The sequence below is a fragment of the Cyprinus carpio genome, chromosome B13 (genome assembly GCF_018340385.1).
Source record: "Cyprinus carpio isolate SPL01 chromosome B13, ASM1834038v1, whole genome shotgun sequence".
Lineage (NCBI taxonomy): Eukaryota > Metazoa > Chordata > Actinopteri > Cypriniformes > Cyprinidae > Cyprinus > Cyprinus carpio.
The window spans coordinates 18,725,346-18,848,862 of NC_056609.1; the positions used below are offsets into that span (position 1 = coordinate 18,725,346).

The window sequence follows — 123,517 nt, forward strand, 5'->3', positions numbered from 1 at the left end:
ATCAAAGTTATGCCTTCTTTCTTTGCATGAACATTTGGGCAGCATTATGCAAATCTTCCCACATAGTGACGTAGAGATGTGGGGGCGTGTTTAAACAAGGCGTTTTAGGAGGACGTGGACGAGTCTTAACTTGTATTAAGAATATCTCTTTGGGTTTGAGACTTTAGTCTTTGCAACTTTAGGGATCTTATCTTTTCATGAACAGCTTGCACTCCAAAGAGAAAGGAAAACTTGAAATCGCATCATATGTCCCCTTTAATATGATTTACATAAATATAATCAGAATCCCTTATTGAATCTCATTAGTCATGTAGAATAGGGAGAGCTGTTGTGTTGTAACATTTTGTTTCAACATCTGTAACTCAAACTTTCATATAGTAATATTCCCTTATTTATCTGCCACAAATTAGTTTAGAAATCCACTATTAATCTCTAAACTGTGTAAATTAAGGTCTAATACAAAGAGTTTTGCTTTTCCTTATCAATTGAACTACTTTTAAGACTAATAGAAAACAACAGTTTTACATTTTCTGCTTGAATTCATTGAAGTAGGCTAATCAGTTTTTCTTCAAAATATTTCAAAAACACACTGTTTTATTATTTGAAATAATAACTAAAAAGCAAATACATTTGGAAACAAATATAGAGATACATAAAACGTTAGTTTAAAATGGTTACTTCCGACCTTAAACAGTTTATGAATATATAGGCTATAGATTGTACTTTACACCTGCAACAGTTTTGAGTGTCGCCCTCTTGTGGAACAAAGTGTTGTTGCATGAGATGTTCCACAGCTCATATTCCTGAAATTAATGCTTAGTAGAGTTTTTTGTAGTCCATTTAGTATTCACATAAAGAGAAGGTGTTTGAGGTGACAGCGCACACAAAAATAATTATTACAAGCGGTCTAATATGCCATTTGTTGGTGACATTTTAATTAATTGCTGATGAAATAAGTTTCACTTGTAGATATTGACCCTTTCTTCTTCCACATTTCATTTTTTCGGGCGTGGGCAATAAGGCATTTAACCGTTTAAAACCTGCGATTAAGGGGCGACCTCTCTTGAGTGATGGTGGGCCATCAGAATTAACTCTGATGTCAGTTTTTGAAAAGTAACATAATGGAGGGTGGGGCTGATTTATTTTGACGTTTAATTGGTTCAGATTAGAAAAAGATTGATCGACTTGATCTTTTTTTTTATTTTTATTTTTATTTTTTTGCATGACTTATTGTTTGCTACTAATTTTCACACATCTCACGTTTATTTAGGCTACTATTTGAAGTATATATTTAGTTAACATTACATTTCAGATCAGTTGTAATTTAGTATTATGCCTGATTTAGTATAAAATGTAGCCTAACATGAAATAACATATCAGAGCCTATGCCATTTAATGACAGATTCTTGCAGACTTTTATGTGAGTTTAAAGTGCATTGTCAGTGCTTGACAAGAAATAGGACACTTCACACCTGTGTTATCCTTATGATGTTTTAGGGATTTTTCTTTTGAGAAGAAAAAAAACGCTAATCGTCTGTAATCCTTTTAATATGTCTCACACTTTCCTTTTGCAATACACAAGTCAGAGGCAAACCAGTTCTGCTGCCTTGCACAATAGCCTCGGTTTCAGTTTTGAAATCAGAATTCACAAAATTTAGCTGCTTGATGTTTGATTATTGTAGGTTTGGATGAGCATGTATATTTTTATTAATGTTTTATTTGTTATTGCCTGTTCAGTAAAGTCCTAAATGAATGGTTGTAAATAACTTGACGAGTTGTTATTAACCGAGCATATGAACGCGCGCTCCTCTGAACTCCTCCGAGTGCTTATGGATTCAGGTGAAGGCATATTTAAAAATGGTTCGGGACGGGGGTTTGGGTGAGACCCCCCTGCTTTTGTTCTATTGAAAAGGGGGCTTGTTCCTCCAGGACCAACCCTACCATTTTAACCAGGGGTGTCAGCGCGAGCGGGGTTGACATTGGAGACTGACTGGCAATGGGAGAAGAGGAGGGGATAAGAGAGTCCAGCAGCACTGCTTCTTGAAGAAAGCTCATCAGATGCACTGTCCTGCCTCCTCTGACTGACATTCACGCAGGAGTCAGACTGGATCAAACGTCAAAGGATCTATTTCTGCTGCGCTCCTCACCTTCATGGACAGCACGGGACTTGAGTCTGTATGATTAGGTGCATCAGAAGCGCTTTCGCTAAAACTTGAAAAGTAAATCGTTTACATGCTGTGAGTTTTGCGTTAAGTGCACTTATTTGTTATTCTCGTTCTTATGAAGGAAATCCAGTTAGTGCTTATACTTGTCACCGGTGTCAGTCTGAAAAAAATCCTGGACATTTTTTCCTGCCTCTGAGCAGCAGATCTCGTAATTTGCAAGTTGATCTGTTTATCATATGTTGCGAGTCACAGTTTGGATACCCGCGCAGGACTTTATACATTTCAACGGGAAAACCTGATTTTTGTTTTTTAAATCTTTGCAAATTAGGCTACACACATTTCTTTTTTCTGTGAGGCCCTTCCATTCTAGCAACATGAGGCTCATACCATCACGATTGAGTTATCTGTAAGTATATTTCCTTTATTATTTGTTTTCACACATTAACAGCTTCGCTTTCCAGAGTCTAATGTGAGATTTTCTCTCTTCTTGCAGATTCCTTCACCTCTTTGCGCTTTGCTACTATGCTCAGGTATGTGCAACATCTTTAAATATGCTTTTTACTGCCATTTTATTCAATGCTTCTTTATTTTCATTTACCTACACATATTGTTAGAGAAACTGTAAAGCACTATTACTCTAATATATCAATTCCATATTTAGCCTAAATAGGATAGCCTAGATACAGAGTGCGCGCGCTCCTAAATTAAGATTTATATAAATATACAGTTGTTTTGCATAGAAATGCACGTATAGCTGTTAAATTAAAAGGCACTAAAAGTGCGATGGAAGAGGATGTTCTTATCAGATGGGTATCACAGTGGGCGCTGTAACCTGGCAGGTAACACTAACATACTGGCACAGGCGCGTGGGCATGAGCGCGTGAAAGTATGCCAGCCTTGAGTCAGTGATGAAACATGTCGTGGGGACATAATAACATAAAGGGCTCGACTTAAGCGTTTAGGACAGTTTGGCTTGAAATGTAATTTATTTTAAGCCACAAACAACAGTTTTCCTAATAGCGCATTTCAAATGCCAAATTAAAAATTAATGGGTATCCGTTTCTCTTTTCGATTGCATTTGGCCTATTTTAAATTATTATATTGGAGCGCGGTGTAATTTATAGGCCCGTATGAACGAATGATGAAGCAATTTGTGCAGGTATTGATTATATGGTATTTAATTTCTGACAGGTAACCATTCAGTCCCCGCCTAATTTTACACAGCATGTGAGTGAGCAAAGTAAGGTGACGGACCGGGTCAGCCGTAGACTAATCCGGACCTACCAGCTTTACAGTCGAACCAGTGGCAAGCACGTGCAAGTTCTGGCCAACAAGAAAATCAACGCAATGGCCGAGGATGGTGACGTTCATGGTAAGAGCATCTCATTATTTCTCTTGCACAAAATCATGTAATCTGTTTACACAAACCATGAAACCTTCTGTGACGCTTCGAGGAATCATTTTAAATGCGTCTTGCATGTAAATATTTTGCTAAATGCATTAAAGAACATATATAATAGCCGATGGTTCTTCAGTGATTCTTTTTAGCTGCATGGGGTTTTGAGTTCAATATTTTGTTCTTTAGAGATCAAAAAGCCATTTCATTTTAGGCTCTAATAGATTTTGAAGTGTCTAAAGCATAGCTACATAGATGTTTTCTAAAGAACTAGAATGAGAAGGTATTTGTGAACTATAGATGATATCAGGCTGTAAATGCCATTTCTTGGTCTAACTGGAACTGTATTTATATTTCTTTATTTTGTGGATATCTAAGGCACACTGCATTTGAATAGTTGGGCATCTGGTCAGTTGGTGAAGTTAAAAAAGCAATGGAGTGCAAAAAATGTTAAATGGATTCTAGATTGTTGAAGGTGTGTCTCTAGAGAGACGCGCGGGTCTGGAAGAGCCATTAGAACTCATCTTACTTCAACCTTCTGAACATTTCCTGAAGAACGTTCCCCTCCTCTCCCGACCAGCTCAGGATGAAAATATGTCTAGCCGAATTCTGACCCTCGTTTTTGCTTTCCATGGTCATTCGGTCCTGATGACAGATCTCATAGAGCCTAAATCTAACTGTTTTAAGTAGATCTAGGATTCATTTTATCATTAATGTGTATGTTTGGTTTTATAAAATCATACATCAGTGATTAAGTGTTCTATTAATTTTTGTTTAATATGATCATTTATACAATCATAAGTTAAAATATTGTAAAAGCTCCTCACTAAAAAAATCATACATATGAACATTCTGAAAAAACATTAAAAAAAATTCACTTACATATTTAATTTGTTGCTTTAGCTAAATCAGATCTCTTTTATTTGTAGCTCTCACTTATGTGGTTTCTCCACATGCAAACCCAATAATTACCAGCTCTGTTGTGGTATTTTTGGAAGCCTGGCTCTATAGCTCTGCATGGTTTTGGTGACATCCATGTCACCTGAGCATGTTGTAGAGACAGCAGGGCTGTTAGTTCGGGCCAGTGCCTGGCTCCTGCTCTGGGCTTGTGGTTAGGCTCTTCACCAGCAGGTTATCTGACCCCCTCCATTTGAACCGTAACTCTTTACGATCACTCAGAGTACGGGGGCTGAATCAGAGAATGGCTGCAAGTGCTAATTCTTGGCATGGAGAATATCTATCATGGAAAGTCAGTTTCCCTGCAAACACTGCCTTGATTTTCTTATAATACACCTGAACTGTTATTGTACATTTAATAATGAATAAAAACTAAATAAATAAATAAGCAATTTTTAAAAGTATTATTGTTTATTTGTATTTTTTAAATGGTGCATTTAACTCAAATATTTGAAAAATGTTCTTTGTTTATTTTTTTGTACATGGATGACGTGATAACAATTCACATATTGTTTATGTACTTACATATAAGGTAAAAAATTGAAAATCCTGCCAGGAAGCCTTTGGTTTCTTCCAGAAGAATTGAAGTGCACATGTTTTTATCGTTCCACTAGAATTTAAGCTTACATAAATCCTAAAGAGTAGTCCCTTTAGATTTCACATATTTATGCCGGTGTGCATATGTGCATGTGTGTTCGCTCATGAAATTTTCCCATTGATTGACTGATCGTCATTTAGATTTTCCAAGTCACGGCATCTAATAAAAAAATCTTCTTTCCTTTTTCCAGCCAAACTCATAGTGGAGACGGACACATTTGGGAGTCGAGTTCGAATTAAAGGAGCTGAAACGGGTCTCTACATCTGTATGAACAGAAGAGGGAAACTGATTGGCAAGGTATGAGAAAAAGTCATTATATAATAATTTTGTCACTGATAATAGTGCTCAGTTTACATATTCTGTTATACACACAGCATATGTTTCAATCACTTTTCTGTTCGGATTGAAAGGTTTTTGATGAATGAGATATAAAGATCAGATAAATTTGATATTCAGTAACATAACTAATAGTGTCAGCATTCAATTGTTTGTGAATGTCCCTGATTTTATGATTATTAGGGAGTTCATTCAAATGATCAAACAAGAGTTAGATTTTTATCTTATAGAGGGCACCAGACGTTTCTTGGTTGCAGTGGGTAAAATCGAGTGTGAAGAATGGGATCTTTCTTCCTTTTTTAGCTGGCTACTCTTGTTCCAATGTGGATTTGTGCCTTCTCCTTGCTGTGAATGGTAATAAAGTGGGATGGAGGTTCGTCCCCCACCTCCCAGCACCCTGCCAGGTGGACCATCTGCTTGGCACCCCTGATCTTATGCTATCTGACATATTGGCCGCCCAACGACAGCCTGCACGAGAGAGGGTTTTTTCTGTTGTTGTTTTTTATTGGTTGATATGCAAGCGTTTTGGATTTGAGATTTTTAACAGGCCATTTTGTTAAGAGGCTGGGGAAAGGTTTGGACTCCTGGTTTGGCTCCTTACCCCGTTTGCATTTACTGGCCGGATAACGTTTAAAGGTCCTGTTGTTATGAATGTTCAATGATGCGATGCCTATATTAAAAGCAAAACTAGCTTTACCATATAGTGTTTATATTTTCCAATGTCCTGGAGAAAGTAAAATATTACCATAATACGGTTTATGCCTATATAATGAACAGTAGAAGAGCTATTTTTCTCAGAGGATGAATCCGCATCATTGGCTTCAAGTCATTGGCTTCTGCTGTCATTTCTCCCTCTTGATCTGGGATCGTAATGACTTAAGCATATGCTGTGTGCGTGTGGGGAAGCCCTATGTAAACTGGAGCAGACCTTTTCCAAAATATTTTTCGATAAGTTTCATATTTCCCACTAATCAGAAGCTAAAAGTTTGTCTTTATCTTGTTCTCACAGAGAAACGGTCAGGGGAAAGACTGCATTTTCACAGAGATAGTCCTGGAGAACAACTACACAGCTCTGCAGAATGTGAAGTATGAAGGCTGGTACATGGCCTTCACACGCAAAGGCAGACCTCGCAAGGGCTCCAAAACCAGGCAACACCAGCGGGAAGTCCACTTCATGAAGAGGCTGCCCAAGGGACACCAAATCGCAGAGCACAGACCCTTTGATTTCATCAACTACCCTTTCAACAGACGGACTAAACGCACCCGCTACTCAGGAGAGCGTTGAAGAGTGAAGCCGGAGAAAAGGAGAGGACAGAGAGCGAGAGACTTTCTCAAACAATGAACAGACTCCTCTTGTGGACTCCTACAAACATTTTTTGTACTGAGCAACAATATACCTAACCTTTAGTTTTTTATGAATTTTCAGAAATAACAAAAAAAGAAAATCTCGAGAAAAAAAAAGAGATCTATTTTTGTACCCCTGACTTTTAGTACTGACCTGTGTAAGAGTATAGAAAAGCGAAGCACGGGACGTGTAAGTGCTGACATTTTAGTAATATGTGGACTTCATCCGTCTATCCTCTCTTAATATGCTTTGGTTTCATTTGATTTTGTTGGTTTTAGAGTAATTTATAACTCTTCGTATTGCTGCTCAAGGGGACTTGAAGGGCCTGAGAGAATGCACTGACAACACAAGGCTGTATTCGGTTACACAGGCAGCCGGGGCACCTCTCGACCACCCAGCGATAAGATACCCAGCTCATCTCTCAGTAACCTCTCTGGTTCTTGATTCTGGAACTCTCTGGAGATAAACACGGTTAAAGCAAACAGAGCTTTAAATACATATTTAAATGTGGCAGCTACATTTTGATTATCGCAGGTTCCCTACAGCGGGTTAAACTGTAAATTCCAAGGTGTATAAATGCATTGTACGGACTGTAGGAAAAGCTTTTGTTCTTTGTTGCATTTTGTCTGTTTTTTATACAAATATAAATATATTTTTATTTGAGGATGTGTAAAATAATTTTAATGATGGAAATATTTATTTAAAAACCTGTAATAAATTTACCTTAGGATACTGACGTCTTTTGTCTAATATGTTCTGTTCTAATATGCACTTTTCCAAAATTGTTTAAAAAATTACAATTCTAATGCCATTCCCAACCTTTCTTTGTTCTGTGGAACATACAAGAAGATATCTTAAAAAAATGTTTGTGGAAAACATCCATGGACTGATTATTTGGACAATTTTCTGATACATTTTTCAAAATATCTTCGTTTTGTTTTCCACAGAAGAAATAAAGCCATACAGGTTTGAAATTACAAGATGTTGAATAAATAATGGCATTGTTTCATTTTTGGGTGACTATCCCTTTAAATAACACACAAAATAAGTGTATAAAAGGCATCTATACATAGTTCAAATTGCCAAAGGGTCTTTTCCAGAAGCGTTCTAGACGTTCCAATGGCCTCGTCCATAGAAAATTAGGCCAGTGCGGTCTTTGTATGAAACAACTTGTCATTATGCAATAGCATCATAATAAATACCACCATTGTTTTCATAACCCTTCTGGTTAGAGACCAGTACAGAGTGAGATGGAGATATTGGGTCTCTCCCCCCAGAATGTTTGGAATGGCACAGCTCAGGTCAACAGCTCAGTAGGACTGTCTCTCCAGGGGGGCTACACTGTTTGGTCTCTCCTCTGGTTGAACCGGACACACTACGGCTCCCTGGCTTCGTCTCCTCACCCTCGCTCAGGTGTTTTTGTTTAATCTCAGACCTTTAACTCCCTGTAGCTTAATCTGATTGGAGGGGTATCTGTTTTGTCCGGGCAGGGGTGCTGTGTGTTTGCGGACAGGGTTCCAGGAAAGCCAAAAGCCAATATCATAGGGCAGCGTATAGTGAGACAACGAGAAGCGGGGATTTGTGGAATGAGATCCCTCTCTTGCTCTTGTCTGTGTTGAGGATGATTATTAATGACTCCTCTCAGCCTGAGATATGCATTACTGCAGTTATAATGCTACGTAAATTACGATCAGAGGGGACAAAAATAGACATTTTCCGATCCCTTTTTAATCAAATTAATTGCATCATAAAATTCTAACCGATTCAGCCAAAAATCATCCTCTAATTAGTGTTGGCTTGACATCTCATGCATCATTGAAAAACGTGTTATGCAGGTACATTAGCGAAGGCTGGCATTGTTTTTATGGTGCAATACGCCATGTGTTCTGCCTCATGTTATGCTAGTAGCTCAGCCAGGGTTCAGAGGTCAAACTCCTAGAAAGGCCAGAGCTTCAGAATGTTTCTTTGACTTTCTAGTATGCCGGTTTAGTTCCATTCAGCTGTGATGGACCAACAGTGTAATCCAGTTCAATGGATGGTAATCAATTAAGGAAAAAAGCTTATTGACATTTCTAAATAAACTACTTAGGAGACAAACCATATATGTTTTAAATCTAAAACTGACAAACAAATAAGGGCAATATTGATTTAAATAGATTTAAATGTTTAGAGATTTGAGAGATTTTATATTATGATTTTTAAAAAAGGATTAGGAAAACATATTCAACCATATTCAAATATGTACATGCACATTCACTATAAAAATAACTTTTCAAAATTAACTGTAGCACGTCTTACCAGAAAATACTGTTTTTTTTTCCTACTTCAAAATGGCGTGTTTATTTCAATGTTACTAGCTGTAATAGTTTGTGAAATTTACTAGCAATTTCTAAGTGAAAATTCTTTCTACACTAATTTAATCCAAAACGATTTAAAACAAATCTATGTAATATTTTTAAACATTTATTTGTCACACAACAGGACAATGCAAGCAAAGCAGTAAATGAAAAATTTGATTAAAATGATAAAAAAAAAAAAAAAAACTAACTGGTGACCAGGAACTGGATCTAAAATACACCCAGAAACCCAGACATTTTATGTCAAATAAAAAGAGTTCATGCATGTTTGATGTCCTCCAAGCTTTTAGTTTGGTGGTAGTGTTATCAAATAAATGAACCACCAGAACAACCAATTGACTCTCAGTTTTTTCACGTTGATGACATCTGCTATTGATTAACAGACCTTGATAATTTGCCACTGTTATTCTGCTTTATCAGGCCTCAGTTTCCCCTGAAATTTGTCTCCATGACCATAAAGTAATAAAAAAACCAGATCCAGCAGGTTGTGGGAAAGAAAAATCGCACCTTCTGTGCAGCTTGTGATGCCATGCAAATGAAGAGCAATTCCACTGAGAAAGAGAGGACGCAAAACTGCTTTCATCCATTTTATTGAGCTGCAACCGTCATCCTTAACCCCTGATAAACAAACAGGGCTACTTTCTTAATTTGCTTAGGGAGCAATTTAGACTTGTACAAGCCCCCCTGCTGAACTGGCAGAATGGCAGGGGTGAGAGAATGGGATGACCCAGACCTCTAAGCTGCCTTTACTTCACATTCTGCCTAACCCTGGTCATAAAACCCTTCCTGCAAATTGGAGCTCAATGGAGGAAACATGGGTTGAAATAATGCAAGTCCACCTTGAGTGCTCTTTCTAGCACCCATACGACATCTGCAGTCTTTGCAATGAGCAAGCCATTAAAAGTCTATACTAAAAGTCTGAATTTATTGTAGTAAATCTGCTGAATTATTTACACACTGATTCACAGAAAAGTGAGGAGCAGTATGGTTTTTATCAAAGCAACAATGTATGAGATGGAAATGTATGTTCATGTAACAAAAATAGCAACACTATATTGGCTGTATTCCTAGAACCAGCAGCCAATCATTAAGTAATAAATGACATGCAAACATTTTTCAAAGAGAAGATGGGACATGACAGTTTGACTGTTTGTATATGGGACATATGGAGGAACTGTTGACTTTTCCAATTGGAGCTGTAATCTTTTGTTTGCCCATGCATTGCTAAGGCTGATTGTCTGAATGATCTGAACAATTACAGGCTAAATGTGTTTGCCAGCCACACAGAGCACCCTGCACCCCTCTAAAAAGATCAAAAGGGAAGATTCCCCCTCCTTCTTCATCTCCTTTCAGACATGACAATTCAGCTGGAAAGCCAACCATAAATGATTTTTTTTTAGAACTTCCAGTATCTGGGACACAGTTATTCAGATACCTGAATTTCAGAGGTTTATAAATTGAAGAACAACATGTTTCATCTACAGGAACTGTTCACACAATTATGGAATTATTAATTAATTTTTAAAAATTTTCTTAATAATATTTTATCTGTCGAGTCTCTAAACGGGAAAAAGCACCATTATAAGAGTCTGTATGACTAATGCAGCATGTTCCAAGTCATACAATAGCTTTATATGAGAAAAAGACACAAATGTAAGTCATTATTAACTGATAATCTTCCCCTCCGGTGAGCTGTTAACTTGAGAATTGCTGTGACTGGATCAGTGAGTCAGTGATTTGTTTTTAACAGGTTTAACAGATTCACTGAAAAGAGCCAACTCAAAAGACTGATTCAGACTGAATTAAACATTTCTTATGAATGTACCAAACATAGCTTTTCCATTAATATGACTTCAGTTTTGTTGTTCTGTTTGCATTATAGCACCTGAGACTTACAAATCCTTTGGAATGACATTAGAATAAAAAAAATTAATGACAGAATTTTAATTTTTGAGGAAACCATATTGTTTTCAAAGGTTTTGAAAGAAATTAACACTTTTATTCTGCAAGGATGCATTAAACTGATCAAAAGTTACAGTAAAGATATTTAGAATGTTACAAAAACTAGATACACAACACAAATGCTTTCAACATTGATGATAATAAGAAACATTTCTTGAGCTCCACATCAGACTGAAGTAATGGCTGCTTGCTCAGATTTGCCCTCCTAGGAATTAATTATACTTTAAAATATAACATAGAAAACAGTTATTTTAAATGGTAATAATATTTAACAGTATTACTGTTTTTATTGTATTTTTATTTGAATCAATGCAGCCTTGGTGAGCATAAGATCCTTCTTTTAAAACATTAAAAAGTCTCAAACTTCTCAACATTAGTTTAGTAACAATAAATTCACTATGTTCAATGACAAAATGTCATCTTGATATTTCTTTGATTTCTATTTCCTTCTTGATGTTTTAAACAGCTTATGCACTCATTTTTATTCATACCAAACTCCTATTGTTGCAAAAGAGATTATCTGTTGGTAAAACATGCAAAACATTAGCAGTGAAGTCTGTAAACCATGATTTCTATAGCAACAGAGAGAAAGAGGATGAGGCTGTTAAAGAGGTAATATCTGTGACTCCATAAAGGAGATAGGGAAAAGTAAAAGGATACAGAGGCCTGCGTAACTTGGTCACCGCACTGAATGGGCTGAGGTCAGGCCACCACTTTGGTTCAAACAAAGGCAGCCACCAAGTAGTCGCATTACTGACAATCACATACCATAACCTAAGATCAAATGGCCCCATTGTGGCACTAATATAAAAAACATGTTGTAGAATGACAAGTGGTGAATGCTTACATGAGATGGGGTCCTCTGTCAATTACAAGACACTCACCATACAAAAAGAAGAGGAAGAAGAAGAAAAACATCAAGGCAATTGAATGTGCCATAGAGTAAGGGGTGGACAAGCTAAGTGATTGGAGGACTGGCCTAAGGGAAGAAAAGAACAAAATTGCATTCCACAAGCAACTAAGCATGTCTTCAGAGAAATAACGTCTATAGAGGCACAAGAAATGAAAGGAGAAGACAAATAATAACAAACTTCAATTCTATGTCTGGATTGTGAAATGCCTCTTTTATTGCATGTGTTTTGGTTGTTCTGATAAATAGTTTCACAAATCTATGAGATAAAGCAATTACTTTCAAAAAAGACCTTTATTAATGTATGCATTAAAACACGCTTTAAATGTTAAATAGCCATTAATTGTTTGTTTTTTCTTGCTTCTTCAATGTATAATCTCATAATGGTATAAAATGGCTTTGACTACCAATTAAATGAAAATGCATCTAAATTATCTATTTTTTTAACCTCTCTTTTTAATAATACACATTCATTTTCAATGTTTTTTTTTCTGTACATGCAACTTATTAAGGAGAGGTTTGAGTAAAATCTTTAATGACTAATCTTTTTATATTTGATCATTTTAAGATTGATTTTATATATATATATATATATATATATATATATATATATATATATATATATATATAATTATAATTAGCTAGGCTAGGCCTAGATAAATTCTTTACAGTCTAATGCCATATGCATCCCCAAATAATATGCATCTTGCATTTGTTTTTATAAAAAGGAAGATATGTTTATATACATTTCAATTGATTTCATAATTAATATATACAGAGAGAGAGCGAGTGTCATCACAATCAACAGAAACAGAATTTATTTAAAAAAAAAAATTCTGAATGAAAGGTAATGGAGAAACCCGGGTCACTGGCTCTAGTCAGTTACTCTAGTGGAGCACGTGACTTTCCTGGTTGTGATGGCTTCCTTCGCTTACTGTGTCTACACGCTTTGAGAAAAACATGGGCTTCTGCGTATTTCTGCGTCAAACCGACGAGTGTCCTCTCAGTAATACCCTTCATATTAGTGGAGGTAGACACAGCGTGATAAAGAAAAAAGGACAGGCGCTGATCTGGAGAAGAAGCCGCGATGTTTCTGTTTCAGTTACCCGAGGATGTGCTCTTCCTCGTCTTGTCCTACCTGGATCCCAGATCGCTCTGCCGCCTCTCACAAGCGTGCAAGAGAAGCTACATGTTCATCTCCAGAGACGCTGTTTGGAGGAAAAAAGCTAAAGACATGATTAACACTGGCTTGACACGACACGGAATCGATTTGTAAGGATTTTAAAATACACTAGCTGTGTTGCTAGCTAATAGTTCTCGGCCTACGCATAGAATAACAGAACTACGTAGACTGCGTAGGGTAACGGGCATTCATAGCATTCGTGACGTAATAAAAACAGCGTATGTTGAGATTCAGTTGCGCTCTTACGCTGATAGTCACGTGGGTTTTGTTTACAGGTGCAATCTACGTAAGAGGGGCCTGAAGACAACAAATTATACAAGTAATATATCTATAAGCAGATGAATAGGATGTTGGATTGTAGTCAGCCTGTTTTTCTTCGTATGCTTGTTTAGATTAGACCAAACACTTCAGTCACTTTCCACGAAAACGAACATTTTTTACGTTTTGTATGCACACTGTTATCATATTATTCTGTTAATTTCTTATTACAAAAATTAAAGATGACATTCTTAAAATGTTCCTCTTGTTACCAAAAATGGGGGGGTAACAAAAAAAATAAAAAAAATAATTATTTGGAAGAACTGCAGAAAGTTAAGGAACAACAATAATAATACATTGCACTTTCTTAATTTTTATATGAATTTTAATGATGAGTTTATTTGTCAAGCTCTAAGCTCAACTATTCCACATTCACACACACACACACAAAACTGTGTTTTATTATTTATGGAAACTATGGGTCATTTATGATGATTGAATGTTTTTGCTGTAAAATTGCTAAATCACACAAATCAGGGTTTTAAACTGGATTTAGACATTACCCCCAAACTTTGATGAAAAAAAGATTTCAAAACCCATTGGAAAGATTTCAAACAGATAAAAAAAAAAAAGATAAGTTTCAAATGCTGTGCAGTGTTTTTTTGTGAAAAGTGCCGAGTCAAAAACATTTGTATTATAAGCTCACTTACACCAGCTAAAATTATTACAAATTTTTTGTACTATATTGTTAACACAATTGACACACAAACAAATAGGTTGACAGCTCTGTTTATTTTTAAATCTATGATATAACAGTTTATATATGTAGTGTGCATTTCTGCTAAACAGTCTACACTGTCTGCTGGAAGGAAATTCTGAAAACCAGAATAAGAAGCAGTGTGTAATTTCAGAGTCCTTTCAGTCTTCTTCTATAGGGAAGCATGCATACAACAGTTTCTTTATTTTGCCAGTTATCTAAAGTAAGCTCAAATAATCTCAAGCATTCCTCAATTTTTTTCAGGTGTCCTTCTATTCCTCTTAAGGACCGAGTGAGGGTGTCCCACAACTGGAACCATGGAGTCTGTCGTAAAGATGTCCTTTTAAAATGGAAAATTAAGTAAGTTATTTTATATTCTTTATATATAGGCCTAAGTCCTTTAAACTCCAGTCACTTTTATTTTGCATTTACTTTAGATGTATGTAAAAATAACTTAAACTGTTTATAAAATAACTTGCTATATACAGATGCAAAAATACAATTGCTAAAACTAGTAAAATAAAATGGTTATAATGTCACCCAACCTATACTTTGAAACTGAGAAGGGAAAAAGGAATTTAACAGTAAGTTGGAAAATGCTGTACTTTCATTGTCCAACCCCAAAATACATATTTTTCAGACATTTATCCTCTGACTTGGGGTGTGTAGTTGACCTTGCCAATATGGACAAGACATTATTGTGTTTTTTTATTAGCCTTCTCGTCACCTTAAGCCCCAAGATACAGATTGAGCTACAGAAAAAAACATGTGTAGGAGTAATTTCCATTCCTTGATTGTTCGCCCACAGCTTGTTGCCGTGGATACAGCTGGACTGTGATGTGCTGTATCTCTCTCAGGCAGCAAACATCAGTGCGTACCATCTGAGAGCTGAGGGGGGAAAGTTACAGAACAATCGAGTGGCCCTGTTCTCGGGACACCAAGAAGACGTGTGCAGATTCACTCTGACAGACACACACCTTATCAGTGCAGGAGGGTAAATCCATATTCTTTTTAGTCATTTATTTTATTTTATTTATTGTTTTATTATAATTATCAAGTCAGAAATCATATGAATAGATTTGATAAGGAATTGCTTCTTCAAATCTTATAATATAGTCACTGAATAAAAGAAAATACTATTTTACTATTTTTTTTTTAAATGAGAAGCTGATGTAATTTCCATTAGCACACAGAGACTATCGGCGACCTGCTTTCTTCGCCTGAATGGTAAAACAGGAATGTGCTCGTTTTCCATCTTTTTTTGTTATTGTGCCACTAGGTATTTCCTAAATTTAAACATAGTAAAATATTAACTACAGTAGTTCAGCCATGCAGTGAGTCCTCACTTTATGGTTTGATTTATAAACACATTAGTTTAAAACACACGATGATGATGATATTATTATTATTATTACTACTACTACTATGCATTTTGTTTACAGTCATAAAATACAGTACAAAACAATATAAAATAAATCATAGCATATATGGAAAAACATCAATTCTGCATATTCTGCATTCTGTTAAGACTTTTGAGTTATAATTAATCAGGAATAGCCAATGAGTTAATCCTAAAATACGATCCTGAGCTGCTTTTTCATTGATGTTTATTTGCTATAATGCTCTTCTTGAATTTCTTTTTTATTTTCTTCATCTTTTCTTTAATTTTTTCAGTGACGGTAAGATAATTGTTCATGACAGAGGAAGTGATTACTCTGTGGAGTATTATGGTCACAATCAGGAGGTGAACTGCATTGACTGTAAAGGGGGTGTGATAGTCAGTGGCTCCAGAGACAAGACTGCAAAGGTGAGATTGTATACTCTATGTTTTGCTTTTGTTTTCATTTAAGTAAATATGGAAGATACTGTATGTCCATGACTAGGTTTCTCGCATTGGTTTCTTTTCACTCACTGTGTGGCTTTCAGTAGAATTTGAAGGTGACGTACAGTAAAAAGAAGAATTTTGTTAAAGGAGACAGTTTGTATGCAACAGTGGGAAGTAAATCTTTAAATCTGTCAATTTGGACCCAGTCAAATTCAGTCCCACTTACTCAATTATTTATTTAAATTAGAGTTATATTCAAGGATGCTTTGAGAGTGACCCTGTGCTACTGTTTGGCAGGTCTATTTGATATTTGGACATCAGAAGTTCATACTTCAAAGATTAGATTAAACATACTTTTTTTTTTTTTTTTACTCTTTTTGAACGACGTGTCTTATACTAACCAAGGCTGCATTAATGTAATAATAATTGATTTCTGTTGTAATCTTTTTTGAAATAAAAACTGCAAAATAGCAAAACTGATTTTTTTTGATGAATAAAATGTTCAGAAGCACAGCATTTATTTGAAATATACTTTTTGTAACAATATAAAAGTTTTTATTTTTGATCAAATTAATACACTTTTGCTGAATAAAATGTTTATTTATTTAAAAAAAACATACTAACCCCAAACCTTTGAACGGGAGTGCTGGTTAATGTCTAACTGACTCATGATTTTAGTACTGTTTGTAATTTCATTTTAGATTTGGGCTCTGGCACCTGATCGATTCGGACAGTGCTTACATACAATCCCCACTTATGATAGAGTGTGGTCGGTGGCCATCAGTCCATCTCTATGGTAAGTCCCTACTCATGATTGAGTTGTGCCAAGAGATTAGTCTAGTCTTTGTGCTTAAGAGTCTTAGTAATGCTTACAATATAGCCTACCAAAGACCTTTCTTCCAGTGTTTGATTAATTTTCAATATTGGATAAGTCATATCATTCAAAACCTGAATGCTTGTTTCTGCTTGCTTCTGCACTATTACTAGGTCAAATACAACCATATGTATGGCATCGATCATCCTAATCATCATCATCATGACAATTTTCTTTGAATTAAAGCTCATCTTGCACAACATTGCAAAATGCACAATGTTGATAATTCAATTCAACTTTTCTGTCAGATTGTTAAATGAAATAGAAACATTTTCCCTAGCATTTTCCGAACTTAGAACACTGTATTTCCTTCTATATCCGTGATGCTCTTTCAGTTTCAGACCGTCTCACTTGTTGGACGTTATGTGTTTGATTCTGCCGCATACTTCATACTCACTGGTTTCCTCTGTTCTTCTCACCATATGAATCACCAACAGACCTGAACATCAACCTTAGCTTTCATCAAAGTGAATTTGAGATCTTTCAAATAATGAATGTATCATTGGGTTTAAAAGAGCGGGGTGGGGGTCATTGTTACAGCTCGTGAGGTGAAGTGGTCATAGACAGGGCAGCCCAAAGCAGGTGGCCAGACCCTGTCTTAAATACATACTCTTCAATTTATTGCCATTGCTTTGAAGTCAATTAGTTCACACCTCTGAAATGCAGATGGAGAAGAATGTGATCCCAGCCCCTAAAGGCGTAGAAAGCAGAAATTTGCCCTCTCATGGTGTGAAAAAGACCCTTTTTGTGGGCCTAAAACTCTCAAATGTACCCTACAATGTTTTTCCCGCTTCTCAGCTCTCACCAGGACAGTGGCGATACATCATTGAATGTTTCTTTGTGTTTCTTGACTTTTTAAACACAGAAATGTGTTGAACCATCCAGCTGATAAATCGTTACAGACTTCTGAACTTTAGAGAGCTGTTTCAGTCTACAACTGGTTAACCGTTTCTCCTTCAGTACATCTGGGAAGTTTCCCGATGTGATGAGCTGTTTAAACAAGTGTGGGATGGAGTGAGACAGGCGAAGAGGGAGAGAGGAAAAAACCGTGCAGGATATTATGGTGAAGCGGGGTTGCCTTTGCTCCTGCTGCCTTTGATTGCTCGGCCATGTATACTCCCACACGCTTAATGACACGCAGGCACATGAAGCTGTAACACTAGCGCAGACAGAGCCTCCACCTGCCCCTGATCCGTCAAACGCACCTTCACAGCACTGCTGAAGGAATGGAAACACCGTGCACTGGGAGACACTAAAAGACACCGACCGACTCAGCCGCGTTCTCATCTTTTGTCATGTAGTGGAAGAAAGCCACTGCTACTTGAGCAGATGCAATGGTTCAGCGCAGTTTTAGTCACTCAGCTGAGTTATTAATCCCCGCTGCACCGTCTCCTCAGCCAAGAATTTAGGTTTCAAAATAAGAGACGATTATCCACATCATTAATTCTCCAATTTGATGGCTGAAATAACAGGCCTCTGAAACAGACTGCTGGACCTAGATAATGGACCACACATCTTTACACATATTGACGGTGGGAGAAGTCGATGAAATTGACTTGAGATAAAGGCGTCAACTAAATCAGGGTTTTTTTAGACTTTTTGATGCCTTTGCACCAAACCTATACTGACCTATAATGATTTATTTATAGTGTGAAAATTTAAATGATTGTAAATGTCTTGTAAATAAACTACCATTCATAAGAAATAAATGTTTTTATTTAGCAAGGATGAATTAAATTGACCAACAGAGATAGTAAAGACATTTATAATGTTACCAAAGATTTCTATTTCAGATAAATGCTGTTCTCTGGAACTGGAGAATCCTGAAAAAAAAAAAAAAAAAAAAAAATATATATATATATATATATATATATATATATATATTAAGCAACACAACCATTTTTCAGCATTGATAATTATAACCAAATCACCATATTAAAAGGATGATTTCTAAAAAGATTATGTGACACTAAAGACTGGAGTAATGAGACTGAAAATTCTGCTTTGCCATCACAGGAATAAATTAAATTTTATAAAAGTTTTTACTGTATTTTTAGTCACATGTCTTAAGACTTCTTTTAGAAACTTTAAGACATCTTTTAATCTAACAACCTCAAACATTTGAACAGTAGTTTATTTTCTGGAAAGTAGTTGCTTTTCATTAAGTTGACACTGTATCTTTTAAGCCATCAGTAGAATAAATTAAGTGTGGTAAATGTCATACTATTAACCAGTGTTTAGAAAGAAGAATAAAAATGTCGTTATTTATTATTATTATTATTTAGCTTTTTTCATATTTTATATTTTAAAACTTTAATTTATGTTTTAAGATTTATATATATATATATATATATATATATATATAAATATAATATTAATTTATTCTGAACTTTTTAGAAAACCTTATAAGCAGACATTTAAGCATATTTCTCTGTGATTTTCTGGCCATGTGGAATCGAACTAAAGCACATATAAATTGTAAGAAAAAAAAAAATCCACTTCCACTATTTGATTTTGAATAACATAATAAAGCTGATATTTTGGTGCCTGCTTAGTTTTGTTAAAAGTTTTATTTCCTCTCCAGATTTTTTGTTTCGTATGTTCGAGCTCCACCAATTAAAAAGAGCAACAGATGTCCTCTAATTGAGAGTGTGTTCTGATTCCACTCCTGCAACAGGAGACGGAGAGGTTTTCAAAGTAGTGATTGCACAATGTGTTTTAATTTGGAAACCTGAAGGAATAGATGAGAAGCCCTTGTGTTGCAAATGTAATTGTTCCAGTTTCACGCTTGAGGTATCTAAAGGACAAGGAGCAAGAGAGGAGACGCTGCAGTGAGCAACGGGTCCAAAAGAAGGGGTGAGGGACAAAGAAAAGAGAAAGAACAGAGAAAAAGATGTCGAAAGGAGTGCATATGGTCCCCTCTGACACTCAGGTGTTAGGGGCTGTATTGTTCCAACCCAATGCAGAATCACACTTGTGTATAAAACAAAAGAACCGTGTAAGAAAATATAGTCCTTCTCTCTTTTTTCCTGCCACCATTTGCTCATGCTCTAATTTGTATTTCTTTCTTTTTAACCTCCCTCCTCTTCTGTTTCGTAACCCTCCCTCCCTTTTTGCCGTTGTTTTTTCCAAGGAACGTTATCTGAAGGTCTGTTAGTGGGATATTCCGGCCAGAGCGAAATGCCAAGGCTGACTGTCGTCTGTCTTTTTGCAGTCACTGATCCTAACTGTATCCAGTGGCCCTGGATGCTTTTAGGCACCTGAGTTTTTCACTGCATTTTATTTCTTTCATATTCGACCATCTTCTCAGGGTTTTCACTAGTTACATCAGAGCGTAATACGTGTGAGTGGTGGACAGGACCGATCCTGTGCAGACTTGAAGAACTCCAAGGTGACTGCATGACTTTCACTGCTGATGTTGCAATGTGAACGCTGGCTCTGAAATTCCCTAAATGGTGTCATATGGCTAGCGGTCCCAGCCTTAACTATGAGACCGCTCCAAAAAAAAAAGGCCCCTCTCCCATTGCGAAGGTAGTGGGCACTCTGGCTCCCTGCATTGTTCTCATTTCACTCCAGTCGGTTGCTCTTCTGCTCTGAATTCCATTTACAATCTCATATCAAAGAGACAGCAGCGACCATGTTGAAGGAAAAAAATGTATTCACAGCAGTCCAAATGATTCCTGATTCTTGATCTGTAACCCGTGAGCTTGACTGGATCACCCCCCCCCCCCCATTGTCCTATCTCAGTCTAGTCTTTGTCTGCCATCACAGACTTCAGACTGTCACCCCAAATGTTGATTCATCTGCTCCTGTGTGAGCAAAGGCCCTGATTGCTACTAATGGCCTCTGATTAGCATACATTTTATCTCGAGGACACTGTTTTAGGGCCTGGAATGACTTGTTCGGTCGGTAATGTGGCTCTCAGAGGAGAAAGCTACTCTTTTTGTTGTTGTTTTTTTTTTTTTTGACTCACTCAACTCTTTCAGTTGCTCTATTTGGAGCTAAAAACAGTTTACATGGCAATTAACCTGCATGATCTCTTTCATAACTTCTTAGCAAACTGTAATTAAGGAATAAGCAAGAGCTGTGTTATGGGTTTAAAAAAATCAAGGTTTAATTCTTTATTCCGCCAGTTCATGTTCGTATTTATATATGAAATCTGAGTGAAATAGATGAAGGCAATACAATGGCAAACAAATTACTTTTCCTTCCAAATTTAATTGCTTAATTTGATGACGATCAATTAATTGTCTTTCAAGAAGTTATTATACACTACCTTTCAAAAGATTGGGGTCAGAATGATTGAAAGAATTTTTCTTTTTCTTTTTTTGCTGCCGCAAAGGGATCAGTCATGACAGTAAAGACATTTATTATCTTACAAAAGATTTTGATTCTTATATTCGAAGAATCCTTAAAAATGCGTCATGGTGTCCACAAAAATTTTGTGTGGTTATTTAGCAATATTAAGTTTTATTGCATTTTTAACTATATAAAAATAAAAAAACAGTTATTTTAAATTGTTATATTGCACAGTATTACTATATTTTTGACCAAATTAACATAGCCTTGGTGAACATAACATTAAAACTTTCAAAAACAAAAAAAAAACTGACCCCTAACTTTTGAACGGATGCACTTTTTATTGTGTTGTTTGACTCTTTATCATATTACTTTTATTTGTACAACTTTAATGTATTTTTACTAAACTATTTCACCTAAATATCGCAGGCACTGGACACTGAATATCTGTTATCCTTCAGACATGCCGTCCTTCACTCCTTGTGTCTGTCTGACCCATCCCATTTCAAGTCTTTGTCATTCCCTTTTTACCACTAGATGTAGAATTAGTAGGGAGCGCCTCTTGTGATAAATAGTTTCCTGTAGTGTCAGACATGACAGATTTTAACTGACAAGATGGGACTTGTTGAGTCTGGAAGAATCCATCCAGGCCTGGGTAACTCTAGCCAGAGTATATGTAAGGTACGTCGGCTACTCTTCCTCTTGCATATATCGCACACACATGCAGCACAGAGTCTGTCAGTTAGTTCATTAAGCTTGTTTGATATAAAATGGGGTTTAGGTTCATCTGATTTTAGTTTGATGTCAGCACTTCAGTTGCAGAGAAAGTAGAGAAGAAGTGTAATTGTAAGCCTGAAATGTGTAATTTGGTCTTGTTAATACCACATCTCACCGATCTTGAGAGAATTATGTTCGTTTAGCTTTTCGGACGTTGTTTAATTATAGTTTAGATGAAGAGGCCTCACTTGGATGATCAAATGCGCTTGTCCTCATTGGCCGATGCAAATTGCGCATAAATTTGTGTCTGTTCATCACCCAGGGAGTTTTTAAACATGGCTAATCAATGTCTTATGCAGGGAATCTAAACACAGATAGCAGATATTGATAATTTTGTGCTGCTTGTATGTTATGATGGGATAAGCCATGTCACGTTGAACAGAAGTGCTCCTCACGGCCTCAAAGAGCACAGTACACACTACCTCAGTAGTCGCAATAAGCCCACAGCGACTAGGCAGGGAGGATGAAAAGGGACAGGGCGCAAGCGTCAAAAAGAGAAGCAACCCCGAGGAGAAGCGAGAAAGGCTTCTTTTTGGGGAGGCCTGTTTTGTTTAGAGTTGGTCAAGCACAACTACAAAGATGTTGCAGGGGTACTGCCTTTGAAATTTTCCAAAGAAAATGATTGTTGGATAAACCGCCCCCAAATGCCACTCTCTGCCAAACGGAGGGAGTGTGACCTATGACCCTCAGTATGAAAGTACAGCGAGACGTACTCCTCTATACCACCCTAAGCTCACCCCGCCCCAATTTCTCCCCCCTTTACTCCACCTCATTCAAGCAAAAAGAGAGAGAGAAGGAGAAAAAAAGAGTGAAATTCATGTCATTCATTTTGCTTCTCTTTCTTTTAAGGCTGGGAGGGCGAGCCGTGTCTTAGGAGTCAAGAATTCAATTAGTTAAAAAGGGGGAAAAAACAAGAAAGAAAGCAAGAAAAGAAAGAGTCTGCAACAATAAAGCGATAACGGACAGAATGTGCGTTCCCACACGTTAAATACAGGGCGCTTACTACTGAAAGCACAGCATGGGAGCTATAGCCTCTGACTGCAGGTGGTGTCCTGAATAATTGCAGTCAATATGCCCCTTCTATGCAGGCTTTGCACAAGCAGATCATTACACACATGCCACATACAGGTGTTCCCCAGGCGCATTTGAGATGGAAACTTTTGTTATTCCCTAAAAAGCATTTTTGCTCAGAAGTTAGCTGGGGAGTTCAGCTCTGTGGCTGTGGAGTAATGCACGACTGACATAAAAGTTCAGATACATTGTCACAGTACTAAAAGAGATCATATAAAATATCGTTTGTTGACTGTGAAAATTTTAAATCTGTTTTTTGTCAGAATGCGTCAGCATTTTCCTAAGCAGCCTGTAAGCTCCAGATGGAAATAACAGTACTAGCACAAGTGGCACAGATCCAGGGCATCATAAATAGAGCTCCAGACATTTAATAAAATTATCATAAATACTATAAAAAATAAAATTAGTAGTAGTAGTAGTAGTAGTAGTAATAGTAGTAGTATTATTATTATTATTATTATTATTATTATTATTATTAGTAGTAGTAGTAGTAGTAGTAGTAGTAGTAGTAGTATTACTTTTATTATTATTTATTTATTTATTATATATATTCTGTTACTATATAGTACTATATACACACTACATATGTACACACTATATAGTATAGTGTATGCATACAGTATGTAGTGTGTATATAGTACTATATAGTAACAGAATGTTATCATTGGTGTAGATGCTAATATAGTTATCTTTATAATTATAGTGCTGTTATATATAGTATAGTGTTTGCTGCATTTTTATCATCTGATACATCAAATTCTTGAGCTCTTTAAAGTCAGATGGATTCTGATTGTCTTACAATGTTTTATCTTCATCAGCTGGAAAAAAAAAGTATTTTAAAAATGATTCCAGCAACTGTGTTCTTTGTCGTTATGGTTAAAGCTGTGGTGTGAACTTTCCTATTATCTTGGAATTAGAATGCTTATTAAAACTTTTGTAGTTATTGTTCTAGTTAACATCCTTGGTGTCAGCGTTGATTAAAACTTTAAGGTAAATGACATATTGGAGCTATAATATTTCACTTTTTTATGTTTATTAACTATTTTGTAATTTGTCAACAAAATTTGGCTCCTAATTGTTTAATTTTAAGAGCCTTTTATGGCTCCCTATAATTTTTTATTATCTGATGTCCTGATAAATGTGTGATTTAATTATTGGCAGGTGATGAGGTCTGTGTAAACTAGCTGCTGACTTTCTCATGGCTTTTTTTTTTTGTATGTGTGTGTGTGTGTGTGTGTGTGTGTGTTTTTTGCTCTAATTTGATGTGGTGCTGTTCCACTCGGCTAAGCAAAAGGTGGTGTATGGAATGTTCCTCTGACCTCAGATGCAGGGGACATGAACAGAAAGCCAAAAGGTCTGTGAACTCGGGTGTGAGCTGAACAGGGCGGTGGGAGGGGGGCTTGGGGAGCTGGGTTGGAGGGTCGACACAGAGAGGGAAAGAGAAAGACCCTGTCTATTGTGTTCCTCCAGCCAATATAAATACATCATAACCCTTTTCAATTCAAACATATTTAGGGACTAAGATGAAAGCACTCTAACATCCCCTTGAACAAAGCCAGGGGTCAGCTATAACAAATGAACAACATCCACTGCAAGGCCGATGCACGGGGGGTTAAACTCCTTTTGAACCCTGTCTTTACCCATGGGCCTTTAGGACAGGCTGAGATGCATTTGGGGTCAATAGATTTATTTCACTGTGTTTAAAATATTTTACTCATTTATTATAATCATTACACAATAAATGACAATTTAACTACCATATTTTTAATTTAAGATTATTTGATTCTTTTTTCCATTCTTTCTATTACTTTTTAGATAAATGGTAATAGAAGTTGTGATATTGAATTGATGTGATAACCAGTTTGTTAAAAATGATTCCCTACTGCTGAGAGAAGACATTGTAAGGCACTATTTGAGTCTCTTAATTAAACCTCTAACTAAAAACTCTTTACACTAGGAAAAAAAAAAGGTTACCGAAAATGGTAACATTTAAATTAGGTGGTTTTATGCAAGGTTTTTTTTTGTTTTTTTTTTGACCAAGCTGGTTTAGGTGGTTGACCTGCTGAACTACCAGCTGGTTAGTTAACTGGTTAAAACACACACACACACACACACACACACAGACAGCTTGACTACTTGACTTATTTTTCTAGTAGGTTTGCTTTATTTTGCTTTGATGTAAAGCTGTGTACACAATATAATGTGACATAGAAAGCCATATAGCATTTTATAATCACACTTCGGAAAACTGAACGACTGTCATACTGCTGAAAATATAAATATATTTTTATACACATATAATAGTCTCCACTATTAATGAATTAATCCATAAAAAAAACCAAAAAATTTACTACTGTTTTTTTTCACATTTCTATATACGTTTCTGTGTACTACTTTTTTTTTTTTTACATTATTACCTTTCCAAAAATTTGACATCGTTGACGTACGATTATTTAATGTTTTTGAAAGGTTCTTATGCTCACCAAAAATTCTTTTATTTGATCTTAAACAGTAATATTTTAATATTATTTCAATTTAAAATAAGTATTTTCTTTTTTAATATAATTCTAAATGTAATTTATTCCTGCGATGGCAAAGCTGAATTTTCCAAAAGCCATTAAGCCAGTCTTCAGGTTTACATGATCCTCTAGAAAACATTCATTGCACTGATTTGGTGCTAAAGAAACGTTTATTATCATTATCAATGTTCACTACAGTTTTCACTGTTTAATATGTATGAGGAAACCATGATATAAAAATAAATAAATAATAATAATTCTTTCAAAAAAATCTCACTGAACAAAAGTTTACATGTAGTTTGCATTCCACATACATGCAAATAAACAAGCAAAAATATGGAAAAATCTAAATTATGTAACAATAATTTAAGTTCTATCTTTTAAAAAATATCCCATTATATCTCAGTGGAACACTCAGCACATTTCCAGTGATGTGTGCAGTTTGGTACGAAAAGCGCTTGCGGTGGTCTTGACCCAATACACGTGGTTGCTTGTGTTGGTTTGGCCCTAACAATGTTGTTACTGTGGAGTTCTTCTCCCAGCAGGGGCTGAATTAAAGTTTGTGTGACCCCGGCACTAATTTCATGCTGCACAGTTCCTCGAATAATGATGTCAGCTGATTAGGTTACCAAAATGGTTGTGTTGGCAGTGAACCCCTGACATGTTCTAATGATCCTGAGGCGTGCTGGGTTTTTTGGGGCAGAGGAGTTGGGGTTCGGGGTGGGCAGCGTGGGCCGGGGGCTTTGGAGGGAGATTGTCTGTGCTCTTCGGTTTAGAGGGGGGCATAAGGTCGAGGGAAGGTGGAGGCACATTAGGCGAGAGAGAGGCTTTGACCTTTTACAGCTATAATATCACTAGGAGTTCCTTTCAGATCAATCAGAACTTGTCTGGGAGACAAAAATGTATTTAATTGTGGTTTTCTATTTTTCTCCTTTTCGCTCCCTCCCTTGTGTTTTTTCACAATCGGATTCACTGAGGGATAAGTAATTGAAGTAATAGAGAGTAATAAGGTCTGGGAAGAGAGAGCTTTGGCCTTGCCCCTATTGTATCTTGTGTCACACGGGTTCAAAGGTCAGGCAGCCTGCATATTCTATTAGGGCGCACGGCCTTCATTGGGGCAAATGAGTTTACCCAACAGTAATTAAAATGCCAGCACTGGCCAGGCGAGCTGAATATGGTTGATGGGCCACCGCTAACTGGGTTGACAGCTGCCATGGCTGTCTTTGCCAATATGCTTGGGCCCTCAATGAACAAACCAACTGAAGCCATCACAGACAAGAGTGCATGTTCCCTCAACTTTACTAGCACGCTCTCTCTCTTTCTTTCCACCTTTTTCACACCAAAAATAGCTTCACCATATCTACGTTTCTCAGCGTTATCATGTTGTATCTTCAAAAACTTGTTGGGTTTTCATTGGGTATTAATTTTATGATCAGTTGTTATGTTTTTACCTCATCAAATATTGAAATTCTGTTCTGAAAGCAAGCACACCTTTTCATTCAAGTCTAAAGGCTTGTTCACACTGAAAACGATAACTATATTATATTATCGTGCAAATTTATTTAATTATTTATTCACTTAGTTTCATAGCCGTAGAGTGAACCAACTCCAGTGTATGACTAAAAGTAGCCTACACATTATATCTTTTTAGTCAAGTAGCATATGGATGTTCTAAAATAGTTTAATATGACTGAATTTGTGTTTAACATGATGCCAATTTAATAGAAACATTGTAAGTTACTTATTTTAATACTTACATTTCATCAGCTATTCAAACAGCAGCTACAGAAAAGGAGCAAAGAATATCATCACTGACTTCAGTCTTACGCAAGTGTATGCACTTTATGATACACTATATGATCAATGAATCTCTTATACTTACATCACACATAGTTTATTATGAGAGAATTCGCAAGAGAGCAGAATTCAGTCCGCGAGCATGTGCATTGAACACGGCTCTGGTGTTTCAACAATGACAAATCTGAATCGCCTCTGATTGGCCATTGCATTCATGAATTCAGTGGAATCGTGTGATTGGTCAAAACGCGCAACACTGTAAAAAAATAAATAAATAAATATATATATATATATATATATTTGATGGACCAAAAAAGACCTAATATTAATTAGATCATAATACTAGCCTAATAATAATAATCATTGTCTTATCATCAAAGGCATTAGCCTTAGGCGATATCTCTGACTATCATTAATACACGATACTATCGTCTTATCAGCGCTATACCAGCAATATTGTTCCATCATTGTAGTTGTGGTATGGACTCTGTTATTCTTTTAAATGTAGAAAGATTTGAGAACTGTGTGTTTATCATTATGGTTATCGTCCTTGGTGTGAAAGGCTCTCTGTATGTTGTATGTGTGTTTGTGTGTGTCAGTGAGATGAAGGGTCACTGTCCCTCTGTTTTTGTGCTGGGGGTTTGGAGTTGGACACCAGGCGCTACAGAGCTTATTCACACAGGCTGGTTGTTAATTTGAGGCCACACTGGTATTCCATTGTGAAGCCCGTTTCTTTGGTTGATGTTAGTGGGAGGGTATAGAGCCCCCTGCTCTTTCTCTGGGTTTTCTCTAGAGGTATGAAAGTATGTGAGAGAGGGAGATGCTTTGTGATTCGTGTAGTTTTACGTGCCTCTCGCGTGGTGCGTCAGTAAGCATTCGCTACGAGGCACGTTGACGCCACACACACTTTACATAGTTGGCACAGAGACTGAGAAAGCATTCTGTCAATGAAAGAAACCATCCCAGCAGGGCATTGTAGGAATACCTGAGTGCTAAAACAGGCACATTCCTGTGTGTTCACTAGTGTGAGGGCCCTATTGTTCAGCTCACCTCCGAACACAATGCAGGGAGCAGGAGAGCCTTGAGCCTCGCCCGCCAATCCCAGCTGTCCAGGAGGGCTCTAATCCCTGACTATCACGCAGGTCAAAACTGCTGCGCCCACCCATACCTGCTCAACTAATTTCAACCTGTCACCCAACTAAAAAGGGGCATCCGGGTGTTTTTGTTTCTTTTTTCACCACAGTTTTCCCCCTAGATGTCTCGTGAACGAAAACACATCTGTGAACAAATCCGCTGTCTCAACATACCCTTCAGCCACACTTTACACCTCGCTACGCTCAATTCGCTTTTCAAAATTTGTTTTTAATGCGCTGTGTGTATTCTCTCCAGGAACCAAACTATTACTCCACTGTTACGTCACCTGCTCAGTATTTAAATGCTAAAAGCATTAAATGCTGCAACAATGATTATTTGAGAAAATGTTCTAGAAATCACTGAAGACTCTAGATTTGTATAGATTTCGTAAAGGTGTATTAATAATAATAAATACAAAGTACTACTCTCTCTCTTCCAGCTTATTCCCTTTATCAGGGGTCGTACAATGTACTACTACTAATAATATTACTATTACCATTATTATTATTATTAGCTTGTTTGTAATTATTGATATTAATAAACCATTGCAAAATCTGGTATTAAGATCTGGCATTATTTTGCCTAAAAATGATTAAATGGTTCAATAGCAGTTTTGAAATGTCTATTTTTTTAATCGTTATTTTGAAATCATTACTAAAGATCTTTATATCTTTTCAGCAACTTTGTGACAGGAACAGCCTGCTGTGAGAATTTTTCTCCTCTTCGAATCTGGGACACAGAAAGGTATTTTTTTTTCTACATGGTTATTTAAATATTTTGTGTTTTTTCAGAATTAATTTGTAGTAATATTTATTTGTTCTATAGAACCTGTTGCTGGAACGTGTTCCATTTGTTTTTTACTTTTTATTGTTGTAATGCATTTTTGTTTTGTTAGAATATTGTGCAGAGTTTTTACATCTTTTAAGACACTTTGCCAAGTTTTAAAATATAAATATCATTATTGTTATTATTTTACATAACTAATTAGAATTATGTGTTATGTGTAAATTGATAGCAGTAAAATTGTTTGGTGTTTTCCACTCCCTATAGAAATTACCATTAGATATTAAGTTAGATCTTAGTTATGTTTAAATGCACAGGCTTTCATAGCAACATTCAGTTAAATGTGGTTTCTACATGTATAAAGTTTAAAATGTATGAATTCTAATGTGTTACTATTTGAAACTGTTCATTTCACACAAAGTGAAAGTAGAACCTTATCATGATGATGGAAGCTGCTCCATTATCCCTTCAACCGAGTCTTTTCTCTTTGGGAAGTTCAAAGCTGACTTAAAAATTCCTGTCATGAAAGGCCAGGCTTAAACCTGATACAACCTGACTGGTTTCCGTAATTCCCCAGCTTTACCTGCTGAATTCAGCCTGCTTGCATGTTGTCAGTCTAAGGAGAGTAAAAGAGGAGGTGGTGGTTGGGGGGGGCTTGAGTTCCGGCACCAAATGACAAGGAAATTTGAGATGGGAAAAATTGCGGAGAAGGAGTAGAGGCGATTCCAGACAAATTTCCCTGGGAATCACATGTTCTGTGGAACACCGGAACACAAGATTAATGTGATCCACCGATGTGGCTGCGTTTGATCTGTGAAGCGCGGGTAGCCAGTGTCAGCTTGATGGACACGTGGGCTGGCCGGCTATCAGAATGCAGAAGCACGCACAGGTAAACAGGCCGTTCAATCAAGTTAGACTCACTACAACCCTGTTAAACTAGGAACCAATTAAGGTTACACAGAGGTGTGACAGTCAGTGAACAGGCAAGGGTCTTTGTTGCTTTGATGTGACACACAGCAGTTTTTCAGAAATTGAATATATCGTCAAGACATTTGCGCTTTATTGAGATTTTTTTTATGACTTTGAAAGTCCCTATATGCTCATCAAAGCTGCATTTATTTAAACTGTAGTAACTCTATATTATTACAATTTAAAACAACTTTTCTATATCAATATGTTTTAAAATAGAATTAGAATTTTCAGCAGTCATTACTCCAGTCTTCAGTGTCACATGATCTTTCTAATATGCTAATTTGGTGCTCAAGAAAAAATCTTATCAATATTGAAAATGATTGTGCTGCTTTATATTTTTGTGGGAGAACAGTGTTACATTTTTGGAGAATTCTTTGATGAATAGAATTATTTTGTAACAGTGTAAATGCCTAAACAATTTAATGCATCCTTACTAAATAAAAATATAAATCGTTCAAAAAATCTGACTGCCCCAAACTGTAATAATATTAGTATAATAGCTGCTTTTACAGTTGTTCTTTGAAAAACAAATACAGTAAAAACAGTTATACTATGAAATATTATTAGACTTCTTAAAAATAATATATATATATTAAAATATAAATATTAATATTCACTTCAGTTAATATTTTACTACATTTAATTTTACTTGCATAAGAAGAAGTTTCAGTAGATTTTTTGTCACACATTATTGGATCATTTTATGTGCAAAATAGGTGCATTTTATCACTGAGAGCATTACCTGAGTGTTACGTGTCTCAGGAGCGTTCAGTGACCTGTCTTGGAGTGAGTCGTGTTGTCTTTCCTCCTCTCTTTGTGTAGCTGCACTAGGGTCAGTTGTATCCTGCCATAATGTGTTCCCGTCTAGTAATCAGGTGCACCTTGTGTGAGGAGCACAAAGCCTCCAGTCACAGGGGGCTGAGAAACCGACTGATGAGTGGAGGGGCTGGGGGTGACAGGGAATGGGGGCTGTGTGTATGTGTGTGTGTTCTTATGTCTCCCTTTTTAACATTTCCCAGACGGGCCACCAGCATAACCTTTAGACGACCAGCACAAACATGAGACACATTATAGCGCTTACATTTACTTACGCTTACAATCATAGACGACATCAGAACAAACATCCAACAAGAGTGTTAACTGTTCTCTGTAATGTCAAGATTTGTTTTATGTTCAGCACAAAACTACTTGTGTTGTCACGTGTAAATTTAGTTTGTATATACAGTAGTGTTAAAAAAAAACTGAAATTATTTTTCAAACACCACATAGCCTAAGAGTGAGAGAATTCCTGATGTTTTTTGAGCCGGTTACTTCAAATGCAACTGGCGAGAGCTGATGACATTTTTTTAAGCAGGGCCTGTTGACTGGATGGAGGAATAATAGAGAGGACGTGTACAGGCCAAGATCACCCAGACCCTCATGTCTCACAGTACCAGCTGACCGGCTGCTTGAACTAATTACAGCATTATGAGGGAAGTAAAGAAGAGAGTTTGAGTATGAGGGACATTGAGATTTCACAACTGTTAGCCAGCACTCTAGTAGCATATTGTCTTCTATGATGTCTTTTAAGTCAAGAGCTTGAAAAGATACTTGATAATCATCAGGCTGAAGACAGACAATCCACAGACACCAAACAAGCAAACGTTTTATTGTTTTGCCAAAATGGATTGCAATATTGCTTTAATGTAAATTTATTAAGTGATATATACTTTTTAGTATGCAAAGGGTGCAAAATTGATCGAAGCACCAAATGTGAGTAAATAAGTCCATTATTTATTTTCCAGTTCTTTATAAATATCATGCAAAAAACAGTTTGATGATTAGTGAGACAAATGAATGGCTCAATTTTATGTAACAAAAAGTTTAATTTAGACCTTAAATATGCATTAGGTTGTATGCGCCAACCTTTAATTAAACTTTCATTATAAAGACATTGGAAACATTTCCAGCTTCACAGAATTTCTGACTCTGCCCTGGACATGGCAATTATGTTCTTTCTTTAATGTCTTTCTCCTCTTTAAAGAGAAAAAGTCTATGATCAGCCGGAGTCAGGGACACACAAGTGGTGCTTTAAAAGGACCCCTAAGTTTCATGGGGCTCTTGCCATCAAAGAATCTCACAATTGGGCAGAAATTCTTGACATTTTTTCTCTCAAAGAAAAGGGTTAAATGCCTGGATCCTACCAAGAGCTGTGTTATACAAATTGCAATCTCATTGTTTTTAAGAGAACGCGTGTGACATTTAAAAGTCTCCATTGTCCTGTTCCATGGCATTCTTTTTTTTTTCTTTTCCTCTTTGCTTGTGGTTATTTCGACTGTAGGCTAAATTGGCTGACATGCAGACGGAGCAATGCGATTTCTGTTTGTTTTAGGCCCTGAAAACCTCAGCAGGGCTCTTTATGTACCTGTCTCACATCCTTTCAGGGCGCTGACTGTTTCCCATAGCTTCCCTGTGCCAGTTTACCCTCTACACTTAACCTTACAAGAGCGTTAGCTCAAAATGACCTTTTCCTGTGGATCTAACACCCAAAGAAATGTCTTCAGCATTGCCCTTTTTCAAAATCCATCAATTCATTAAAGTTCCCTTTCATAAAGTGTGTGTGTGGCCCAAATGGTCAAACAGAGACAGAGGACTGTTAAGGAGGCCAGCCCCACCATTTTTCTTGATGGCCCTGAGACCATAACTCATGACTAATTACGAACACATGCCATTCTTTATTGTGCAGAATAGGGATTTAAAAACTCCCAAGCAATATTAGAACATAAAAAGGGAGGACCTTTATTTGCAACTGTCTTTAGGGCTGTTGGAAAGTATGTTGGTTTTTAAACAAATATGAAGTTTTAACTGCGTTAAGTAGTTGGTGGACCTTTGGCAAAAAGGAAAGTTTAAAAGACTTTTTAATATTTTGCTTCTATAAAGACTACAAATATACATTATAAATATATTTTATATGAAACCACAATTGCAGAAGACCATATATATGCATGCATGTAATTGTTTTCTTTCTTACAATTTATATATGCTAAATACATTTTAAATTATTAAATGTATAAAAATATATAATTCATATTTTTGTTACATTTTATTTTGGTTACTAATTATTATTTTTTTATTTAATTTATATACTATGAATTCATTTAAAGTTTATAAATTTATGATTTATTAAATAACATGTCATTCTACTTTTTAACTCCCAATAAGAGTGTGTTATGTTTTGCTAATGCATTTTGCAATATTTAAATTCATTTAGATTTTCTGCAGATTTTCTAGTAAAATCAGTGCAGAATAAGCTACAGATTCTGTATGGGTGTGTGGATGAGTATTGCAAGTACTGAGTGCTGTTTTTGCTTGAGCTTAAACATATCCAGGGGTCAAAGAGGATTAGGTTGAGGTCAGTTGCCCTTTGAGGAACGCTTTAAAAGGATGTAGAATATAAAGCTTTTTCCCTCTAGTTTTTCTGTCTGTATTTGGTGGCTACATTGTTCATGTGATCACTTTAGCAGATTGCAAATATCACAGTAGCCCCTGACAAGTCTGTTAGTGACCTCTAAGCTTCCACATGTCTGAACATTAGACGTCTCCTTCGGCAAGAGCTGCGAAAAAGCCACGATAGGGCCCCACTTATTGTTACTTAATTTCTAGTTTTGCTTGCTTAAAGGAGGAGAAGGCAAACCACCTTTGTTTGGCAGTCTTTGAAACGCATTTGAGAGGGAATGCTGGCGGACACACTGTATGTATTACTCCACTGGGACGGTCGCTCTCATGTCTTAATTAATCTGTCCATTTCACCTGCTGACCTTAATAAAACACGTGCCATCACTCTGCTAAATGACTCCTGTACTCTGAGTTTAAATCGAAGATCAGTTTTTCCTTAGCAGCCCTCTAACCTTTTTTCACTCAATCAGAAGCTCTCGTCGAACCAACCGTGATCAGACAACGTTTGGAGAAGGGACAGTCTTGCCACATGTTCCCAAACAGATCAGACGCTGGAAGAACAAGGTCGCCTGCCATGCAGATGCAGTAATTTAAAAGATTATATGGTTATCCTCCATCCTGTAATCTTCACAGGTTCTCTCTAAAATGGGAGAAAAAAACATGGGACGCATAAAAAACCTGTGACCTAACAATTTAAGAATCCTGGGTGTTTGCTGTTGTACTTGGAACAGTGCTATTACTGGCTTTAAAATCAGAGCACAGATGTGAGGACTTCTTTTACGATGCTTGTTTTTCTCACTTTGTGCTTTGACATTTGCAGGCAGACGCTGGACACTCTCTCTCTCTCTCTCTTTCTCTTCCGACTTAAAGCACTTAAAAAGAAATATCTGATGCTAATTGCATATTTTGCAAACAAATGTTTTGCATCATTTAATTGATTGTCGCCATTGTTCAGCACTGTCATTAGTTCAAGTTGTTGCCAGCGTGTTATTTTAGCAGCAAGGGGTAAATGATGGGTATGCAGATGCCCGAGGGGCTACAAGAGAGTTTGTCTTTAGGCCCACCAGGGTCTTGGCCTTTGGTTCTGCGGGACTATCTCTTAAAGAGCCTGTGTCTAAGAAAGACCCCCCTTGTCTCCCCCAGAGCGAGATGTTGGGGATTACCAGTCTGCCCTCGGTGAACAAGCTCACAGGAGACCTCGAACGTGGGGGGTGGTCGCTATGGCCATTGGGCTCCCCTAAATGGTTGCTAGGGACCAGGTATCAAAGGTCCACAAGTCGCACACAGTCACGGTCATGGAGGGAATTAAATAGCAACAAAGAAATTGTGATTCTACAATAATCTGGCCTCTGCGGCGCGGGTGGGGGCAGAGGGCGCCGTGGACCCGTTGGGTCTGTGATCATAGGAGCGTGCTGCTAGTCCCGACACCCCCCACTTTAACCCTCCATCTCCTTTCTTCCACTCCTCGCAGATCTGGGAACGTACCTTATGGCCAAACTAAGCTGCTTTGGCAGCCCATTCAAAGTCAGAAAGGTGTTTACTTTTTATCCTCATATCCTCATCCTAAGACTTAATTTAGCTTTTGTGTGGTCCACGGACATTGGAAACGCGCAAGTATAGCGGGATTCGATGGTAATAAGAGATTAAGCGAGCAAATGAAGGCGTTTGGTTTGAAATGAGATCCTTATTTACTCCGAGATGTGAAGACTGGGAGATGTTCCAATCTCAACAAGTAAACACGACCTGTTTTATGAGCCTGCCAGTCACTGAATCGCTTTGATAAAACTGATACTCAGACGATGAGACGCAGATGACCTCACTTGTCCAGTCGCTCTCTGGAATGATTGGCCTCCAGCAAGTTTGCGTAATTCCGTCTTGGCTCCTTTTTAAGTTGTGGTCTGTGTTTTTATTAATGTGTTAATCTTCTTCAATGAGGTTTGACAGGGTATAATCTGCAAGCTTCTTCTCTTATCTCTTTCTCCCAGGTGTCACCTGGTGTCGTGCCTCGGTACAGAGTTCCGCCGTGGTGCAGGTGTGTTGGACATTGCCTACGAGTCCCCCTTCCAGCTCCTCACCTGTGGATATGACACTTTCATCCGCTATTGGGATTTGCGCGTCTCCACCAGGTATTGCCCAGTTCTGGGAACCTCCGGCGCCTCGCCGTTACGATTTGAGTTAAATTAGGCTTAGTTCTTACATTGACCTGTGCTGTCAGCAGATTTGGCCTTGTCTACTGAGACTAATAAATTTAGCCGGTACGTCTCGGAGAGCCTGTGAGGAAGATTAGTGTTCTCTGTTAATCTAATAAGCCCTCCTGTGTATAGAGTACCGTTTAGATAAAAAAGAAGCCAGACTTGAGCCTCCTCTTGGGTCTGTGGACACAATTGTTCCTCTGAGAGATTGAAAAGGACCCCCTCGTCGAGAGAGGCTCTTGTGGCGGGACTCTCACCCACCCAAGTCCACGCCGGTTGGTGGCCATATTGATGTGGTGCAGCGCGGCGCGTCTCCAGGACAACGGGGCGGGTGCTGGGAATCAGCGAGCCGCTTGTGGGGTGAACTGGGGCTCTATGTAGGGCTTTGGGGAGGGGGATCCTCACAATCGCATATGGGCAGTCAAGTAACACAAATCAGAGGTGATTGAAAGAGGGCCCTGGAGAGTTTGGGGAGGGGCAAATGTCCCCTCTTAAGATATCAATAATTCACAGTAAGACCAGTCAGGACTCAATATGTGGTACGTCTTGATTCAAAGCGGTTAGTCATCTGAAAGTCGTCATCGTCTATAAAAAGAGTGCACTTTAATTCACTTGTAGAGTAAACTGTATGTGATGGGTAAGTGTGTGAAACTAATTTTTAGATTAATTTTGAATAATTGAGGAGGATGTGTGCATGTCTTTTCAGCTGAATTTGATTGCTCAGCACCTTGCATATACAAGGGGTTAAAAATGGGAGATGTGAGATGACGGATTAGTTTAAGCACAAACTTTTCCTTTTTTTTATGCTTAACCTCCAATAACGATACCTATATATATTAACATATTATGCTGCTTCTTATTTTTTCTTTAATATAATATTATATATTATGTACATATATATACATAAAAAACTGAACAGGATTCCTAACATGATGGAAATAAAGAGATGGAAATAAATATATACAGTGTATATATATATATATATATATATATATATATATATATATATATATATATATATAGTATTGAGAATTAGCTTACATGCCAGTTTGTTAAATTTTCTTATTGTCATACTAATTTCTGTACTTTTATCAAACATAATGGAATGTTTTTAAATGAAACAAATGAGCGAACGCCATAAAATATTACATTTCTAAAAGTATTTGCTAATATTTGATGCTAAAGTTGTTGTTTTCATTTTTAAGTAATAACTCATTTTAATTTCAAGGTACACTCTCACAAAAATGTGCTGCAATTGTACCTTAAGAGATGCAACTGCTTGTATGTGTCACTTCCCTGAAAAAAGCCATCCTTATTTACCTCTATAATGTACGTACTTAAGGGTACATATTAAGGTACTAATATGCACCTTTTATGGGTGGATAAGGTACAAAGATGTCCCTTTAATGGTTTTCCCCAAGTGAGAGGCTGTTGTACCTCTAAAGGTAAAATTTTGCACTTTTTCCTGACAGTGTATTAAACTGTATTGTGAATTGTTGATTGTGTATGATACAATTTTCTGTTTAAGAGGAATGACCAAGCCCACTTTAAGGTTTTTGTTCCTCTGTGTGAGCGCATGTGTGTACAATATGCAATCCAGACATCTCCCACACGCTTCTGCTGCCCTGCTGTCTGCCACACGGCCCAGCCACACTCCCTCTCCATGATTTATTCAGCACACCATTAATGGAGAATTGATCTCTATTGGCTCAGCACACGCGCAGACACTTGCCCTGTCCTTCCCTCTATTTTTTCTCGACCTGCTCTAAAACAAGAAAGCCCCTTTCCGTAAACAAGGGATGAGGTTTCACCCTTGTGGCCTGCCAGCACAAATAAGACACTCGCCCTTAAGCCGCGCAGAGAGAGCTAGCCATGGTGGCTTTGGTCCTCTGCTATAAAACCGGTCTAATATAGCGTGACAATGGCTGGAGTTGTGGTGTAACTATGAACTTCAGTACTTCAGAATGTGTCTAAATATGCATAGCTGTACATTATATATTCATTTCAGTTGAAAATTTGATTCAGTGATTTTATTTTTTGTGTGTGATGTCCATTATGATAATCCTAGTTGTAATTATAAGGGAACAGTTCATCCAAAAATGAGCATTTTGACAAGATTTATGTACCCTCATATCATTCCAAACCAGTATGACTGTCGTTCTTCCAGTGTTATTATAGTTATATACTAAAACCAAAAAAAATTATTTTGTTACTTGAAATAAAATAAATCTTCATAGAAATAAATAAAATAAAATGTAAATAAATAAACTTAAACTTATTTTATTTCAGCTAGCTGCCAAAGCAACATTTCTTATTTTCATTTAGGTTAACTTGTACTAAAACAACTAAAACTGAAATAAAAAATGATAAAAACTATATAGGCGTATTATAATTTTTTTTTTTATAAAACAAATTAAGACTTATAAAACTGACAAAAACAAAACTACTATATCTTTAAAAGTAAAATGAAAACAGAAAATAAAAAAAAAAATACAATAAAAACTGTAACAGTATCTCACTGATACTAAAATAAAGCATTATAAAGGGTAGTCCTTTCAAAAGCTTTGTGTGAAGATCAGACCACAGTTTAAGTCATAGTTCCCTGTAAATGCTCTCCTCTGCTGTAGCTCTTAAATCACATGTGCACTTCTGCATATTTAATAATATGGTCAACTTAAGGAGTTATTGTTTGAACTACCCTATAAAGCAGGATATTTGTAGAATATGATTGTAGCAGCTGATCAATATGATTTCTCTTTCTAACAGGAAATGTGTGATGGAGTGGGAGGAGCCTCATGACAGCACTCTTTACTGTATAAAGTCAGACAAGAATCACATGATTGCCAGTGGTTCATCATACTACGGAGTAGTCCGTCTTTGGGACAAACGACAAACCCGCTGTTTACAGGTAACTGTGAGCATGTTTCACCTTTTTCATTTGGTATTTTATTATAGTAATATTCATCTTTGTAGTGATTGGTTGACAGATGTTCCAGTTGGCACCCACCACCAGCAGCCCAGTGTACAGCCTGTGCTTCAACACCACTCACCTGTACGCTGCCCTGGCCTCTGTCCTCTACTCCCTTGACTTCAGAACTGCAGCGTCCCAGTCCTGGAAATAACCATCCGTTGATGTTGCTTGAGACTTTAAGGCTCGTTCTTCATCTCCTCCAAGCCCTTAGTGATATTCTTAGACCCTTAAATGGGGATGTAGCCATCTTGCCTTTGGATGATCAGTGCAGCTAATGATACAGTTATGGCCCTGTCACAGGCTCCTGAGAGCAAGCAGGGTTCACGACCTTCTGTGGCCCGAGTCTTAACGGACTTAACACATTGCCAGCGACCTCGGAGATGTCTAAAACAAACACTGCTCAGAGCTGCCAACATCCACTGAGGGGATGTATGCTAAACCACAGCACATATGATAATAGATATATTGTAACTGAAAGTATATTTTTCCAACAATGAGCCAATTAAACGTGTTTTGTTTTGTTTTCTTTGTACGTTGTCTTTTTTGTTCTCAGTTAGCCAAGGCTGGCTCTGAATTCCTTGGTCAGTTGTTTATATTGGTTCCATGCCTCACTCACACTTACAGCATTTTATCACTTACAGTTGGTCGCTGGTTTCATGTTGCTAGATGTCCGAATATTATCGTAACTGGCCGTAGCTTTAGAAAATCTCGCCATAAATGGGATGTCTTACTATTTTGACAAGAAATCAGTTTTCTTACTGCTAAAAATCAACATCCTGGAGGGGAAAGTGTTTGTATATAAATTGCATTCGTGCATAATGCATCATCATTATCAATGCATGAATCAAACTCTTGACAATTTTTGACATAGTTTTCCATGCATCATTTTTTACCGTGATTAAATGCTTACCGTAGCACTTCATCTTTCTGACACTTCACTACAGTATCCCACAAGAGACACGTGTGCGCCAGTGTCTTAACTCCTATTGGTAGTCATTGCATTGCTCATTTACATAATCTTGTCGAATCACTGGACGCAACCACATCCCAGTGACTTCTAGTTGTTTTGTAATTCTCTGTGTAAATATATTGGATGGAGGATTCATATTTTAGCCAAAAGTAATGGTTTGAAGTTAAAAATGATGGATTTATTTGTTACAAACATGCAGCTTTTTACTTCACAAGACTTCAATTGATGAACTTGAGTCATGTTATGTTTTTGTCTCTCATTCTGATGGAGGATCCACTTGTGAGCAAGTGATGCAACACAAATCTATTCCAGTGAAGAAACAAACTCATCTACATCTTGGATGACCTGAGCGTGAGTACATTTACAGTAAATTTTCACTTTTGGGTGAACTATTCCTTTAAGACTGAAAGATCATAACTGTTTGTTACATGTGTTTTAATAATTTCTATGGTGTTCCTAAAGAGGCAAGGAAGACATTTGGTGACCTTGTAAGTGTTTTCGACCAGTGTTATACACCGTAAAGTGAGAAATTTGAGGTCAAAGGTTAGGCCTTAAAAGCTATGGGTGGCTGCTGGGTCTGTGCAGGAGCTGACATCTGCAAAGAGGGAAACGAAACAACTAAAGAAGACAGTCACACACCTCTTCTTTCACTAGTCCTCAAAGCAATGACTCACAGCATAGAAGTAGCTGAGCGCATTAGCATCCAGAGCTAGCAGAGGCCTGCACTGACATGGTTAATCCATGCCATCCCAAAACAAATACCTCATGCTTCTGATGTTAAAGCTCACTTGGATTTGGCGCAGTCACTGGATGACAATGCAAAGGTATTGTCCCATTACACTCCAGGCAGGTTTTATTTACTTTGGGATTCCTCTGTGATAACTCATAGAAATATAGCCATGTTATCCTAAAAACATCTCAGTGATGTCAAAGAAAAACAAATAAAATGTGTCATACACATACTTGACATGGGTCCATATGGCCAAAAAAAAAAACTATTTTTGTAGGTATATTTAAAATATTTAAAAAATATTGCTTTTATATATATATATATATATATATATATATATATATATATATATATATATATATATATATATATATATATATATGTTACAATATATTTACATATATTTTCTGTAAGTTTTATTTACTAAATATATTTTTATTTTCCAAAATATGTTTAGGGAAATACATTTTGCTTTTAACCCAAATATATTTAGATTATATTTTATAGAATATTTTAAGATTGCAAATATATTTTCTTGCTCATTGAATTAAATTTTATAATATCTTTTGGCATTTAAAAAAAATATATATTTTCAGTGTAAAAAATATATTTCCTTAGGCCGTTTATAGGTTGTTTATAACATACAGTATACAGCCATGGCCAAAAGTTTTGAGGATGACAAATACTAATTTTCGTTCTGCTTCAGTGTTTTTAGATCTTTTTGTTAGATGTTACTGTGGTATACTGAAGCATAATTACAAGAATTTCTTAAGTGTCAAAGGCTTTTATTGACAATTACAATAAATTTCTGCAAAGTATTTTCAGTGTTGACGCTTCTTTTTCGAGACCTCTGCAATTCACCCTGGCAAGCTGTCAGTCAACTTCTGGGCCACATCTGACTGATGGCAGCCCCTTATTTTTTTTTTAGTTTGTCAGAATTTGTGGGTTTTTGTTTGTCCACCCGCCTCTTGAGGATTGACCACAAGTTCTCAATGGGATTAAGGTCAGGGGAATTTATTGGCCATGAACCCGAAATTTTGATGTTTTGTTCCCCAAGCCACTTAATTATCACTTTTGCTTTATGGCAAGGTGCTCCATCATGCTGGAAAAGGCATTGTTCCTTACCAAACTGTTCTTGGATGGTTGAAATGCAGTGGAAATGTTTTGGGGATTAAATTAATTTTCATGGCGAAGAGGGACTTTGCAATTAATTGAAGTTATTTTGATCACTCTTCGTAACATTCTGGAGTATATGTAAATTGCCATCATAAAACTGAGGCAACAGACTTTGTGAAAAATTAATATCTGTGTCATTCTCAAAACTTGGCCGTGGCTGTATGTAGCATTTATTTCAAATATTTTTGCCAGAAAAAAAAATCTGTATTATAGGAGTTATTGGAATAGTTCACCCAATAATGAATATTTTTGCCATAATTTATTCACCCTTATGTTATTTGAGAATATTCTGGCTACTTTTTCATTGTAATGAATGAGGACTAGGGCTGTCAAGCTTCAAAAAGATATAAAAAGCACCATAAGAGAATCATAAAAGTGGTCCATGTGACTCATGCACTCGTGCTATATTCCAAATCTTCTAAAGCCATAACTTATATGAAGAACATGAATAAATGATGACAATTTTAAATTCTGGGCAAACTATCCTTTTAAAGGAACACTAACATCTAACATCATCATAGGAATATTTAATCTATTATATGCTAACCATACTTTGTTTAGAAACTACTGAGAAGAAACGTTGAACAGCCCAGACAATGCACAGCACAGTTGCTGCTTGGTGTAATTCTTAAAAGCCTGGGCTCATATTGTGCTTGATGTGATTTATGGTCAATCACGGAATAAATTAGATCATATGCAATGTGGGACAATCCATTAGCTGATTTTGTCACTGAGGATAAAAGGAATGCCTACACCTCCGTGCAGATATTGTACAATCATGCAGGAAATATGGCCTCCCGGGACTCAAAGACTTGGTCAGTTTAATAAATAATAATCCATAGGTTTCGAGCTCAGCAGGAAATGGGCACTCACTCATATTGAGGATGACATTGTGGATATTCCTAAAATGAAGGCAGTGAATTTTACACAGTGTGGCTTCAGTAAAAGCATAATTGCCATAATACAATATTTACTATGTCTGATTCTAGTTTTATTTCTTGCTCCCTTCTTCTTCCCTTTTATATTATAATGTTGGTTGGTCGGTTGGTTGGGTTGGGGTGGGTCGGTGAGTCTGGTCTGGTCCGGCACAAGGTCATTACCAAAAGGCCCTTGGGGAACTGTGGGTGAGCCACAAGCTCAGAGTTTCTGACAAAGGTAATGAAGACCTTCAGAGGACGTGAGGAGGGGTTGGAGGCGCCTTATGGGAAGGGGATTTGAGGATTACATTTTCGGAACCTACAGCACACAAAGGAACACACACAAACATTGTCCACAGAGCAACCAATGTCACGTCTGGCGTAACATGATTATTTACACTTTATCTTTACACTTGCCTGTGCACGCAGCACAGATTTGGAAATGCTGGTATATATAAAAAAAACAATGATTACAAAGACGTGGGATTAAACCCTCTTTACACACTTTGCACCTGCACAAATCACTGTAAAATCATACTGGCAATTTAAGGACAAAAGGTCTACTTTCCTGCACAAGGGTTTACATTATCTACCAGTATTACACAACAAATACATTTACACCATCAGAGCACATTCCTGCTTTGATCTCGGAAGAAACATCTGGATGGCAAGTAGCACTCACGAGAAACCACTGATGACATTTTTGAAAGCATGTTGATCTAATTTGTTTTAATTCCTAGCTCCGGTTGTTTTGTTTGTCTGTACAGCATCTATTCCCATGCTGGACACATGCTCTAGCATCTCAACAGCATTCAGAGTAAAGAGTGCAAACCACTGATAGAGACCTGAGCAAAGACCGCTTCATAAATTTAGCTTTCAAAAGACAGGCCGAAGACTGTAATGATGCATCTGCTGAGCATTCTGGCATACCTTTTTAAAGCCTCAATTACACCATGGTTCTCCCGGCAGATGTTGGAAGAATAGCAGGAAGCCAAGCTATTTGGCTGTGAGAGCAAAGTGTTTAGCAGGTGAAACAGTATCTGTCATGTTACCTTAGACTTGAAGGAGGGTGAAAGCATGTCTTTAGTCATTCAACTCTGAACATGTCTTATATTTTGGAGATACATGATCAAGGACTTCATATCTTCACACTCTCTGTTCACATTTTGCTGGATGGTCTTGACTTTTACAATTATAAGAATGACTATTATAACTCAACTCAATTTCAACGTAGTAGGTTCAGGTGAATTTCACACATTTTTCACTTGCCCAATAATCCACAACTGTTCTCTTTATTTACAGACTGGACTGGAAAAGTAATGTGAGATTTTAAGAGTCACACTATGTTTTGCTTGGCCAAGTTCACCGGACTTAAATGGAATCAAGGACTTCCTTCAGTGCAGGTGACCCTTGTTTCCTACAGGACAATGCCTTTCCTAAGCTGCATTAGCTTGTGGTTAAGTATCAAGTGTCACAGTGGCTAATCACACACCCAGGGATAGGCTGTAACATCGCAGAGGATTCTGGGGTAATTTTATACCAATAGTGCCATCTAAAGGTCACAAGGAAGACACAACTATTGCATTTTATTGTGACACACCTAAGGCACAGGCAATATTTTTCAAAAGAATGTGCATCTGAACAATTAAAATAATATAATAATAATAATAAATTATTTAATAAAATATATTTAATATATAAATATATAGAAAGTGAAAGTGACGTGACATTATAAGTATGGTGACCCATACTAAATTAGTGCTCTGCAGTATTCCGAAGTGCACACAACAGAGCATGAACACACACACACACTGTGAACACACACCCGGGAGCATTGGGCAGCCATTTTATGCTGCGGCGCCCGGGGAGCAGTTGGGGGTTCGATGCCTTGCTCAAGGGCACCTAAGTCGTGGTATTGAAGGTGGAGAAAACTGTACATGCAAAACAATTCCTGCCGGCCCGAGACTCCACGACTCCCCCATTATAGGAAGTAATATATAGATATATATAAATATATAAATAGTATTAGAAAAAAACAAACACTCAATATATAAATATATAAATAGTATTAGCAAAAAAGCATGCACACACACACACACACTCATATGTATTTATAATGTATGTCTTGAAAATAAACAAAAAATTAGCAAAAAATTTATATATTGCCTTGCTAATTGTATTTTATAACAACAGGTGGACATCTGAACTATTAAATAATGATATAATATTTGAATAATAATTAATCAAATATGTATTTTTAATATATAAATATATAGAAATGAAGCTTCAAATACTAGAATTATTCTTAATTATATATATACACACACACACTCACCTTTTTATATTATAAATTGTTATATGTTATTATTATTTCATTTATTTTTAATTAAAATATATATGTAGATACATGTTTCTGTGGAGATGGTAGTATATATCTGTCGGTAAAACATTGATTTTCTATAGGTTTATATGTATCCACTGTAAAAGTGTATCAAAGAGTAGCAACTGTCCAAAAGACATTCATCTCATTAAATGTTGCAGAAAAAAAGAGAAAAAAACAGGTTGCATGGCTGCATGCAAATGAAAAGAACAAGCAGCGCATCTCACATTGCCCTCATCATTTAGCCTCATTGATCTGCTACATGTATCCTCAGTAAGCAAAGGAATCTGATCCATCTGTCAAACACTTTTAAAAAGCATTAGTGTTTGAATTATAAAGGGGTTGACAGAGGGTAAAGGGGTGGAGCGGTCGCCCAGGCCAATGGTGTGTCCCCACCTCTCAGCCTCTGCTGTGGGAGAAGCCCAGGACCTGTGTGTTGGAACCAAAGAATACATGCCTTTCATGCGGACCTCCAGCATCTGTCCTAAAGGAATCCCACCAGCAGTTAATGAAAGGCACCTTTTCCCTAGAGGAGGGGGGAAAAAAGCTAATTTGAAGAAACTCGACCCTACTTTGCAAATCAGTCAGTAGATATCTGATTGTCACTCCAAGAGCTGGGGTCTAATCCTATTGTTTTTTTCTACAGGATTACTTGTGCCGGGCACCTCTCCCCCTTTGGCACTGCACGGGAGAATAGACAGATTAAGGGGATTAGCTTGTATCCTCCTAACTTGTCAAACTGTGATGTAAGGATCCATTGACTTCACTGTTCTGAATGAGAGAAGTGCCTAAAAAAGAGAGAAATGAAAGGCAGTGAACAAGAAAAATTCCTGAAAGAACAATGTGATTTGTTTGCTTTTGTTCCTTTTAACTTGGCTCGGTTCAAAGGGTCTCACCTAAGAAGCCGTGGTCCCAAGTCGGAAAGATATGTCCCGGGAATAAAGCGAGTAAGAGCCCTTAGCTATGGCTGCCAAAATAACATTTACCACAAAACAAACAAGTTTACTTGAGAGATTACACTGATTTTCTAGGGATCAGTGGTTGTCACTTTCTCGATGACAGCATACACCCAGGCTGTGTCTGAATCCTGAGCTATGCTGCCTTCACGGTTAGGAAGCCATCAAGGCCTGTCCGAATCCGATGTTTTCACTACAGCCCATCTAATAAAATGCTTTCATCAGGGCAATTGTTTTTTGAAAGGCACTATATGGATCCCCTGTGTGTGTGGACTGGCATCTGTTGGAGCGATAGTGAAAAAAGTAAATTCATAAATGTTCAATTTTAAACTATTTTTAACAAAAAAATAATCACAGTAGTTATTTAGCAGTTGACTTTATACATTACAGCCTTGAGATACTTAAGAACCTTGGTAACTGAATCCAGCAAATAATAGTTAATTGATAAATTATCCAAGTAGGCCTATAACTTGTCTGGTATAATATTCTATACTTATTTATTCCAAACATTAGAAAATTTCGCAATCCACCATATTTCTTAGCTTATGTCATTACTGAGTATTTAAAGCCACCATCACATCACAGTTTAAATACTACGTTTTAAAACACAGACATGGGAAATATGATTTGTGACATAAGGAATGTCATTAAATGCTGTAAAAGTGTGTGATTAAAATTCAAGTACAGAATTTGGCAGATACTTGGAATATTTCCCATTATTGCAAAAAAACTTTAGTTATATTTATTTACATTATTGTATTGTCTCATGCAGGAAAAGTTTTTTTCAGTCAGTGTACTTATCATATAACATACTTGTATAATTAATAATATTAATACTCCCTCTCTCTCTGTCCGCCCGTGCGATTATGTATCTAGCCTATCTATCGCTTTTTTTTTTTTTTTTTTGCATAGGGGAAATATGTCATTTCCTGCCCCTTTAAAATCAATGTCAGCTGATTTCTTGATCTCAGCTGGTAAAGAACAACAAAGTCACGCCCTGCCGTCGCTTTAGCTGTGTTTAAACGACAGATAAATCATCCAATCGTCGCTACGATAAGTTGTCAAATCAGGAAGTGTTCGCTTGAACGGACCAATGGCAGCAGGGGACTGGGCTCGCGGAGACTTTCGGAGTTTGTGAGAGAGTTGGAAGAAAGAAGAAAGAGACGAAACTGAAGCTAGCTCGCAGGCTAGCTGAATGTCCTACCGTGTCGCAGATGTGTCGAAAGCCACGGCAAAGGACGGAATGTGGGGGGTTGGATATATAAAACAGGGAATGGGGTTGTTTTTAAGTAACGCGGTTATTGGACCGATCGGTTCGGTGACAGTGGAGGCAGCGTTGACCGAGGTAAAACCCTGTTAGCGTCATTAGCCTAGCCGGTAGATTGTGGCTGCGTCACAAAACCTAGCAAGCTGCCTACTTAGACAGCATTTGAGGCACCCTAGGTGCATTTACACGTTGTGCTCATAGTACTCAAAAAGCTGTCTGCGTAGTCAGGTCTTCAGGTTTTGAAGCACAGCCTGTATGTTTGCGTTCACAGCGCTGACTACAAAGCTTACTTAGATTTTTAAGTCTGACATGCCACAAACATATTTTACAAAGTTCGTAAGTGAGCTTTATCGTCCGCTTTAAAAAAAAAAAAAAATTAAGTTATAGTAAACTCAAATGACAACAACCTAGAGGGCTGATCTGAACCGTTTTAGCTGTGTTCATTATATGGCTTTTTAAGTAAATAAATGTACAGGAATATACATTCACTAATCTATGATATGGACTATAACAGTGCCACGTCATTAGGCATCATTACTTTTAAGTGTAAATTAAATTAAATCTAGATATATATGTATAAAGTGGACCCACTTTACCACAAGTAAGCCAGCATTTAAATTAATAATTTCGTACGTGTTTTTACATTATACTTATATGAAACGTACATTTTACTTACATAAATACTGTCCCTAACCTTACCTGTATTCCATCCCAATACTAACAAAGTGTTTTGCAGCATGAACACAGTAAGTCCTGAAAACACAATAGGATATATTTAACCTTTTTTTTAGCTAGTAGTGACAGACACCTTGTAATAATAATGTGGGACCTGATATGATGACTGCAATATTTTATTTGCCATTATTTAACATTAAACTGGTGGTTTCCAAAGAAAGTACAGAAAGAAAGGTATTTCAGTAGTCGGTCGGTAGTGACCTTGGCTGCTTTTGAGTAAGCGATTCAATATCCTTGTATGAATTTTTAAAAGTTTTTGTTAAAGTCAACAATTCACACCCTGATTCCCTACATTTAGGTTCCTATTTTGACTTATTCAAAAATGTTCAGCAATGTTATTCTGTAAACAGAATACAATTCTAGGAAAGTCTGTTCCATTTCAGTCTTGCTGAGATTACATGTAAATACACAGCCAAATGAATGATTCATAAAGCTTTGTCTCGGCCCTAATGTTATCCTTTCTGATGGGTAAATAATTAAAAAAGTCTGTCTGTTATTACTGCTGCCACTAAAGTAAGGATGTACAGTAGGATATTTCAATCAGCTCAAGGTTTTATTGGTATTAAGGTTGTGATCGTTCTGCAGTCTAATTGTTTAATCACAGTTTGAATTGTACAGCTGACTGTGATGGACACTTTAATGTTGGCTATCTAGAAAAAGCACATATTTAAAAGATTTCAACGATGACGGGCTAAGGCTGTTTTGACTGTGTGCTTTTATTCTGGCCTTGACTGATAGGCGTGTATGAAGAAGATGCTCTTCTCTCTGTTGTGACAGGTGGTAGATCAAGGTCAGGGAATGAAAAAAGCAGGGAGTGAGCTGTTTGCTCTCCACAGGTGTTATCTCTGAGGGAATGTAGGTGCCTAAAAGATAAGCAGAGCTTCGATCTGCTAACATTACAAAAACCACATGCTTTGTGCCTATGAAATGACGTTCACAGCTTTTACTTCAATAGTCACATTTCTGGAGTTAAACAGGACTTTTGATGAGAGAAGAATTAGGATAGGATAAATCACAGCCTTTTTAAATGACACACTTCTGTTCAAAAGTTGAGAAGTCTGTATGATTTTTATGTTGTAGTTTTTTTTCAGGATTATTCACTGATGAGTGGAAAGTTCAAAGGAACTGCATTTAATTGAAATAGAAATCTTTTGTAATTTTCTGAATGTTTTTCCTGTCACTTTTGATAAATTCAATGTGTCCATGCTGGATATTAATAAAAAATAAAATAAAAAACTCACTGAGCCCAAACTTTTGAACAGTAGTGTACATATCACCTTCCAACGTAAATTCAAGTTTAAAAGAGAATACATTTACTCAGGCATTTTGCACATTTTATTTTTTCATTAAAGATTATATAACCTTTTTGTTTTCTTTGACCACAACAGTCACCCTTTTCCTATTCATTTTCTACCTAAGGATTTCAAAAAAAGGTATTGAACTATTAATTAGGAGATAAGACAGAGGCAAAACATTGTGTATTAAACGGGATAGTTCACCCAAAAATGAAAATGGCTTTCTTTCTTCTGTAAAATTCTAAAGAAGATATCTTGAGAAATTTCTCAGGTGTTTTTTTATCCACACAATGGAAGTCAGTTGTCACCAAAACTGTTTTGTTGCCAACATTTTGCAAAGAATCAATGTTCAGCAGAGGAATAAAAAGTCAGAGGTTTGTAATGACATGAGGGGGAATAAATGATAATAAAAAAATCATTTTGGGGTGAATTATGCTTTTCTATAAACATCAGATGTGGTTACCGATTCAATTCCCAGGAAATGCATTAACTGATAATTTATATCTTTAGTAGACATAAATTGGATAACAGTGTCTGATATAACATCACTCAACAACACTGTCTGGAGCTCCTGGTTGGTTCGTCTTTAATGCTTCATAAATTATCACTAAAAATGCATTTGAATGGTATTTTTGTCTTCTAGATGTTCCAATTTATAAGACCAGGAATATGTAATAATTAACTAATTAACCTTTATCTCAGCTGTTTGCTGCCAGTTGCTATTCTATGAATTTTTTTTGCACTACGTCCAACCCTGCACAGGTTTGCAGCACTGAATTCTCAAACTTTTGCTTTCCACTGCTTGTTACCACTGATCATCATCTCAAATGAGTCAATAGTGAGTGCATTTTACTGTCAAGTTAAGACTATTGTTCAGCAGGCAAGATTTCAGTTTTGCTGTCCTTTGTATCTAGCACACTACTCAAGACAACTGTCAGGCCAGCAGTTGTCATCTGCATGTATGTGAGAAAAGCACAGACCGCTTGTCTGTTCATCCTGTTTACTTGCATTCCCTGGCAGCCCTCGCTGAGTCTGAAATGCCATGAGGGAGGCTGTGTATGTGTGCGTTTAAATCGAGCCCCTCCGGCTAATAAAGGGGGCAGTTCATGTCGCACTGTACCATGTGTGGGCGGTGGGTGGCCCGAGCCCGACCTTCCTCTTCTGTCTCTCCCTCGGTCTTTGCAGCCCTGTGTAACAAAACTCTGTGTCTCTGCTGTGTTGATTTCCCTATCAGACGCCTATCATGCCTTTTCTCCTGGGGTTTAGACAGGTAAAACAAGAGCAGAGAAATCAGCATTATTAATTTAATTAGCAAATGCAACTAGATATGCAAGTATAATACAGTCTGCTCACTCAAAGATTTGCATAGCGATCTGCCTGTCAACTGTATTAATGTGCTGTTTATTATCACCTGTATGTATCACAGTATCACTGTGCTGGAGTGATTTATTTACTTTATATATTATTGTACTTATTCATTTGGCTATATATTGCACTGAAATGTAATTTCATTTTAGTTTTTCGCCATAAAGAAGCTTTTGGTGCACAGAGCTGTTCTGGGATCTGTGCTGAAAATATCCTTTTATTTTCTGTTTGGTTTTGCAGACCCGGCTGCATTGTGTAGGAGTGAACAACCAGAGCTACTTCTGTGATTCGGGCCACTGCTGTGGGGAATCTCAGTGTTGCAGCTATTACTACGAGGTGTGGTGTAAGTATCTAAGTCCTTCCTGCCTACACATGCTGTAAGATGAGGTCAGTCCATGCTGTATATGTTCTCTATAGTGTCTAAAACATCCTCCAGCTGCTTTGGATATGTGTGTAGTCACTTCAAGTACATATTGGTTGTTAGATTACATTCAACTTTAAAATGTTCCAGCATATGAATACAGTTGTAATAGCATTTATGGGTGTAACGTGCCACCTGCTTTTGTTCTGAAGTTATTTGCAGTAAGCAGCCCAAGCTTCTGATGCCAGCTATGGGTTGGACAGGAGGCGGCATGCCTTGGGAAAAGACATCCCGAGTCATGGCCTCATGTTTGACACTGTAATTGTTTTGTTTCCGTAAATAGTAATGGGATTTAGGTGTTCAATCATGCAGCTTACTGGAACTACATCTGCTATAATTTCAAGCACAAATGCAAGTGACCTCAAAGGTCTTTTTTTGTCCTTTCATAGGTTTTAATTATGGGTGTGATATGTGTGTGTTGCTTCTAACTTTTATGTCGTTAGCTGGCCCTGATCTAGTTGTTGTTCTGCCCTGTTCACACCCGTTGGCGATGTTCCTTTCCTGTGTTATCAAATTACCCCTCTCCCTCTGGTGTACCATCTATTTTAATAACTGAGGAATAACCTCATCTCTACGGTAATTACAGCACATCGTCTGCTTAGTCAAGGGGCTGCACTTTGGGTTTTGTACAACGTGCCAAATACATGCGATTCGGACAGACACAAATCCAGTGTAACCGGATAGGACCAGCCCCTGTAAACAGCTGCCTTAAATTTCTCTATTAGGAAAAGTGGACCCCCCTGTCTGCCAGAAAAGGTCTCTGCTTTATTTGGGGCAAAGTTTCACACACTTGGGTGGACCTCACATGACATTGACCCACATGACTCTTACCGTTGGCTGATGAGCATCACACCCTAATGTCCAGCACATTCTTCTCTTGTGAACTGGTGCCAGGTTGTTTTGGGAGACGACATTTCTGTACCAATATGACAGTATTTTATAGATTTTTGTTTTGTTTTTGTGAAGAAATTAATACTTTAAGCACAGATGCTTACAATAAAAGTGACAATAAAGACATTTAAAATGCTACAAATTTTTATTTTTTTTTACTTTATATCCTTCATAGAATCCTGAAAAAAAGTATCACTGTATAAAAAATGCATCAGTGTATAAAATTTTTTTTTTTTTTGAACACCATATCAGCATATTAGAATGATTTCTGAAGGATCATGTGACGTTGAAGACTGGCACCACAGGAATAAATTGTATTAAAATATGAAAGTTATTGTAAATTGTAATATTGTTTCACTATATTGCTCTTTTTACTGTATTTTCGATTAAAAATAAATGCAGTCATCATGAGCATTATAGACTTCTTCCAAAAACATTTTCTAAATCATACCAATTTCAAACTTTTAAATAATAGCGTGTACACAGTGTGCATCCAATCAAAATGTTAGACTAATGAAATTTGACTGTGGGTGGAGCTTAAGACGCAATGAAAATAGAAACCAAGAAACTAACAAAAGTCTTAGACAACAATGGTGACAACGACTCAGATTAAAGAGTTGTGATTTATGGTGTGTTGTGCCTGGTTCGAACATGATGTTCTCTTCACACATTAACAGTACTGTGTTATGTGTCTGCTCTTTCATCAGGGTTTTGGTTGGTCCTGACTCTCATCATCATTGTGGGCTGCTGCTGTTTGTGCCACCACCGTCGAGCCAAACACAGACTGCAGCAACAGCAGCGGCAGCATGAGATCAACCTCATCGCTTACAGAGAAGCCCATAATTACACCTCTCTACCCTTCTATTTCAGTCAGTACCCGATTCATTCCCCTTTCATTCTACCTCTAATCAGTACAATACAATATGAATTTATCTCCCATGGTGCAATTTAGTTTTGGCCACAGAGATTGGATCAGACGCTAATGTACAGGTGAAGGAAAAGGATGATTGGGGTTATACATAGATGCAAAGCCCTCACCTTTCAGTGACAGCTCACTTTTTTGAGATCAGAATAGGTCACCTATGAGATTTGCTTAGATCCAATGAGAAAGTGTTTTTATGAAGGGGGAGGGATCTTACAAGGGTAAATAAAGAACTGGGGCTAGTTGCATAAACTTGTTTAGACTAGTCTTAAAAATTTAGCTATCTAATTTTTTTTACTTCAAGACTAGTCATAACATTTTAAATTCAGTTATGAAAAGGTAGATTGGTCTTATTTGAATTGGAAATGTAAGACTGATAACCCCTTGGCAAATGCTAGTTGGTCATGTTTATGTTTATGCAACTGGCCCCTGGTTGTTTCAGTAAGTTTGTATAGTATTTCCTTGACTCTTTACTTCAGAAACTAGGTCTAAAAAGGGTAATATTTTATATATTTGAGGTCTGAGACGTGGGAATGGTGAAGAGAGAGAGGGCAAACATTTTGCATTTTTGGTCAGCATTGCTGTCTAATCAGCCAAAATTGTCTTAAATAGCCTGCATAGCACTTCATCTTTTAGAACATAGGATTTTTACAAAATATATTTAATCTTGATTTTTGAAAAATGTTATTTGATTTGTTTGTGAAAAATTACAGTTTTGGACATATAAGGTAATAAAAATATTTTACAAAATACAGTAAAGTAACTACAAATGAGTATGTAAAGCAAATATCTTTAAAAGAAATTCCATTGGGGGATGCCCCCGATCTGCGCAATGTTCTCACCTTTTTTCCCCCTTACCTTTTTGCATCTCTGGTTATAGTTGTGTGCAATGTAAACTGTTCTATAACCTTTTTCTAAGAGTGTACAATGAAATATCTTTTGAAATATACAACATATGAAATATACAATAACGTAAGTGGAATAGTAAACAGAGATCGATCGGGTACATTTATGAGTTATTATAGAATGCCCAACAAATCAGTACAAGTTGGATAAAATGTAAGTATGCAGATCAGTGATAACTGTCTGTAAATAGCTAACAATGATATCTGAATCAAGTTATAAACCGCTTGGAAGAACTACTACTAGATCTGTACATTGCCCCTTAGATGAAATGCATGATTTAGGTCACTTAATAAATGCATTTCTCTGTCCTCTTCTCCAGGGTTCCTGCCTGGTTACCTCTTACCGGCATACGAGGAAGTTGAGAACAGACCTCCGACGCCCCCGCCTCCATACAGTGCCTCTCAGCCAGGCCAGTCCACCAGCATTGACCCCCTGTGCTCTGAACAACCAGAAGAGCTCTGCCCTCCACTGCAGTCCAGCCCCAGTGTCCCGTCTGCATCTGAGAACTGTTCCCCGGGACCCTGTGTAGAGCAGCCACATACTCCCACTGCACACCGCCCTGTCAGAAACGACCACAAACCACAGTACCTCAGCCGAGAAGAGGACGGGCAGCCACAGCAGGTGGCGTGTGCTACCTCACACAGCCCTGTCAAACAGGGCAGCTCCGGCGAGGATTTGACTGAACCCGTAGAAGACTGTTCTCTCGACAGCAAAGACAAGACTCCAGGACGCCACCGGCGCTTCACAGGCGACTCTGGGATTGAGGTATGTGTTTGCAACCAGGGGCCCGGGGATGGAGAGGAAGAGGAGGAGATGAAAGAGCTTGTAGGGCACATGGATGGAGGGGTGCTCGAGGAGCAGGACTTCTGTGATAGCTGCAACCTCCGTGGCAGCAGCCCTCCTCGTGGTCCGGGGGATGAGGAACAGGGCCTGGCTGCCTCAGACGTGCCTCTAGAGCACAGAGAGCATCAGCGGCCTCCAGTCTGCCTCCATCTGCACACCATCAATGAACAGGACGGTCCGCATCACGCCAACAACACGGACCCCCAGAGTTGAGCACAACCGGTTCCAGCAGAGACTTACTTTAGACTGCTGTCTCCCTTTACTTTCTTGAGATACATCAGTTTGTACTGTCAGCAATGCCACTTTGGGTGTACTTTGAGTGTGTATGTGCGTGTGTGTGTGAGTGAAAGAGAGAGAGAGTTTTAAAAGGGTGTTAATGTGTGAGTCCTCGCGGATTTATGGATTAATAGGGTAGTCTAGTAAAGACGTAAATAGGTCTGTTGCCTCACAGAGAGATTACAATCAAAGCCACAGGGGAAATTCTCCTCAGTTTATAGCCTTATTGAGCTCTGGGTGACATGCCTGTAGATTTGGAGGCTATTTGTTGGTTTTTGGGGGCTGATTGCCTCCTACTGAGATGAAGATGGCACACAAGGTCAGGGGATATTGATTTGTGCTGGCTTTTGCTCCTGAATTCTTATCTTTAATGTCATTTTAAAATACTTAAAGGGACAGTTCACCCAAAAATGAAAGATCTGTCTTTATTTAGTCACTCTCGTGGCATTCCAAATACACAGGACTTTTGTTCATATTTAAAACACATATGAAGATATCTTTAATAAAAAAAAATTAAGAGGGATCCATTTAAAAAGGTCTATTCCACTAAAAGTGGATGCTTTAAAAAGTTCAAGATGAACTTATATGTGAAATAAATCCACATGCACAGAGGACATCAAATATAGTAAATAAAAGATGAAACATACATGATGCACAAGAACCAATGAAGTTTGTTGTTTCGCATCAAGCAAGTACAGTTGAAATTCTTTTTCTATGTTTCTTGTTAAATGTGAATTAAAGCTTGAATTAAATCTGTTAATTATATAAGCCACTTATGTCTCTTCAGAAAACTTTGATTAAACCATTATGGATTACATCTATGATCTTTTTATGAACTTTTTGAAGCATCAATATTTAGGTGGAATTTCAAAGGAGGTACAGAAATTTTGCAGGTTTGATTAAAAGTATCTTAATTTTTGTTTCAAAGAAAATCAAAAGTCTTATCCATCTGGAATGATGTGAAGGTGAGTTATTGATAACAGAATTTTCATTTTTTGGTGAATTATCAATTTAAGATTATATTCTGCACGAAAAAAATGGAAAAGACGGCCACAGAGCAGTCTGTTAATGCTTCAGAGCTTTAATATTCAGTTGTTGTTTCTTGTTTTTATTTCTTGTCTTTTTTTTTCTGAAAATGTTTGATCTGGATGCATGATGCTATTCAGAAAAATGAAGGAAAGTAATTATCTCAAATATAGATTTTTTTTGTCTTTTTGTATCAATAAGTGAATGTGCTCCCTACCTGGCAGGGTATGGTTGCCATTTTGTTTATTTTGTCTCATCATTGTATAACATGGTCTCGGGCTTTATCTAATATTTTGCATGATTATTTGCTTAAACTAAATAGATCCACAAACAGAAACTGAATGCATTCACATGCTATATAGTAGTACATTTTGAAGTTAATTATGCAAAGACTCTTCAAATGAAGGCTGAAAATACCTTTGTATATAGATTGAACCCAGCTTGTACATTTACACTAGGTGCCTTTGTTGATTTAGGTAGTTTTCATATGCCTTAAAGAGAAGAGTGTGTGTCGTAGAATTTCTGCATTAAATAAGGGCCAGTATGAGTGAAGATTTTGCTCAGTGGTAATGTCTTGTTTGAAAGGATATCTTGATAAGCCTTCCATTGAAACATATCATTTAAATATGTTTGTTTTTTGCCTTAATTTAATTTCTATATTCTCCCATAGTGCTTTTAAGTTGTTTTTGTATCTTAACACTGTAAGGGAACTCTTGCACCACTAACATTAACTTATGTACAGGCCTTATTAAGCTTTTAATGTGCGTTTTATTGTAGCAGATCAGGTAAGGTTACTGTCATGTTAGTGTAGCACTTAAGTCGGGTTCATGATGAGATTGAGATTTGTTTTTCGGTGGCGGTGAGACTGAAAGCTGCTCCACTATACTTCACTTCCCTACACTGTGTGTGTGTGTGTGTCATTGTAGGATGCTTTAAGTGGATCGTTCTTCAGGCCACTGTGTTTCTTTGACCTTTGGTTTAGATTAGCAGTTGTAGGCATCCTATAACAGAGTCTTAGCTTGGGCACAGATGGCTTTTAGGCCCTGTTGATCTTCAGATCAGAGTGTTCCTGTGTAAATGGTGGCTAATTTTCTATTAAAAGTGAAAGTGGTCAGTAAATTAGGTTCCTAGTGTGTTGGCTGAAAAACAAAAAAACGGTTTGGGAGGTAGATTCCAACACTGACACGGTGCCTTCGGAAATAATTTTGTAGTGGTATTGTTTGGCAAAACCTAATATTGAGCATTCTGAATGATTTGGACCAGTTATAGCACCATAGCATCAACATTATTTGACAATTTAAGTGAAGCTTGAAACTACGAAGTCAAGTCATCTGTCGCAGCAGTGGTGCTCATGACGATCTTTCTGTAGTTCTAGTCTCCATTGTTTTTTTCTATTTTATATAACAAAGATCAAAGCCAAAAGTGGAAATCTGAGTCACTATGTTGGGTAGCTCACTGTGAATGAGATGTGGTCATATGTTTTGCCTAAAGAAGTTGTCATTGCACTGTTTTGACACTGAGCAGTGAGTGTGAGTGTGTGTGTGTGTGTGTGTGCTTGAAGGTGACGAAGGCTTTGCAAGCCAATAGCTTTTTTTTTTTTCTTAAACTTTGATTCAAGCCTGGTACCACGTTTTAGTTTTGTATCCATAGTCACTTTCTTTTTATATATGAAACTGTATTTTCCGCATTTTATAAGAGGACTCAGCCAAATTAAAGAGTATCAAAGAATGTTCCATATGAATAAAAAAAAAGCTTTGAAAGCCAGTGGATTTCTGTGAGTGGTTCAGTTACGCATCCAAAATGCCAGTGTTTTCCTTTTTCAGCCACCTTTGTTCTCAAAGTATTTTTTCTTATTCGTTTTCCTATAGGGATTTCTTAAAAGTCTTTGCTAAAGAAAAAATAAAATAAAATTGGACAAAAAGACAAAGGTACAAGACTGTCTATTTAATAGTTTTATTAAAGGAAAGAAGAAATTGACATAACTAAAAAATGGTGGCAAAATAACTTGATTTAAAGATGATTATGTATATATAGAAGCAATATATATTTACATTTTTTGTAAAATATGCATGTATATTTACATATATAAGTATATGAGAATGAAGAGAGATTTACATCATTCATGGTGCCTCGTGGGAGTGGGCGGGTGCTAAAAGGGTTCTTTTTTGCTTGGCTATTTCTTTGCAGAATTATGGGTAATGTGGTTTTTCATCAAGAATTCCATGATTAAAAATACGTTGAAATAATGTGGACTGGTGACTTGGAAATGAAAATGAATGGGATTTTTTACCTCCAGAACCTGACTGTTGCACTCTGTTCAATTACTGTTGATCATGGAGTCACACTGTCTTAAGATATTAATTATATTCATGTCTGATCTGTGATATTTGATAGCAGACTTCTTAAAATTTTTTCCAAGAGTACAAAAGACACACATCGTTTACTCAGCAGTGTTGCATTAGTGGGAATTTTTCCCAATCTGCTCTTAGTTTAGCAACGACTTTGAATTTCTTGGGTTGAAGAACCACACCAAACTTGCCCTGGAGGTCAGGCAGAGGCTGGCCAGTGGGCATCTCTAGCGTGAACCTTTGCAGAATCCATGACAGGAAGAGGAATAGTTCCATCTTCGCCAAGGCCTCGCCAAGACAAACTCGAACCCCTGCGCCGAAGGGCAGATAGCTGGCCGAAGGGCAGCACAAACCATTACCCTCCTCGTTCAGAAATCGCCCTGTCAGATTAGAGGATTCGTTGTATTTGGAAATGTTCACAGATTACATGAATGTTTGTTATCACTGCAGATTCTCACCTGGGTCAAACAGCTCAGGATTCTTCCATTCCTTCTCATCATGATGTAAAGACCACAGGTTAATAATGACTCGGGTTCCTTTCTGCACAGTGTATTCTCCCACACTGTCAAAGAGAACAGAGAAGACATCACGACTGAACAGTATTTTACATGAACGTGAAATTCTTGCAACCCTGAAAGTAAAATTTGGAAGTTTAAAAGTTTTTATTTTTCAAATGTTCAAACAGTGGTCATTAAACTTCAAAATCCAATAGCAAATAATCATTAAAATTAATAAAATAATAAATAAAATGGAATGGAATAGGCTACTGCTCAAAAGTTTGAGGTCAGTAAGATAAATACAGCAAAAACAATATTGCAAAATATTATTACAATTTAAAATAACTTTTATATTTTAAAATTTTCTTTAAATCTAATTTATATCTATGATGGCACAGCTGAATTTTCAGCAGCCATTACTCAAGTCTTCATCACATGATCTTTCAGAAATCATTCTAATATGCTGATTTGCAGCTCAAATACATTTTTTTCAGTAATATTTGGTCAAAAGTAGAAACAGAAGTGTTTTGTATAACAAATGTCTTTTCTTTCGCAATTAAATGCATCCTTGCAAAATAAAGGAATATATATATATATATATTTTTTTTTTTTAACCTTACCTGGAGTCTTGGAGCGCCACATGAGGGATGAAAAGTGGTGCGACAGGTCGGATCCTCAGAACTTCTCTTATAGTGGCCTCAAGATAAGGCAAATTCCCTCTGTCACTGAGCTGAGGGTGTCTGTCTTTCCCAATCTTATTGTCCAGCTCCTCCTGAATCTTTCTCTGCACCTAATGCCAAATGTAAAGAACATCTACTAAGTTTTGTTGCAAGAACTGATTCCGAAATGCCAGTTTTGAGCAGTTTATTTACCTGTGGATTATGGACGAGGTAAGCTATTGACCATTTGAGTACAGTAGTAGTGGTTTCCACCCCTGCCCCGAAGATGTCCCCCACAGTCATGAGCACGTGGTCTTCAGTTAACCCAACATCATGAGTGCTGGTGTTGTTATTCTCTGAGCTGCGCTTGGCCCTCAGAAGAGCATCCAAGAGATCCCGCTGGACGTTATCGCTGTAATCCACCTGTAGAGGGAGACATATGCCAAGTTATTGAGGGAGAAATCATATTAAAGCACCGACTTTTCCTCAGTGACAACTGCTCTTTGTTGAATCTAGTCTACACTATAATTTATACATATGTTGACATATCCTGGTTTGAAATGTTACACTCCATCTAAAACTGTTTCTTGTTCACGCAGCTTTTCTGAACTCATGTTGATTACAAACAGGGAATATTCAACATTTTCATTTGTATTTTTGTAATAGTGAAGATGCACGTTTACCTTGTGTTCCTCGTATTTCTTTTGAAGCAGTTTGTCTCTGATTGAAACACACTTTCTTAGGATTTTGAGGTCTTTGTTTGGGAATATCGGAGGAAAAAAGCATAAGACAAAAATTCCCTTAAAGAATCCTTAACAAATGTTTCGCTGTTTTCACAAAAATATAAGGCAGTATAGTATTGTTTTCAACATTGATAATAAGAAGAAATGTTTCTTGAGCAGCACATCAGTATATTAAAATGATTTTTGGAAGATCATGTGACACTAAAGACTGGAGTAAAAAAGTATGCTGAAAATTCAGCTTTGCATCACAGAAATAAATTACATTCTAAAATTAGAAATTAGAAAATAGTTATTTTGAATTCTGAAATGACTGATCAATTAAATATAGCCCTGGTGAGACCTTTTTCCAAAACAATTAAGAATCTTGCCGTGTAAGACACATCATTATCACACATTAAAGCTTACCTGCAGCCATGGGAAAATATCCACCAGGCTGTCCTTAGCGACTGTATCCACGATTCCCTGACTGTACTGGAGCATGGACTCAAACTCAGCATCTCCACGCTTGTATGAGGAGTTGAAACACAAGGCACACACTACGTTTGTGACGGCACGCGTCAGCTCCGGTGCCAGATCCACAGCGCTGTTCTGGGATTCAGTCAACATGTCACACATAGAGCTGGCCTCTCTGCAGACTTTAAGTGGAAAGTAAGAATTAGGTAGCAGACCCTGTTTTGTATACTTCTCAATTTTTTATGCAAATTTACATTGCTTTACATATTTGTATATCATGTTGGCTGCAGTGATACTCACTTATCTTCTCAATAGAAACTGAACCTTCACCAAACATGCAAAGAGCTCCATGCACCATTTTCCGATGGAACTTCCATGTGGAACTGTAGTCACCAAAGGCTATATCTTTCCCATCTCGAGTTAACATGTCTGTTGTAACTTAAAGACAAACATGTAAAGTAAATATTTTAGTGAAATTCAGCTGCTGATGAAAGTGATGCAGTTTACTTACAGTTCGTGGCCTCCCTGCAAATATTTTTCCTTTTTTGATCAGGATCTCTTTCGCATGATGGTGGTTGTTCACAATCAGGACTTTGTGGGAGCCCATCATGAGGGAATAAAGATCTCCGTATTTCTTCTGCAGCTGCTGAAAGTAGATGTGTGGAGGACTGTCAGTAATGAGGCTGAGGAGACTCCCGATGATGGGGAGTGATGGGAGGCTTGGAGGAGATCTGTCGCCAGGCACAAATCCATTCATCTTCCTTCTGAGATACAGTGCTGCTAGAGTTACTGCAGAGAACAGGCATGAACAGAAAAGCCATGGCAGGATGAGTGAGTCAGACATTGTCAGCTACATTCAACCAAGTGTTCTCCAGCTCTTCAAATCAGCACTGCCTGTATGGGCGAGGCGACGGGAGATTTTTATGCGAATTCTTCAATGCCACCTCCTTGACCCTGAAATAGTTTAGCTTCAACTATCTAAGTGTCATCGGGGCTGTTTTCAACAAAGCTGTTGATTGGTTCCCCACATTCAATAAATGCATGAAAGTGCATGTGTGAGCACAGCCCATTTTTTATTTTCTCATTTTTCTTTTTCTTTTCTTTTTTGGACATTTATTTTCAACTTTTAGCTTAACTTTGTGATTTATACTTCTTGCAGAAACAATCAATGCTGTGCAGTTTATAAAATGCCACTTTCTACAAATAGCATACAAAATCAGGCTTGAAAGTCTTAAAAAAAAAGGCTTTTTTGATAAATGATCAGATAAAGGAGGTGCTTAACTTTGGAAAATGATGATCACTAATAGGTCAAACTAAACCTTATTGTCTTTAAGACAATAAGTTCATAGTCTATTAAATTTTCTATAGGATTTATTTTTTTATTTTTTATTTTTTTTGCACACATTAAAACCCTGTTTTGTGTGTTGTTGTTTTTTTTAGAAATAATTGCATAAAACATCAAATAATAATATAAAATAAATGTAAAAATGACAGAAAAAATGTAGCCTATAAAATTAAAAATAAAGTGTAGGCTACAACAAATGTTGGTTTGTAGTCACTAATAGTATTTTAAACATACAGACAAATAATCTTTTTTTCCTCACAATAAGATAATTTAAATGGGATAGTTGTAAAAAAGAAAAGAAAAGAAAAGAAAAGAAAAGAAAAGAAAAGAAAAGAAAAGAAAAGAAAAGAAAAGAAAAGAAGCTACTTTTGATGTTATATATTTCTTTTATGTTAAATAATTATTTATATTTAATAGATTATTTGTTATGGCAAGGCAAGCTTATTGTACATTTCATACAAATACAAAATGGTGATTCAAAATGTTTTACATAAAAAGGAATCATAGAAAAATAATCAATTAATAAAAGCAGATTAAGGTTTTAAATTAAAAAAGTTCAAATGAATTAAAACAGTTAAGAACAAAACCGAGGATAGGGTATATAAAATACAGTGCAATGCAATGAATATGAAATACACTCTAAAAATGGCTGGGTTAAAAATAACCCAATTGGCAACCCAGCGCTGGGTAAATATTGGACAGAACACGTGCTGGGTTAAAGTAACCCAGCATGCTGGTTTACACATTTTAACCCAGCAGGATGGGTTGTTGAGAAAACCCAATATATACTCATTTTTACCATTTATGTGTTTGCATTTTTTGTGTCTGGGTTATTCTTGCTGGGTTATTCTCATAATTTCCCCTATGCTTAACAAGACAATCATGGATTAATAAATAATGAAAAATACAGGTTATTTAGACTGTTAAAAAGTTATTTTTAATGCAATCTGACATTCACAAATGTGTCAAAATTTGTACCAATGACAAACAACATGCAATTTTCTTTTTTCGTTTTCAACAAATGCAAAAATCACAGAAATACAGTTGCAATAAATAAGAAAATTAGTTCTGAATGACCTTTGTCTAGCTGTTTAATTATTATATTTTGACATGTTTAACTATTTAAATACACAGTGAAATGACATTGACAATTAAAATTTAAAAAGACAGAGAATGCAAAATCATTTAAAGATGTCCTAAAATTTATAACAGGTATATAAAGACTCCTAGGTAGATGTACACTGTTTAGGGTAGTAAAGGTATAGTTCACCTAAAAATGAAAATACTTTCATTTATTACTCACCCTCATGTCGTTACAAACCCGTAAGACCTTTGTTCATCTACAGAACACAAGTTAAGATATTTTCGATGAAATCCAAGAGCTTTCAGACCCGGGTGAATAATTACTGACAGAATTTTCATTTTTGGGTGAACTATTGTCAAACACTTAGAAAGCTTTGAAGCAAAGATCTACAGCTGAGAGCAGTGAACTCTGCTATAGAGCCTGTCTATGGAAGGACAATTTTCAAAAGGAATTGCAAATTATATTTTTCAATTGCGTTTTCCACATGTGACAAATTGTGACATAATCAAAACACAATTGCAAATCTTGCATTACTGTTTGCGTTTTCACTAATGCACAGTGACTGCCAAATTTCAAATGGAAAAGCAAAGTCCACTTGCAACTGTATTTTCCATGTATGATGAGTAATGAGCCTGTTATATTTAAAAAATACAGTGTCAAAGCAGCTTTACAGTATTAAATAGGAAAATAGTGTGTAATAATGCAAAAGGACAACAGTAAATACTCAATTTTCAGTTAAAGTCAGTTCATCATTGATTCAGTGATTTATCGTCCAGCTGTGCAATCAAGTAGTGTCCCCACTAAGCAAGCCAGAGTCAACAGCGGAAAGGAACCAAAACTCCATCGGTGATAGAATTGAGAAAAAAACCTTGGGAGAAATCAGGCTCAGTTGGGGGGCAAGTTCTCCTCTGACCAGACGAAACCAGCAGTTCAATTCCAGGCTGCAGCAAAGTCAGATTGTGCAGGGGACTCATCTGGTTCCCGATGTCTTGTGCCGATGTCCGTCTAGGAGACAAGGTCTTTACTGGGGATCTGTCTCTGGGGCTCATCTAGTTGTCCTGGTATCCACTGTCTTTCAGGGCTGTAGAGGTCAACTCTAGGTGCTGATCCACCATCTGATCTGGATACAGACTGGATCCGGGTGGCTACGGTGACCTCGGAATAAAAATGAAACAGACTAATGTTAGCTTAGATGCATCATAAGAACAAGTACATCGGGTGTTATTAATTACCACGTCTGCTTTTTCACTGTGTCGCACATGTAACATGCCAAAACTGAAATGGAATCGCAATTATTTTAGCATCTGAATTTCCAATGCCTCACATGGAAACCTGTCAATCTGTGTCAGGGGTGGGACCATACTATGGGGTGTGTTTGTATTGGGAGGTGACGTCACTCAAAGACAATTGTGCCAAATGCTTTGGACAATGGAGGTAAAGGCACTACTAAAGGCAGCTGCTACTCCGAGAGATGTGTGTTAAAGAACCAGACAGTGCAACCCGGGTCTCCCTATATTCTTGGCACCTTACACAATAAATAATCTTTTTAGTCATTTTAACCCCAAATGCAGCTACTATCCCCTGCTAACGGTGGGAGCCACAATGGTACTATTGGTCAATATTCACCATTAACCAAGTGCTTTTCACCCGAGGAATACAATATAGGGTAAGATGCAAATAGGCAAATAAGAGTAGAACTGCAAGGTTGTTTTGCTGACGTGCATCAGAGTGCAAACAGTGAGATTTGGGGTAAAAACTACAAAATATCTCCCAATACAAACATGTCCCATAGTATAGTCCCACCCCTGACACAGATTGACAGGTTTGCGTGTAAGGCATCTGAAATTCAAATGCTTTTCAATTGCGTTTGGTCTATGTCACAATTTATGCGTCCAGATGTGGAAAAATGCAATTAAATATACAATTTGCAATTCCTTTTGAAAATTGTCCAGAATGTCCTTACCTGTCCATTGATTATGATCAATGTCTGATTGATCTGCTGGCATTTTCAAATTGCCATGACAAATGGATGGGGTTTTGTGGACTGCTCGGTTAAGGAATTCCACGTTTGTTCCAACCTATAAAATAAAGTAAACAAAATACAGATTTTTAATAGCAGTGATTCAGTTCAATAAACTGTGTGAAGTTCATCATGATTATGAGTTAAATTCACCTATGAGTAGGTCTACAGAAGCTGAATATGCTATAGTGATTGGCTGAAAGGTGTGCTTTCAAACTGTGTAACCAATAGGATGTTACAGTCAGTATAATCACAGTTTTATATTAATATGCTGGCTATATCGAAACACACAATCACAGTCACTGGCACACAGATATGTGAGATCACACTGCATAGTCACAAAGAAATTTCTATGACAGGTCACGCAGGTACTGGGTTACTCTGCAGCTTTAAAATAGTCCATATATAAACACTTATAGGTGTACCAAAGTGATTTAGGACAAGTCAAAAAACACGATCTGGAAAAATGGGTATATGATGTATTTTCTCATAAAATTATGTAAATTCTGACAACAAAGTTACAAAGTGCAGCTTTAACTAGCACGAAACAAAATTATATGTGCGTTTAATTTACGCAAGTGTTAGTTGATTATCACCAGACAAACAATTATGTATGTAAAATGTATAATAAAAACATGAACTTACCGTTACACGTCTCGATAAGACTGCATTCGACGAGTTTTTCTCTCACAAATGTATCCATGTGCTCTTCTGACAAAAAAAAAAAAAACATTTTGAATTATGACTTACCAAAAACCTTTATTTACGTATGTAAAAAGACTTTATAAACCACACAGGCATCAAAAATCACCTCACTAACGCAGCCTACGGCACTCGCTGTGCGTGCGCGCACGTTGAAATGTATCGAGGCCCTGAGACGTCGATTCCTTTCCGGGAATCACTTTGTCCGAGAACTGATGAACCGGTTTATTTGAACCGGATCGTCGGTTCTTTTAGACCTGCGGTCCAGCGACATTGTACGTAATTTGTATGATTTACATGTCGATATGGACAACTGCAGGCGTTAATATTAGAGCAGAAAGTCGTATTCACTTATTTTGACTCACTTAAATGTTAAATTCGCTTTTCAGTGTCAGAAACGACTCTTTCCTCTATTTTCACGGATATTCACATATTTCAGCCTTCCGTCGCTGGCTGATACTTAATAAAACTCTATTAATCTGTCGTCTTAGATACCTTAACACGATTATGCGAGTACACGTAACGTAGAATGGGCCGTTTGAGGTAAACTGTTCGTCATTTAATATAACTAATGTTGGCCTGTATAAGTTTAACAGTATTGTTTCCGCAAATAAAGTTATAATTCTGCCAGTTTAAAATAATTATTAATGAAAACATTAAATAAACTTACCTTAAACACAGTTGAAACCAGTGGCTTTGCCCCGTTGTTCTTCCAAAATGACAGTTGGGAAGCGATTTAAACATCTTCAAGGCGCGTTAAATAACCCAGCGTTGCAACCCAGCAGGTTTAACTCAACACCTGGTAAATTGAAACTACCCAAAAGTGTTTAAAAAGTAATAAAATAACCCAACAAAATGACCCAACAGACTCAGCCCAGCATTTTGGGTTAAAAAATAACCCAGCCGTTTTTAGAGTGTATGTTATAATAAACTGTGACTTAACATGCCTTGACTTTACTTAAGTGCTTTGCTATTAAACATATTTTACCAAGTAATTAAATTACTTAAAGTTATAAGTTATCTAAGATAGGGATGAAGTTAGATAAAGATAAATTAGATAAAGTTATCTAAGTAGCCTAACTAAACGTCTCCCCCATCCTCTCGTCTGTGTCATTCGCGTTCATATTTGAACTTGTCCCTCGCCTGGTGCCGTAGTAAACAGTGATGGCTTCCTCCGAGACGCAGCCTCGCTTCGGTCAATCTGTTAAAAGTTTATTGTCTGATAAAGTAACTTCTTGCAGTGGAGATGTGATCGCTCTTACCCGTCAAGTGTTGAAAGGATCCAGGAGTCAAGAAGTAAATATACGAAACGTTAATATTGATATATAAATATAAGGCGAGATATTTGCCTGGCTATCTGTTTCCTCTTTTCCTATAGTAATACACACCGGATGCAATCCCCAAAACTTAGTATATCCTGGGAATCATATGCCCAAATATTTGCCATCATGTGATGTCCACACATGCTGTGTACAGACAGGCGTCTCACTAGGTTTTAAGATAAAGATGAATGCAGTTGTCTCATAAAATAACAGTGGTCTCTTCTACTTTACAGCTTCTCAGTCAGGCAGCGAGAAATATGGTAATTCAAGAAGATGCAATTCTGCATTCTGAAGATGTAAGTGATATAAAGGCAAAATGATTTTCATTATGACAAGTTTCTTTATAAGATATAACAGTATAACAGACTACATAAAATGCATATAAATAATATTTCTTGATGATATTCAAAGCTCTAGTTTTTACTGTAGGGTTGCAAATAATGCAATGCATTGATATGCTTTTTAGATTTTAATATGATTTTTAAATATAGTTTATTGATAATCAAGTAAACCGATTAAGTTGCTTATACTTAAAGGCATTTTACTTGCTAAAAAAGCATGAACTGTCAGTCAGAGGACAGAAGGCATGTAGTAGATTGTGTACAACTGATTTTTCAGTAGTTTTGATCATGTTGATAATTTAGAGGCCTTAGAATTCCATTTATCGAATATGATACAGTTGGCTATTTAATGTTTAATAAAGCAGATGTAACTTCTCCAAGTATCTTTATTCTTGCAGAGTCTACGGAAGATGTCTATTATAACAACCCACTTGCAATATCAGTAAGTAGACAAATATACATATATACTGCATTTATCTACATTAACATCTTGTACAGTACTAGTCAAAGGAAACACTCATATACCTCATAACCTTAAATCGTTTTTGTTTAAGGTTTTCTGTTTTTGTAATTTAATTTTGTGTGTGTGTAATTTATACAAATTGTGCCTATATATATATATATATATATATATATATATATATATATATATATATATATATATATAAATTTATACAAATTGTGCCTTTGTTTGAGTTCCTTTACAAAGAAACTTTTTTCCTTTGTATTGTATTAAGCTCTATATAAATAAACTTGACTTGACTTGGTCACTGCATAATTCCCATACTTTAATTTGTGTTTTTTAAAACCAGGCAAGAGGCCATTCAAAAGAAGTAAGTCATTATATTTAGGTCATCCAAATTATTTAAATAGTTGCAAGTTATTTATTTATTTATTTGTTTTGTGTGTGAATTTCTCTAAACATTTGTTAACATCTGTAATGTCTTTCACAGTGTAGAACACTCCAAAAACCTGCAGGACCAGCTCAAACACTTGATGAAATAATGGAGCCCTTCTAATAACATGCTGTGGATATCGCATGCTCTAGTTTTTCATTGATTTTTAACAGTAGATCACATCACTTGTTGTGATGGTTTATTGCATAGCAGATTGCTAGTTAAAAAAAAAGGCACAGACCAACATCCTCCTATTCTCTAACTCTTGATTTTGGATGGTCATGAAAAACATCCATAAGACCTTCAAGTGAAGGCTTTTCTGTGGGAGATTGTTTCCAGTATTCATATTTGTCTATTTGAAATGATAGTGCAATGTCAAAACAGTATACTGTTTTTGTCTCATCTTTTAAGCCTAAGTTTGTGTAAGAACATTTGCTTTTAGACTTTTAGATCTTGCATAGTCAAAATGTCCCAAATCACTGTACACCAAACATACAAATTGTATTTTCTTGTTAATTTATTTGTCTTTTTTATAGGGGGCTGTGCCACATTTACTTGAATGTATTTGTATAAAATGTCACAAAGCTAGTTAATTTTTTTATGTTTAAGCTTGGAGCAACTTTATTAAATGTATGTGGAAAAGCAAATGAATGAAACGTGACCTTTGTTGAAAGTCCAACACAGAGATATGTGACAAAGTTTATCCCACATGCAATATCAGCAGCTCCTCTGCAAGGGCAAGCAGATGGATGTCCTAGACCTAGAGCAAGGCCTTGAGCATAACTATTCACTTCAACTGAGTTTTGACTTGTGTCTGCAAGACTTGTGCAGAATACAGACTATATTTTTTACTTTACAGTCAAAATATAACCATTAACATCAACATATAATTTCAACGTTGCCATTATATATATAATATTATATGCATTTATATATTGATATGTCCATATTTTATTATTATTATTATTATTTTTATAAAATAATGAATAATTAAAAAAAAAAGAATTCTGAGAAAAAAATATTAGTTATGCAATATCAACAGGTAATAAATAACAAAGATTAACTTTTAAGTTCTTGGTAAAAGGTCTTGCACTATGCACATCTGGCCATTCACATTCACAGGATCATGGGAGACCTTGAATTGGAAAGAATGTTCTGTACCTCCCCAGTTCAACTTATCAGTACTCAAGGTCTATAATAATGAAATCTAGCAATCTGCCAAGAGTTTGTGTAAAAGCAAATCTTGAGTTAATCACTACTATTAGGAGGTTTTTCAAAAGGATGACAAAATAATATAAACAAAGTATGTTGTGGGTATAAATAAAATATGTGGAATGTTCACATCAATCGCTCAAAGCAACATTGTGCTTTCTCACATAATGACCCCCCACCCCACCCCCAGTAAAAGAATATGCCATTTTAGCTTGTACAGGTGCATCTCAATAAATTACAATGTCAATTATTTCAGTAATTCAACTCAAATTGTGAAACTCGTGTTTTAAATAAATTCAGTGCACACAGACTGAAATAGTTTAAGTCTTTGGTTCTTTTAATTGTGATGATTTTGACTCACATTTAACAAAAACCCACCAATTCACTATCTCAACAAATTAGAATACTTCATAAGACCAATAAAAAGTGAATTTTTAGTGAATTGTTGGCCTTCTGGAAAGTATGTTCATTTACTGTACATGTACTCAATACTTGGTAGTGGCTCCTTTTGCTTTAATTACTGCCTCAATTCGGCGTGGCATGGAGGTGATCAGTTTATGGCACTGCTGAGGTGGTATGGAAGCCCAGGTTTCTTTGACAGTGGCCTTCAGCTCATCTGCATTTTTTGGTCTCTTGTTTCTCCTTTTCCTCTTGACAATACCCCATAGATTCTCTATGAGGTTCAGGTCTGGTGAGTTTGCTGGCCAGTCAAGCACACCAACACCATGGTCATTTAACCAACTTTTGGTGCTTTTTTCCAGTTCTTCTTCTCCTTAGCCCAGGTAAGATGCCTCTGACGTTGTCTGTAGTTCAGGAGTGGCTTAACAAGAGGAATACCACTACTTTATCCAAATTCATTCCTTGACCCCACTCTATGCCTTGACCCCAGCCTCAGTCCATTCCTTGTGACGTTCACTCAAATTCTTGAATCGATTTTGCTTGACAATCCTCATAAGGCTGCGGTCCTCTATACAGCAAACAGCCAACATCCATCTCAATTAACAATTGTCCACTCAACTTTCTGTTAACATGCTTGGATACAGCACTCTGTGAACAGCCAGCTTCTTTGGCAATGAATGTTTGTGGCTTACCCTCCTTGTGAAGGGGGTCAATGATTGTCTTCTAGACAAAATTAATAAAACCATGATTGTATAGATAACACAACCTAATAAACCAAACTGAAAGACCATTAAAACTTCTCAGGAAACCTTTGCAGGTGTTTTGAGTTGATTAGCAGATTGGCATGTCTCCATCTTCTGATTTGTTGAGATATTGAATTGGTGGGTTTTTTGTTAAATGTGAGCCAAAATCATCACAATTAAAAGAACCAAAGACTTAAACTACTTCAGTCTGTATGCATTGAATTTATTTAATTCACGAGTTTCACAATTTGAGTTGAATTACTAAAATAAATGAACTTTTCCATGAAATTCTAATTTATTGAGATGCACCTGTATATCCTTATTATTCAATTTATGAATCTATGCAAAAAAAGACATTTGTAGTTTGCTTTATGATACAGTATACGCACCGCTGTGTGAATACAAAGTATAATAAAGCACATTAGAAATATTTACAGAGCTAATGGTTGTAATGGTCTTTTGCTGTTCAGATCTGCAAAATCATTTTGTTTTAATTTTATGTTGCCGTGTTTAACTATGTCAGTTATATACAAGAGGTATTGATTTTGAAAAAGGAGTCAATGTATTAGTGTTAGTGTTTTGGCTCCCTCTATAGGTAAAACACATATCCATATAAAACAAATAAATTGTAGGAGAAAATTGCAGGTTTATAGGATTTAGTGACTGGATGTAATCGTGCAAGGACTATATGTCTATATATATATTATTTTATATAAATTCATATTGATCACCTACTGCCTTCTTATATGAGCTAACAGAAATACGAACAATTTTCCCAATATGATTCAGAACAAGAAGGATGAAAAAAGATGCACACACTAAACTCTTCTCTCTCTCGCTCTGTGTGTGTGTGTGTGTGTGTTTGTGCATGAGTGAAAAGCCTTTACTTTTTTACTGTTTTAGGGTTCAATTTAGTCTTTTCTGACTAAGTCGAAGACTTTTTTTTATTATAATTTTGTGAATGAATTATTATTATTAAAATACTCAAATTATTAAATATAAAATAGCCAAAATTTTGATTGTCTCATTATTTATAGTATATAGATAGTTCTTATATATAGTTATTATATAGATAGTAATTTAATGTTTTATTCAAATCGTTTTGTCTTGTACAATTTAAAGTCTCTCCAAAAGGTGAAAAAAGACAGTTTAAAATCATCATAATTTTAATATCATAATAAGTCATAATCTATATTAGTATACAAATTTTCCTCTTTTGTGATTTTCTGAAACATCACAAACTATTTAGTTTGCCATTAAATTTAGTGGTTCTATGAAGGAATTAAGAACAGACTTTTTGTACGTCTTGTGAAAACTGACTTAACGCGCGCATGAATGAAGGCGTTACGAGTTTGTTTATCTGGCAGAGAGACGCACACGCGCTTACAAGCAAATGGAAATCGAATGTTTTTAATCTGTGCGTCGTAATTTTATTACGCATTTCCTCGTGTATCATTTACCCCACTACATTCGTCATACTGTTTTTCTAAGTTTTAAGAACTAACCCCGAATTTCAATACGTTAATGCAATAGCGGTTTCAATGGTGACAAACCGTTGGCCGTCGGTGACCACTCCCACCTTTTAGGTACCGCTCATTTTGATTGGCCTTTGGATACACCCACTACCGCGTTTAAGCCCGATAGCGCCATAGATATGTATGTATAGATATGTACATATCTATGGATAGCACCGCCTCCCCTCCGACATTCCGCGAGATTTCATTGGATGCCATTGGTCGTAATTTGCATACGCGACCGGATTGGTCAGAACGACCGTCCGTCATTAGGCATCTGTACTCACAGCAGTTTACATAGAGCGTGCTGGTGTGTCATCGTGGTGCAGAGAGGCAACGATACGCGGTGAGTAATGCCGGCCTTGTTGCTTGATGTCAGGACTGCTATAGAGAAAATGAAGGCGGACGCGGATTCCCTCTGACCGTGGCATCCTACATGCATTGACTAAAGTCTGCCCATTGTCAACATGGCAGAGCAATGGACAGCAGTGCCCACTTCTAATATGGCGGCGCTGAACCGGGCTAGATCATTGACTGTTATATTCTTAATTGTCAGCAGTTGTCTGATCAGTAGCATTGATGGCAAAGACGCGCCAGAGGAGACTGTCATCATTGGCCTCCGGCTCGAGGACACCGATGAGGTGTCGTTTATGGACAGGGGCTTTTTGCGCGTCAGCGAGCGCTCTCGTGTCAGGTTAAGGGTCTATGGGCAAAACATCAACAACGAGACGTGGTCCAAACTCGCCTTTACGGAGCACAGCATCGGCAGCGCACCTGCGGAGAGCCAGAGCCCCGGAGACGCACCTGCCTCGCATCCCTGCGGCATCCGATCCTCCGATATCATCATCCTTCCCAACGTGGAGGTAAACAGAAAGACATCTGGGATTATTGAAATGGAGGTGAAGCCCCTGCGAAAAACTGAGAAGAGCAAAGTGTATTACCTGTGCATCGCCACCGCCACACCTGGCGCGCAGGACGTGTGGTCCGAGAGCACCTGGATCTATCACGAGGGGCATGACACTAAAGTGATCGTGGTGGAGGAGAAGAAGTTCCTGCTACCTTTCTGGCTGCAGGTGATTTTTATTGCCATGTTGTTGTGTTTGTCCGGCATGTTCAGCGGGCTGAATCTAGGACTGATGGCACTGGATCCCATGGAGCTCCGGATTGTCCAAAACTGCGGGACTGAGAAGGAGAAGAATTACGCGAAGAAGATCGAGCCAGTCCGAAGCCAAGGAAACTACCTTCTGTGCTCTTTGCTCCTGGGAAATGTCTTGGTCAATACCACTTTAACTATCCTGCTCGATGACATCGCAGGATCAGGGCTGATCGCTATAGTGGTGTCCACTATCGGGATCGTGATTTTTGGGGAAATCGTGCCACAAGCCATCTGCTCCAGGCATGGGCTCGCCGTGGGCGCAAACACTATTCTCCTGACTAAATTCTTTATGATCCTCACTTTCCCTGCATCATATCCCGTCAGTAAACTCCTGGACCACGTGCTGGGGCAGGAGATCGGCACTGTGTACAACAGGGAGAAGCTTCTGGAGATGCTCAGGGTGACAGATCCGTATAATGACCTGGTGAAAGAGGAGCTCAACATCATCCAGGGCGCTCTGGAGCTCAGGACTAAAACTGTGGAGGATGTCATGACGCCTTTGCGAGACTGCTTCATGATCGCAGCTGATGCCATCCTGGACTTCAACACCATGTCTGAGATCATGGAGAGCGGCTACACGCGAATACCTGTGTATGAGGGCGAGAAATGTCATATCGTGGACTTGCTGTTTGTCAAGGACTTGGCCTTTGTGGATCCAGATGACTGCACGCCGCTGAAAACCATCACCAAGTTCTACAGCCACCCTCTGCATTTTGTCTTCAACGATACAAAGCTGGATGCCATGCTCGAGGAGTTTAAAAAAGGTAAGTTGTATAATACAGTGCATTGTTTTTTTTTAAAGCTACACCATACTTTGATTCAGCTGTATAATAATACAAGTATGCCTGACGACTTTAAAAAACATAAAGTTATATACAGTTGCGTTGTTTAACTGTTGAAGAATTCAGCTCTATAAGAGGTGGGGAGTGTAAAAGTGTTTATAGATAAAGTTCTTGCTTTTTGAATAATATAGTTGTTATAATAAAAGTATATCTCCATCATGCGTAAATATTCGTTTCAACAGCATTTTCAAATTTTCAGTAACCACAAAAGTTAGAAAGTTACAGTCGCTAGCAAACAGAAGTCTCGTTCTCCTGATGAGGTAACCATTGCAACAGTACACCGCTCCACTGCGTTCATATCCCAGCGTTACTATTTATCGCATTCCACTTAAGTAAAGCGTTTCAGAATAATTTTCGTATTATTTATAAAAGACACATTTCTAACTGCTTTACTAATTATCTGTTTAAACGAATGATCTGTCTAGCATGGTATACTGTATATAAGCATAGCTGTAAAGTAACATACAAAGCAGACTAATATTATTATTATTGGATGTAATGTAAAATGTTGTAATGGTACCTGTTGATGGTCTGTTCTCTCTGAGGTGTGGGGTGCAATGAAGACAGTTCAAGAAGAATGAATTAAACTTCACCGTCAGTGATGCAAACGGGTCTCTGGCTCAGATATAACATTGATCTCTGGAGCAGAGTTCAGGACAAGGCCATATCCACTGCTAACTTAGACTTAGATGTAACCCAAGTTTTTATTTTACAACATCACAACTCATAAAGCTGTGTTTTATGATTGCTGTTAAGGGAATCATTCCTTCAACAGGCACTGAGTAATCATTCTGGCTTGTAATTTTCACTCTGTGCCCTAAGCAATCAGAACATGATGTCTGAGCCAGTGAGTTATTTTATGACAGAAATACCAAACAACAATATGAGTGGGTTAAGTTATGCCATTTCGTTCTGTAAGGATGCAGCTGTAACATATGTATTTAAATGGGTAAATTATATAGTTTCAGTTAAAGTGTGTCTTAATCAGTTTAGTATTCAGTTGTTTCGAAGTAGAAGCCAGTTTGGGTTGAAGTATTCTGCGTTCGATGGTAATTTACAAACACGCTGTCACCCAGCTGCGGACGAAGACCATAGTAGGGCCGTGGCTCAACATTCCACAAATTGTGGCTGAACAGGAAATGGATTTAACCAGATTTGGCCAACAATTGAGGTATGTGTAGTACAGTGTCGAGCTTGAGTCCATCAACAAAGCCTGTCTTAGAAGCCCCCACATCTCCTGTGTAAAGGACTCCATATCACCCACATAAGCCTTCCTCTCCCTGTCTTTGATGTGACTCAGCATACGTTCAAACTGTGTTTACTCAACACAAAAGTAGTGATATGCTGTTGTGGTGAAAGCATGTTGTCACCTGATGTGTCAAAGGGCAAGTGACCATTAAGCTGCTGGTCTCTGATGGGTCTATATCTGTATATTATCTATAACCTTATTCAAGGTTCCTCTTGGATATTATGCATCTGTACTGTTTGTTAAACTATGTTATTTTCCAGGTTATTTATTTCTGGCTGGTTGTAACATTTTGTACTCCGCTGTTTATTTTTACATTTATTTTATTATCTTTATTGCTTGATTTCAGGTTGTTGTTTGTTATGTAAGCAGCTTTGATAGTGGCTTTTTATTCTTGGCTTTTATAGTTTTATAAAACGACTTTTCACAGGAATGAGAGGTATTTGCATTCAAAATGTTGTGGAGTTGTAATGCTTAATCCTGTAAGCAGGGTCAGGAATTCACAGGGTTAATTGATGTTTATGTTGACAAAACAAAGCGCATTTGGCAGACTTAAACATAAATCGTGTCTTAAACAAGATGAAGCCACTTGTTTCCAGTAGAAACTCTTTTAAGAATTATGCGTTGTTGTTACAGTTAGAGCTGAGCAGTAAACTGATATGGGAAAAAAGAGGAAAAGGTCTGGATCTAAATTGTAACTATATTTATACATTTGTATATATTATATTACGAATATTATTTTATAAAGTATATTACATTATGAATAATATACACTGCTGCTCAAAAGATAGAGGTTACTAAGATTTTGTTTCTTTTTTAAGAAATTACTAATGTTATTCAGCAAGGATGCATTAAATTGATCAAAAGTGACTGTGAAGTAGGCTATTTCAAATAAATTCTGTTTTGAACTTTCTATTCATCAAAGAATCCCAAAAAAGAAAAAAAATACATGGATGCATGAAAAAAAACAGCTCCACGAAATTGAGAAAGAAATGTTTAATGAACACCAAGTTAACAATGATTTCTGAAAGATAAGACATTTTTTAACGTTTTATGCAATGTGCAGCAAGTGTATTTTAGCGTACATCCCGCCAGTTCATATGTACGCATCTAACCTCCGAACCACGCAGCAGATTCTTTCTGAATGAATCTCTTCTCAAATCGTCCCTCCCTAACATATCCGTCTCATTTTATTAGTTGACGAAAATGTCAATAGATTTACATCATAGTTTTTGTCATTCAAAAAGAGTTTTAGTTCGTTATTGTCTCGTTGTCGTCGGTGAAAAAAAAGTTGTTGATGACAATTATGATGAAAATTATTCGTCAACGCAATTAACACTGGAGTTAGGTTAGAGTTACTAACTCAGGTGGCCTGCGGCCCATCCTCGATCTCAGACACCTGAATCGCACCCTCATGAAACGGCTGTTCAGGATGATACACTGAAGCAGATCCTCTTGCAAATCTGCCCAGAGGACTGGTTCTTTTCTCTAGACTTGAAAGATGCCTACTTTCACATCCAGATAGCCCCCCACCACAGGCAATTCTTGAGATTCGCTTTTGAGGGAGTGGCTTATCAATACACGGTCCTTCTCTTTGGACTGTCCCTGGCTGAGGCAGAAGGGAATCCGCATTCTCAATTACCTCGATGACTGGCTCGTTCTGGCCCAGTTGGAGGCATAGTCACTATCTGACAGAGCCCTTCTCCTCATCCACTTAGAATGCCTGAAGCTCAGGGTCAGTTTTACCAAGAGTGCACTGTCCTCCAGCCAACGAGTATCGTTCCTAGGGCTAGGATGCTGAATCTGCCCTGTCCCCTCGCTGTCCCTACGTGGAACCTGTCCACTGTCCTGAGGGCCCTGAAGGTTCCTCCCTTTGAGCTGCTGCAGTCTGTTGACCTTCAGTCCATGTTGTTGAAAACCACTCTGCTGCTAGCATTAGCATCGGTCAAATGAATGGGAGACTTACAGGTGCTCGCTGTGAGCCCTACCTGCCTGGAGTTCGGGCCTGGCGACTCTAAGGTCATCCTGAAACCGAGGCATGCTTATATACCTAAGGTGCTCTCTACTCCATTCAGGGCACAGGTCATTACACTCTCTGCGCTTCCTCCCTCAGAAATTGAGACTAGGAGTTGAATTTACTCTGCCCCTTCATGGCGCTGAAAATTTACATTGAGCGTTCCAGCCCGGATTAGGCAGTCTGAACAGCTCTTTATTTGCTTTGGTGGTCGGGCTAAAGGGCATCTGGTCACGAAGCAGAGACTTTCTAAGTGGATAGTTGACGCTTTTATGCTAGCCTACTCTTCCTTGGGCCTGCAATGCATCATTGGAGTATGAGCCCATTCAACTAGAGGTGTCGCTTCTTCTTAGGCGTGGTCTAGCAGTGTGTCCATTGCGGAAATTTGTGTGAAGTGAAGTGGAGTGAAGTATCGATAGGGAACGTACTCGGTTACAAACATAACCTTTGTTCCCAGAAATACAGGAACAAGTACTGCATTGCTAGCCGTGCTAAGCAGCTGCATGACTCAGTCTTCACTTCAGTCGAAGTAACCTATAACCTATGGTGAAGTGCCTGCTTATATAGCCAGATGGCCCTGCCCATTCTGACGGATTTTGGCGGGCTTCGTGGCCATATAGGTTCGTGCAGCACCGATGCCTAGTCATTGGTTTGTTTTTATAGTGTGCTGCACAAACCAGTGGCCGTGCAGTTACAGTACACTGCATTATTGAAAAAGGCTTCAGCTCAAGAGAAAAAAGGACTTTTTCCCAAAGCGTCTTAGCAGATGCAGTACTCGGTCCTGTAACTCATGGAACCGAGGTTATGTTTGTAACCGAGTACATTTTTATTGTTACCAGCTTCAGTCGAAATTCTCATGTTATTATATCAGTTAAATGAGCATTTTGGGCTTCGAACGTCTTCTAGGTATAGATAAAGTTATAAGTTTTTTTTTAACATTTTAATTAAAGTAAAGATGTTTATGAGCACTGAAGTGTTCAGTATGTTGGGAAGCTTTAATATCTTGACATGTGACTTTAATGTAAGTGAGACTAACATAGAGGTCTGAAGAGAAGATTTGTAATTGAATATAAGAAAATGTTAATTATATTTTGTTTTGGAAATGACTGTGCATGACATGCACTATTGTACAGTTTATGATGCTGTTAGTCATAGGCCTGCCACAGGGGAGAAGAACTGGGGGTGAATTTACTGCACTGAAATTTCCATTTCCAGGGTGAAATATTTAGTCTTTTCCTTGGGAACCTAAATTAATTTTACGGTTTTAAAAAGTGCTATATTAAAAGGAACATCAGCCTTGATAAGTGCCTGCAACATTGGTAAGATGTTCCAGTGAAGCATCACAGACGTGCCACCCACAGTCCCATCGACTATTTATAGGGAAATTCCATTATGGAAAATATCTAAGGAAAAACCTCATTCCATAAATAAGGTGGGAATGTACAAAATGTGTCTTGTGTGTTGTCTAGAAACCATGTGTTCTGTTCACTTGATCTCAAATGTTTAATATAAGGCCTTTCTAGAAAGCATTCCATCAAACTATCTTGGATTTTTTTTTCCCTCGAAAGAATGCTTTATGCTCGACAGTTATGTCTTGAGCCTAGAAAGGAAGTGTCTTATTCTTACATTCCAGATGTCATATTTTTATGCCTTGGTAAGGGTGGGAGAATTGTATGCTCTGGCTATAGACTACATGTATACACTACCTTTCAAAAGTTTGTTCTCATAGTTTTTTTTTTAAAGCAATATTTTTATTCAACTATGATAATAATGATAATAATAATAAAGAAGAAATGCATCAGAACTTTTAAAAACTAAAAATGTCAAAGAACATTTATTTGAATAATACACTTTAAAATATCTTCTCAAAGTGGTCAAAGTTAAACAGTCTCAGACTTTTTATTATTTGCCGTTAAAGCCTCTGTGACACTGTGTGGGCATTTTTTGGAAACTCAAAACAATGGCTCTACTTCTCTAGATTCTTTGGATATGGGACAATTTATTTAATCATTGCTTGTGTCTTATTTGGTTCATGTGTTGAGGAGTGACTGTCTAAATCTCTTAAGATCAGATAGATGACGGGTGAGAGATGTGGGTGGCCTGGACTGTAACAAAGAGGGAATTTTTTATTTGCAAAATAATCTTATTTTCCCACTGATTTTAAGTCATGCTGGTTTTAAATGAAAACAAACTTATATTTCCTCATGCCAGTATTGGTGCTTACTGAATCCAACAGGCATGAAATAGGCCTGCACATCCCTTTGACCAAGCACAGGGTAAAGTAAGATTGGTCCGTCATTAACTGGGGTCACTCTGCTGCCCAGTAGTTTTTTAAAGAAACCGCTTCTTCTTTTTTGCTGCTGTAAACTGGTATTTATGGAAAAGTTTTATACGGACACCCTACATAATGGATTGCTACACTGCCACACCGGTGAGAGCATTGCCCAAGTGGAATGGAAACTTCATTTCAGATCTAATATTAGCTCTGACTCCGGAAAATTCCTTCTAAATGATCACTAGCTGAGAAACAGGAAAAGAATTTTCTTTAGCATTTTGGTTGACAGTGCTGGGCAGGAATTTTTTAAGCAGCTTATCAAGGAGGTCCTGGGAAAACAGATGTGGAACCATGAGAGATTTGCTAAGAAAACGCGATGGATCGTTGTCTGACTGTTTCCAAGAACCTTATGTTTGAACAGTCACAACTGTCAAATAATAACTCTCTTGTGGTTCTTAGTAAGCATGCGTGACATATTTAAATCATAAACCAACAGAACTGTGATTCTGTGGGGTTTAGTGCATTTATGGTTGTTAAGGGTACAGGGGGACCACCATGTCCGAAATGATCTTGAGAGAGATACCTCATAAACTTATAGTGTAACTGTAGTTGGTTTTTGCAATGGCAGGTAAATCCCATCTGGCCATTGTCCAAAGAGTGAATAATGAAGGAGAGGGAGACCCATTCTATGAGGTTCTGGGTATCGTCACGCTAGAAGACGTCATTGAGGAAATCATCAAATCTGAGATTCTTGATGAGACTGACTTGTACAGTGAGTATATATATATATATATATATTTTTTTTTTTGTTTTGTTTTTTTTGTTTTTTTTATGGGGTCATAAAGAAAAATTTCAACAAGTCTCTAAAAATAGCAAAAAAAAAAAAAAAAAATTCACCTAATATCTATTACATGATAATTTTATTAAAAATGCTTTCCATTGATTTATTTTTGTACATTTATTTTTGTTGTAAGATGCATGCCCTCATTAAGTTTCAAGGTAATTCAACTGATGGTTACTCCACTTTATGTATTTTTTAGATTCATTAAATTGAATTACAAATGTTCAAAACCATATAAATCAAAATTAATACTAAGACTACCTAATCTGAGAACCCGGATTTTAAACTTGATTTCAAAGAGATTTTTCCTTTCTTTAGTGCAGTGTAAGTAAAACCATCTAACCATGTCATCTTGTTATTCCCAAATGAAAGCTGACAACAAGACGAAAAAGAGGATAGCTCACAGAGAGAGGAAACAGGACTTCTCTGCTTTCAAACCCACAGATAATGAGTTGAGCGTGAAAATATCACCGCAGCTTCTTCTGGCCGCACTGCGTTTCCTGGCAACTGGTACTGATGTCCAGCATGTAACTACATGTGTCTCTGTTTTTTTTTATTAAGAATGCAATCACAAACTTATAAAGCATTCTTAACCCCATCTTTTTTTAACTCTCCCCCCCAGAGGTGGAGTCATTCAGTACAGCTCAAATGTCAGAGAAAATCCTCCTGCGCTTGCTGAAACATCCTAACGTCATCCAGGAGCTCAAATATGATGACAAGAACAAGAAAATGTCAGAGCACTACCTCTTCCACCGCAACAAGCCTGTGGACTACTTCATCCTCATCTTGCAGGTATGAGTTCTGATTGACAAGTCACAAAGGATTGTGAGGTTCACAGGATTGAAATGTCGAAGCTCTGTTCCAAATGCTAGAGAGCTGCCTACCTAGACTGCAAGTTATAGCAAAAGCGTTTGCAAAGGGTTGGTCACCTTCTAAGACTCCTTATTTGAACAAATTTAATTCCAACACTTTACTAGTTTTATCTCAAATACTGTTGGCTCACAGGGGAAGGTGGAGGTTGAGGCTGGAAAGGAGGGGATGAAGTTTGAAGCTGGTGCCTTCTCTTATTATGGAGTGCTGGCTTTAACCTCTTCACCAGGTCTGAATGATGGATTTTCTCACTTCTTGCACACACACCCCTAACATGTCAGGATTTTTATGAAAATAACTGATGATTTTATGAAATGTATGATATTTGGTCATGAAAGAAAGAATCTCATCTCTTTCATATGGTTGATTTCTTCATTTTATACAACTCTTTCTACCAAATCATGCATGATGTTATTTATTACACATGCTTCTGACTCTCTTTAATCAATCACATTATGTAAATGCACACTATGCAAATGATTACTCTTTTGATTCTTGATGGAATTTGGTGTAAATCATATTTTCTTCCCCATGATTTCCTTTGGTCTTTCCCTTCTTTTCCCTTTATTTTTCCCTCCCTTCCTCCTTGCTCTCCAGTTCCTCTCTCCTTGTCTCGAACCTTTGTGGTGAGCAGGGCAGAATCGCTGGCAGGATCTCCAGGTACCGCACTCGTTTCTACACCGCTTTTCATTCCTTCCACTGAATCCTCTCTTTCACATTAGAATCTGAAGATTGGAAAGGTGCATTAAGTGTTTTCCCTGTTCAAGGTCCTCATTTTCTTTTACAAAGTAACTGTCAGTGGTCTGATAATGGTAATGGGAGCCTATAAGCAATGATCTGATCAATTGATTAACTGTTTTCAAAATTGATAATAATAAGAAATATTTCTTGAGCACCAAATCAGCATATTATAATGATTTCTAAAGGATCCAGAGTAATGGCTGCTGAAAATTTGTTGTCACAAGAATAAATTATAATAATATTTCACAATATATTAATGTATATTATTTAATTTTTTTTATTATTTTTTTAATCTGATAAATGCAGCCTTGGTGACTTCTTTCAAAAGCATAAAAATAATCTTACCGACCTAAACGTTTTTAATGCTACTGTACAAACCATTTGTTGTTTGATAAAAAAAATTTCATATGAAGCAAATTGTTGTGTATATTTTTCTAAATTCAGAAAAGTCCACACGGTTAGACGTCTGACCCTGGGATTATATACATTCCAGTGTAATGACTGTTGGACTGCTTCCCCACAGACACCCTTTGAACTGTTTCTTTAAGAAGTGGAGAACCTAATCTTATTTTGATTAAAAACTCTTTACCTTGTGTTATGTGCGAGTTATTAAGCAGATGTTCGAATCTTAATTATGTCACTTTCTGGCGAAGTTTGTAAACGTGTAAAAAGGGAACGGATTATATCCATTGTTTTATCAGCAAAACAAAAGGTAGTGCCAAAAGAATGTTAGAAGTCATTTGTTAATGGTTGTTTATTTATGTTCATTATTTGGCTATGTAAGCAAATCCTCGCTGGATTTCTAGCAGAGGAAGATCTAAGTCATATTAAATGGCTGCTACATCACAATTTGGATTGTAAATAAATGAAGCTCAACTTTTGTGTCTACACGCTCAAAAGAATTCCACAGCACGGTTCATGAGAAGAGGCAGGGAACATCAGACAAGAATCTTTTGTTTCGTTTGTTTACATCACAGCAACACCAGCAGCTGACCACTGACCTGCATGCGACCCTTTATTTGCTATACAGAAAATAAGTCACCTCCACGGCCGTTCGGACTCAACCACTCGGACTCCCTGAACAGGAGTGACCGGATGGAGGCGGTCACTCCCACGCTGGGCAGCAGCAACAACCAGCTCAACTCCTTCCTGCAGGTCTACATGCCAGACTACTCCGTGAGAGCCGCCTCTGACCTGCTCTACATCAAGGTCTGAACTCTGCTGTGAATTTATATTGCACTTCTGAACTCAAACTGGTTTATTTGAAATGCATGGAATTGCTGAAAGTTGCAGTTTGACTTACCACAGTCATGTTAAAACTGAAAATCATATTATATTTTCACATTAAACAAAAGCTCTATTTTAATTAAGGGCATCTGCAGCTTGTATGTTATCGTTTAGTGTAGAGGATTTGAAAGTTTTGATGGCCAAATATGATTATCCTACTTCTGAAATATAAACACAGCTATATTTTCCTGAATAAAGTCTCATTTATACAGTGTGATAACATTATACATAATATTATACAGTGTAATATTATACATTTCCAAAATAAATAACTGCCCTTTATATTGCCATTGCACTGACTAGAACAGAGAGTTTGGGTTTGTAAGTTGGTGAAAAGCTAATAATCTAAACTAAATCTTAAAAATAAATAAATACATTTAAAATAAAAACAATCTTAAATAAAACACTTAAAAAGACGAAATATTGTTGGTATTAACAACTGAAAGATTTCTAAACAAATGTCATAAGAACCTAGGAACAGATTTAGCTTTTTTTTTCTTACTGTTAAAAAATTAGAAATGTACATAGAATCAATTATATGAAAATAAAACAAAAATGATTAATCTCTATACTAACAATTACATTTGGTAGATGTGTTATAGATGATAGTTACATTTTCATTTAACATGGTAACTTACAACCCATTAAAAAATGTTTTCTTGAAACAACTTGCAGCCATAATTTAGTGACTATATAGTTCAGTGATTTTTGAAATCCACTTGGCTCTAAAAATCTAAATCTGAAAATATCAGTGTGAATTTCTATGATGCTTCTATTCAAAGCAACTTAAAAATATAAAAAAATACAACCGCATGTGATTAATTACAGATATTAGCAGTACCACATTACAAAACGTCCAAAATAGACCAGTATACTGTCATGGGCAAAAATATCGGCAAAGGAGGCTGTGAAAATGTATCTGCATTGTTAATCCTTTTGATCTTTTATTTTAAAAATTCACAAAAATCTTACCTTTCATTGGATAATAAGAATTTAAAATGGGGGGAAATATCATTATGAAATAAATGTTTTTCTCTAATACACATTGGCCACAATTAACAGCACCCTTTATTCAATAACTTTTTATAAAAACCTCCATTTGCCAGTTTAACAGCTCTAAATGTTCTCCTATAATGCCTGATGAGGTTAGAGAACACCTGACAAGAGATCAGAGACCATTCCTTCATCCAGAATCACTTCAGACCCTTTAGATTCCCAGCTCCATGATGGTGCTTCTTCTCTTCAGTTCACCACACTCATTTTCTATAGGGTTCAGGTCAGATGACTGGAATGGCTATAGCAGAAGCTTGGTTATGTGCTCAGTGGCCCATTTTTGTGTTGTTTTTGAGGTTTGAGTTTGGATTATTGTACGGTTGGAAGATCCAAAAATGGCCCATTATAAGATTTCTAACAGAGTCAGTCACTTATCGATTTTTTTTATCTGTTGGTATTTGATAGAATCCATGATGCCATGTATCTAAACAAGATGTCCAGGACCTCCAACAGAAATATAGGCCCACAACATCAAAAATACAGCAGTATATTTCATTGTACACATGGGGTACTTTTTATCCCTGTGTTCACCAAACCCATCTTGAGTGTTTGTTGCTAAAAATAATTTTTTTTTGGTACATCTGACCATCGAAAGCCAGTCCCATTTGAAATTCCAATCGTGTCTGATAACTGAATATGCTGGAGTTTGTTTTTGGATGAGCTAGGAGAATTTTTCTTGAAACCCTCCCAAACAACATGTAGTCATGTAGGTGCTGTTTTTAAGGTTTTCTGACCCTGAGACTCAACTATTTTCTGCAATTCTCCAGCTGTGGTCCTTGGAGAGTCTTTAGCCACTTAAACTCTCCTCCTCAGTGTGCATTAGGACGATATAGACACACATCCTCTTCCAGGCAGTTTCGTAACATTTTATGTTGATTGGTAATTCTTAATTATTGCCCTGATGGTGGAAATGGGAATTTTCACTGCTCTAGCTCTTTTCTTAAAGCCACTTCACTAATTACTAATTTGTGAAGCTCAATTATCTTTTGCTGCACATCAGAAATATATTCTTTGGTTTTTCTTGTTGTGATGGATGATTTAGGGAATTAGGCCTTTGTTTTCCCTACTATTTATATTTTTGTGAATCAGGAAGCCATGGCTGGATAATTTCATGCTCATAATCACCCTGGAGTGCTCAAAATTGTGAATATGAATGGGAATATACTTCAGAGATATTTTACTCATAAGAATTTCTAGGGGTGCCAATAATTGTGTCCAACGTGTATTTGAGAAAAACGTTTATTTCATAATGATATTTCCCCCCATTTCAAAATCTTATTATCCAATGAAAGGTTAGATTTTTGTGAATTTTTAAAATAAAAGATCAAAAGTATTAACAATGCAGATTAATTTCTACAGCCTTCTTTGATTATATTTACCAAGGGTGCCGATATTTTTGGCCATGGTCTGTCTCGTAAATTCTTCTTCTCCCTCTGTCAGGTGACCCGCCAGCAATATCAGAACGCCCTGATGGCGTCTCGCATGGACAAGACACCCCAGTCCACAGACAGCGAGTTCACCAAGATTGAGCTGACCTTCACAGAGCATCAGGATGGACCGCTGGACGAGTCGGCCACTCTTTTGACCACCAACGCACACAAACCCAACTACACCGGTCACAGCGACGGGGCAATTTAACCACCCTCAGCGAAGAGAGATGGCAAAAGAGCGCAAACGGCTCCTTTAGCCTCTCGCTTTCCACGTACTGAGAAAGAGGCCTTCCCGTACACTGGGCAGCTTCACTTCCTCTCATCACGGTCAATTTCAAAGGGGAACGTACGCATAGACTACAATGTGAAGGGCCGCATATCTCACAATGCATGCACTAATGACCTTAACACTTTTTGTAGGCAGCGGATCAGTCAGGGACCACCACATCATTCTCGCTCGCTCATTCGATCGAGGACAGACACACTTGAAATACACACTTTCACTTCGAAGGAGCAAGGTGACGACCCACACCACACCTCGACCAGACACGATACCAGAAGGACAAAGAAATAACGGTGCCTTTAGACAGCACGTGGTTACTGTCAACAAAGGAGGCCCCCGAGGGCCCGGGCTACACGGAGCTCTCCAGAATCTTCCATTTGACCCAGGAAGCCTGAGCAGATGAGATCTCAGCGACCGGGGGGCTTGTAAACATGGAGATCAATATCCCCAAGCCCTTCGAGAAAAGCCAGAATACATCTCAGCCCACGACCAAAGACATTTGGCATAGACAGGATAAAACATGCGGCATAATTGTGGGCCCTTTGCAAGAATTTGTTTGAAAAACAGCAGCCTCGGACACGACACGCATAAGCAGGCAAAATGGCGTTTGCCTGGACTGTGCCAAATAACACTGACAACGATTTCAGCGATTTCTATTGCCCAGGTTAATCCACGTCACGCGCAGGTGTGCTACGTACAGCATTTGCAGTACAAAGAAATCAAATGTGTTTACATATGAGGGCCTTTTTCATTTATATATATATATAGAGAGAGAAAGAGAGATTTTTTTACGTCAATCCTGATTGTGCTGAGGTACAGCGTCACCTATTTTAAGGTGAGAGTATACGTCTCATGACTGGTTCCATTTTTACGTACGTCAGACCACTCTATTAACTATACATTTTCGATTTTCACTGCTTTTGTTGTAATCACGTAACTCTTCATTTTTAAAAGAAACATTTTATATGTCACAACTACCTTTCTTCAGATAGTTGCTAGCTGTGTTTAGGACCTCAAAGACACTATTTCAGGAACTTACACTAACTTATATCTCATCTTCAGATTCCGCTATTGCTCTTTTATCTTATTATTTTATTATTATTATTATTATTATTATTATTATTAGAAAAGCTATTCATTTAGGACTCAATGTCATGGGATTGTAAAAGAGGTACTTGATGATTCACCGAAACAGGCGAAAAAGGAAAATAATTAAGCATTAATGTATTTATTTGGTTTAAGATTACATTAACGCTCTTGATACAAAGGGGAATGAATCTCTGGCTGATGTTTTTCTCAGCTGACTGTTTTTTTTTTTTTTAATCAGAACCTCCTGAGACGCTTCTGTTAGATGCATAAAGCCGCTGGATATCAGGACATTTACGTCTCGAGTGTATATGTAGCACCTCTCAGTGCAATAGTGCAACAGCTATGCAGGGACAATCATGACCAATTAAAGTGCTCGCAGGTAGGACAAAATATCTGAAAGTATACTAGCAGAATTTAATGAGACTGAGAGGTAAAGTAAATCTGTTAGATTAACACAACTACTGTTAAAGGGGCTTGAGATGGGAAATAGTGATTGTTGAACACTAACAAAGACTTCGGTCAGCATTCCTGTTCTTCTGTTACATCGATTGCTTATTCCAGTTTTTTTTAAAGAGGAACACCTGTTCATTTCACTTAAAGTATTTGGTGATGTCCTACAGATCAGATCAGTGTTTTCACGTTGGATCGCCTGCCTTAGAAAAGAGGAAACGTCTTCAGAAATGTGGTGCTCTAACATGCGGTTTGAGTCTGTCATACACTGCTGCTATTTTCAGTCTTGAATATGTATAGAGATACTGTACAGTCATAAATCAGAGAGTACTATTGTATGCTTACGTACTATAAAACAGACAATGCTATATCAGATTTAAATATACATATTATATATATATATAATGCAGATGGAAATTGCTATAATAAAACTGTTTGACAACTTTGTTTGCCTGCATATTTATTTATTGAATGTTTATAATAAGGCTGATCAAATGGTGACAGATAAAACACTGATTTTAACCAGAAAATTGATTGATTTTTTTTTTTACTCTTAATTATATTGACTACAATTTTTTAAAACAGAAAATTAATAGATTTTAATCGGCCTAAATAGTTTTGAAGCAATTACCAGCCCTTATGTTGGGAAACTTGGGGGTCAATTTCACCCATTTAAATTTTTTAATTATTGGAAACACTGGTTAACCCAATTTATTTATTTATTTTTGTGTGACTTTTTTTCTCACGTAATGTAATGAAAATGCCTGCAAATCGTCGGCACTTTAATGTTGTGGAATGCATGCACGTACAAAATTTGAGGTCATTTACATATATTTTATCATAAGAATTTTTATCAGTTCATGCATGTTCAGTTTGCTGGCAATCGAACCCATGATCTTTAAATGAAATATATTTCTGCTTGATATTGACGGCTGTTTGGGGCATTATTTGGCACCAAGTTTATGTTACTGTAAACTACTAATAGGCTTAAGTGGTAGCGTAATGTCTACATGTCTAGTTTATATATACTGTATATATAATGTGTCTGTGTGTATATATTACGTTACAAATGTTATATATTTGAATCAGTTTGAAAGATTCATTACATTTTTATTCCTGAAATCCACCATTTTGCTGAGATCAGTATAATCCTGATTTTTTTTTGGATCAAAAGTATCCCAATCTTACTAAAAGATTTTGAACAACACAGTGACGATTTGATCCAAAACAAAACCAAGACTGGATTTTATGATTTAATCTGATTTCAGTCCTTTTTTCTTTTGAACAACCCATTTTCAAGATTTTATCCAATCTGATAGTAAAAAACATCCCCTATAGGCTCCACAAAAAACAATAAAAACACATATTTTCACATCAAAAAAAGCGCATATCTATAACATTGATACCACAAAAAATTTCTTCTAAGAAAAACCAGCAGCAAAGTAAAAAGGATTACATTACCTGGATAGCAAAACATGGGATTTCCAAATCCAGGGCATTCTGATCTAGATTGTTTTTTTACAACTGGCCCTTAAATTTAAAGTTCCCAGGTTTTAAGCAAAATACAAGAGCCTAGTAAGTACAACTTTGCAAATGCAAAGACAGCAATTGCTGAATGACCACAAGGGGGTGCTGCATGACAGGAACTTTATTCTCTTCATACACAACAAGCCAAAGCACTGAAAAACAAGGGGTTCACAGGCCTTGGGCTCAAACAGAATCAAACAAATCCAGAGTTTTTAAAAAAAAAGTATAGATGAATCCCAAACATACCACACCCCCATATACAGCAGATTTTACCTGAATGAAAAAGCCTCAAAATAAACAGAGGGGTGTTTGATTAGGTTAAAGCATATATCGGTATCACACAATACAGTCACAAAATCAATCATCTTCAACAGCACCTATGAATTAAATGGACACTAACAACAAATTACACTGGCAAGATGACTTTGATATCAACTCTTGTCCAAAATCAACAACACTGTTCAAAATAAACCAATACAGTATATATGAGTGCACATGGTATGGTATGGTGTTCCAAAGCAACATGGACCCATTAAAAATTCCCTTTTTGATTTAAAACAATAACAAAAGACAAGCACTTCTGATGCTAAACAGAGCACCATGTCAGCCAAAAACAAAGTTTCAGGATCTGGACTGTTACTGTATAAATTACAAATGTTCATTATGACAGAGCGCGATTCATGGACGAGCTTCCTTTTGGTCCACTGTCTATCACCCACAAGGCTTTGTGTCAAACATTCAGACCAGCTCTCAATCTTAAATCAGCCAACTGCCAAAAACTAACCGTTATGCTAAAATCAAAAAGAACTGTTTTCAATATATCTGGTTGAATTAACTTTTATATCAGTGGATATAAAAATAGTAAATAATGAATCTAAGCTCTAGATTCAAGGTCTAATATTAGCACAGTGATCATGGCGAGTGCATAAGAAATACAGGGAGACTTCAGAGTTGTGGTCATCTCCCAAACCGTTACTACACTTCAGTATCTAGTAACCCGAAACCCTGTATCTCACTCTGCATAAAATAGCAACAGTCGCATGTGTTCCATTTTTCACCAAATAATATGACAGCAATTTGCATTCGACCAGTTTTTAAATGAAGATGGCAATGTTAAAGCACTTAACAGGCAGACAGATAAAGAGCAAGCTGCATTGTTGGTGTGACATTTCCCAGCATGCTACATAGCTCTTATCCAAATTTTTAAAGCTTCATGGAGCCACAAAATAAGTATTCATGCATTTTCCTCAAGCTTAAGTCAGTGACGTACCTTGTAACTGTCATTTGTTCCCTCAATAACATGCAAATAACTGATTCTGTAATTCAGTTTAAACAGGGATCTTTTCTCTTACATGTTTTACAGTGAGGCCATCTATAAACCCCATTCGAAAATAAGAAGCTAAAACTACCAAAACCCAGTTTTAGCTTTGCACTCTCATCAGACCATAAATTCTAAAATACATAACCCACTTTGCAACAAATAAACATCGTCACTTTTATCTATATAAAATATATGGCTGAGTGTGAATGCAATGATTGTATTTATTTTAACAGCAAACACACATCTCTAAGAACCCAAATCCAGTTAACGGCAATGCCACAGGCTTATTCTTCCTCCTCCTCCTCCTCATCGTCATCCTCATCGTGGCAGTGCGTGATCTCCTGTGGCGTCAGGGGGAAGAGGTGTGGCGGATTGATCTCGCTTATGGAGCGGGTCAGCTGGTGTCTCTTGCACTCATGGTCTCTGAAGTCGATGGAGTGGCGGTTGCGTGTGGCCATGGGCGACTCCGTGTCATGGATGTCCACGTGAGTGTGCTCCACCGTGGACTCGTGAGGCATCTGAATGTACCAAAGAAGAAAACAGGTTACTGAAGTGACTTATGATTAATGTATCAACTGTAGACAGTGTGTTTTTGAGTTTACCTGGACATGGGCGGCTCTGAACATGTAGCTGAAAGGGTAGTACAGGAGATTGATGAAGGATGCAGCGTATAGGTCAGCGTAACGCATCACTTGAGAGGCAAAGAGAGTCTGACGAGAACCGCTGCGGAACAGACTTCCCATCATCCCATAGCACATGTCCATATCATGGGTCACTTTCTGAGAAAATTAGAAATACAGAAACAGTGCAAAACTCAGTTTGAATGAAGTGATGGGAAAACTGTGTGCGTTAAATTGATCAAAAATGACTATCATTATCATTATATAACTTGGATGACATGGGGGTGAATGAATTATTTATTCATTTTTATTCTGGAAGTGTACTAATCCTTTAAAATGTGGAAAACTTGAAAATACTTTAAAAATGATTTTTCTCCACAGAAATGTGACTTCACTGACAATATTCTTAGTACACAGTGCACTGCTTTTATATGCATCAAGAAATATACCTTAATCCTCCTCTGAATAGAGCTGATATCAGGTCTCTCATTGCTGCTGCTGTCCAAATGCCTGTAGACAAAAGAAAGAAAGGATGGAGAAAATGGCAGGACAAATAGAGAGATGTGGGTTGAGAACAGTGTTGAACGAGTTAAAGTAATAGAAGACGTGAACCATCAGTTTTAAAATAGAAAGGAATGTGCGCCTCTTTATCTGCATGTCAAATGGCTGCAGACAGCAGGGAGGAAGCGACGTGTTCTTCTCCGGGTAAGCGAGTGCTTGACTGACTGAGAGCACGCACGTGCACTGGATGAGCAGGAGTTCACGGATGATACCTACTTATAGAGCTCTGCCAGGAAAACATCCAGACTCTGTAGCTCCTCAAACAGTGCTGAAAAAAAAAAAGAGAACACAGTGAACTGTCCTCATCTGCTCCCACGCCCAATGAACTGAGCATAATGTGTGTCTGCAGGCTGCATGGATCGCTGCACATATTTTGAATTAGTTTTTATTTTTATATTTTCTGTTTTCGTTTTAAATTTAATTGAAGGAAGCAGTTCAACCAAAAAACTAAAAAAAAAGCTTACAATTCACTAACCCTCGGGCCATCCAAGATGTAGAATAATTAGATGGATTCATTGTGGATTATTGGGATGGTTTTAACAGTTGTTTGAACTCTCATTCTGACGGCACCCATTCACTTCAGAGGACCCATTGATGAGAAAGTAATGTAATGCTAAATATATCCAAATCTTTTCCAATTAAGAGACAATCTACATTTTGGTAGGCCTAAGGGGGAGTACATTTTCAGCAAATGTTAATTTAATTTTTATTTTTTTATGTTTATATTAGTTTTTATTCATTGTTATTCCAGTTTTAGTTAAACTAAATGAAAATGAGAAATGTAGCTTTGCCAACTGGCTGAATTAAATTAAAATTGTTTGTGTTGTTGTTTTTATTTCAAGTAATGAGCATTAACTATAATAACCCTGTCACAGACTCACTGCTCTTGTCGGTCCACACATGCAGCTCCTGAGCCAGCTCAGGAATCACCAGGAACGTTCTCCAGCCCTGACGCTTCTTAGACTTCAGGATGTCTCCAAAGATGTGGTCACCGATGTACAAGATGTCCTTTCCTTTTGCTCCCAGCAGGTCACAAACTATGTCTGAGGAACCTGGGGAAGATAAAGAATATTCAATCAGGCATTTCAGCACCAGAATTTGAAAAAAAATATGAAGAACAACATTTATTTTTATCTTACCACCGGAATACACTATGCCATGCTGCAAGGGACCTGTATATGTTCCGATCTTCAGTCTCCCAGTGGTCTACAGAACAGAAATATGGCTAAATCAATGAGTGTCACATTAAGCTACTCATGTGAGTCTAGCTGATCTTACCGTGTCCACCTGTCTCAGGACTGTGCCCTCACCGAAGAACACTGGCTTCCTGGCGTCCACCAGAATAAGGTCAAAGTAGGACTGCCAGGGCCGATGAGGCGTACCAGCCTGTAATAAAGAAATAATAGATTCAGTCTGTCACTGTCTTTGTGTATGCAATAAAATGAGTTCTTATATGGCCCCTGATACTCCCTGTCTTTCTGTTCATACCCACTTTCTCAACATTTGTTATTAGAACACTTTTTATTGGAAACTGTGATATTACATACACATCATAAATGGAGTGTTCTTTTACACAGTGCAGCTTGTTGGTTCACATTTTCCACACAAATTATAGCCTTCGTCACAAGACATTTTCATTGGGGATCTGAGACAACTAAAAACAACTAAGTACCACTGTTATGCCAATGAACAATAATACTGAAGATTACTTACTTTTGGACCATGTGGAAAATCAAACAAGTATGTCATGATTTTCTGAAAGAGAGGAAATTACATCTTATATTTGTTTCTAATGAAAATCCAACAGATTTTGTCAAATGGTTATGGGCTCTTGGTCTGTGCTGCGGCGTCTGTAATAACTCACATCTGTGTACTTGCTGTCACTGTTAGTAACAAGGAACACTTTGGCAACTTCGTTCATTCGGCTTAGAAGCAATGGTAATTTGGCCTAGATCAAGACAGAAACACACAAAAATGATGTCTGTAAACTTTAAACTACAATTCATTATGAATAAACATACAAAGTGGAATAAGGTAACAAAAACACTGGTCAGCAAGACGCTGTTCAATAATCTGGTTTACTTACATCCTTCACCACATATTTCTCCAGGTTTTCAACTGTTTTCTCTTTTAGTGAGCCCTGAAATGTCACACAGAAGCAGTTACCCTTAATATGAAATCTATATTTAGTCAAGAAAGGCTGTTTCTTTTGGCACTTAAAAATAGCCTTTACCTTGAAATGGACCCAATCCACAGCATCTCTGACATCCTGAAACATGCTCTTGAAAGACATGAAAAGATCTCCATCTTTAAAGCCACTCTCACAGCTGTGGATTCAAACATTAAAAGGTCATATAAAATGCCAATTCAGACCAGAGGAACTACAGAAGTGTTCAAATGAGGGCGCAAAAACAAACCTTCTGTATCTGGAGCAACTAGTGAAGAAGTCAACCAGGCAGGCAAAGAGGTATGTCTCTAATAAAGCACAAAAACAAACTGTGTTAACTTAAGCATGGACTATGGATTCTACATATTCTTTTGGATTTTGATATTAGTTGATAGAAGATTTTAACCTGGGAGGTTGAAAAGTGTGTTGAGGATGTAGAATCGCTCAGTATCTCCACGCTGAATGAACTTGTTTGGGTACAGCTCTCTTATGTCTGGACTAAAACATACAGTTGAAAAAGCACAAATTATGACATTTGCTGGAGGTGTGACTAACCCCGTAACATCTACAAAAAATGATAAGTGACACTGTTTACTTCCATAATGCATTCTTATTGTCTTATTGGTAATGATTCACCAGTGCATGTTCTTCCAAATATTTGTTTTTGCTTAACTAGCATAAAAATTCTACAAATGAAGTTTTTACGGCAGAAGAATGAATGCACAAAGTGATCACTATCCGGGGCATCAGTTGCTCTGAAATTCTGAGTGCAGACTCACCCACGCAGGAAGCTAAAACCATGAGCGCACACAAGGATGTTTCCATACGCATCTACTTTCAGAAGGTTTCCATACATTGTATCAAACACCAAGCCTCTGAGAGATGTACAGAATTTATGTGAATCAAAACATGAAGTAAAAATACAGTTAGAAAAGCATGTTAGAAAATGATCTTTCAAATCACCTTGTGGGAAAAGCAGGGTCGTAGACAAAGTTTAGCAGCTCTTGTGGGTAACCAATGGAAACCAGTCTTTCCACAGTCAGATCGAAGCCAAGAGATTCATACTCCGGAGACTTATACACTATTAACAGAGAAGAAAACAAAGTGATGAAAATCATGTATTCATATACACTACTGTTCAAAAGCTTAGGGTCTGTATTTTTAATGTTTTTGAAAGAATTCTCTTACACTCAACACGGCTGCATTTATTTGCTCAAAAGAAAAAACAGCAACATTATTAAATATTATTACAATTTTAAATCACTCTTTCTATTTGAATATATTTGAAGATTTAATTCTGCGAAGGAAAAGCTGAATTTTCAGCAACCATTACTCCAGTCTTCAGTGTCACATGATTCTTCAGAAATGACTTCTTTATTATTATCAACACTGAAAACATTTGATACATGATACATTTTTTTCAGGATGAAAAGAAAGTTCAAATTAAATATTTGTAACATTGTAAATGTCTTTACTGTCACTTTTGCTCAATTTTGTGATTGCTGAATATAATGTTTGTTTCTTTCAATAACAAAATCTTACTGACCTCAAACTTTTGAACAATAGTGTATATCAAAATGAACTGACAAATGTAGCCAAATGAACCATTTCCTTTCTTTGTTGGTAAAGTATGAGACACTTGTTAAAAGCCATTTAAATTTCCAAGTCAAAATGGACTTATTAGAAAAACTGAAGGACTGAGTAGAGAGTAACTGTGGCTTGTTGTTCAAGAGACAACCCTCTCAAGGAGCCTAATAAACCAGAGCTAAACTGCTTCATTTTCTACAGAAGCAAAAAGGTTTAAGTGAACAGACCGTTTTAAGGAACTTTATAGGCAAAACATCTGAATTAATATGTTACATGTTGCAAGAAACACCTTCGGACCTCAAAACAAAATTAGCCAGATCAGCTGAATGAACATTTCCCCAAAGATATCACAAACTTCTGCTTGAAAGAGAGGAAGGGGGACCACGTTTAGCCGAAGATTTTACTGACCAGCATGGTCTTATTAGCATAAAAGTTCAACTAAATGGAGTCAAAATTGTTGTGAACTAGGGCTGTGCGATATGGACAAAAAAAACCTATCAGGATTTTTTGATCAATTTTGCGATTTCGATTTTAATCACTATTTTGACACACACAGACATGCTTTACAGTCATAAATTCATTCAGTATAAATTTGAAACTTATTTCCAAAAGAAAACCAATGAGAGCTTTATCAAAAAGTTGTAACATGCCTCTAGAACAGACATAAGTAAAGATGTCAAACAAAATGTCTAGACACATGGCAAAAAAAATAAAATAAATAAAATAAAATCCGTGTCCAGGGCTTTTTTTTTGCCATGCATTGGTCATAGAGCTTATTGTAGCAGTGCCTCAGGTGCTGAAATATATTTATTTCACACGTACTCCGTCTGCAGTGCGTATACAGTATGTGTATGCGGTTCAGAAGCAGCAGCGAGAGCGAGTTATTGTAACGCGAAAGCACATTAAAATAATGTGCAAGCGCGAATCTATCCGCTCACACACATATTTCCTTTGCTTTGTCACAAAACCAGACACGCGTGCTCAGATGCACGCTGCTCTCATCCGGAGAGAGTGCGTGCACTTAAAACATGTCTCCTCTCACTCACAACTCTCTCTATGCTCATGCGCTAGATATTCATTTTTTTGCACCTTTCGATTTCTAACCTTTTCTGTTCACATCTTTTACCGCATGCAGTGTGAACGTTCTGATCCATTAACATGGGCTCAAAAAAATATGCATCACAGACAGAGTGTGTGAACTTGGAGTTAGGCATATGCCCAGTCTGTTCTCTTCTCGCGCTCCACTTAGGTGCGCTGCATTCTGATTGGATTGGATAGCATACTGCGGGAGGTCGGGACCACGGAAAATCGTGCTATATATGATTTAGAAATCGCGCATGCTCAAATCAAAGTAAGCACATTCACTGATCTACAAATAGAACAAAGTAGCTCATAATACTTTTTTTCACTTCTGCTGAAATACTTGCCAAAGTAAGCACATTCACTGTTCTGCCATTAGAAGGGAGTCACACAGCATATGCACATTGATCTAGCAGACTAAGCAGCTCATACGTGGTGTTAATATTAGGCTGTGTGCTGGCAATAGAACTTAAAACCTTTTTCTGTGAAGATTAACACTTGTTTTTCATCACAGATCAATAAACAGGAAGATGACCAATCAAGAGGACCACATTTTATATCATGGATGTCAATGCACCCATTCATCTTGTTTAGAGCTTTACGTGCAAGAAATCATGTGCCTGACATGTGCCAGCTGAAGTCAGGGATGCTATTTACAGAGCCATGACACCTCAGATTACCTTACAGCATCATGCTATGGTGTTACCATTTCGCAATGCTTTACAATTCTATTGAACTTACTTTATAAATGACAATGGCACCATGCAGACCTCATGTGTTTCAGAGGCAGCACATACTTCATCTTACCTGCTAGAGTGTAGTCCATATCAAAGCCAAAGCATTTTATCTTCTCCATTGCCAAACTTCTATTGACAAAAACTCTGCGGAGATAGAAACAGTCCATTTAAGACAAATGTCATTGATATTTAATATTCTCTCAGTTGCAAACTGTGTTAAATTCAGCAGACTGTATTATTCCATTGCCTTGAGCTGTTCAGTTCTAAAGGAGTTTATGTTAGTGTAGATAATGAGTTACACTGATGTATTGTGACCTGTGAAAGCAATAAATCAGAATTAATACATTTGGTTAAATGATATATATTCCTATTTCGACCAACAGCAGCAAGGTATGAGGTGGAGCAAATGGCACAGTAATATTCCTTGATTTCCAGTTAAATATTTTTTTTTTTGGGTGGTAATGATGACTGACACTGTTTCAAGAAAACCAAAAACAGAATGGTAAATAAAATACATTTTTAAAAAATCAAGAAAAACAACTTCATAGTCTGTCCTCATGTGCTGAGCACATCTGTTTTACAAACGTGAAAAACATGTTTTTCTGATTTTCTGAAAACAATGACTCCACTCATCTGGTTAATATATGTACCGATACATGAAAAATAATAGCAGTATATGAACAGTTATTATTAATTTAATACAAATTACAGTAAAGAGATAAAACAGTAAAAAGTTTGCTGCATAATAGTTAGTATTTTTAAGTTTAAATCAAATATGTGTTATTGTCTTCCACATGGTTTCAAATTGTGCTATGGTCAGTTATTTTCTTAATGATGTTAAAACAATTATTTTTCTTTTAATTCACCTGATGCTAGAACATCTTTATTCAACTATACATTTGCAGTGAGACATTAAAAATGTAGCAAGGAACAAATGAGCTGTTAAATGATGTGTTAAGGGCATGAAGGAAGGAGATATAGCTAGGGGAAGGGAGAATGAAGGAATGATATCACAGATTCAAATCCTGTCACAGGTCTCCCTATGGACACCTTCATACAATCACAGCACAATGCAAAAGCATTGATGGTTTTGTTCATCTTGTATTTTTAGTGCTGTGCTGTGATGAGTGCATGGGAGAAAGAAACATCAGTTACAAAACAGATGATCAGTCAGCACTGCAGGTCAACAACAAAACTTTGGCATACCTCATAGAAGGATGACAGTGGGCCAGTTCCTGTGGTAAGCTTTGTAATAAAGGAATACATGGACTGTGTGTTATATCAGTACACACTTCGTGAAGAACTGTGTCCAGTATGCTTATAAATGACATTTCAAGTCTTCTTACCATTGGATTTTTTTTTTTTAAATATTGCACTTTGTGACTGCCATGATGGTTTTTCTGCAGAAAACTATAAGTCAACACATTTATAGCACAGTTTGCATGTAAATAAGGATTGCTCTTATGAAATGATGGTTTGCCATGACAGACAGCATTTTAGGAACTTGCAAGTATTTTGCTGACATGCCAAATTAACCTGCCAAAAGGCTTAAGTAAATATAGCCTACTAAAACATGGGATATGAAAATCATTATGTGCATACACTGTAAGAATTATAATTGTAAAATATATTTTTTAATACTTGAAAATATTTAATAGTCGCGCACAGTGAGAAAAGAGTTAATTATTTTGAAAAAGATTACAATACACAACTTTTGCTTAAATCACATGCAAGCTGACATACATTCAACAATGAAGCTGACAGATTTTGACAGACAAACAGACATATGAACAGGTGCATCCACAGAACAACATAACAGCATGGCAACAGTAAACATGCTACTCACCATATTAAATTTTAAATAAAAAGAAAAAACTATGAGTCTACAATTTCTTTTGGAGACTTTAAGTTATTTTTTCTATGTACTCAAAAGCATTGTGCGCACATAAAATTTAAATATCTGAATGAAGTCAGGTCTTCATTATTGACCATAATCTCAACTGGAGTGGAGACCAGGTCATTTAAGGTCATTTTCTCTAATTGTTGCTACAAGAAAAATATCTGGTATTTTTGTCTTGTTTAAATTTAGGTATGACAATGGATTTGTTTTTAAGTTACCAAAATAGTGCACAATCTGATTTAACCAATATAACGGCAATGGCCTTCAAAGCTGAAAGCATTAGTGAAATGTATTAGTACCTGTGATGCACCTCTCTTCTGTACTTCTTCATGGATAAACCGTCCATGTTGGCAGGAAGGTCTGCATAATTCTGGAGCCGATCACTCCAAGAGGTTGTCATCTTTAACTGATATAAGTCTGAGAAAGAAAGCAACAATTAAAAGAAGATTTTTGTCTAAAATACGGTGCAGACAGGCATCAGAAGAAGACAGGGAAATTAAATATACTATTCTATATATACTATATCAAACTACTCTTCACTATGCTACACTTATCATAATAATTTTAAGGCAGTACAACTACCTCCATCATAAAAAAAAAACAATCAACAACAAGAACAAACAACAAAACAAAACAAAAAATGCCTGAAAGCACCGTCTTTCAGATGAGACTTAAACCGAGGTAATGACTCTCTGTGGTCATTAAATCCCAGGATGTCCTTCGAAAAAGAGTAGGGGTGTAACCCCGGCATCCTGGCCGAATTCACCCATTGGCCTCTGACCATCCCTATATCTGCTGATTGGCTTCAACGTCTCCTCTCCAACAATAAGCTGGTGTGTGCTGGGCGCTCTGGAGCAATATGACAGCTCACAGAAGCCACGCAGTATTTTGAAACAATGTATTTATTATTATTTTCTCAAATACCATAATAAATGTATTTTCTCATTCTCTACAACAGTGGTTTTAAACTCAATCCCAGGAGGACCGCAGCTCTGCAGTTTCGCTCCTAATCACACCTGCTTGGAAGTTTCTGGCGATCCTGAAGACCTTGATTAGCCGGAGCAGGTGTGTCTGACTAGGGCTGGAGCGAAACTGTGCAGAGCTGTGGCCCTCCAGGAACTGAGTTTGGGACCAATGCTCTACAGGGTTTGGCTGATTTATTTATGTAAAGGCCATATTAAGTTTCCACGTTATGCCTTAAAAACTGTAAATATTTATTAAAAGTTTCAAGGCATACATGCGAGCAGATCTCTGCTCTTGTTCATGCAGTTCCGTGATGGTAAAGTTAGCACCGCGGCTAACGTTAACTAACATTCATTTAGTTTTGATCAACCGGGAACTAATGCATAAGATGGAGGAAATTGCTTTAACGCTCATGTACACAGTTATTCTACAACATTTTAATGACATAACTACTGCTTCTTGAAACGCGTTATATCTCCGCTCAGCGTCAGTAGGCTACTTACCTCACCAACAACTGCAGTTCTGCGCTTTAACTGTAACTGCGCATGCGCACACCATCCAGCAACTACATGAGAGTCAAAGCACCATTAAAACCTTTAAATACAGTTTATATGAATGCTTAAACGCTGATAATCTGTGGAAGTAATGCCATATAATAGACTGCGTAATCTAATTTGAAAGAATCATGAATCTAGAAGACACACAGAACAACTACAGTAAAAATAGGCCTAATTTTATTTCCTATTTATTTTATAATTTATGTTGATTTGAATGTTTACTGTAAAATGACAGTGACATGAATAACAACTTACAATTGAAACATAAAGCTTATAAAAAAACACAAAATAAACAAAAAAATAAAAAAAAAAAAAATTAATGTTTGCTAGCAAATAACAAACAATTCAAAATTTATGTTTATGAAAAACGATTTGAAACATTATGTTTGTTCATGAAAAACGATTCTAAAAATGACTGGAAATTATGAAAAAAATAAAAAAAACATATCATACAAAATATAACAACACTCAGAACAAAAAAAAAAAAAAAAATATTCTAGCTTAAACCATCTAAAACCAGCAAACAATTCTGGGCTGGTTTATGCTGCTTTTTTTCTAAGGACAATGACTAATTATTTATTCATTTATTTTTACTTGTCATTCTGGGAGTGTCAACTTTTCCAGACTATGTTACCCGAAAGAGTCATATCAGAACCTCAACAAAAAATGGAGGTAACTTTCAATAGTAGTTTAGCAAACTTAACCTGCTAGAAATTTTGGGTGGCGGAGTGGGCGTGACAGATAGCGCACATTAATACAATTGAATACATTATGTTTGTTCATGAAAAAACGATTATATATAAAATTTTATATATGTTACTGGAAAGCACTAATATAAGTAATAAATGGTACACATATTAATATGAAAAAATATATAGAGTTAGCCTATATATTATAAAACACTGCTGGCAAAAAAAAAAAAAAAAATGTTATATTATCTCACACATGGATTTTCTATAATGTCTAAATTCTAAATCAAAATACGACTTAATATATAATTAGCATAAAAACTCAAAAAATATAGCACATTCTCAAGATTCTGGGAAAAAAATCACGGTTTAGGTGCTGCCTTTTTTAAGGACAATGACTAAAGATTTATTCATTTATTTATTTTTTCTTAATTATTGTACTCGTCGATTCGTTGTCATTGAGAATGTGGGAGTCTTAACAAACATACTGGTTTGTCTTACTGTAAATATTTTAACCACATACCTCGAGTAAGCAAGGTTTGGGGTAAAACCGAGAGTTCAGGGTTTAGTTCACGTGTATTTCTGGAAACACCCCAGGTCCGGGAGATGAAGTGTTTTTTGTTAAAATTGCATGGGCATCTAAAACAAAAAAGTCTAAAATTGCATGGGCATCTAAAACATTTAATATAGCACAAAGAAATAATAATAATAATAATAAAAATCCAAGATCCAAACCAAACGAGATCTTACATCCAGCCTAAATCGATTTAACTGTTAAATTTCGGGTCAACACTGCGCAAACCTGGACAGTTCCATCGACAAATAACAGTTTAAACCGCCCAAAAATCTGTCCTTTGTGTGCAAATGTCAAACAAACCTGTTAAAAACATAACAATTAAATGAATGTTTTAATGGTCTGAAAAGGTTTGTTCTCATCTTAACTGTCACCACAAGAGGGAACATGACAGACTGTTGAATGGGACAGTCCGCCGGGTATATAATGGCAAGCACACCCATTTTAGACTCCTTTAGTTGTCACGAAGATGAGTTACGGATCAGACAGCTACATGTCCTCATCCTATAGAAAGATATTCGGGGAAACCCCTCGTTTCACCGGTTCCACCCCTAGGATGAGCAATGTCTCCTCACGGAGCTCCATGCCTTCCAGCGGCTTCAGGTCCCACTCTCTCTCCCGCAGCAGCGCCTCTCCAGCGGGCTACTACAAGAGATCGGGGCGGTCATCGTCCTTCTCACCGGTGCATTTCGACAGCGTGGATATCTCTCAAACAGCTGTGTTAAACAATGAGTTTAAAATCGTCCGAACCAATGAAAAGGAACAACTGCAGGGTCTCAATGATCGTTTCGCGATGTTTATCGAGAAGGTGCGCAATCTGGAGCAGCACAATAAAGTGCTGGAGACCGAACTCGTGAGTCTGCGCCAGAGGCAGAACGAGCCGTCCAGACTCGCTGACCTCTATAATCAAGAGATCCGGGATCTGCGAGCCCAGGTGGACGAGCTGAACAATGAAAAATCGCACATTCTCATCGAACGAGATCATATCGAGGAAGACTTGCAGAAACTTCGAGGCAAGTTTGAGGATGAGATCCGAGTGCGCGAGGAGGCCGAGCAGACGCTCAGATCCTACAAGAAAGATGTGGATGATGCCACCATGGTGCGCGTGGACCTGGAGAGAAAGGTCGAGTCCCTCTTGGACGAGATCAATTTTCTGAGGAAAGTGCATGATGAAGAGGTGGCGGATTTGACTAGTATGATCCAGGCAGCCCAGATATCTGTGGAAGTGGAGTTATCCAAGCCGGATCTGACCTCGGCCCTCAAAGAGATCCGTGGGCAGTATGAAACCCTCGCGTCTAAGAACCTGCAGTCTGCTGAGGAATGGTACAAATCAAAGTTCGCCAGCCTCAACGAACAGGCCACCAGAACCAACGAGGCCATGAGAGCCACAAGAGAGGAGATCAACGACTACAGGCGACAACTACAGTCCAAAACCATTGAAATCGAAACCCTGCGAGGCACAAACGAATCACTTGAGCGACAGATCCACGAGATGGAAGATGCACACAATGCCGAGGTCGCAGGTTATCAGGTAGACAGACACACAAAATTTATTACACACCATATTATGAAAATGTAACTCAATTTAATAAAAATATTTAAAGAAAGAAAAAAAAAAAATCTATCTATCTATCTATCTATCTATCTATCTATCTAGTCTTTTTACTTATTTTATAATTATATATTTACATTTATTTTGCATTTATATTAATATATAAAGGAAAGCATGTGCTCTGGCTGGCTTTCACCATTTTAATCAACTTTTGCCCTTATTAGTTGTTTTTAATAGTCCTGCAGCATGACAGAAATTTAAAGGTATAAATGTTTAATGTAATCATGCAATTCATATTAGGAGCTCATGAAAAATGTAAATGTAATAATTAGAAGAAGTGTGAATTATACCACAGGACAGGTTTGAAATGGCATGTCAAGTAGCTGAGTGCTCTGTCCATGGTGCTGAACTAATCGCTCATGAGAGGTGGCCGAGGTTAATTCCACTAAGAAGAGTCTCTTAAAGAGGATTTTGCAAGGGAGGTTTCTGCAAGGTCATGTTCACTTGGTGAAAGAAATCCAAATGATAACCTCAGTTTCTGATTATATTGATGTGTAAGAACTTCTTGATGAGTTAGATGATTTACAAATGTGAACATTAAGCACGCTATCATATAAAGTATCCAAATCATTTTGGCTTGAGGTTTTTCAGAGGCATGATCTATGACCTTTCATCTTTTAAAAGTGAAAGAAGTGCCAGTGTAAATCAGATAAGCTTCTTTGAACTTTGTGCCGAGACAGCCAGTCAATGCCAAGAGATAAAGGTTCACATCAGCTTTTATAACAAAGATCTAATTTAGGTGCTGAGCTAAATTAATGAATGGTCATGTGAATGAGAAATGTGCAAGCTGGTTTCAATGTATTGCATTTCTTTATAATATTTGTTTTTATTTTATGACAGGGACTACAGAATATTTTTGTACTAAGGCTAATATTAATTTTTATTTTTAAATCCCATTAACTAGGAAACAATTGGGCAGCTGGACCTTGATCTGAGAAATACTAAGAGTGAAATGGCCCGTCACCTCCGGGAGTATCAGGATCTTCTGAATGTCAAGATGGCGTTAGACATCGAAATTGCAGCATACAGGTAAAGCACCAATACCTCCACATTAATTGCACATTTAAAAGAACTAATGCAATGAGAATGAAAATGAATAAGAAGTGACCAGTCATCATTGATATCCTCATAGAAAGCTACTGGAAGGTGAAGAAACCCACTTCAGTTCCGGGGTGACTTTCTCCAGCACACCCAGCATCACTTATGGGTATCAAAGCCGCTCTGCTTTCACCTCAACCCGCAATCCCAAAAAAGAGAAAGAAGAAGAGGGACACGGCAAATCCAAGGCAGGAGACAAGCGGGAGGAAAACACAGCAGAAACCGCTGTGATTAAGAAAGCAGAAAAGAGTGATAATGTTGATGTTAACTCAAACTAGAATGTTACGAATGTTATTAAACCTATGCTTCTCTAGATATTTTCCCAGCAGTCCTTTGGGCGTTTGGCACAGTAATCACTGCTATTAGCTAAAAACTGCCAGTTGTTGTGTATAGTAATTGGTAACATGTTTAAGATATTGTGATGGTGATATAATGTTTCAAAAACCATATCTAAGAAAAACTGGTTTAATATTACAGAACTTAGGCCTCAAATATTTCCTGTGTTTCTTAATTGTAGTTTTAGAGAGTATTTTAGTCCTGTTGATGATGTTAGGGGTATAAATATGAACTTCAGTATTAAGGGATGACTAAGATATGGCCAACATTAGCACTGATCCAATGATTATGGATAAAATGTCATATTTGAAAAGAAAGCACAAAGTTTGTTGGAAAGCACTATGGCATATTTCGAATAAGGGACCAAACCACTGAATTAACTGTTACACGTGTATGCCTTAACCACAATAAAGTCAATAATTGAAATGTTTTAGTTATGTTTTTGTTTTTATTTAAAAATAACTCTCAACATCACTAATCTTATCTGTCCCATATTATTAAATGTGCATGCTTTTAATGTTACTACACTGCACTTAATTATCTTAATTTAAAATAACTGTTCTAATTCAGTATATTTGAAAGTGAAATTTATTCCTGTGATGACAATGCCAAGTCTTCAGTGTCACATGATCCTTCACAAATCATTCCAATCTGATGTGGTGCTAAAGAAACAAATAATTTATTATTATTACTATTAATATTGAAAACAGCTGTACTGCCTTACATTTTTGTTGAAACTGTGGAACAGCATTTATTTGAAATGCAAATATAGCATGAAGCATGCAGACAGGTGAAATCATGCAGGGTGAGGCGGTTTCCTTGGAAACCATTTTCAACAGTCCCCATGGGTTAGTGAGAAGCGCCTCTCTATCCCTCCTCTCTCTCTTACACTGAACCTCAGACTCTCCAGAGCTGTTTGTGATAATGGCTTTAACCATACAGGTGACTAACATTACATAAGAGGTGAAAGATGCTTCCTAACATTTAGGCTAATCTAATATTTTTTGTGTAAACAATAAGGAATTTGAGCAGCACACAAACACAAAATCAGAGTGGGTCATAAAATTTTTTCCCAAAACTAAAAAGATGACTAAATGAAAAGGGACACAATATTTGCATAGTGTTTATATGCAATGGTGTGTCTGGCAATGCACAGTTTAACATTTAGTTGTAGTTAGTTGTTACAATATTGCAAAAGATGAAAAAAAAGAAAAAAACATAATACAGGTCTTTCCTCCCAAATGCCTTGTAATAACGCAATATGGCTCAACAAATACATAATTTCAATCTAAAATGAACAAAGACACAAACACTTAAAACACACTGTAAGAGTTGAGGAGAGAAAGCCTGTAAACCAGACAAACATATTCATTGCTGTACAGAATTAAACACTTAAAAATGTAGGTACTCTCCAGGTACTTCAGTGAATTATTTCTAAAGTACTGATTTACTTTTTGTCAGCTGAACTAGAGGCACAAAAAAATAAGCAATAAAATTCAAGTCAAAACAATATTTTTTTCAGAAACAATGTATAATTACTTTGTGCTTTTCTTAGTAAACATAAAAGAGAATTTATAGAACCTTTACAGTTGTGGAAATTGTAACCAAAAATTAATCAATCAATCAATCAATCAAACAAACAGTATCTTCTGGAAATGGCTAATTTTCTGGATGTAGCTCTAATGTCTCTTAATGCATTTGCTCAAAGAATGCTGACATATTCTTAAACTTGTTGGAACAGAAGGTAACCAGGACGATGAAGGATCACTGCATAGGATAGCTGTTATAATAAAATTCAATTTAGCCCTTGAAATAAAACCACTACACAGTGTAGTTTTCACAGTAGCTGGTCTTTCTGTGTCTTCTCTCTTTACTGAGCAGGTAGAACGAGTCCGAAATGCAGAACCAGCATGCCATCCTAAAAAGTCAAAATAAGAAATATAAAAGTGGATAAAAGTTCTGGGTCAGTAAATTATTTTTTAAAGAAATGAATACTTATAATCAGTAAGAACACATTAAATGGATCAAAAGTAAACGTAAGAATTTTACATTGTCAGTGATGATTTCAATTTCAAATAAATGTTATTTTTTAGGAACTTATTCAAAGGATTCTGAAAGTAGTGTATCTGTTTTTCCAAAAACATTAAGCAGCACAACTGATAATAATAAGAAATGTTTCTTAAGCAGCAAATCAGCATATTAGAATGATTTCTGAAGGATCGTGTGACAAAAGATTGGAGCAATGGCTGCTGAAAATAATGAAATCACATTTTTATGTCAGTTTAACCACAATGGATTATCACAGATTTCATTTAAAAATGATTTGTGAAGTCCTTGTTATTGATGCCTCTATAACACATACAGAAATAAACAAGAGACTGTCAAAGAATGTACATTTTCTGTCTTTTTTTATTTTTACTATGAAATGCTATTTTGAGAGACAGCAACACTTGAAGCTGCAGGTAAGGCTCTAATGTAATGCTGTGTGAAGGGTGAGACAGTAACTGTGTAAAGCGCCTGTTTTCACACTTATTAACAGCTTAGCCAAGGCTCATTCTCTCGAAAAACATCTCAATGATAATTCTACTGACTGAACAACCCTTAAAGGGATAGTTCACCCAAAAAAGTACAATTTGTCATTAACTCATTCTCAACTAGTTCCAAACCTGCATCAGTTTTTTTGTTTTTCTTCTGTTGAACATAGAAGATATTTCCAACAGCTGCTGGTTGACTTCCATAGTAGGGTAGAAAAAAAGTGTATGGAAGTCAATGGGGAACAGAAACTGTTTGGTTTAGGGATCGACCGATATGCATTTTTCAGGGCCGATGCCGATACCGATTATTACAGATCAAGGAGACCGATAACCGATATGTTTGAACCGATATGTGTCTAGTGTAAAAATGAAAATTAATGTCAAAATTAAGAATAAAAAGGCCTCTGACAAAGACTCTCTTTAAATTATTTTAACACATCTTTAATTCAGAGAACTGTTCATAATAACAACATTAATATTAATAATAACAACAAACATAAAATGTGCTGGGAGCATCCATCAGCAGCATTCTGTAAACTAAGTAAAACTTAAAGCAAATTTAAACAGCAACAAATGAACAAATAATGGAAAATAAATGTAATCTCTCTCTCTCTCTCTCTATATATATATGTATGTGTGTGTGTGTTATATTTAGCATTTTATTTGCAACCCAGAATTGCATTAAAATCACACACAACCCATATTGTAATAGTGTTTTATTTTTATTTTTGATTTGTAAAATGTTAGTTTGACTGTTTATCACGGCGATACAAACTAGGAAGTATACAGGACAGCGTCATCCAGAAACGTGCAATGTGAGATTATTGACAATTTACGTTATTAGCATAGGGTTATTAGCAGGGTGCGATTTGTGAAATAAACAGAGGTGGGGGGGGGGGGGGGGGGGGGGGGGGGGTGGGGGGGGGATGCTTTTGAAAAATTTTATGAAATGTTTTTAATACGACGGAAATTGTATTTAGTGTGATCTCAGTTTAATAAAAACATTGTAAGCCTACGTTAAGCCTATTAATTGTAATGATTTAATGTCCACGGTTATTCAAACAACAAAGTACATCGAGAAAGCGAGCAAAGAACACAACGGAGCTTTTGAAACTCCGAATCAGTTAAACCATTGCGTCGCAAAATGATTCACTGTTTCGATGCGCTTCAATCGGATCGCGTATCGCGAATCATTTGATTCAGATCTGGACGTCAGAGCGGGTTTGCATGATGTTTTTATCCCCACCGGGGATAAAAGTTATTCAGCAGAGGCAGGGATGCGTAGACCAGAAGGGGGAAATCCCCCCCGGCAAATCGCACCCTGGTTATTAGTCAAATGAGAGAGCGCGGCCGCGGAGATAACTAAATCAGGAATAGGGAGCTGCGTCGCGTCAGGGCGTCAGAGCTCGCGCTTGATGCCCTTTCAGCTCTTCAAAATTGCATAATGGTTATTCTGTATCTGTATGATAAATTATTTTGCAATCATGTTAGAATAAAGCAATATTTCTCCAAATATGCGCAATTTTTTTGACTAAGAGCCCTAACGGAACGGACGCTGTTCAGTGAAGCTATGTGAACAACACAAAAAAAAACCGCAGAGTGAATTCATTCGTGTTGATAATCTATTCACAATATAACGTTAAGTTGGCCGAATGGTGAGAGAAGTAGGTTTTAGTTTCACTATCTCAGCACTGATGTGATGATCCGTTAAAGCATATCACTGCAATGACGGACATAGACCGGGAATTCACAGTATAATAACTGAACGGGGCTTGTCATCATAAATCGATTATATTTAGGTGTTTTGCAACTTCAGTGTAGTGATTTATTGCAACTTCAGGAACGTTTACTGCATTCTTACCTTCGAGAGATAACTTATTGATGTGTGATGATGATCACTGAAGCAAGCAGCTCCTGTGCTTTCGGTGTGAGAGCGGAACATTTTCCAGCCGCGCCAGCCGTATTGATTGGCCAGGCTCGTGACTCCCAACAAATCAGACGGACGATGGGCGGGGCTTAGTCTAGGCCACAGAGCGGTGCGCTCTGACTGAGGTGGCTGGATCAGTGCCAGATCGCGCATTTCAAAATAAAATGATTTTATCGGCAAATCGGTTTTGAAAATGGCCGATGCCGATAACAATAAAAATCCTTAATATCGGCGCCGATAATCGGCCACGCCGATAATCGGTCGACCCCTAGTTTGGTTACCCATATTCTTTAAAATATCTTCTTTTGTGTTCAACAGAAGATATAAACTCTACATGACAATGAGTAAATAATAATATAATTTAATTTTTTGGATGAACTATCCCTTTAAACATTTCTTTGTGCCGCCAGCTGTTTATTTTTTTTTATTTTGCAAAAACAAAAACAAAAACAAAACACCAAAAATATATCAGACACTCACCTGCAATGCATTTTTCCCCATGGTGTTACAAACTTCTCTCAAAGTCTGGCATTGCTCAAGAAGATGCTCTCCACACACAACATCAACCTGCCAAATAAAGCAGAATGTAAATGTTGTTCATGTAATCTGTCATATCATCTATGCCAATGCTGAAGTTGAATACTGAGAAACAACCTTCACAAAAATATAACAAGTAATATGAGCAATGGAAATAAGGTTTATTGCGTTAGCAAACATAACTTATAAAAGAAGTTGGATTCCAGAGGGTTCAAACTTTGCAGAGGAGTGATTTTTCTCAGTGACCCTAAAATGCCAGATGGAAATGCATTTCAAGCCTCCATATGAATATAAAATACAGCCTCAGTGTATTCCCAAAATGATTAGACAATTTCTAGTATGTGGAGCAGGGCACAGCGGGCTGTCCTGGAGCGAAGCACACAAACCCTGGTGTCTCCTCTTTCACCTCTATCCCAGTAGATGTCCCTGGCACTACGAGGTGTTCCTCACCAGGCCAGATCAGTCTTAGCTAATCAACACTGAGTGCCTGGACGCCAGGAAAAAACCCTTAAGCCAATAATCCAGATACGACTGTTAGCCTTACAACATGCAAGCAGCCTTCTGCTGCATGTGACCATAGATCAGAATACTGCAATTAATGTTAATTACTAGTGCCTTCAAACCATTAATTGCAATTAATCGCCTCCAAAAGAAAAGTTTTTGTTCACATAATATATGTGTGTACTGTGTATATTATGTAAATATATATAAATACAAATACATGTACGTATATATATTTAAGAAAAATATGTTATGTTTATATATAATATAAATATATACATGTACATAAATGTAAATATTTTCAAAATATATACTGTATGTGTGTGCTTTTATATATACATAATAAATACACACAGTACACACACATATATTATGTAAACAAAAACTTTTCTTTTGGATGTGATTAATCATTTGACAGCACTATTAATTACACAAACGAAAAAGTAAAAATGAGAAGCTTTATAGTATATTTTAAAATAGTATATTAATTCTGAATAAAACTTTGAGCTGTCATGGTAACAAAATTGTAAAATTAATTTTTTTTCCTCACATTAATCAAGTAAGGAGGAACAAATGGAAATTCATATTATGCTTAACCTTAACTGAACTCAGAACATATCTTTAAAATGCCCCAAATCACATATATACATACTATGAACAATCAACAATGAAAATAATAACAGCTTCTGTGAAGCTGTTGCATGTGGCTTAAAGTTTAATGTTACACTTTTTTAAGGTGTCCTTGTTACAATGTTATTATACAGTTAAGTACTGGGTAATATTAATAACCAACATATACTTACTATAGAGTTAGGATTAGGGTTAGAGTTTGGTTTCGGGTTAGATACTTGTAATTAGGCATACTTAACTCTTATTACTATAGTAGATACATGTAACATACAGTATGAAACAAGGACACTAAAATAAAGAATAAAGTGTTACCAGATAAAAATATGGCTCTCAAATTGGAGACTTCTATGTCAGTCTGCAGAAAATACAGCAGAAATATATTATATATATATATATATATATATATATATATATATATATATATATATATATATATATATATAAACAGCTCAAGATTTTCTTTTTAAACATAATCACTGTAATTCACAACCACAGACAGTCATTTCTATGCTTGACTGAGCTGTGGTTCTTTTCAAGGACTCAAATCCTTATCCAGAACTGGGATTAGGGGGAAACTAATTAAACAGCAACATGGCAGGACTGTGAAGTGTGACAGAGTCACTGAAGTGTTGAGAGGGAAAGGGAACATCCAAATAACATAATTTCTTTAATCACACTTTTACATGATGACCTCATTGTGGAAACCCAATAGATGAGAAGTGATTTTGGTTAATTTAGTCCTCTACGGAGTGAAAAAAGAACAATTTTTCATCAAATGACTCAGCATATCTTTTGTTCTGTGTGAAGGGTGGTGTCTGATTCATTCTGCCCCGTCCTGTCAGTATGAATTATTGAGCGACTGACACAGCTGGGGGGTGCTCACCCCACATATCTTTCAGACCTCTGACATTGCTGACCGTCTGAGGCAGGATTTATGCGTCTGGTTTAATGAAAACAAGCCGTTTAAGACCAAGACCTTACCCTTATACATAATGTGGTTAATGATTTACAATACACAAAAACTGTGGGTGAGAAAGATAAAGGGGAGAAAATCTATATTTCACCTTGCAGTTTTGACTCAGTTCCATCTTCCTCCTGATAAAAAGCTCCACATGACGGACAGTGGCTTCCCCTGACACACGCACATACTTCCTCTCGAGGGGCTAGAGGGTGAAAATATCATCAGGATATTAAAAACGAAAAAACAGCCAGGCCTACACCACAATTTCAGCTTATTCCTACACAATGATTCAAGTGTACAAATAATATTGCAATGTGTTTCCTGATATAAAGCACATACACTGTTTTGTGTGAACCAATATTGCAATACTGACAAAATATGAACATTACCTTATAGTTCTCAATACCCTTTTCAGCTCTGTAAATCAAAGATGTGTAAAAATAAAGATTAGATAAAACATTAACAGATTACATATTTTGTGTTTCTGCAACAAAAAATCTAATTATTTATAAATAATAGGCAGGCATTTATAATTGTGCGATATCAGATTTCACCCCCCCCCCCCCAAAAAAAAAAAAAGCACATGGCAAATGATTCTCAACCAGGGGGATCAAGGGGGAACATCAAGATACAAAAAATAACTATTGTTTTTACTGAAGATCATACAGAATATTCTGAAAACAAAAAATGAATTACTGTTAATTAATGAAATACATAACAACCGGTTCTATTGATAAAAAAATTAAAACAATAAGACTTACAGCAGAAATATCAGATAAAATATCTTAGCTAAAAAGAAGGGGCTTTGAATATTGTGTTGGACAATGGGAGGCCTTTCAATCAAAAAGACTGAAAATCATGGCTTTAAGGAGTCTTTTGATTTTTGACTGGTTAGCTCCATCTAGTGATGATACACAACATAACTCATCCAGCATTCAGAAAGATTCAATTCAACATGAAATCAAAATGTACCCTATTTACTTCCTAATGCATGTTCCAGGTCAATTTGAACGATTCAGTGGTACATGTTATGGATAAAGAAGTCTTTGCTTCTTTTTTTTTTTTTTAAATAAAAAGTCATCACATTTACATAAAGTCAGCTGAAAGCTCTAGAAACTGAATGACATCACTGATATAGTATAATCACAAACCAACATTACTGACCCCACAAACTCCAACATCAGAGACACATCTAGCTCTGAGGGAATAGTAAAAACAGACTGCGGCAGCATGTCTTTCTTCTGTCTCTGAGGCAGCTTCCCTGGGTACATGGATGGAGATGCCACTGGGGGGAAAAGAGAGAGAGAGAAAAGATTGCATCATAATTACACTCAAATAATATTACTAAGCCTCACCTATGTACTAAAATGCACTTTTATTCAAAGAATAAACTTCAGGAGAGTGATTGCATGAACAAACCTGGCTTAGGAACGTCAAGCCCTCTCTGTTTATAAAATGCATATATTCGCGACCTTTCATCTGAAGAAAAAAACAACAACATATTTTCTGTGAAATGCTTCTCACATATATTTAAAAAATCAGAATGGGACAACAAAAGTGTAACATGAAACTTGTTACTTGTTACACTAACCTTCTTCCAAAAACGGAACCATCTTGAAAACAATGTCTTGTAATTGCCTGTCAGGTCTAAAAGAGAAAAAGAGATGAAATTTGACCCCCATGCTAAAACATGACCAGTAATTGAACACTAAAGCACGTAAGAATCCCTAAAGACCCTGGGACATATGTGAGGCTGTTATTGCTAGGCAGCAGTAATTAGACACAAGGGATAGTCTAGAACATAACAGCTAGTCTAAATCTCTAGTGACAGACCAAAATTGGTAAACAACACAATGCCCTAAACACAGAGTTTGCCAAAGTTACCTGATACTGTACAGTGGCTGTGTCTGGTGTACAACAATGGAGCAGTTAGGACACCTGTTGCTGTAGAAAAAGTGCTTGACAATGCAGCTCTTACAAACTGTGAAGGGGGAAATAAACAGGCATGATGCCAAACACTGTACAAATCACATATTACATGAAAATATGAAAAAATAAAATCAATTTATACCACTACATTGGTGGGAAATGTGCACTTACAAGTGTGAAGACACTCTGTGATGGTGGTGGCATCAATGTAAAATCCATTGCAGAGGGCACAGCGAATATAGGGATAAAATTCCCTAAGAGGCAAGGAGCGCTTTAAAGAAAACAAACAGTAATTAAACATTAAAGTGAAATAAATTAAATATAATTTATATATATAAATACTACACTATCTGTCAAAAGTTTGGGATCAGAATTTTTTAAAATGTTTTTTACAGGAGTTTCTTATGCTCATCAACACTGCATTTATCTGATAAAAAAATACAGGAAAAAAACATTTATATTGTGAAATATTATTACGTTTTTCTATTTTAATATACATTAAAATCTAATTTATTCCTGTTAAGCAAAGTTGAATTTTCAGCATCATTACTCCAGTCTTCAGTGTCACAAGATCCTTCAGAAATCATTCTAACATGCTGATTTATTATCAGTGCTGGAAACTGTTGTGCTGCTTAATATCTTTATGGAACCTGTGATACTTTTTTCAGGATTCTTTGATGAATAAAAAGTTAAAAAGAAGAGCATTTATTTAAAATAAAATATTTTGAATAAATGCTGTTCTTTTGGCACAAATTGGCAGCACAACATTGATAATTCTAATAATAAATCAGTATATTAGAATGATTTCTTAAGCATCATGTGACACTTTATACTGAAGTAATGGCTGATGGAAATTCAGCTTTTCATCACAGAAATAAGTTTTATTTTAAAGGATATTAAAATAGAAACCATTATTTTATATTGTAATAACATTTTGCAAGCTCACCGTTTTTTTTTCTGTATTTTTGATCATATAAATGCAGCCTTGATGAGCATAAGAGACTTTTTTTTTTTTTCAAAAAAAACACAAGTCTTACTGATCCAAAACTTTTGACCGGTAGTGTGTGTATATACACACACACACACACACACACACATAGATATACACACACACACACACACACACACACACACACACACTACATACATACATATATATATATATATATGTTTGTGTGTGTAAAGTAAAGATCTATGTTTTTAAACAAGTGTATACAATACTCTCATACATACTCATATAATTATTCAAATTACCTCATATAAACGCTCATACACAAATTACAAAAGAGTAAGTTTTAGTATATAAGTACAAGTAGTATATAACAACTTATAGCCTACGAGTTCAAGTACTTTAGTAATAAAAACTGTATTAATTTGTTGATGTAGTGTTGTACCTCGTCGTCAGGATGTGTTTCATGAGTTCTCTGGCTGTGGTCGGAGTCGCGGCGCTCATCCTCTCCGCTGAGGGAGGCGTCTGTCCGGGAGGACCCCCGCGTGGATCCCTCCTCCTCCACAACTCTGTCCACAGTTCCGTTCATAGCGCACTCCAAGAGCGAAGCCTCAAAACAACTGCAGGAGAACACCTACAGATGCCTGTCTGCTCTCTCTGTAGCGGTTGGCTGACTTCATTCAAGATCAATCGCGAATAGTAAATTTCACACACAAGTTTAGAAACACTTTCATCCACTTGTGCACCTTCTCGCTGAGCGCGCAGTATTCCAGTGACGCAGTTTAATGAGGCTAGAATAAAAGTCCTCACAGGAACGAATAAATAAATGGTTTAAAAAACAAAATAACATACAAATGTATAAATAAAGATACAAATGATTACCGCACAAACTATTACAAAATATATGTATATTAGTAGTTCGCTCATCTACCTGACTCATCCAGGCCACAGAATTAGACTGACATTACATATGCTACTTTTTGAAATTGACAATTAACTAATAATAATAATAATAATAATAAATATAACAATAGAAATTTGACAAGCTTTAACTGAACATGCCATTTGTTTTTTTTTTTGTTTTTAACTGCATCAACAGAATATTTTGAAAAATAATAAATATAATATTTTTCCTCGTAGTTAAAATAGAACAACAACAACATAGTTTTAGTGGCTCTGGTGAAAATAGACACCACAAAGTCGACATATTCACATACCTTATAGGATTGTGAACAGTTTATAAGAGATCTATCAATAAGAAATAAAGAACGACAGAGCAAAGCATTAATTGAAATTTATATGATATAGCTGGATATTTTTAAATCTAGCTTAATGTTAAGTTTTTGTCTTTCTAATATTTAGTATGTGTATTATAAAGCATTATTAATACGACAATGGTGATATTTCTTTTCGGGGGAGTTTTTGAATGGGAGTTTTCTACCCTCTACCGCCGCAAGAGAGGCATCACAGCAAAGATGGCGGCGCCTATGAGCAACGTGGATGAAATTCGTGATAGAGTAATATTGGGTGAATTTGGCGTAAGAAATGTAAGTTATGACCTTTGTGGGATATTTACATAATGTTCAGTGTATGTTTATATGTATACAAACTGTTTCATTGCCAATACAAGTGTCAATTATTTAAGAATATAACGTTGCACATGTCGTGCATGTTTCTTCGTACATAAACTGCAGTGATTGTTGTTTATTAAAATGTATTCCCGTAAGCTACATATGTAAGTATTATGTACTGTATTTACAGGTCCATACCACAGATTATCCAGGAAATTACCCTGGTTACGATGACACATGGGATTTGGAAAAATTCAAAAAGGTGTGTGAAATGCACAAGCTGTCTTTTATTAAAATGAATGTAGTCGCTGCTAAGTCGGGCTTTTTTACGTGATTGACAACAAATTGTGTAACTTTTATTGTTGTAGAATTTCAGGATCGATATAGTTAATTCGGATGAGAACATGTTGGAGTTTGATATGATTGGGATAGACGCTGCCATCGCCAATGCTTTTCGCCGTATATTACTTGCTGAGGTATGTTTGATGATGTTTTGTTCGTGGTGTCTGCTTGTGTACCTGTTATATTACCATCATCATGAGCTGCTTTTGAACGGGATCTGATAGTCACCTTGTGTTTTTTCGTCCTCATCTCATTTGAAAATTAAGGTCCCAACAATGGCCATCGAAAAAGTCTTCGTTTACAATAACACATCGATCATTCAGGATGAGATTTTAGCTCATAGACTTGGTCTTGTGCCCATAAAAGCAGATCCTCGTCTTTTTGAGTACAGGAATCCGGGTAAGTACATTCAGGACACACTTTAAAACGACAGACAAATGTATTTGTCTTGAGGAAAGTAGTTTATGTAATGGTCCCACAAATACCAACACTGACTGAAGCTGTTAAAGACTGTTTATTATTCTTTTTCACACACTAATGTAAATGATAATGTGGATTGTGTTTGTCAGAGGATCAGGAAGGCACTGAAATTGACACAATTCAACTTCAGCTGAAGGTAAAATGCACCAGGAATCCTAGAGCCCCTAAAGACTCTTCAGATCCCAAGGAGTTATATCTCAATCACATGGGTGAGTAAAGTATGGTTAACTTACTTTAATTAAGCTTTTTTTTACGTCAAAATTAGACATTTTGTCCCCATTAGGTTTCCATTATAATCATCTTTTTTATTTATTTTTTTAATTAATTATCCACACTTTCTCTGGTCCATTAAAGTTTTAAATAATGATTGTGATGTCTAATGCAGTTAAAAAAAATCTCCAGGTTTCATGTGGGTTTTTGTATGGCTGCATAATTTGGCCAAAAATCTTATTTATGGCTATCAAATAATTAAAAGAATAATTAATAATAAATAATTAATAATTAATTGATAATACTAGGGCTGCCCTTGACTAATGATTTTTCTGGTCGACTAGTAGTCATTCATTTTAAGCGACTAATCGCACGTTTATTAATAAACTATTTAAATCATTATAATGAGCCTTTAATTGCCTGCATAGCCTAATAAGCACTCAAGCACACGCATAAAGCTTGCCACAGCACACCGGCAGAAGTAATGATTATGAATGTGTCAGGGAAAATCAGTAAGGAAACTGCATTAACATTTTAATAATTCACTGATAAACTAGTGCTTTCTTTGTTTTCGGTTTAAGAGATGAAGTCGGCGACACTAATTTGTCATCTCCGCAGTAGAGGATGCATCTTTCATACAGATTACATAGTTGGAGAATATTTGTTTTCCATTTGAAAGTAGACATTTCACTCTCTATAGGTGTATTTTTAATATCTGTAAGGCAGAGAAGATATACATGGAGTTTCACGCTCAAGTTCATAGAGACCGAGACGGCAGAAAGCGCATCCTGTTTGCTTTCATTATTTTACAAAAGTGTGTTTTGTTGTTATTATTAGTGCACACAGATAAACGTGGAATCCTTATAGATTTGAAAGATGTATTACTCTTATCTGAAGAGCAAAAATGAGGAAGTATTTTAAGAGCATGTGAGCGCATCAGAGTCTCCATCTGTCCTGCAGTGCGTGCTACTGTTCAGCTTCCACTCTCCACACAAACATTAGATTGAGCGGCCATGTAAATTTTGCTAATACTTACATATTTCAGATGATAAGCCATATTTGAAGTGGATGAATGATATCTGTCCGTCATGAACTGCCTGACTTCGCCTGTGGATTTTATTTTATTATTATTATAATTTTTTTTTATTTATTTACTTTTTTTCTGCAACTAATAAAATTTTGGTCAACCAAGCCTCTTCTGGTCAACAAACGATTTGTCGACTATTAGGGGGCAGCCCTAGACAATACTGCTTATACCAACTTAAAATGACAATTTATATCTTAATTTCTTAATTTTTAGATGTTTAGAACTGCACAAGGCCCTTAAAGCTTCTCATTTGTTGATAGGAACCTGTTTAAAACCACTTCTCATTACAGGTTTGGGAAGTTGGTTGCCGTATATTGTGTTCTAAAATGTTATAAGTGACCCAAGCTCAGAACAAAAATACTGGATCATGAGCTGCTTGTGTATAAAAAATTAATGCAGAGCTGCACTTCTCTTTAAAACTTCTGTCTTATTAAATCACAGATTTTGCAATTTGATAGTCACACTAAACGATATCATAGCTTGATCTGTTTTGTTAAAATTATTTGTGCAGCCCTACATGCAATACAGAAAATGTTAAGGCAGAATGCTAATGTAACACTTTCCTTGTGTGGGAAAAAAATATGCAATGAAATTAAAAGGTGAGGTGACTTAGACTGCCTACCATCTAATTTTGTGTTCCAAGGAATAAGTACAAGTTTGGAACAACATGCATATTATTTGCTAACCATGACAAAACATTCTGTTTATCACTGTCCTGTTTACAGTATGTCACTGAAGTCTTGTGTTTGGTTTCAGTCTACTCAGGTGACATAAAATGGCTCCCAATTGGAAACCAAGCCGATGTGTTTGCAGATGCCAAGATTGGTCCTGTGCATGGGGACATTCTCCTGGCACAACTTCGACCAGGGCAGGAACTTGATATAGTCATGCACTGTGTCAAAGGAATAGGTAAGTAATATAAAAGGCTCCTGACCAAATAGATCTTTGATTTGATCCAGTGAGCCATATGTATTTTAGTTAGTTAATATAACTCCAATGTCCAGTCCCTAATTTCCTGTATATTTATAAACTGTGTGATTAACTGGAAAGTTTTTTTTTTTTTGCTCCTCACAGGCAAGGATCATGCCAAGTTTTCTCCTGTGGCCACTGCAAGCTACAGACTTCTTCCTGAAATCACATTATTACAGACCATTGAGGGAGAACAAGCAGAGAGGTTAAAGCGCTGCTTCTCACCAGGAGTTATTGAGATACAGAATGTGAACGGTAGGACTGTTTTGCTGTATTCACATCATGTAGTCTTGATATTTGGTACTTTTGTTGTTGTATTATAATCTAATAATGATGAATTTTAGGAAGGAAGGTGGCTAAAGTTGTCAACAGTCGTTTAGACACATGCAGCAGAGAAGTTCTTCGGCATGATGACTTGAAGAGCTTGGTGAAACTGGGCAGAGTGCGGGATCATTTCATATGTACGTTTGCAATTAAAAGCATTGAGTTAGGTTTGTTTGATGATTTACCAAATGCATTGTCAAATCTCCCTTCTGTGTTGTCTTTTTAGTCTCAGTTGAGTCCACGGGGATCCTCCCTGCTGATGTCCTGGTTACTGAGGCCATTAATGTCCTCATCTCTAAGTGCCAGAAGTTTCTTACAGAGCTTGATGCAGCAGAAATGGACTAGATGGAAGAAAATAAGGCCAGTCACACTCATCCTATAGCTTTGAATGAAGTCATGGGATTGGTTTACTGACACTGTACATAGCGTTTAAAGCTTTAGCTAAAAAGTGTGAATTCATGCAAATTCCAGTGAGCAATTTAAGGCCGTAAAAGAATTCTGGAGATTTCTTGACATTTAAGTTTATTTGTTTATTTTTAGTCAAGCTAATCTGTTTTGTTTGAGATGTCCAGCTATAATAAAACATAATGTAAATCACATATATGACACAACACATTCTGTGACATATGTTTTTCCATGTATATTAAACTTTTGCTGTTGACAAAATTACTAATTGTCTATGAATTATTATCTTTGTTGTGAACATTTGATCAAAGCACTATGCCAGAGTCTTTATATTCTTAATCCTTATATAATGTTGTTGGTCAATTTGACACATTTTAATTTTTAAATTGTCAGAATACTGGTTACCTTTGATTATTCCTAAAATTAGTCTAGACACTGATGTACTGTTGAATGTGCATACAAGATGTCTATTACAATTATGAAAAACACAGAAAAACACCGGTTAGCACTTAAACACAGAAAAAAGTTAGAGTTCCATGATGTCACCTTTAAATTTTTTTTTTTTTTTTAAAGTTAAAAGAAAATAATTACCCTTTTTTTTTTTTTATTTGTGAGAAGTATTCATGTATAAAGTTTCACTTTTTACCAGCTTGGTTTTTCACAGTATGAATTTTTTAACAGCAAAACTGTTATACTAGCAATGTAATGTTACTGGTCAGGCCAGCACTCTTTGCATGCATATACTAGATTTTTGTTTCTGTTTATTTTGGATCATCCATCTTCATAGTTTCCACTAGGGAAAAAAGGGCTAAGTGTTGTCTAGTTTTATTTTGCCTGCCAGCTCTGCTCTCTATCAGTGAAATCAAATGCCGTATCTTGGAAGGAATGGTGATGGAGGCAATCAATTCAGTCTTCTGAAATGTACTTAGATTAATTAGACGTACTCCTCTTGACACTGTTTAAACATCTCATTGTGCCAGTAGGGCTAAATAATGCAGTACAGAGGCGTTTTCCTTTCATCGTGGCAGTGACCTGAAAATTTGCCTTAGCTTTCAGTTCAGTGAACTCAGTGAGAGTTGTTTTTTAGTACTTGCTTGGAAAGTTTCCATCTTGAAAATCCCTGTATTTTCAAAAAGATCATCCCTCTTAGACATGTAATGATTATTTCCTATCAGTGCTTCTAAAGTGCACATGCTGAGGTTCCTGTCTGCTTTGAGTTACATACAAACATGCTGACTGAATCACAAGAGCTAATGTCCAGCATATGCTGCTGTTGCCAGAGGCAGATGCGTCTAAAGTAGCTTTACGTTTGGGCTGTAGGGCATTGTTTGGCACAATGAGGACTGGAGTCAGCACAATGAAAGCATTATGCATGAAATCCTGTTTTTTCTCGCTGGATGATACAAACAGCAGAGCACCTGATGAAGTTCATCCTGATTTATGCACGATCCAGATACTTCACTTTGCATCTAATTCCTTTTGTTGAGCTCGACAAGAGAAGTTATTTGCTATTTCCGTGCATTCAATCTGACTTTTCCCGGTGCACTTAGTCACATTTTGGCATATTATTATGGTTGGGCATAACATCTTCAGTAGATCATCTTGAGCTATATTCTACCAAATACCCGCCCACCCATAACGCACAAGCAAATACATAATCGCTCACAATGTGTACACATTGAAATTGGGCCAGGGTGTCTTTGGAGGCGGCGAATCACAGAGGGACGCGGCACAATAAGTGGGTCACCTTCCATTATGTGGCTCTCATCATTAGAATGGTTCTGCTGAGGCTGGTTTAGACTGGAGTCACTTGGCGCTCTCCATTCCTCTCCATCCTGTCTCATTACTCCGCTTTGCTCTTGGCAAGCAGCAGACACCACTCAAAGCATAAAAAGACAGGAGAAAAATCTCATATCCTTGTTGGCCAGTGCTGTTGTTTATAAAACATACTGTATTTTCCTAAGCAAGCAAATTATGGTGAATGGATCACCCAGTTCCTCGGCCCACTGGGTGGAATTTTCTTTAACACAGCTTGACAGCTCATTAAGATAAAGCTTATTATATTTTTGTCTGTCTGGACATTACCATTTTTCCTGACTACTTCAGCTTTCCATTGCTAATAAAACAAATTGCTTTTGATTGCAGCTTGGGTCAAATAATTTGAAGAATGTCTCAATCTTGACATGAATGGTAGTGGAAGTTCAATGCAAGAATATCGGCTGATTTTGGCATTCTCAAATAACTACCTTGCTGAAAAAAACTTGCTTAAACCAGCGCAAACTGGTTTGCTTGTCTTCAAGGTTGGTCAGACTGGCTGTCAGCTAAAAACAGCTTGGCCAAGATCAGATTTAACCACCTGGGATAATGAATCTCTTGAATCTTTTTATTCTCTACTGAATAAACCTGCTTTAACTTCCCAAAGCTGGTTTAAGTTGGTCTTAGCTGGTTTGGACTGGTCTCCCAATCTGGTCAACCTGTTCTTCAGCAAGTCTACCAGCCCGACCAGCTATAAAGTGCCCCAAACTCTTTAGATCAGCAAACCAGAATAGGCTGGTTTTAGAATTATTTTTTTTTTTTGTTTTTTTTTGTTTGTTTAACTTGTCAGGCCAGGAGACATGTTGTTGGTCCAGCTAAAAACATCCTAGCCAGTCTGGGGACCAGTTTAAACCATCTAAGACCAGCAAACTAACCCTTTCACCAGACTAAAACATATCATTTGGTAACTCTGCGGGAAAAAACCCTCTTAAACTAATCTGAGCTTAAGTAGATGTTACCAGCCTAACAAGTTAAAGAGAGCCTAAAACCCCTTTAAAACCAGTCTCCAGGCCAGTCTGATCAGGCTGGTTTAAGATGACTTTTGGTGGGTTTTTAGAGGGGTTTCAGGCATTTTTCAGCTGCTCAGACGTGAACACCAGTTGTCCATTCAGTTAAAAATAGCTCAGCCAGACTAGGAGTCCACCTTAAACCAGCTCAGACAAACCAATGGGGTGTTTACACAACAATTTTCAACTAATAACTGAAAGCATTT

At 36.9% G+C, this 123,517-nt stretch overlaps 10 protein-coding genes and 1 long non-coding RNA gene across 20 annotated transcripts; 7 read left to right on the forward strand and 4 right to left on the reverse strand.

Moving 5' to 3' along the window:
* Positions 1 to 1,653: 1,653 nt before the first annotated feature.
* On the forward strand, positions 1,654 to 6,894 carry LOC109111089 (fibroblast growth factor 8). Of its 2 annotated transcripts, none has more exons than XM_042737027.1 (5): positions 1,654 to 2,571; positions 2,659 to 2,695; positions 3,390 to 3,537; positions 5,307 to 5,413; positions 6,462 to 6,894. In XM_042737027.1, exons 1-5 carry the CDS (start codon positions 2,540 to 2,542, stop codon positions 6,735 to 6,737), a joined length of 600 nt encoding a protein of 199 aa, XP_042592961.1. In that variant the 5' UTR covers positions 1,654 to 2,539; the 3' UTR covers positions 6,738 to 6,894. The 2 variants fall into 2 exon arrangements, with proteins under 2 accessions (XP_042592961.1, XP_042592960.1); XM_042737026.1 differs by having other exon boundaries at positions 1,770 to 2,571; positions 3,357 to 3,537.
* Positions 6,895 to 12,902: 6,008 nt separating this feature from the next.
* Positions 12,903 to 39,395, forward strand: LOC109111088 (F-box/WD repeat-containing protein 4-like). Of its 3 annotated transcripts, none has more exons than XM_042737030.1 (9): positions 12,903 to 13,298; positions 14,489 to 14,584; positions 15,033 to 15,218; positions 15,899 to 16,031; positions 16,751 to 16,845; positions 29,199 to 29,264; positions 35,696 to 35,836; positions 38,669 to 38,810; positions 38,876 to 39,017. In XM_042737030.1, the coding sequence occupies exons 1-9, from the start codon at positions 13,114 to 13,116 to the stop codon at positions 38,876 to 38,878; spliced, it is 1,047 nt and encodes a 348-aa protein (XP_042592964.1). In that variant the 5' UTR covers positions 12,903 to 13,113; the 3' UTR covers positions 38,879 to 39,017. The 3 variants fall into 3 exon arrangements, with proteins under 3 accessions (XP_042592964.1, XP_042592963.1, XP_018979608.2); XM_019124063.2 differs by having other exon boundaries at positions 12,905 to 13,298; positions 38,890 to 39,395; XM_042737029.1 differs by lacking the exon at positions 29,199 to 29,264 and having other exon boundaries at positions 12,904 to 13,298; positions 38,890 to 39,395.
* A 5,692-nt stretch (positions 39,396 to 45,087) lies between these two features.
* On the reverse strand, positions 45,088 to 46,950 carry LOC122139434. The gene is made up of 3 exons (XR_006156282.1): positions 46,753 to 46,950; positions 45,943 to 46,282; positions 45,088 to 45,834 (listed from the first exon to the last, which is right to left on the reverse strand). It is a non-coding gene; the product is annotated as an uncharacterized LOC122139434 (long non-coding RNA).
* Positions 46,951 to 47,047: 97 nt separating this feature from the next.
* LOC109111083 (WW domain binding protein 1-like) lies at positions 47,048 to 57,091 on the forward strand. 2 transcript variants are annotated; one of them, XM_019124058.2, is made up of 4 exons: positions 47,048 to 47,347; positions 50,905 to 51,007; positions 52,684 to 52,845; positions 54,124 to 57,091. In XM_019124058.2, exons 1-4 carry the CDS (start codon positions 47,198 to 47,200, stop codon positions 54,858 to 54,860), a joined length of 1,152 nt encoding a protein of 383 aa, XP_018979603.1. In that variant the 5' UTR covers positions 47,048 to 47,197; the 3' UTR covers positions 54,861 to 57,091. The 2 variants fall into 2 exon arrangements, with proteins under 2 accessions (XP_018979603.1, XP_042592965.1); XM_042737031.1 differs by lacking the exon at positions 47,048 to 47,347 and adding an exon at positions 50,075 to 50,569.
* An 807-nt stretch (positions 57,092 to 57,898) lies between these two features.
* Positions 57,899 to 74,969, reverse strand: LOC109111078 (steroid 17-alpha-hydroxylase/17,20 lyase). Of its 2 annotated transcripts, XM_042737038.1 has the most exons (9): positions 74,746 to 74,969; positions 61,161 to 61,438; positions 60,950 to 61,088; positions 60,603 to 60,831; positions 60,137 to 60,224; positions 59,667 to 59,876; positions 59,415 to 59,584; positions 58,756 to 58,859; positions 57,899 to 58,677 (listed from the first exon to the last, which is right to left on the reverse strand). In XM_042737038.1, exons 2-9 carry the CDS (start codon positions 61,404 to 61,406, stop codon positions 58,394 to 58,396), a joined length of 1,470 nt encoding a protein of 489 aa, XP_042592972.1. In that variant the 5' UTR covers positions 61,407 to 61,438; positions 74,746 to 74,969; the 3' UTR covers positions 57,899 to 58,393. The 2 variants fall into 2 exon arrangements, with proteins under 2 accessions (XP_042592972.1, XP_042592971.1); XM_042737037.1 differs by lacking the exon at positions 74,746 to 74,969 and having other exon boundaries at positions 61,161 to 61,961.
* LOC109111264 (BLOC-1-related complex subunit 7-like) lies at positions 66,936 to 69,006 on the forward strand. The gene is made up of 5 exons (XM_042737039.1): positions 66,936 to 67,096; positions 67,356 to 67,418; positions 67,862 to 67,905; positions 68,276 to 68,296; positions 68,417 to 69,006. Exons 1-5 carry the CDS (start codon positions 66,965 to 66,967, stop codon positions 68,466 to 68,468), a joined length of 312 nt encoding a protein of 103 aa, XP_042592973.1. The 5' UTR covers positions 66,936 to 66,964; the 3' UTR covers positions 68,469 to 69,006.
* LOC109085701 (metal transporter CNNM2-like) lies at positions 72,024 to 88,324 on the forward strand. 3 transcript variants are annotated; one of them, XM_042737032.1, is made up of 8 exons: positions 72,378 to 74,147; positions 80,389 to 80,532; positions 80,974 to 81,111; positions 81,224 to 81,393; positions 81,607 to 81,700; positions 82,069 to 82,131; positions 83,243 to 83,421; positions 85,993 to 88,324. In XM_042737032.1, exons 1-8 carry the CDS (start codon positions 72,695 to 72,697, stop codon positions 86,188 to 86,190), a joined length of 2,439 nt encoding a protein of 812 aa, XP_042592966.1. In that variant the 5' UTR covers positions 72,378 to 72,694; the 3' UTR covers positions 86,191 to 88,324. The 3 variants fall into 3 exon arrangements, with proteins under 3 accessions (XP_042592968.1, XP_042592966.1, XP_042592967.1); XM_042737033.1 differs by lacking the exon at positions 82,069 to 82,131; XM_042737034.1 differs by lacking the exons at positions 81,607 to 81,700; positions 82,069 to 82,131; positions 85,993 to 88,324 and having other exon boundaries at positions 72,024 to 74,147; positions 83,243 to 83,417.
* Positions 88,325 to 89,434: 1,110 nt separating this feature from the next.
* Positions 89,435 to 100,839, reverse strand: LOC109111262 (cytosolic purine 5'-nucleotidase-like). Of its 2 annotated transcripts, XM_042737035.1 has the most exons (19): positions 100,771 to 100,839; positions 99,604 to 99,721; positions 98,611 to 98,649; positions 97,475 to 97,548; positions 94,964 to 95,081; positions 94,780 to 94,875; positions 94,407 to 94,498; positions 94,251 to 94,308; positions 94,067 to 94,160; positions 93,920 to 93,973; positions 93,698 to 93,781; positions 93,547 to 93,588; positions 93,112 to 93,219; positions 92,973 to 93,039; positions 92,715 to 92,885; positions 92,050 to 92,101; positions 91,722 to 91,782; positions 91,255 to 91,431; positions 89,435 to 91,170 (listed from the first exon to the last, which is right to left on the reverse strand). In XM_042737035.1, exons 2-19 carry the CDS (start codon positions 99,702 to 99,704, stop codon positions 90,937 to 90,939), a joined length of 1,722 nt encoding a protein of 573 aa, XP_042592969.1. In that variant the 5' UTR covers positions 99,705 to 99,721; positions 100,771 to 100,839; the 3' UTR covers positions 89,435 to 90,936. The 2 variants fall into 2 exon arrangements, with proteins under 2 accessions (XP_042592969.1, XP_042592970.1); XM_042737036.1 differs by lacking the exon at positions 98,611 to 98,649.
* Positions 100,840 to 102,446: 1,607 nt separating this feature from the next.
* LOC109111079 (alpha-internexin-like) lies at positions 102,447 to 105,559 on the forward strand. The gene is made up of 3 exons (XM_042737040.1): positions 102,447 to 103,618; positions 104,604 to 104,728; positions 104,832 to 105,559. Exons 1-3 carry the CDS (start codon positions 102,557 to 102,559, stop codon positions 105,073 to 105,075), a joined length of 1,431 nt encoding a protein of 476 aa, XP_042592974.1. The 5' UTR covers positions 102,447 to 102,556; the 3' UTR covers positions 105,076 to 105,559.
* Positions 105,560 to 105,858: 299 nt separating this feature from the next.
* On the reverse strand, positions 105,859 to 115,899 carry LOC109074158 (polycomb group RING finger protein 6-like). The gene is made up of 10 exons (XM_042737043.1): positions 115,547 to 115,899; positions 114,324 to 114,423; positions 114,108 to 114,204; positions 113,815 to 113,870; positions 113,643 to 113,702; positions 113,388 to 113,508; positions 112,613 to 112,640; positions 112,327 to 112,425; positions 110,075 to 110,161; positions 105,859 to 107,051 (listed from the first exon to the last, which is right to left on the reverse strand). The coding sequence occupies exons 1-10, from the start codon at positions 115,688 to 115,690 to the stop codon at positions 107,004 to 107,006; spliced, it is 840 nt and encodes a 279-aa protein (XP_042592977.1). The 5' UTR covers positions 115,691 to 115,899; the 3' UTR covers positions 105,859 to 107,003.
* Positions 115,900 to 116,492: 593 nt separating this feature from the next.
* LOC109074152 (DNA-directed RNA polymerases I and III subunit RPAC1-like) lies at positions 116,493 to 120,753 on the forward strand. Of its 2 annotated transcripts, none has more exons than XM_042737042.1 (9): positions 116,493 to 116,648; positions 116,863 to 116,934; positions 117,041 to 117,148; positions 117,281 to 117,413; positions 117,584 to 117,703; positions 119,605 to 119,700; positions 119,866 to 120,015; positions 120,105 to 120,221; positions 120,311 to 120,753. In XM_042737042.1, exons 1-9 carry the CDS (start codon positions 116,496 to 116,498, stop codon positions 120,427 to 120,429), a joined length of 1,068 nt encoding a protein of 355 aa, XP_042592976.1. In that variant the 5' UTR covers positions 116,493 to 116,495; the 3' UTR covers positions 120,430 to 120,753. The 2 variants fall into 2 exon arrangements, with proteins under 2 accessions (XP_042592976.1, XP_042592975.1); XM_042737041.1 differs by having other exon boundaries at positions 116,494 to 116,648; positions 119,548 to 119,700.
* Positions 120,754 to 123,517: the final 2,764 nt, after the last annotated feature.

What these genes read in the sequence shown, in the direction of transcription:
- LOC109111089 (XM_042737026.1), top strand. Translation starts at nt 2,540, where the DNA reads ATGAGGCTCATACCATCACGATTGAGTTATCT. An exon ending in CGCTTTGCTACTATGCTCAG is followed by an intron (nt 2,696 to 3,356) that starts GTATGTGCAACA and finishes AATTTCTGACAG; the next exon opens with GTAACCATTCAGTCCCCGCC. An exon ending in GAGGGAAACTGATTGGCAAG is followed by an intron (nt 5,414 to 6,461) that starts GTATGAGAAAAA and finishes TTGTTCTCACAG; the next exon opens with AGAAACGGTCAGGGGAAAGA.
- LOC109111088 (XM_019124063.2), top strand. Translation starts at nt 13,114, where the DNA reads ATGTTTCTGTTTCAGTTACCCGAGGATGTGCTCTTCCTCGTCTTGTCC. An exon ending in GCCATCAGTCCATCTCTATG is followed by an intron (nt 16,846 to 29,198) that starts GTAAGTCCCTAC and finishes ATATCTTTTCAG; the next exon opens with CAACTTTGTGACAGGAACAG. An exon ending in CGAATCTGGGACACAGAAAG is followed by an intron (nt 29,265 to 35,695) that starts GTATTTTTTTTT and finishes TCTTTCTCCCAG; the next exon opens with GTGTCACCTGGTGTCGTGCC.
- LOC109111083 (XM_019124058.2), top strand. Translation starts at nt 47,198, where the DNA reads ATGTCCTACCGTGTCGCAGATGTGTCGAAAGCCACGGCAAAGGACGGA. An exon ending in TGGAGGCAGCGTTGACCGAG is followed by an intron (nt 47,348 to 50,904) that starts GTAAAACCCTGT and finishes TTGGTTTTGCAG; the next exon opens with ACCCGGCTGCATTGTGTAGG. An exon ending in CTCTCTACCCTTCTATTTCA is followed by an intron (nt 52,846 to 54,123) that starts GTCAGTACCCGA and finishes CCTCTTCTCCAG; the next exon opens with GGTTCCTGCCTGGTTACCTC.
- LOC109111078 (XM_042737037.1), bottom strand. Translation starts at nt 61,493, where the DNA reads ATGTCTGACTCACTCATCCTGCCATGGCTTTTCTGTTCATGCCTGTTC. An exon ending in TTGCAGGGAGGCCACGAACT is followed by an intron (nt 61,089 to 61,160) that starts GTAAGTAAACTG and finishes GTTTGTCTTTAA; the next exon opens with GTTACAACAGACATGTTAAC. An exon ending in TCCTGAGCTGTTTGACCCAG is followed by an intron (nt 58,678 to 58,755) that starts GTGAGAATCTGC and finishes CTAATCTGACAG; the next exon opens with GGCGATTTCTGAACGAGGAG.
- LOC109111264 (XM_042737039.1), top strand. Translation starts at nt 66,965, where the DNA reads ATGGCTTCCTCCGAGACGCAGCCTCGCTTCGGTCAATCTGTTAAAAGT. An exon ending in AAGGATCCAGGAGTCAAGAA is followed by an intron (nt 67,097 to 67,355) that starts GTAAATATACGA and finishes TCTACTTTACAG; the next exon opens with CTTCTCAGTCAGGCAGCGAG. An exon ending in ACAACCCACTTGCAATATCA is followed by an intron (nt 67,906 to 68,275) that starts GTAAGTAGACAA and finishes TTTTAAAACCAG; the next exon opens with GCAAGAGGCCATTCAAAAGA.
- LOC109085701 (XM_042737032.1), top strand. Translation starts at nt 72,695, where the DNA reads ATGGCAGAGCAATGGACAGCAGTGCCCACTTCTAATATGGCGGCGCTG. An exon ending in ACTTCATCCTCATCTTGCAG is followed by an intron (nt 81,394 to 81,606) that starts GTATGAGTTCTG and finishes GTTGGCTCACAG; the next exon opens with GGGAAGGTGGAGGTTGAGGC. An exon ending in ATCGCTGGCAGGATCTCCAG is followed by an intron (nt 82,132 to 83,242) that starts GTACCGCACTCG and finishes TTTGCTATACAG; the next exon opens with AAAATAAGTCACCTCCACGG.
- LOC109111262 (XM_042737035.1), bottom strand. Translation starts at nt 99,704, where the DNA reads ATGACAACCTCTTGGAGTGATCGGCTCCAGAATTATGCAGACCTTCCT. An exon ending in TGGATTGGGTCCATTTCAAG is followed by an intron (nt 93,974 to 94,066) that starts GTAAAGGCTATT and finishes GTGACATTTCAG; the next exon opens with GGCTCACTAAAAGAGAAAAC. An exon ending in TCCTGAGACAGGTGGACACG is followed by an intron (nt 93,040 to 93,111) that starts GTAAGATCAGCT and finishes TCTGTTCTGTAG; the next exon opens with ACCACTGGGAGACTGAAGAT.
- LOC109111079 (XM_042737040.1), top strand. Translation starts at nt 102,557, where the DNA reads ATGAGTTACGGATCAGACAGCTACATGTCCTCATCCTATAGAAAGATA. An exon ending in CCGAGGTCGCAGGTTATCAG is followed by an intron (nt 103,619 to 104,603) that starts GTAGACAGACAC and finishes CCCATTAACTAG; the next exon opens with GAAACAATTGGGCAGCTGGA. An exon ending in ATCGAAATTGCAGCATACAG is followed by an intron (nt 104,729 to 104,831) that starts GTAAAGCACCAA and finishes ATATCCTCATAG; the next exon opens with AAAGCTACTGGAAGGTGAAG.
- LOC109074158 (XM_042737043.1), bottom strand. Translation starts at nt 115,690, where the DNA reads ATGAACGGAACTGTGGACAGAGTTGTGGAGGAGGAGGGATCCACGCGG. An exon ending in CAGCCACTGTACAGTATCAG is followed by an intron (nt 113,871 to 114,107) that starts GTAACTTTGGCA and finishes TTTCTCTTTTAG; the next exon opens with ACCTGACAGGCAATTACAAG. An exon ending in GCTTGACGTTCCTAAGCCAG is followed by an intron (nt 113,509 to 113,642) that starts GTTTGTTCATGC and finishes TTTTCCCCCCAG; the next exon opens with TGGCATCTCCATCCATGTAC.
- LOC109074152 (XM_042737041.1), top strand. Translation starts at nt 116,496, where the DNA reads ATGGTGATATTTCTTTTCGGGGGAGTTTTTGAATGGGAGTTTTCTACC. An exon ending in ATTTGGAAAAATTCAAAAAG is followed by an intron (nt 116,935 to 117,040) that starts GTGTGTGAAATG and finishes TTATTGTTGTAG; the next exon opens with AATTTCAGGATCGATATAGT. An exon ending in AGTGCGGGATCATTTCATAT is followed by an intron (nt 120,222 to 120,310) that starts GTACGTTTGCAA and finishes TTGTCTTTTTAG; the next exon opens with TCTCAGTTGAGTCCACGGGG.